This window comes from Salminus brasiliensis, chromosome 23, assembly GCF_030463535.1.
Source record: "Salminus brasiliensis chromosome 23, fSalBra1.hap2, whole genome shotgun sequence".
Classification (NCBI taxonomy): domain Eukaryota; kingdom Metazoa; phylum Chordata; class Actinopteri; order Characiformes; family Bryconidae; genus Salminus; species Salminus brasiliensis.
Window position 1 is genome coordinate 4,122,449 of NC_132900.1, and position 144,179 is coordinate 4,266,627.

The window sequence follows — 144,179 nt, forward strand, 5'->3', positions numbered from 1 at the left end:
TAGAGGCAATGACTTGTCGTGGTCCGAGGCAAGTGGTGCCAAAGCTATATGCTAACCTTACCTGCTAGCTTCATGAGCCTCGCAGCTCCAGCGGTTGGAGTAAATATGTAAGTGAGACATTTTTGGTGGGTCTTTGTTCTTGCTTGCTCTGTTATTAGTTGATTAACGTTCTCAGACATCTATCAGCTCCCTCCTCTCCACCTCTGATTTCGACTAGATTTTGGAGGAGCGTTGCTGTGAGGATTTGAGGATTTGATAGCACTCAGCAACAAGAGCCTTAGTGAGGTCTACCCAACTCATCCCAAAAGTACTGGATGGAGCACCACCATTCATCATTCCAGAGAACAAAGTTCTTCCACTGCTCCACAGCTCAATGCTGGGGGGCTTCATACCCCTCTACTAGCCCACATCTGGCATTAGGCAGCCTAAGATAAGCTCAGATTCTTACACTTGCCCATTTGTCCTGCTTCAACACCTCCATCACCTTCCAGAACTGACTGTTCACCTGCTGCCTAATAGATCCCAACCCTTGATAGGCGCCACTAGAACCATATAATCACCTGGCAGTGGTTTTAAAGTTATGGCTGATTGGTGTGTATATATATATATTGGTGTTTGGGCCCTTCGGTGCAGGCCTCGACAAAAGCAGCTGCATTTTTTCACCCTTCTCTCCAGGTTGGACACTCATTTGGCCTGGCGGACTGGAGCTCCACTCAGCTGCCGTTCTGCCTGCCTGCCTCGGGGGCTCCTGAGTGGAGTTATTGAAGTAGAAGTCCTGGTGGGAAGCAGGTTTCATTTTAAAAAGTCTGTGTTCTTCGACCGGAGCCTGTAATTAAGTGATTTACAACCAGAAAAGTTCTTTCCCCCCTCTTTCTTTCTTTCTTTCTCCTTGACAGTTTACCCACCCTGTGTTTCAGCGACATCCTTAAATCTGGCTCCGACTAAATAAAAGGGAATGAAATGAGGAGATGTGGGGACAAAAGATGAGGGGAAAAACCATCATAGCTACCAGTCAGGGGCTAAACGCTTCCACCTGTATATTTTAATTTGACTCTTGTTCTTTTTCTACTCTCTCTCTCTTTCTCTTTCCATTTCTTTTCATTCATTCCTTCTGCCCCGTCCCCCAGACAGGGCCTAAAAGCAATGCAAGTGGATGGGAGTGGCTTAACAAGCATCTGACCAATCAGAGATGGCTTTACTGGCCTTCCCTCCCTCTTCGCTTTTTACTGGCTGCTTGGGGTCCACAGATGTTCCCCCTGTAATGATTTTTCTACCCATTAGCTTAATAGTTGTTTATGGCTGTGAAATGCAGGAATGTGGCCCGCTGAAGAGCAGGGGGCTCGGGGTAATAAGCCGGGGGGAGGGAGGGATAGGGGGGTGGGTGATGTAAAAGAACTGTGAGGTATTAAGGGCACAGCTTTGACGGACAATCGCAAACTGTACTACAATAATGAAAAATCACCCTAAAATCAGTCTGTCTGTATATCTATCTAATCTACACTATAAGGACAAAAGTATTGGGACACCTGCTCATTCATTGTTTCTTCTGAAATTAGAGGTATCAAAAAAGAGTTGGAGGAACTGTCTCTACCATTAGTTAGTGAGGTCAGGATATCCCGAAAGCATTGGATGGAGCACCACCATTCATCATTCCACTGCTCCACAGCTCAATGCCGGGGGGCTTTAGGCATTAGGTGTGTCAGCAATGGGCGCAACGTAAAGCTGAATTTCATTAGAAGGGGTGTCCACAAACATTTGGACATATATTCTATATATCTGTCTATCCATCTGTCCATCTATTATCGGACACTGAGATTAGGTACCTACGTAAGTAACTACCTTTATTGGCCATTTTATCAGAAACACCTACCTGCCCTTTAGATGCACTTCATAGCTTTACGGTTAGTGACAGTAGCCCAGCTGTTACCTAGACTTGCTCTCCACCCTGAAGAGTGGATCTTTGGTCAGAAACTGACCACTAGTGAGAGACTTGAGGATGGCTAACGCAAACCATGCCTCAGCACATCTCTAACAGTCTCTACCAGTCCACCAGCCAGGTGGAGCTACAGGAGAGGGGTTTGAGTGAGTGTACAGTCGCTGGGTATCTCTGCACTGTATATCAGGACACTATGCATGTGTGATGTACACACACACAGTACAATCCTCGTCAGCTCATCTAATCAGAGCTCCTTAATAATGTCTGCACCTTTACACACTCTGATTTCCTCGGTGAACAGGTGCTGGTGTGTGTGTACGTTTGATGGCAGGCCTGGCCATGGCCCTATATGTGCAGTCCTGCCCCCTGGTCCTCCTCCCTCCGCTCCTGGCAGTGGCTTAATGAACTCCAGGCCCATCAGTAAAGAGGCCGGCTGCTCTCCTGTGTACAGTTGCTGATGGCGTTAACACAAACCTCCTGTTTGAACCAAATAAAAAAGGGGCCCTCTCAGAGCCACTTTATGGAGAGTCTCGCAGTCGCCCAGCTTTCAGAGCTACTTTTCTTTTATGGCGAGTGAAGCGAATGGTTTCCTTCAGCGCTCTTCTCTTTCATTTCAGCCTCTGGTAGCCCCCAAAAGAGCCCACCGTGTTCCACTTTAACAGTTTCCACCAAGTCAATCCAAAGCAGTTCTAAGCTAGGGAGGACTTCACACACTGTTTAAAGTTCCTTGAGGATCTTTTGGAGGTTCTTCAACTTCTTCAACTCTGGAGGAACCACTTCGAGGAACCTTGGAGAAAAAGGGTGTTTAGAAGAAATCGGTTCCTTAAAGGTTCCTCGAAGCGCCTTCAGAGTTTCAAATTGACGAATAAGGAAACTTACTCTCACAAATTTTATCATACTACAGAATGGACAAAAGTATTGGGACACCTGCTCATTTCTTGGTATTAAAAAGATTGCATCCTGCTTCTGTTGGAGTAACTGCCTCTACTGTCCAGGGAACACTTATTACTAGCTTTGTAGCTTCCTAGAGAAGCACTGAAGTGAAGATTTCATTGCATTCAGGTTGGATGATCACCACCCACTTCATCCCCAACTCATCCCGAAAGTACTGGATGGAGCACCACCATCCATCATTCCAGAGAACACAGTACTTCCACTGCTCCACAGCTCAATGCGGGTCCATGTTTATCTGCTCCAGATAGTCCTATTCTTTTGGCAGTACTTCTTTACAGGGACCAGACAAGCTGGGTGTGTGTGCATTTGCACATCTGTGTCAGCAATGGGCGCAACTTAAAGTAGCTGAATGCATTCATAAAAAGGGGTGTCCACAAACTTTTGGACATATAGTTTTGGACATGTCTCTGTTAACACAGGGTTCAGGTTTAGTGAGATATATATATATCAGTGCCCATCAATATAAACATGTTTCCAGTAAATGATCAAAGTAGATCCGGCCCCTCAGCATACCCAGTATGTATTGATTTATCGCGCAATGCGGCACTCTGCTCCATCTCCTGCATCTCCAGCACTAATCTGTCTGTATTTTGAACTTTTAAAGGTTGAAACCCGTTCCAAAGCTCAAGCCTGGAACTTGATGTGGATTTGATTTGACAGGAACTGTTTCAAAGGCAGCAATAATTGAGCCATTAACTTAATTAACGAGCGTCACTCAGATAGCTTGTTATTGAAGGTCATTGTTAAAGTGCTCCGATCGCTAAGCGCTGGAAGGCCCGCTCGGCTGACTCTGGGAGGGAAGTCCAAAACCACAAGCAGATGTCAGTTTACCGAGGCACACATTTGTTTTTACATCCGGAGGCCTTTAGGGAATTATTTCGGATGGAAAGTAATATTCGTTTGTGGGATAACCGCAAGCCTTCCTCGGTGCCGCCGCGCTGTTTGAAGAGACTATTAATACAAACAAACTACTGGCAGAAGCCGAGCTCTGCTGGAACTGTATCTGTGCTCTTCCTGCATCCCTGCATCTCTGCACACAGGCCGGTTTCCCCCTCCATGGCGTGTTGTATAAGGACAGCAGTGTATCATACAAAGATAAATATGCTCCAAAACACACATTCACAACGTCAGTCTTCAGAAATCAGGGGACTTTATGTGTGTGGGCCGGTTTCCCGGAGAGGGATAAAGCCCAGTTGTGATATACGCCTTTTAAAAAAGGGTTCCTCAAGGGCTTTTAGGGAAAGTCAGCCCTTTTGATCGATGTGGAAGACGTACGGTTTCAGAAAACCTCATTCTAAACCGTTAGCGACCTAGATCTAGTTTTTCCAGGTTTTCCAGTGATTACATACATGGGCGTGTCCAGTTGTACAGAAAAGAGAAAGCAACTGTGGTGACATGCTTACACCCCTGACTCTATGTTTATTTGGGTTTAGTCTAATGTTATATAGAGTTAATTACAAGTAGACACTCTCACTGACCGCTGACTTTATGTTTATTTGGGTTTATTCTAATGTTATATAGAGTTAAGTACAGGTAGACACTCTCGCTGACCCCTGACTTTATGTTTATTAGGATTTATTCTAAGATTATATAGAGTAAATTACATGTAGACACTCCCACTGACCACTGACTTTATGTTTATTTGGGTTTAGTCTAATGTTATATAGAGTTAATTACAAGTAGACACTCTCACTGACCGCTGACTTTATGTTTATTAGGATTTATTCTAAGATTATATAGAGTAAATTACATGTAGACACTCCCACTGACCACTGACTTTATGTTTATTTGGGTTTATTCTAAGATTATATGGAGTAAATTACATGTAGACACTCCCACTGACCACTGACTTTATGTTTATTTGGGTTTATTCTAAGATTATATAGAGTAAATTACATGTAGACACTCCCACTGACCACTGACTTTATGTTTATTTGGGTTTATTCTAATGGTATATAAAGTTAATTACAGGTAGACACTGACTTTATATTTATGTGGGTTTATTCTAATGTTATATAGAGTTAATTACAGGCAGACGCTCTGACTGACCCTGACTTTATGTTTATTTGGGTTTATTCTAATGTTATATAGAGTTAATTACAGGTAGACACTCTCACTGACTGCTGACTTTATGCTTATTTGGGTTTATTCTAATGTTATATAGAGTTAATTACAGGTAGACACTGACTATGTTTATTTGGGTTTATTCTAATGTTATATAGAGTTAAGTACAGGTAGACACTCTCGCTGACCCCTGACTTTATGTTTATTAGGATTTATTCTAAGATTATATAGAGTAAATTACATGTAGACACTCCCACTGACCACTGACTTTATGTTTATTTGGGTTTATTCTAATGGTATATAAAGTTAATTACAGGTAGACACTGACTTTATATTTATGTGGGTTTATTCTAATGTTATATAGAGTTAATTACAGGCAGACGCTCTGACTGACCCTGACTTTATGTTTATTTGGGTTTATTCTAATGTTATATAGAGTTAATTACAGGTAGACACTCTCACTGACTGCTGACTTTATGCTTATTTGGGTTTATTCTAATGTTATATAGAGTTAATTACAGGTAGACACTGACTATGTTTATTTGGGTTTATTCTAATGTTATATAGAGTTGATTACATGTAGACAGTCTTTATGTTTGTGTGTGTATTCTAATGTTATATAGAGTTAATTACAGGTAGACACTGACTTTATGTTTATTTGGGTTTATTCTAATGTTATATAGAGTTGATTACATGTAGACAGTCTTTATGTTTGTTTGTGTATTCTAATGTTATATAGAGTAAATTACAAGTAGACACTCCCACTGACCACTGACTTTATGTTTATTTGGGTTTATTCTAATGTTATATAGAGTTAATTACAGGCAGACGCTCTGACTGACCCTGACTTTATGTTTATTGTTTATAAGTTTTTACATTGACTTCTATTAAAAATTCAGGATGTTGTTTCCTTCTACTTTAACGCTGCTATTTTGGAGATATGGCAAAAAAGGACTGACAAAAAGCAAACTCACCTAAAAATCACTGAGAGAGAGTCTCTCTCTCTCTCTCTCTCTCTCTCTCTCTCTCTCTCTCACTCCCTCTTTCCCCTCCTCTCCAGACAGCCTGGCTCATGTATAATTACAGAGCAGCACACGGTTAAATGTATGTAACGGCAGGACAGGACCCAGCAGGAGGCCCTGCTGATAACACACTGTGAGCTGACTCTGCCCAAGTTCACACACACAGCCTTACACATTTGTAAACAGTCCCACCCTAACCAAGTTCATGTAAATCTCAACAGGAAGTGTTGTTGATTTATAGTAATGTAACATTACCTTTATTGTAGTAATCACAAAAAGTATATCCTTTATAAGTAAACTTTGCAGAAAAAGAAAATTTATATATATATATATATATATATATATATATATATATATATATATATATATATATATATATATATTATAATACATATTAAATATTAGTGGTTGTATTAGTAGCCATTTTCCAGTTATAGAGGTTATAGATGTACTTGCTGATGCTATCATTCTGAGCAGATATTTATCTAAAAAAACAAACAATTCTTAACTTTCACTGGAAGTCAGTGTAATTTTGAAGCATTTATATTAGTGCATATCCCTGCATGTTCATTTCTTACACTTCTGCATGTTTATGTACCAAAAAAACAGCAATCTGTGGTGACATGAGGACGGAGTTTTACCTTTTTTGGACCTGAACGAGCCTGGTGTTCAAGGCTCAAGGCTTAGTGATGTGCAGGATGGTTATTGCTGGTTACTGCTGTGTAGTGTGCCCATGCTAACCCCCGTCCACCACCAGAAGCTCCTACAGTGGACATTCTGAGCAGTAAAAATAAAGCAAAAAATAAAGAATTCTTAACTATCAATGGAAGTCATTGTAATTTTGGAGCATTTCTATTGGTCCATTCATCATGAAATTGTAAAATAATATAAAAAATGAAAGTATTCAAAGGGACCTTCCCCTGCATGTTCATTTCTAACACTTATGCACATTTACATACCAAAAAAACAGCATCTGTGGTGACATAAGGGCTAATATTTTTGGGACGTGAACGATCCTGGTGTTTAAGGCAGGTGGTTGGTTACTGCTGCGTAGAGTGCCCATGCTAACCCCCGTCCACCATCAAAAGCTCCTACAATGGACATCCGGCCCGGGACCTGAATTTCCCACCCCTACTTTTATTATGGAAAACAAAAATTGTGGGGGCTTTAACTGAATCGTACGAGACGCTGACGGATGATGAAGTGTGGTCTCTGCCACGGTAGCATTCCTCCCTCCTCAGAGCTACGGTGGAATCCACGCTTCTGCTTTTCTAAGAAGGTAATTCACGTGACCTGCAGCTAAAATGCTGCAAAACGAGCCGCTAGCTCAGACCTTTCTGCAGGCTAAATGAGATGTTTTCGCTCAGTTATGACTGAAATGTGTGTTCAGACAATCATCTGTCGCTCTTCTCGTGACTCGAGCACGCTGTGTCACACACACTGCCATTAGTCTGCAGTCTCGCTGAAACTGAAACCCCCTATAAAAGCAGGGCTGAGAGAGAAGGAGGTAGGGAGAGGGAGGTATAGAGAAAGAAGTGGGGAGAGATAAAGAGTAGGAAATGAAGAGAGGGATGTAGAGAGGTAGTAAGAGAGGGAAGGAGGTACAGAGAGAGGAGAAAGAGATAGAGAGAGTAGGAGGCAGTGAGAGAGAGATTGTGAGAGAGGGAGAAAGGCAGTGAGAGAGAGAGAGAGAGAGAGAGAGAGAGAGAGAGAGAGAGAGAGAGAGAAAGAGAAAGAGGCAGTGAGAGAGGTAGAAAGAGGCAGTGAGAGGGAGAAAGAGGCAGAGAGAGAGAGAGAGAGAGAGAGAGAGAGAGAGAGAAGCAGTGAGAGAGAGAGAAAGAGGCAGTGAGAGAGAGAGAAAGAGAGAGAGGCAGTGAGAGAGAGAGATTGTGAGATAGGGAGAAAGGCAGTGAGAGAGAGAGAAAGGGACAGTGAGAGAAAGAGAGAGAGAGGCAGTGAGAGAGAGAGATTGTGAGATAGGGAGAAAGGCAGTGAGAGAGAGAGAAAGAGGCAGTGAGAGACAGAGAGAAGGAGGCAGTGAGAGAGAGAGAGAGAGAGAGAGAGAGAAAGGGAAAGCGAGAGAGAGAGAGAGAGAGAGAACGAGAAGGAGTGAGAGAGGAAGATAAGGAGGGACAGAAAGAGAGAGAGAGGAAGAGTAGAGGAGGAGGAAGAGAAGGCGAGGGGGGAAAGGAGGTAGAGAGAGATGGTAGAAGTTTAAAGCAAGAAGGAGGGAGAGAGAGCGAGAGCGAGGGAGAGCGAGCATCTGAAATGCAGTGTTTTCCAGTGCAGGCACAGATGCAGCTCTAGTCTTGGCCGGGCTGGAGGGATGACTTCAAACCCTGCAATCTTCCGGCCCCATAATTAGAAGCGTTGGCCAGGGGGAGGGCGAGAGACTTAGAGAGAGACAGAGAGAGAGAGAGAAAGAGAGAGCACAGCACTGAGGGATGGCATTCAGTGGTAGAGCGAGCAAGGCCCTATTTTGAAGACTAAATTATAACTCTCCTCCCGGCTTCTGCTGAGTCATGGGTTTTTTTCTGTCCAACCAGAATGTTTTTCACCTCTCGAGTCTCTAAAGAAAGACCACTGCGACGAGCCTCAAAGCCCCGCCCCCAGCCCGCGCTTATTTCGCAGCAGTTGATGGCCTTAGCAGATTAGACTAAACAAATGTTAGCGCTGCTAAATTAGCCGCCCGCTCTCACTCCACTGAAATGGATGCAGATGCATTATGGATGGATTAGTCAGGATACACAAATGGACAAATTTTACGATGAATGGACCAATAGAAATGCTCCAAAAATATATTGGTTCTATTCAAAGCTAGAAAGGACCTAAACGTTGCTTGTTTATTAATGTCTGTTTGCTTTTGAGTGTCCAAATTTGCTGAACCTTCTTTTCTGGTCTTCTCCCCTTGTATCCAGGAGCGCTGCCAAAAATTTTGGGCCCCATGGAAAGATATTATACTGGGCTCCCACCAACCCACCACCTGAGGCTGCACCAACCGAAGGCATAGATTTGGGAAGGGACGGTAGGGACATGTCCCTGCCAATATCCAGCAACTACTGAATTGTCCCTAGGAATAGTTTTGATCATACATGTAAATACAGCTGTCCGTCAGTGTCTAGTCAATGTATTGTCAATTAGCAGACCTCACAACTACGAGTCCCGCCTCCCGAACCCACATCGCTTACAGCATGGCTAGTAGCGTTAAACGGCTTCCGGTCGTGTCGTAGTCAACAGCTGAGGCTGCTGCTCTGTCCTAAACACACCCATAACTCACCCAAACACACTGAGCAGAGTTTCCCCTCCATCCAGTTTAACCATGTTCAACTCCGCCCATCATGGGTCATTTTTAACGAGGCGACCAATAAAATGAGAGTTAACTGAACGCAGGGCTGAAATGCTAGCATGCTAAACTCGAAGACTAGCATTAATACATTCAGCAAGGTCTGATTAAAACCTTTAAGAAACAGAGCCCTCAGCGCCGAGTCAGAGCCCTCTGTGCCGGGTCAGACTCCTTGGCGCCAGGTCAGACTCCTCTGTGCCGGGTCAGACTCCTCAGCGCCGGGTCAGAGCCCTCTGCGCCGGGTCAGAGCTCTCAGCGCCGGGTCAGAGCCCTCAGTGCCGGGTCTTGGTGGGTAGTTTAATGTAAAAAATACGATACTGTGTCTCTTTGCTAGCTGTGGTGTCCAGGGCGCTCGCTAACAGTGCTAATGTTGCTAATGTTTACACGGACTGAGTGGGAGGAGCTAAACCTGGCAGACTGATCTTTTCTCCTCCAGAATGAATGAAGGTCAGTCAGTGCTGGACTAATGTCTGTCCAGTCAGAGATGAGGTAATGTGGCGGATGTGGAGGATTCCTAGCGGATCCGACTCCGCTACGCTCCTCCGTCCGAACTCTGCTGCTCTCCCATTTAGTAGGGGCTGGGCTAACCTGCTGTAGGCTGAACGGGTGGCCATATGTAAATGTACGTTTTGGTGTCCATATATGGACTGTGTGGGCTAGAGTGAAGAATACGTAGTAAAACTTCAGCAGCAAATTTATGGATCCGTGATATAGCCCCTGTAAATAAGGCCCCCAGTGAGCTCCGATAACTCTGATAACAGCCTGTACTGTATATTTTTTGCCTTATCATACAACCGTTGACAGGGCCTCTGGGCATCCATAGCTAACAACATCTTGCTGAACCTTAATCCTAAGAGTAGCCTGCTAAAATCTACCCCGCGCTCCACACCGACCGGTGACCTTACACACTATCGCGTCATCTCCACACACACAACCACCCCCCCTCCCCAGCCCCTGTGCTCACCACTCTCCCTCCTAGAGCCACTTAATCTCGTCAGCAGCCCGATTACATCTCTTCCTGTTTCTCAAAGGCGGCTTCATGCAGCCCAGCTGCCCTCTCCGTGACCACGCTTCAGAGTCACTATAGTTACCTGATCTTCATCAGCAGAACCGAATACGACCCATCATTAAGCAGGCAAGGCCTCCGCAGGCTCCTTGGTTCTCTCTCTCTCCATCTATCTCATTGGATATTCTCAAAAGGCCCTTTGCACGGCCGCAGGAAAAGCCAGCAAAATCTGCCTGACCCCCGTTTGATCGAATTACCTGCAGAACAAATAAAGAAACAAGGAAGAAAAACACATCAAGCTAGCTTACAAGCTACGGCTTAGATCTCGGCGGCGTTCGCGCTAACTCAAACCAAATGTAAGCGAGGTGGTTCGCTCAGACGTGACTGAGGGCCAGGCAACAACCCGAGCTTTGTCCTCGGCCCATAGCTACACAAAATACACCCCTGAGCCACATTACCTCTTATAGACTTCCACAGGGCAACCTGCTTCAAGGCCAAAATTAGACTTTTTCAGCTTCAAGCATTAAAACCCCTGACCTTTTAGTGTAAAATACTAAACTCTGTGTTCAGTGAAGCGTTCAGCAAAATTTCAACAGAAGACGCGAAGCAGAAATACGATAAAACTCAAAATCCCCTCCGAGAACGGCCTGGGCGTGGTCTTAATATTGGTCTAATGAGCATTCGTGATTGACAGCGCTCGACGTCGCTGACGGACGAAATCTGTACACGTTACCATGGCAACGCACACAACCTTGTCACTGGGTGGTTGCATTTGTTAGCTTTTTACCTTAAACTATGGTTGTTGCGATTTCCCAGATCTTTAGGTATTACTGAGGTTCTGATATCTAGAACCGAGTTCCCAGCCCGTATATAGATACAAGCTTGAGGCATGACTGGGGGAGCGTCTTCCTCGTTGTCCCTGACGTCCCTGGCGTCGGGACGAATGGGAGGTCTCGGCTCATACCCCGGCCTCCCAGTACAGTGTCTAGGCTGTCCGGCTGCCGGAGCGAGAGGCAACGGGCGCCAGACGTGAGGGAGACCACAGGGGACAGGCACAGCTTGAATTTTACCCATGTTGCAATTCATTTGGGCAGGTGTGATTCTGGTAGGCCGTATGAAGCCATGTCTCTCGTGCTGCCGCGGTAAAGCGCTATCTGTTGGCACCGTGAGGCAGGATACGTAACAGAGCTCTGCCGTCAGAGCCATCTGTCTGGACTCGGCCAGTCGCTGGGACTCCCTGGGCCTGATCTCCAACAGGGAGCAGAGTGAGTGCAGTGGGCAGGAACACACAGCCGGCCCTGTTATTAAAGCCTCCGCCACTGGAATGCACTCCACCTCATGTGACTGAGGAGCACAGCCTGTGTCAGAGTTGTTTGTGTGTGTGTGAGTGTGAGAGAGAGCGCGAGTGCGCAGGAGTGTGCGCGAGAAAATAATAAAGAGAGCATAAAAAGGGTAAGAATGGGAGAGAGACAGAAAGACAGAATAGGAGAGAGAGAGAGAGAATAAGAATAGATACAGAAGAAACAGGAGAGACCGAAAGAGGGGGGGGGGGGGTAGTTCTGGGATTGCGTGAGGGCTTGGTTTGAAGGTAGTAACAGTTTGGGGTAATTACGAGCATGATGGGACATGACGGAGTGAGAGACGGTGTAGGCCGCTGTAAGCCGCGGATGGGGTGTGTGTTCGGCTTTGATCTCCAGCTCACCACACCCCTCTCAGGAACCTTTCAGTGGCCTCCACAACATCAGCCAACAGGAACGCAGCATGCAGACGTCCCTCCTGTCACTATTACAGTACCGACTGTCTAATAAACATCTGTGCTGACATCTGAATATCTGATCCTCATGTGATCAACACTGGGAGATGGAGATAATCTTACTAAACTCACACCTGAAGAAACGTCCTTAATCATCATTTATCAAATAGAATTAATATAAATGTCATTTTTTCATTGTGAGAAAAAAAGTTACTACTGAAAACATCTTATTTAACCTTCAGACGTTTAGTCTGGTCTGCTCTTGATTGACAGTTGAAGTGAGGGGTGAAGAAGATCACCATGGCCAGATCCAGAGAGCTCTCTGAGGCCTTCAGAAAGAAGGATGGAGATGCAGAGGCGTCTGGGAAAGGGTTTAAAAAGATGGCCGGGTCAGGCCGTCCCAGCAAGTTCAGCCCAAGAGCAGAGCCTCAAGATGAGTCAAGACATCTCCAGCAGTCCCTAAAATGTCATGACATGAGCTCTCACCATAGTTGAATGATGTTAAAGTGCACCATCTACCATGGGAAGAAGTGGAAACCACACTAGTCACAACATTAGTACCGCCTGCCTGATATTGAGAAGGTCCTCCTTGTACCTCCACAAGAGATCTGCCCAGCGAGGCCTATGAAGGTGTCCTGTGGTTTTCAGCTCCAAGGCGTGAGACTTCCCTGGATCACATCAGTAAGCCTTAGGTGCTCATGACCCTGCCGCCGGTTCACTGGTTGTCCTTACTTGAAGCACTTTCGGAAGGTACTGACCTCTGTATACTGGGAACATGCCACAAGACCTGATGACTTGGCCTGGTGATTTGGAGATGTTCTGACCCAGTCTGACCCCTTGACAGGAGCCACTGTAGATAATGTAGATAGTCAGCGTTTGTGGTAATAATGTTATGGCTTATGTTTTATACATATATAAGAGGTCCTCTTCTGCCATGTCAGCATACATTCATACATGCATTCTGTTGGGGCTTAATTTGGTTGGAGGCTGTTTTCAGCTCCCAGGCGACGGTAGGAGGACGAGGGGAGAAGGGCAGTGCTGTTTTTATACACAATGTTCCCCTAAATGAGAGGCTTCTCTGACACGTAGTCCATACTCAAGATGCCGGTACAATCACAGCTCTACTTTTGCGGCCGGCGGCTGCCTGAACAGTTAGCACTTAGCAGTTAGCCCTCGACAAACAGAGACGTGGTTATTCCGCCGGTGGAGCGGCTGTGCGACATGGCTCCACAAAGATCTCTGTCATTTTGCAAAACTTTAATCATCGTCCTGAAAATTACAGTTATGAAAATCACTCCCTTCGCTTAAACAGAGGGCAGAAAATAACCGGCCTCGCTGCAGTCGGGGTTTCAGCAGAACTTCAGACTGTTTATTATCCTCAGACAACAGAGCAGGAAGACGGTTAAAACTGTCTAGGGAGTTAGGGCCGAGATCTTACCAGATATGGCAAGACGGTTTCCCTTTAATTTTACAATCGGACCCTGACGTTTTTGTGAGTGCTGCTGATACGCCTGTGATAAACATCGGAGGTGTGTTAGACATTGTGTAAACTGCAGTCCTATTCATTTGGGACAGTAAAATCAATGGTTTGGACAAGCGCTGTAAAATGAGCTTCGTTCTGCAGTATTCTGCATTTGAAATGGTTTGGATTTCCTAGTGTATACATTTACATCCCCTTTCACAGTTTATAGCAGTTGGCTGGCCAGCCTAAAGGTGCTTCTGATTAGCTGATATGAGAGGAATGGCAAATTAAAGAGAGGTTAAACTGCACTTTTCCATTGTTACGTGGTTTTTACAGTGCTTTCGAAGCAGATTGTTGCTCTCACGCACATAAAAACCCAACTCGTACTTCAAAAATGGCAACTTTACAGGATAAGTATAAAAAAAAAACTTAAGTTAACTTTCAATGGAAGTCAATATATATTCAATATATAAGTTTTAGGTGTAAACCAGTGTAATTTGGGCAGGGGTGGCCAAATGTTTGCACATCTATTTCTATCTATCTCAGTTCAATATATATATATATATATTCAATATGTGCTGATCATCATCTTTATCTAATCCAAATGCTAGGGTGACCATATTTTTATTGTCAATAAGAGGACACTGATATATTGTTTTTGTTATGCAAAAACCTTACAAATCAAAATTTCTGACTATATGAATTATGTTCTTGAAAGTCTGTCCAAATTCTATGATTAATGGACCAATATAAATGGATATGTATGTTATGTATATATATATATATATATATATATATATATATATATATATATATATATATATATATATATATTATAAAACTACAGTGGATACTCGTATGTCCCCAGTGTCTGTGTCCCCATTGACTGATACTATATATCACAGACACTGGGGACACACGGGTATCCACTGTAGTTAGGATGTCGTGGCTGGGAGATTTCCAAGTAGGCCTGAGTTGTAGGGCCTTGGTAGTGTGTGTGTGTTTATGTGTGAGGGTATAAATGCATTTTAAACCATGCAGCTACAATTAATGTTAATATACATTAATACACACACATTTACTCATTTAGTTTTATTAAACCAATAAATAGCCTTAATAGCCTTTACGACCAAATCAGCCCCTTTCAGTTCAACCTACAACTTAACTACTTGATGTATATATATATATATTCAATAAATACATTTATATTGGTCCATTCATCATAGAATTGGTCAGAATTTGAGGAACGACTGTTTTATTCATATTTAAAAGCGTGTATCCCTGTCCAATGAAAAACATGTATCTCCTAAAATGCTCTTAACTTTGAATGGAAGGCATTGTGAAATGTACAGTACACAGATCAGCTACAGGGTTCAAACCATGGAGAACACTAAAAACTGGAAGATGGAGATACATGTTTTTCATTGCACAGCAGCGTTGTTATAACTGCACTAATTACACTTAAAGCCACCCCATACTGGTTGCGGCACACAGTGTCTGAAAATGTTTAAAATAATTGGCTTTAATGGAAGCACACCGGCGGTGGCATTTAGCATCAACATATGCCACCGTTCAGACTTCTGGCTCTGTTCACTTTCTCTCAGCTTTTACTGCTACTTACTGTATTAACTTAAATCAATAAAACCCAAAACGAGACCACAGAAAGTCATAGTAGGTAGCATCTGTCCTCAAACTTGCACAAAGAAAGCTAACACTAAGTCTTTCGGATAAACAGGCAAATGCTAATGGTGTAGTACCTGAGCTAATGTTGCTAGCCCGGCCTGTGAGCTTCTTTCAGCTCGAAAACTGCAACTTTGTGAAGAATTTGATGACACAAAATGTGAATTACTGTGAAAATTTGGCGAGTATAGCATTTATGAATATAGCATATACGAATATAGCGTATAAGAGTATAGCGTATACAAGTATAGTGTATATGAGTATAGCATATACGAATATAGCGTATAAGAGTATAGCGTATACAAGTATAGTGTATATGAGTATAGCATATACGAATATAGCGTATAAGAGTATAGCGTATACAAGTATAGTGTATATGAGTATAGCATATACGAATATAGCGTATAAGAGTATAGCGTATACAAGTATAGTGTATATGAGTATAGCGTATACGAGTATAGTGTATAAGAGTATAGCGTATACAAGTATAGTGTATATGAGTATAGCGTATACGAGTATAGTGTATAAGAGTATAGCGTATACAAGTATAGTGTATATGAGTATAGCATATATGAATATAGCGTATAAGAGTTTAGCATATACAAGTATAGTGTATAGGAGTATAGCGTATACGAGTATAGCATATATGAGTATAGCGTATACGAGTATAGTGTATATGAGTATAGCGTACACGAATATAGCGTATACGAGTATAGTGTATATGAGTATAGCGTATACGAGTATAGCGTATACGAGTATAGCGTATAGGAGTATAGCGTATAGGAGTATAGCGTATACGAGTATAGCGTATATGAGTATAGCATATACGAGTGTAGCGTATAGGAGTATAGCGTATACGAGTATAGTGTATATGAGTATAGTGTATACGAGTACAGCGTATAGGAGTATAGTGTATATGAGTATAGTGTATATGAGTATAGCGTATACGAGTATAGTGTATAGGAGTATAGCGTATACGAGTATAGCGTATATGAGTATAGCGTATACGAGTATAGTGTATATGAGTATAGCGTATACGAGTATAGCATAAAATGAGCTTGAGCCTGATGTTTAGCAGAGCTGTTTCTGTGGCACATTTAATGAAGTATGGGGGTGATTTAGCCCTCCAAAATATTTTTAAGGCAATGTTAGAAAAAAAATATGCATTTGACATATCAGAAAAGTGCTAAATCATCTCATCTTGCTCTTACTTGCTCAGTTTGGCTGGGAATAAGTAACAGGGTTGAGTTTTTCTTAGCATAGATTTAGCAAATGCACAAAATTCACCCCATTTCTGCCTTAATTTAGTCATTAAAAGTCTACAGTAACGATTAAGAGGTCTTTATTATGTGATTTCAGTGGGATCCAAACTTCGCCGCAACTCTGAAATCACTTATCCAGCTATGTGGCACGTCCCTTATGTGGCCGGCCTACAGGCCTACAAATAGTGCTAGCCCAGATCAGCCATACAATCCCCATATGCTACAGTCTAGTGAGTCGGTGTCCTGCCCCTAAAATAAACAGATATTCTAGCCCAAAAAAGAATGACTTACTAATAATATGGAGGGCAACATGCTAACTGGTCCCGACTAGCTTTCAAAACCGAGTCGCAACATTAGCATGAAGCATTCCTTCCTCTATGGATCTGATTTACTAAAGCATTTAGCACAGGAAAACTGTCTCGCTGGAGTTAAATGAGCAGGAGAGAAAGCAGATGCTTAATATTTAACATTCCCCGTCCATTTATCATGCCTGTGAAATTGTATAAGGAAGAACATGAACACAACTCTTCGCTAAACCTGGGCCTTTGAATGGGTATCATGTGTCAGCGGTTGGAGAACCAAGCAGCAGGCGACTAAGTGCTTCCTGTCTGTCAGCAAGGTTTGTGTAAGAGTGCAGGACTCAGGGGCGGCGTGGGGTTGGGGGGGGGACGCCAGAAAATGCTCCACTGCCAAACTGGAACTGGTCTATATTATCATCCCTGCCCCCACTTTTCCGCTCGCCCCCTAAAGCTACCCTAGTGATACCCCCAAGTGCACTTTCCCTATAGCCGTTTAGCGCTGTTTTAGTTATCTGACGACAAACAAATAAAAATACAATAAGATTATACATTTTTTCATTAGATTTCATTCTGAAACTGAAAGCTTAGATTTTCCATGGTCATCCGAATGTAGCGTTAGCATTTCTCCCATACCAGTGCTACTCCAGCTAAGACTACTTTGAGATTTTCTGCATTTTAGGATTTTATGATGTCACAAAAACTGAAAACGTGTACATACTGAATGTCCACCAATCCAGAGTACAGCAGTTTAGCCCCTCCCATTTGTACTGAAGTTGCAAGGAGTGTGTCAGCCTGCACTGCTTTTTGGATGAGGCACTGTGCAAGGCCAGGCGAATCAGAACAGAGCTCATTTACATATATACATATATAAATATATATATATATATATATATATATATATATATATATATATATATATATATAAATGTACAGTCGTAGGGTTGTATAATGTATAAAAATTACAATTTTCTGTTTATAAGCTTCTCAACTTCTCAAATGGACCTGTTTAAACAGCAGGTTATGATGCTTACAGGACCTTGGGTTGTGGGTTTGACCCTTGCTCCAGTCCAGTCACTGTCTGTGTGAGTTTGGCGTGTTGTCTTCATGTCCACATTGGTTTCCTCCCCACCTTATAAAAACAATGCACAATAGGTGAATTTGCTTTGCTATTCATAATTAATAGTAGTGTTTTTATTCAGACATGAATAAATGAATTTATTCAGAAATGTGACGGGGTGGTAAATTTCATCCTAAAATTGCCACATTTTTTTTGATGTGGTCATTTTCCTCACCTAACACACCTGCCTATTAGTTTACTATGGCATTTTCCTTGCATTAATTGTGAAAAAATGTTATTAGAAACAGTTTTCATTATCTCTTTTGCGTGACGGGGTGGTTGGGTTGGACTCGATGGACTAAAACTAGCATAAAAATCATGTGAGGGAATATCTGAACAACAGTAAAAGCAACAGTACATTGTTTAAACACACAACAAGTCAGTGTGACGGGGTGGTAGGTCAATATATATTCCTGGAATTAAAAATACTGGAGCTACTGTCAAGCTATTCCTCCAAACCAGATTTCTTCAGCATCCATGAATTTCTTTCTTAGGCATCCCGCTGGCCCGAGGCCATTTTCCGAAACAGCAGTATGTGTTCCGAATCGAAATTGGGAATGATGTGCCTTCAAACAGAAGATCAGACTGATCTGAGAGCAAATCTACTTGTAGTCTTATTAGGTGACCCCATCTCGTCCTCGTCTCAGTAGCCTAAACCCTGGGTGTCGTTGGCTCAGCTGCTGTGGGTAAGGAGGCTGACCCCGGTGCCCTCGAAGAAGGCGCTCCCCCTGCGCTCCTGCATTAATCCACATTCCTCGCACTCCGAGTTCAAAGTGCACACTCGCTCTGTTGATCAGGCCCTGCACAGGCCTGGGGATTTGAGCTTTAGTGAAGGATGGGTGGAGGAGGCCCTCCCTAAACCCACCAACCCCCACCCCCGCCCCTAAAACACACTTCTCAAACTCTCTGTTCTCACATGACCTACTGAAATAGAGATAATGGCTGAGGGGGAGGTGTGTGTGTGTGTGTGTGTGTGGAAGTGTGTTTTGGAGTGTGCTGGTTACACAGCCTGTCAGGATCGTCGTAATTGTGCTAAAGGGACATCAGTGGGTTTGGTGAAGGTTTTTCTGTTGGGTTTTTTTTTCTCCTTCCAACACCTTGTCTTTGTCTTCAGTCAGACTGGATTTCTTCCAACTTCCAAGTCTCTCATTTAGAGCACTTTGATATTATCTGGCATGTTTGAGCAGGCTCGCCGTTTCACCACACCAATAGCAGAGGGGCTAGACCTTCCTGTACGTTAAAGGAGAAGCTCAGTCAGAAATGCTGAGGTGGCTAACAGTGAAGAAACACAAACGCAATGGTTTATATTTCAGCCCTATATTAACATATACACACTATATGGACAAAAGTATTGGGACACCCGCACAATCATCGTTTCTTCTGATGCTATCCTGCTTACATTGGAGTAACTATATCTACCGTCCAGAGGAGAAGGCTTTCTACTAGATTATGGAGGAGAATTGCTGAAATTGGAGGATTGGAGGCCAAGAGTGTTAGTGAGGTCAGGGTGTCGGATGATCACCACCCCACCTCATCATTCCCAACTCATCCCAAAAGCATTGGAGGAGCTCCAGCATCATCCATCATTCCAGAGAACACAGTTCTTCCACTGAGCAATGAGCTGTGGAGCTTTATACCCCTCTAGCCCACTCCTGGCCTTAGGCCACATGGTTTATGTGCTCCAGAGGGTGCTCCTATTCTATCGGCTGTACTGTTCTTTACAGGGCTTAGACAAGCTGTGTGTGTATGTGTGCAACTCAAAGTGGCTGAATGCATTCATTCGAAGGGGTGTCCACAAACATTTGGACATCTAGGGTTGCTTTCCCAGACAGGGATTAAGCCTGTATTTTCCTTCGAATTGAAACTCTCCACTCCGAATGCGGTGTAGTCCTGGACTAGGCTTAATCCCTATATGGGAAACCAGCCCATAGCCCATTTCAGAGCATGATATGAGAATCCCCAACGTTTTCCCAAACATCGCAGCTCCCAAAAATGGAGAAAATGATGCGGTCCTATTGGGGAAACACTGTATTTGGCTAGTGTCCAGTTGCACACTGGACAAATTCATGCTGGTACATTACAGAGGTCATCCGAGAAGAATCCCAGCAATTCTTCCATCAGACTCAACTTGAAACATGCTGAAGTTTTACAATTACAGCCTAAAGTATGTGTAACAGTGCAGACGGAGGGCCCTGTTATTACTGTCAGAAGAAAATGCCGGCTGTCTTGTTTGCTGCAGTAAAGCCTGCTTTCTACCCCAGAGGCTGGCGGTAACCATCAACCGAGCTGGAGACCAGGGCCTGGGTCACTCTCTAATGCTTTCAGAATGAAGCTCACAGAGGTCAAATGAGACCTCTGAGATAAAGAAGACGTGTTTGGCTCGTTAGCGTCCAGACTGTGATGAACTCAACGACACACAACAGAGAGGATCTCTACTTTTCCACGGTGGAACACTTCCCGGCCATCATGCAAACCGTAGACTTCAGCAAAAGCAGGAGATCAGCAGGCATAGCAGAGCCAGGCCTGTGGCATTAGCAGATTAGCAAAGGGAGTTTATGTCGAGGATCAATTACAGCACCTGTCAGTCTTTTACAGAAACACTCAGCTGCAGCTCTCTTCTGTAAGTGTGTGTGTGTGTGTGTGTGCGCGAGTGTGTGCGTGAGAGTGAGAGACATAAAGAAATTGAGAGTGAGGGAGAAGGACTAACAGATGGCAGGAGATGAAGAGAGATAGAAACAGGGTGTCAAAACGCACCAGTATAATGTGAAGGTGGTGAGAATGTGAGAGCAAGTAATACAGAACGTGAGAGCAAGCATCAGAGAGAATGCGAGTGAAAGCAATAGAGAATGTGAAAGCAACCATTAGAAAGAGAATGTGAGAGTTAGCAAAAGAGATGATAAGAGAATGCGAGAGCAAGTAATGGAGAGAGAACACGAGGGAAAGCAACATTGAGTGTGTGAGAGAGAATGCGAGAGCAAGAGATAGAATGAATGCGAAAGCAAATAATAGAGTGAATGCAACAACAAGCAATGAAGAAAGGAAAATGCGAGAGCAAGCAATGCAGAGAATGCGAGAGCAGGAAATAGAGAGAATGCAAGAGCAGGAAATAGAGAATATGTGACAACAAGGATCACAGAGAGAGAATGCGAGCTCAAGTAATAGAGCGAATGCAAGAACAAGCAATGAAGAAAGGAAATTGCGAGAGCAGGAAAAACAGAGAATGCGAGAGCAGGAAATAGAGAATATGTGACAGCAAGCATCACAGAGAGAGAATGTGAGCTCAAGTAATAGAGCGAATGCAAGAACAAGCAATGAAGAAAGGAAAATGTGAGAGCAAGCAATACAGAGAATGCGAGAGCAGGAAATACAGAGAATGCGAGAGCAAGCAATACAGAGAATGCGAGAGCAAGCAATACAGAGAATGCGAGAGCAGGAAATACAGAGAATGCGAGAGCAGGAAATACAGAGAATGCGAGAGCAAGCAATACAGAGAATGCGAGAGCAGGAAATACAGAGAATGCGAGAGCAGGAAATACAGAGAATGCGAGAGCAGGAAAAACAGAGAATGCGAGAGCAGGAAATACAGAGAATGCGAGAGCAAGCAATACAGAGAATGCGAGAGCAGGAAATACAGAGAATGCGAGAGCAGGAAATACAGAGAATGCGAGAGCAGGAAAAACAGAGAATGCGAGAGCAGGAAATAGAGAATATGTGACAGCAAGCATCACAGAGAGAGAATGTGAGCTCAAGTAATAGAGCGAATGCAAGAACAAGCAATGAAGAAAGGAAAATGTGAGAGCAAGCAATACAGAGAATGCGAGAGCAGGAAATACAGAGAATGCGAGAGCAAGCAATACAGAGAATGCGAGAGCAGGAAATACAGAGAATGCGAGAGCAGGAAATACAGAGAATGCGAGAGCAAGCAATACAGAGAATGCGAGAGCAGGAAATAGAGAATATGTGACAGCAAGCATCGCATTGAGAATGTGAGCTCAAGTAATAGAGTGAATGCAAGAACAAGCAATATAGAAAGGAAAATGCGAGAGCAGGAAAAACAGAGAATGTAACAGGCACAAAGAGAAAGAGTAGTAGAAAGGGAGAGAGTTGGACAGAGATCTGGGAGCTGGTTAAGGAGGAGAGTTTCCAGGCTGAGTCAGTTCAGCAGCTTCTGCGAAACAAGGCATGAACCCAACAGTCCCCTCACCACCACCACTAATAACACCAGTCCCTCAGCCGAGCTGCACCAGAACCATGCGTGTGTCTGTGTTGACATGCCAGCCCAGTCCACCTCACAGCCTCAGAAATCTGTTAGAGCTATGAGGCTATGTAGCTAACACGTGATGGAGACCTAGAAATTGGCATCATGCTAACCACACACCTGCCTCAGACTGTGTGGAGGTGTTCAGTAATCTCTGATTGACTTGCTATGTGGGTTCTGACACGGTCAGTCACTGTTGTCTAAAAAACATGGACTAAAATACTTAGCACTAGCATGCTGCTAAAACAGTAGCATCCACAGCAGCAGCTGTGAAACCTAAGTCTCAGGAATTAGCATCATGCTAGCCACACACCTGCCCAGACTAAGGCTAATAAAACTAACAAATAAGGGACACCTAAATCCCAGGAATTAGCATCATGCTAGCCACACACCTGCCTCAGACTGGCGTATGTGATTTCTGACTCCCTGCTGTTTATAAACATGGACTAAAGTCATTAGCACGATGCTAAATACAGTAGTAGCAGCAGCAGCTGTGCTAAAAGCTTGTATTCTGAGGTACTTTGGTATTTTCCGTGTGTATAGCTGTGTAACGGCGTCAGACACAACATAAGCAAGTCGATTTGAAATTTTGCATAAAGTTAACAAAGTCTGAAAAGTCTGAGGCGAGTTTGCGATGATTTAGCTTTCTGAAAATGAACGCGGCTAAAGAAGCTAAACATGTCTCAGCTGGGTAAATTAAGCTGCGTTCCATCTATCTTACATTTACATTTATGGCATTTAGCTGACGATCTTATCCAGAGCGAATTACAAGGTGACTCGTATTACAGCGTTGGGCCAATGTAGTGTTAGGAGTCTGGCCCAAGGACTCTTATTAGTATAGCACAGCATAGTCACCCAGACTGGGAGTCGAACCCCAGTCTCCCACATAGTGTGGTAGCTTACTGGCCGGTAGTGGTGTTATCTGTTACACCACACCAACCAATCTTGGAAGTCGGATGTCGGAGATGGGAACCACGTCAAACATGGGTTGACTGCGTTCCAGTTAAACCTTCTGATAATTTCATGGTGTTACAAAAACATGTCCAAAAATTAGCACAGTTAGCTGAACACTTTACCAGAGGTTCCCACAACTGGCTTGGCGATCTGTATATGTGTTTCATGGCCAATCTAACCAAAATATGTCCCAAAATATGGTGCATTTTATGATATTTTACAGTTGGACAGTACTGAGTACGACGGATTTCGTAACATGCGAATTGACAGAAGTGCTAATAAACAGCTAGGCATTATACGGGGCATTATATGACTTTCCAAGTAAGAAATCCGACTTGGGGACCTTCCAGTGGAAATGTCCTACTTGTAACTCTGTAAAAAAATCTGATATCCGAGTTCAAATGGAACACAGCATTACGTTTTTTTGTACGTTAAAAAATAAACAGACAACACGTTTCTGATTTCTTATCAGACATGTAATATTTACACGAGGAAATCTTTACAGGGAGGACAATCAGTCAACAGGTATGTCCACTTGTTCATCCAGTAGCCACGTCCCTCTTGTAAAGTCTGTAGAAATGTGCTTCTCTAGACAAAAACTAAAGCAATTCAACCAGTTTCTTTATACAAAAGTGCAAATTGGTTAAAAAACGTCTCTTTTTTGTTTCTTTCGTTTGTTTCGTTTGTTTGTTTGGGATCCTTCAGTCATTACAGAGTACCAGTCTGAACGTCCACCTCTGCTAACTTCCAATTCAAGTAAAGTGCTTCTACAGCAGCAGCCAGATGGTCGAGGTGTTTTCAAGTGTCTTTCCTCCTCCTGTGTTCTGCAGTCTGTTCTTTAAATTTTTTTTAAAATAGCCGTAGCTGAACGAGTCGCAAGGAGTCCAAAAAAAAAAAAAAAAAAAAAACCCAATCAAACTCAAACCCCCCCCTAAAAAATCCCATCAGACGAACTCCAGCTTGCCTCGGCCACCGTACCTCCCCCAGTGGACGAGGGACAGAAGTCTCTGACCGCTCAGGTCCGACTGCCTGATCTTGTCGCAGGTCAGGCAGCAGTTTTCGTGGCCGCCCAGCGGCACCATGCACTCCAAGTCCAGCTTGGCGGCGCTGCGGCCTTTGGCCAATTGCTGCCCATGTAGGCTGTACTGCAGGCGGGACAGCATCTCGCTGCGTTGCTGCCTCAGCCGCCGGCTCTCGCTGCGCAGCATCCGCACGGCCAGCATGACCAGGAGGACCAGGATAAGGCCGCCCGCGATGGGCACGGCGATGACGGCTGCCCGGAACCAGACCTCCTTGGCTGAGGGGATTTCCTGGACCCGGGCCACCAGGTGACGCCCGTTTTCGGCCTGTGGACGGCCCCTGCGGTCTGCGGAGGAAGGAGGAACGTTATCTTGGTTGAAGGTTGAAGTTTGGCTTCTTAAGCTTATACCCCACTATATATAGACACACTCCTGCTGGGAACTGTGCGTTATGCCTAGTTGGAAACCCTGTAAGCAGTGGTATTTGACGGTATTTGACAACTCATCACAGTCTGATGTGAGCGTGTGATGGTGTCGGTGTGCAGTTCTCCTTAGTGCTAAGCTACATTAGCTTTGTAGCTCCAGTGCAAAGCTAAATAAGCAAACTCTGGACACCAAATGTGTCCAGAGCTGCCTGATTTACAACAGCTGCAGTAGAACAGAAACTGTAAATGTCTGAAAACGTCCAAGATGCATTTAAATCAGATTCAAATCCGATCTCTTTAGGAGACTTTAGGGGGTGGTCTGATCTCAGATGCATTTAAGCCACATGTTATAGCAGCGTAAACACATCCGTCTCTCCACAGCTAGGTTCAGACGGCAGGCGAATCGGATTTGTTTCTCAAATCAGATCTGGTAAGATGACTGTCTGCACTGTTATTTGCAAGTGATTAGATTGGATTTGCTTGCTTGGATATCGTGAGCCTATCTGCATGGGTTGCTGTGGCGTTGGTGCTAACGTGCTGAGTTCATATGTGAACGCACTCTGGATAGGAAGTGATGCAAAAGATTGTCCAGAGTGTCCAGAGTGATCAGACTGAGACACATCTGTACAAATCTGATTGATCTGATCCGTCCCACACAGCCAATCAGAGCATCACTGTATTCTGTACAGGAGAGGATCTGAATAGTAGTTTATAAGAATCTGTAGCTACTGATGTGTTTAGTTTGTAATTACATGTATCATGATAAATATTGTGTATCGTGAAAATGCTTTTAAATATCATGATATAGTATGTTTAACATATCGCCCAGCCCTATAATTCAACATCTGGTCTGAAGTGACCGGTTTTTAACAGGGATTTCTTTACAGTGGTGGTGAATGGAATAGATATAGCCACTTTAGGTACTATTCAACCCCACCAGTGAACCTACACGTGTCCTCTGAGTTTTATATGTGATGTTACTGATGTTAAAATAGTGGAAATCTGAAGAATTACGTTTCCTGTGGGGACTACTTTGCCTGATAATGCCCTGCTTGTATCCCTCCGCCATGAATGTGTCTTAATAAAGATCTTTCAGGCCAAGCATTTTCTCAGAACTACAATATAACAAAGTACCGAGCACCAGGCAGCGTATTCATAATCATTTCATATAACAGTAATAATAGATATAATAGAGCCATTGGTTCTATTCACCACCACTGTGGGCACCTTCATCCCAGTTCCCTCCACCTCTTATGCTCTGCTTTCCCAGAAGTGCACCTCTGTCTACCAGAACCCCATCATTCGAACCCGTATAACGTGTATAATTTCTTTAAATTACAGGATGATTAGAAACATGCACGTACCCAGGCTCCCCCCCCTGCTGTAGGTGAGCTCCTGCAGGCCTCTGTAATTGCACATGTCTTCATGACAGCACTCCAGGGCGGCAGGCCCGTCGTAGGTGGACTCTGAACGGCACACGCTCCCCGAGTTCAGCAGAGGGTCGTGACAGCCATGAGAGAGGGGGGATTTGGTGCTTTGGGGGTCCAGGATGCGGGTGAAGCAGGCGTTGAGCTCTGACTTACACATGTAACCTGTAGCCACGCAGTGAGGAGCGTCACAGTAACACCTTATTTCTCCTAGGAGGGAAAAAAACAGGCCTTTCCCTCAGAACTGAATGGATGACATGAAGAACACACCAGACCTTCACAAACGACGAGTCAGCATGAAGGCAGTTCGCAGTGAGGACAGTAATGCATGAGTATTTGTAGGCTGTTCATTAGCCTTTACATCTAAAGTTAGATCTAACAATGATTACTATGATTATAATATGAGACTCTTTTACCTAACATATTACATTAGTATATAGTATATAAATATGTTTGGACGCCCCTGGTCAAATTACATATTGCTGATAGACATTAAAGACACTAATATATACACAGTGTGTGAGAGTGTATATATATTCAATATATGTTAAAAATCTATCAATATGTAATTTGACAAGGGGTAGCCAAACATATTTATACATATACACATTTACCTCTCTCTCTCTCTCTCTCATATATATATATATATATATATATATATATATAAATAAAATGTATATGGAAAACAATCATATGTGTATACAGTGAGTATACACACAATGTGATAGTATACACATATATGATTCTTCTCTTCTTTCTATCATATATACATACATATATATATATATATATATATATATATATATATATATATACACATACACACATCATATATATATATATATATATATATATATATATATATATATATATATATATATATATATACACACACACACACACACACACACAACACAACAGCATGCTTTTATGAGTATATCTGTGATATCAGCAGTCCATAATAAACAGTGATATAGTAGGAAACAATGAATAATAATTACTGTACTGTAATTACCTGGTATGGGAGAGTATTTGGATAGCAGTTTTTAACTGCAGCTACTGCATGACAAAATATCGCGATTCATACTGTGTATCGTGAAAATATCAAAATGTCTGTTAAATATACTATTATTAGTAGTAGTAATATTTACCATATTGCTCAGCCCTATATTACATATATAGTCTATGTCTTTATGCAAACGTTAGGAACCCCTGGGCTAACTGGCCTACCTGTTATTTTCTAATATGTATATATTATATAGTATATATATTTACATATCAAATGTATATAACAGTAAAGGGTATACAATGTCTATAACTTTATATAGTGTTGATGTGCATGTCTATACACACACACACACACACACTCACACACACAGACATGCACATCAAAACTATATAAAGTTATATACATTGTATACCCTTTACTGTTATATACATTTGATATATATATATATATATATATATATATATATATATATATATATATATATATATATATATATATATGCATGTGTAAGTATGTGATATATATCATACATACACATATACAGACATGCACATTAACACATTGTGTGTATATTATATATATATATATGTATATATATATATATATATATATATATAGCTATATATTGGTTATTTACATGCTATACATTTGGCTGTTCCTCCAATAAGCCACTTCAGACACTCCTCTTCTGTAGATCAGTGATCTGGTTGATCACACACAGCTCCCTCACCTCTCGTCAGGAGCACAGCCATGGCACAAAGCTCCAGCTGCAGCCAAATATGAACGAGGCTGGGATGCCGCTCCATTTGTGTCCCTTTGTTTGTTTTGGGAAAGACTGGATCAGCTTATCCTGGACAGAAACGGCTCCGCCAAACCCAGGAGGTCCTTCAGACTGCAGCCCGGCACATCCGTCACCATCCTCCCCGCGAGTCACATCGCCAGGAGCTCGAGGCAGCTACGCTGCAACCTTCTGCCCAAACGTGGGGAAACGGCACACAGGCGTGACTCTGCAGCCCTGAGCGGACTCATACATCCACGGGAGAACTTCTTCACAACCCCGCCAGCCGTCCTCCCTCCGCCGCCCCGCTGTAGCTCCGGAGAAAGCCTCTAGCACTGAAGGGCTACAGCCCTGCCTGCAGCCCCGCAGCCCCCGCAGGCTCCGCCCACAGGCGCGCTCATTGGCTCAGTGTCTCCTCATTTGCGTATGACGACGGGAACGGCCCGCCCCTCGGCTCATTGATAAAATGACGGGGCTGCTTCTCAGACAGGGTTCCTCAGTGTTCCTGAGTTGGTGGTGTTGAGGAACAGCCTCTGTGAAGCTGAGGGGTACTGTAGCCCAGTGTGGAGGATCTCACACGGCTTTATGAAGATGATAAATGTATAAAACAAAGAAATAAATATTAGCTGCATGTAGATCCAGGAGGACGTTTCTAGAGGATCCTGGTTCACCCTTCAGAGCCATGGGTGTCATATTTGATATATAGTTTTTCTGAAAGCTTGGTTACATCAGTGTGATAATCATACACACACATACATACACACATACACACATACATATATATATATATACACACACACACACACACACACACACACACACACACACACACACACATACATGCACACATACATTGTATATACACACATACACACACACACATATATATATATATATATATATACACATATACACACACATACATACATATTAATATTATATACACACACATGCACACATACATTGTATATACACACACACACATATATATACATATATAATTTATGTAGTATATATATATATATACATACATATAATATATATAGTTAATGTGTATATATACACTACATACATTATACACATTATATATATGTGTGTGTGTGTATAATGTATGTACTATATATATTATATAACACCCACACCCACCCACCCACCCACACACACCATTTAATGCATGAAAAATATTAAATATTTAAAAATCTGCTCCCTGGTGGACTATCTGTGCACTGCATGAACAACAAAAAAATCCAGATTTTAAAGTTTTTAATTATTTGAATGATCTGAAAAATAATTATTAGCAATTTTTGTGCTCTATGGCCATGTATTAAGCTGTACGGTTAAAAGTCCTATACTTATATTTATCACAATGGTGGGCAGCCAACTTCAGCACCCGGGGAGCATAGAGGGTGAAGGGCCTTGTCAAGAGCCAAACAGTGGCAGCAAACCCACAACCCTGTCATCAACAGCCCAGAGCTCTAACCACTGAGCCACCTATGGGGCAGTTTCCCAGACAGAGATCAGGTCTAGTCCTGAACTACACATAATTCTGACTAGAGATTCTCCACTGAAAGGAACATGAACTAGTCATGGACTAGGCTTGACTCCCCTCTATGCAAGAAACTGACCAGCTTTCCAGAAAGGATTTAAGCCTAGTCCTGAAGTAAATTTTACTTTCAATGGAAAATTGCTATTCAGAATGCTCTGTGGTACAAGACTAGACTTAATCCGTGTCTGGGAAACCCTATAGGCCCTATAGGTGTTAGTGTTAGCTGTGTATGCATCACATCTAATTCAAAATAAAAGTCATGAAAATGCAACATGCTAAACTGTTTTTTGGTGATAATTGGTCAGGTGGTCAAATAAACACTCCAGTATTAAATAATCTGAATTTCCTGGCAATTATTGGATGGTTTAGGCTGTAAAGGGGTCGAGTCAGGCAGATACTTTAAATGAAGTCTAAAGAAATTTTAGAGATTTGTCCATTTCTGGTTTAATTAGCGGTTAAAGCGCTTGGGGTACTGAACCCACCACCTTAACTGCATTACTCTCGCTCCAACTACAGAATTGTATTTAAATGTACGTTAGTTTATTAGCTTCTCTTAATGACCGTGAAGGTGTTGGTCTAGTAGAAAAATGCCCCTTTGACTGGGTTGTCTTTACGCAAGTCCACATAAATCACTGCACTGCTTCTGGTTAACCCAGCCAGTGCCAGTTTTCCCCCAAACCACAGCATTCGCTTGCTTTACTAGTTCAAAGCACCTTCTAACGCAAAAAAAATGAAGGCTGACTGTCGTGATGCATTACCCTCCCGCTGACATGTCCGCTGACAATCAGGCAGTGAGACGTCACATAGTCGATATCTTTTTTAATTCATATATTCTTTAAGAAATATACAAAGCTAGACACTGCTCCAAGTCCTTTCTGCTCAGACTGCACTCCAGCTAGAGCACCGTGTGGCAGTCCTTCTGATGACAGACTCCTCAGTGGAGGCACAGCAAGGTTTAGCATTAGCCTCGTCAAGTACTTACATCCGCTAAGTTGTCTGCAGAACGATAAGAAAATAGACGAAAAACCAACCAACCAACCAAACAAACAAAAAACAAAACAGTTAATAATGAAGGCAGTTAGTGCAAATGGTGAAACATCTAGCAACCACTTATCATCCCAGCTGGATGGTGTTGGTCACAATACAGGGCATCCCGCCTCCGGTGGCAGAGGATGGAGGGTCTAGGAGCACTCATTACTTCAGCAACCACTTAAAAATAAAGCCGCTTCAAATGGTTCTTTGAGCGATTGAGAAAGAAAGGTATAGAAGAACCAAAAGTGGTTCTTCTATGGCAATCTAGACCTTGTTTCCAGTCCTGGACTTTGTAATCCTTGGTAGGTGGGACACTACATGGCCCATCAACTACATTACCTGCTCCCTTAACTTCCAGCGATAACAACAAAAAAATAAATAAATCCAGGACTGGAAACTGGATTCAAGGTCCAGATTTGAAGACCTGGGTTCTAAGGCATCGCACAAGGAACCCACCAAAGCACCTTCATTTTTACGAGTGCATTTAAGGAATGAAAGCTTGTGCGTTCAGGTGGCCAATTGAGCTAGTAACACGTAAGCTACAACGGGTGTGCCAACGCTAGATGGCAAGAAAAATGAAGTAATGGTCACACACCAGAACAGCCTTGTGGCCATAGAGGAGACTTTTAGCAGGGTCAGAAAGCAGACAGCCAGGATGCCTTCTGATCCAATAACCAGCTTTGTTTATTTAAGAGCGAGACAGTCTGTCTACCCCTCCAGTATGAATGCACACTGAGGATTCCTTTGCGAAAGAGTCAGATTGTTGGTAAATCCTAAATGATTCTAGCTTGTGAGTGAAGCCAAAGTGACAGAACCTTCTAGTGAATCAACACATTCCGCAGGCCACCCGGAGTCCTGACCGACAATTCAGTTGCCCCTTTACAGTCAGGTCATTCAGCCTGCATCGTCGCCAGGTCCGAACATTCAGACCTTCCTCTCAGCCTCTTTTCTGTAGCTGGAAACTCTACCGCATGCCCTGTTAATCTGTCAGTGTTGAAGGCGTTTATGAAATATGAACGGTAACTGCTTTCATGATAGAGAAGTGTATGTACATCAAGGATATCTGAATGAATCTATGATCATTTCAGGGCTTTAGGTAGCAGAGACAGCATGACCCTTGTTAAGCTTTTTTTTTTTTTTGTCTTTTTTTTGTCTCCCCTGCCTGGGAGAAAGAGCCCAGTCCTGCTAGGAGGGGGACAGTCCAGCCTGTGGGTCCACAACATCTCAAGAGTTTTCAGACCAGGAGCAGAGAACAGGCAGCCAGCTGCTGGGTTCCTTCTGAAGGGGGAAAAACTGAGGTCACAGCTTCTCAAACCATGAAGGAATTCTGATTCTTTAGTTTCTCTAGTTCCTTGATCTGTTGTCTCAAGAAGAGTACCCTGTGGGGAGAAAGGCTAGATTAGAATAAACTGCAGCGCACAGAGCAAATAAACAAGCAGGCCCAGGGCACTGTTGCTCAACTGTTAACATCCATTTCAGTGCTTTAAAAGTATCTTTAAGAGCAAAAATGCAGGATAAATTCAATATCTAACACGATGCCAGAGTGCTAATGTATTACAGTATCGTTTATTCTGACTAACTGGCTGAGAACCATTTCGATATACACTTTTAAAAAAATAATAAAAAATCCTGCACAGGCTTTTCAGTGCATTTCACTTTGCTTATTACCCCTTTATGGTCTCAGACCCTAAAATAAATAAATAAATAAATCTAGACTAATGACCAAATCTAGTAACTAATGAATAATGATAATAAAATTGATTGAAATTATTGAGTTATAATAATAAAAATTAAAACATCTGATATTTTATGACCATCAATTTCTAAAATCTTAGATTAGGGCTGGCCAGTGTGACCAAAAATGCCATCACTGTATTGATGATTCTGCCACTTTCATGGTAGATCACAGTATTTTTATATGTAGGTTAACAGTGGCTTACTTTAATACTAATACACTTGTTTAACAAAACTGTATATAATAATATATAAATATTTGTGTACAAAAAACAGGACTAAATTATAAATAGATAGACCTGTTTTACTGCTTTCTTTTATATGAACCGAACTTCAGAAAGAAAACAAAAGGTGTTAAAAGCTCAGTTTTACCTCATTTTTTCCTGTAAAAGTCAAAGAACCCTTCATTCATTGTTTAAATGAGGACATTGTTTAAACGTGGCGGCCCTGAAGTCGACGTTTGTGGAACGTTACCTTTGCTCTCTGAGCGTAGCTTGTATCTCACACACTCGCACTAAGGAACGCAGTTTTTTCAGCTCTGTGCAAATCTCAGACATGTTGATGCTACCCATGTTGTGGACCTCCTCCCGCGATCTTGAAGCCTGAGTTGCACAGGACAAAGGACAGACATGAGCATTCCCTCATGACCTGATGACAAAATGTAGTAATATTAAAAAATAAAAAAACGAAAAAACAACAGGGCGTCACCTGCTTCTCTACGTGATCCGTAGGCCAGCTCTGAACATGTCTGATGAGGTTCTCATTGAAGTGCAATGCTAAAGAAGGAGTGAAGGTGGTTGGAGGGCACGTAGGGGCGCTGCCTACATTGGTCACGAGACAGCCGTTTGGCCCTGCAGATGGGGGTCCTTGACTACTGTAAGGGAAGCGATACAGATGTGATGAGTTCAGAAGTTTATTCAAAAGAGCTGAACTCACAGAATAAGACTTATTGTAATAACACACACAATCAGAAGATGGCGCCACAAAACTACAACAATCTCTGATAAACACATTCCAGTCAATGGAGGGGCCATCTCTGTTTACCTTGTGTTAGGACAGCAAATTCATTAATATAGAGAATAACCACAGTGAAAATGAGCATACAGTGAGTAGTATAGCATGCTCAGTTAGAAGGGGGAAGGGTGTCACTAATTGAAAGAAGGGGAGATTTCGCTTCAATAACAGAGTTAGAAACACAACACAAAAAGAAAGGAGTGCTGTAGAGCACCATGTAACTCATATCCACCACCTTCCAAAGAAGAGGACCTGCGTAGATGGTTGAAGGAGGTAAATTTGAAACACCCACCCAAACGTCCAGACGTCTGCTTTTATCATTTTGTGGAGGAAAACCAACAGCAGAACATCCTTACCTAGAGAAATGGCTCAGCTATTGCAGCTCCGGTATGGACATTTGCGTGGATGTAGAACTGGGCATTGACAATTTTTATTTTATCGTATTGCGATAAGCTTTTTTTTTTTTAAGACTGTTAGTGCTTAATAAACACTGATCAGCTGCAGGTTTCATTACCAACAGTGTAATTGGACTGGTTTAATTAGATGAAGAGCAGCAGATGTTGAGTAGAAATTACAGTATTCAGTACAGGAGAGGATCTGAATAGTAGTTTAAAAGAATCTGTAGCTACTGATGTGTTAAGTCTGTGATTACATGTATCGTGATAAATATCGTGTAACGTCTTTAAATATCTTGATATAGTATTTTTACCGTATCACCGTAGGTGTATGTTTTAAATTAAGCATCTTCAACCACAGATGCAGGTCCTCATCTTCTTTGGATATTTTTTGTGTTGTGTGGGAAAGCTAGCGTTAGTTAGCTATGCTCTAAAATCAACCCTGATCCTGGAGGCACCTTACCCTGCACATTTTAGTGCTTTTCCTGCTCCCAACGCACCTGGTTAAGCTAATCAGCTCATTAGCAAGCCTTTTCAGAGTCATGTGTTAAAGCAGGGAGTCCACTAAAATGTGCAGGGCAGTGTGCCTCCAGGACCAGGGTTGACCAACACTGCTCGAAATTGAATGTAATTTGAATACTGGGTTAGCATAGCTAGCCACTTCATGACTGCATTCACTTTTCACTGGACGACCGTAAACCATCAGAAACTAAACAACCTCAAACTCAAATGCGGAAGAAGCCAGCTCTTGAGAGTGGCCGTGGTGGAATAGGGTGGATAGTCTATATGTAAAATTACAAGTAAATTAATAAATAGATTCAGCCAAAGGTCAGGAATCAATAAAATGAGAAGCCTGTCTAAAGGTCTTCCTAATATATTAAGCCAACATGAAGCATTACTTTTGCCTTTGAAGCCGTGGGTCTTCAAGTTCAGCCACTTTGTCCAAGTTGCCAGAGGAGTGCTGGAGAGCGGACCCTGATTTCATCACTGACTCGCCAACCTGAAAGAAGAAAGACCCTTTGTTTCAGTCTTAAAACAGACACTCAATCCGGCATGTTGATGTTCTGTAACAGCTGACAGCAACAAGATACTCGCAGACATAAGAAAGCAGAATAAGATCGTTTAAAAACGAGGTCGGGGGTCCCAGCCGGAATAAAGGACATTTACTTATAAAAGCAGGAGTGAGCAGTTTTGGATTTGTGCCGGGTGTTTTACTTTTGGCTGAGCGGGCAGCGATCCAGAGTTATGGAGGGGCTTCAGGGTGACTGCGTTGGTCTGAGGCGTGCTGACCCTGGGCGACACGTAAGATCTTGGCGAAGTGGCATCTGGCGTTTCAGACATAGGAGACTGGCCAGACTGCTGAGCTGTGGGAAATAGAAATGAACAACAGAACAATTAAAAATACTGAATAATGAAATTAGATATGAAAAGGACTAACGAACACTTGGATATACATTAGTAGTAAAAATAAACACTTCACTTTGGGGTGTGACTTAAGCCAGGGGACTCATATCAGGGGGGACTCATATCATTTACATTTATGGCATTTAGCTGACACTCTTATCCAGAGCGACTTACAAGGTTACTCGTATTACAGAGGTGAGCCAATGTAGTGTTAGGAGTCTTGCCCAAGGACTCTTACTGGTGTAGCGCAGCATAGTCACCCAGACTGGGAATCGAATCCTCCATCTCCCACATGGTGCATTATCTCATTGGCAGATAGTGGTGTTATCTGTTGCTCCACACCAACCTCATACCAGGGGGGACTCATACCAGGGGGCTCATTTTTGTACTTTGACATCCTACACCCTCCCCCCTTCTTGAGATCACCTTACAGCTTGTGTGGCTTTATTGTTTGTCTGTTTAAAACAAACAAACAAAAACATAATTCTTTTTCTAACCTCTCTTAATTCCTTAAAATTAAACATGGCGTTTTTCTTATTGTGCCTTTTAAAGAGATTTAAATGACAAACAGACTGTGATCTGACTGGCTACCCTGTATGTAATCACTCCACACTAAATCAGTCCTTAAACTGCAGTATGATGGGTGGGGCTAACTCGGGCCAGCTGAATAGGCTGAGATATGCAAATACATTGGTTTTTGTGAAATCTGAGAAACTCTGCTGTCTTTGCAGCCTAGGAATGAACAGGAGGTTTTAAAACGTACCTACATAACGGAGAAAGTCTGTTCCATAAGAGCGGACCTTAAACAATTTAGAAAAGCTCCTCATGTGCCAGTTCAGGTGTGTTGAGTACGGCAATTTAAAAAACAGAGCCTAGATATATAAGCAAGGAGATCTAGGGCTGCTACATACAGGCAAAATACTTTATAACAACAATTATACTGTTCAAATTTGTCAGTGGGAATACGTAATGCAGTTAATAGGTTAGGGACAGATGGATGTGTGTTTATAAACCTATCAAAACATGATATCTGCAGCACTATGGATTACAACGCAGCACTTCTGCAGGTCTTTTCGGGCCGTCATTTTCGTAACACAACATATGAAAGCGTCCGGAGTGACTTAAACCGTGGGCATACCTTGTGTGGACAACTGAGCAGCTTGGGAAAGCAGAGTAGTGATGTTGAAAGCAGACGGTCCAGCAGTGAGAATTTTATGAAGCATAGACTGTAAGGAAGCTTGGGTGACGGCGGCTGTAAGGACTTGGAGAGGGGAAACACACAAGGAGAGAAAGAGAGAGAGAGAGAGAGAGAGAGAGAGAGAGAGAGACACACAAACACAGAGTCAAAGCAGGATTACACACTGAAAGCCTTTATACAGAGACACCACAGGGTTCTACACTACAAACGGATTAAGCTGAGACTCCAGTGGAGAACTGGAGCAGGGTCGGGCGATATGACAATCGGATATCACAAATTATGTGACACACTTTGCTAAGAATTCGTGGCTATTCTGGGTACTGCTCAAATACATATTTAATTAAAACAAGGATTAAGTGAGGCTCTTAACTGGTGTAGCTGTCTGATGGGTTGCCCTACTGTCTGGATGCTGTGAGGTCTTTTTTTTGTGATGCTAAAAGTCCAAAAGATCATAATCGTTTGTGCTTGACTAGATGTAGTTATGCACAGAAAACTTTAACATTTAAAATTAATTGTACTTTTATTTTATTTGTTTTTTTTTATGGGGTAATATTGCTTGGCTGATGCATTTGCTCTATTCCATCCCATTTAGCACATATATTCAGCACCAAAATATAATATACACTGTCCATCCCCAAAGCTAAATCTTCACAGTTCAACAGAAGTGGCCTGAATGCACTTAAAATCATCCCCAATCTAACCTTACCTAAGCCTAATCTACAGAAACAGACTTGAGATACAGAGGCAGCATGTTGTTAGCAGAGCTTAAGATAATACCTGAAAAATGGTTTATTCAATAAAAAGAAAATAAATAAATAAAAGCTACAATGCATTTCAGTGAAGACCCTGAGAAGGCAGGAGAAAATGCATATTAAAATAAAATAAAAATATTAACAAATATTAAAATATAAAAAACATATAGAAAAGTTATTTAAAAAAAGGTTGATTTTAATTTATTGCAGTTGTTGCCATCTACTGGTAAAAAGCTAAATTTCACTTAAAATAAAGGCAACCTTCCAACTGCAAATACACACATGCCCTTTAGAGTTCACACGCTCATAAATAAAGGTGCTTCGGGTGGTTTAATTGAGAGATGCCATAGAAGAACCAATTTTGGTTCCGTAAAGAACCATTACATCTAAGTTTTATATGACTGCTGGAGGCTATATAATCTTAAAGCAATATCAATTGAATTTCAATTGAATTTTACCTTAATTACGATTAAGGAGCTATTATATAAGTGGCTCCAGCTGCTTAGATTTCTCCTCGTGTTGCTTCCGCGTCTCAGATTGGACAAAAGAAGTCACGTGACTACACACACACACACACACACACACACACACACACACACGGCAATGTGTTTTTAAGAGGTAGACAAACACAGTGTCAGGAAAAATGAACAGAACTTCCACCCCACACCGAAAAAATAACCAAAAGGGGCAAGATTACACCAATTTTGAGGTTCTGAATGTTTGTTTGGATAATTTTTTTTTATCATCAAGTGCTCAGCCCTAACTCTCTCTACTGACATTAGTAATTCTTCTATAGCTTCGCTCACAGAGCCCCCTTAAGCACCCTTATTTTTAAGAGTGTAAAGAAAATCAAGTGTGCCTGACCAGAGCTAAAGCATAGCCCTATAGAAGCGATATAGACATGCAGTGCAGCGTGTAGGTTTCACAAGCAGGGCTGCACAGTAAGGCAAAGGAAACGCAGTGCTAGGGACTACAGTCAGGATGTCACCATCAATTATACTAGAAATGTTTAGAAAAACATGCACATAAGTGAGCCCATTGTGAAAGAATTTAATTATGCATAATTATCATGCAATGTATCAACGTATTGTCTAATACTGCAGTAACCCAGACAGCACATTTGAATTAATACTGTTTTTTAACCTAATAGGAACCCCATTTAAATCACATGATGGTGACAGCCCTGGACAACAGCAGACTTTTACTAGGAAAGTGAGAAAAATCCAACAACACGAACCGAAACGGTGCAGAGACTACGCTAATGAGCGCTCACCCTCGTTGATTTTGGCCATGTCCACGTTGGAATTGTTAATCTGCAGGGTAGCCTGTAAAGCAGGGAGCAGCTGTCTAAGAAGGGCTGGGTCTTGCAGGAGAGCGGAGGTGTGGGACTGGAGAGCTGGGGACACTGTGGCAGAGGTGGATGAACTGGAAGCCACCGAGGCATGCAGGCCTCCAGAAGCGCAGGAGGATGCCTGGGAGAAGCTAGAATGCGATGAGGGCTTGTCAGACGCAGTGGACTCTAAAGATGGAGAGGGGAAATGTGATCTTTAAATAATCAATAATGTAACAATTCTATAAATACATTGACCAACAATGACATTACCCCACCACCTTGTTTCTACACACACTGTGTATTAGATCAGCTCTATGCATCATATAGGAGCAGTGTGTAGTTCTATAACTCCAGACTGTATCCATCTGGTCCTCTGCATACTCTATAAGCCTCTTCCACCCTGTTCTTCAATGGTCATGACCACCACAAAGCAACCAGTGTTTGGCTGGTGGGCCAGCATTCTCAGCTCTGCAGTGACACTGACTGACATGGTGGTGGTGGGGAGTGTGTTAGTAGTGTGTGTTGCGCTGGTGGTACGAGCGGATCAGACACAGCATTGCTGCTGGAGTGCTTAAACACTATGTCTGTCCACTCACTGTCCACCCTCTATTAGACACTCCTACCTAGCTTGTCCAGCCTGTAGATGAAGCTAAAGTCCGAGACAGAGGCTCTGAACCTGTTGTTGCACTGTTTGAGTTGGGCATTCTCTAGTCCTTCATCAGTGCTCACAGGGCACTGCTGACTGGACATTTCTGGTTGGTGGACTATTCTCAATCCAGCAGTTTAAAAACTCCAGCAGCACTGCTGCGCCTGAGACACTCGTACCAGCAGCAACTGGTACCAACACCACCACCAACCATGTCAGTCAGTGTCACTGCAGTGCTGAGAATGCTGACCTGCTAACAAAATACTACCTACCTGCTCTGTGGTGGTCAGTCCTGTGGGGTACTGAGCATTGAAGAACAGGGTGAAAGGAGGCTTTTAGAGAAGTATGCAGAGAAATAGATTGATACAGTCTGGAATTACAGAACTACAACCTTACTGTTTAACATGAAATGAACATAGTAGACATTAAATTGAGATTGGTTAAAGGGGTAAAATTGCATATTGCAGCATTCTGTATCAATAGGGAATATTAAATATCCTCTTGTGGGGATTTCTTCTCCTCCAACACTGCTCAAGAGACCACACGAGGTCATACACACTCTTGTACTTACTCATACCAGTGATGGCACTGGCAGTGGCCGCCTGCATGGCCTCTTGTCTATAGTCTCTGTCTTTGGGAAAACTGTTGACCAAAACAGCCTTAGACGCTTCCTTCTGTCGCTGCTCCCTACACACACACAAAAAAAGGGTCCAGATAAGCCAAAGGTTGAGCTTTGCTGTGATGAATTCTTGCAGCACATCTAACGCACACAAACCTCACCTCTCCAGCCACTCCTTGGGCTTCTCCCACTGAGACACCTCCGTTCTGCAGTTGTAGTAGTACTTCTTCCCTGAAGAGCTGATGTGCTCAGACCAGTCATCAGCTGGCTCACGAGGCTGGATAGGGGAGAAGTATGAAGCATGCAAATCAAGAGCACAGAGAAGGCAAGTAGTCAAGTGAAAATCAAGCAAGTACAATCTCACGTGCATCAAATTCAGTTACAAAGTGCAGTGGGAAAGCATGAAGAAACTAAAAACTAACGAAACAACCTGTGCAACATGCAAATGTTTGCAGGAAGACATAAACGTGTGAAAAAAAAAAAAAAAAAAAAAAAAAAGTGTAAACAGAAACCAAAAACTGATGAGCAGTAAAAACAAGTTCAGAAACCAAACCCCGGTAGCGAAACAAAAGAAACAAGCTCTCACGGATTCATATCTTAAAGAAAACTGTAACGCTTCTAACATGAATATTCTGAGAGTCTAAACTACAGGGGTAACCACTGGGGTTTATTTAGTTCAGAGTTTAACTGTTTTCAGAGTTTCCTGTTTCCTGTACAAATACATCCTTTTACACCCATTATAAAAACTGCCCATCATTTGGGTAAAGGTGCACGTATTTGTCACTGTACAGTGAAATGTGTCCTCCGCATTTAACCCATCTGGTAGTGAACACACACTCACTCACACACACACACACACACACACACACACACACACACACACACACACACACACACACACACACACACACGTGTTAGGGGCAGTGAGTACACACACACCCAGAGCGGTGGGCAGCCAACTCCAGCGCCCGGGGAGCAGAGAGGGTAAAGGGCCTTGCTCAAGGGCCCAACAGTGGCAGCTTGCCGAGCCCGGGAATCGAACCCACAACCCTGTTATCAATATCCCGGCGCTCTAACCGCTGAGCCACCACTGCCCCACTCTACAGTGGCTCTCAGTGCTTGGCCCCCGATGATTGCCACTTCCATTGGAGTCTATAGTAATCAACATTAATTTCAGACAAAACTACTAAAAACACTTGCTGAGCATCTTGGTTCATCAGGACGATCATTTACACAAATTAACACACATTCAGTCACTTCTTAAATCTTTTAAAGAAAAATGTGAATCTAAAAAAAATGAAACCAGGTCCAGCATTTAGGAAAAGTGTCTGGATTCGGAAAAATTATAAATGTAAATGTAAAATGTTTAGAAAATGTAGAATTTGATGGTGTGCCATAATAATAGGAAGTCATTCACTCAACAACTGCATACCCACAAAATTGTTCCATTTATTTTCTGCAATATACAAATTAGAAATGTACAGGAATTTTCAACAGATGTCAATGATCCAACATAGTATGATATTTAAAAAAAGGCCTATGGTAGATGTGTCCTAGAACACTGCCATCAAAAAGTGCTTGGCCCCCAAAAATTGCCACTTGGATGTTGAACTATCATAGCGGTTACGACAATCCACAGAAAATGAATGCAATACACAACAATTTCAAACAATTTCAAAAATAACATTTTCAGACTGTCCTGGTTACTAAACCATCACAGTTTTAGAAGAATGAAATGAAAAACATGGCTTTTGTTTCACATATTAGTGAGAATATCTTGGTTCTGAACAGCCTACAGAGTATTTTTGTGTTAGCCATGAAAAGGAATTCTCAAAATCCTCAGCTGGAAGCAGAGCCTTAGCACTCCTTCCCAAATGTAAAAATGCATAAAATCAAAAACAGTCAAGTAAATGGAAAATGTAGTATTTAAATTCCACCCAAAGGTGATGAATTTGTAGATATGAGCATGGTCACAAGATGCTGAAGCTTCCCATTTAACCGCTAGATAGTAACACAGACTCTCATGCATGGCTGCAGAAACTTATTCAGAGAGCTGAATGTCACCAGTCTGGCACCTTCTCATAAACTCAAACAATTGTAGAATTTATAATGTGTCTTATGGAGAGGAAGAGGCTTTTAACACCACTAACAGGATACCCCTCTCGAGAGTCCATCACTCAGCTCAGTGCAGTGAGTATCAGCAGAGTGAACAAACACTGCTAGGGGACTAAACTATCTTTTTCTGTTCCAATACAGATACATGAACTTTAAGTATCAGCCGATACCATTATTGATTTAATAAATAATATACCTGACGTATACCTGATGTAATCATCACTTGCTAAAACAAACTACAGCAAATGAACACAGATAGAAAAGATCCCAATTTCTGATTACTGGTCACTACCATGAATAATTGTGCTGGACCTCGGCACAGTGTCGTCTGGGCTTAGGACTTTAATTCTGAAGAGGAGTTAGCAGCTCCTCCCTTCTGGGTTCTCCTTATATGGAGGACAAGCTGGATTACTTGTTGATCGTTGGTGGCCGGTCAAAGGCACCATGCTGGTTAGGTATGGGTCTTTATGTCTGTAGGTTACTGTGAAGCCTAGAATACCAGCAGTGCCAGAATCAGATCCAATAAAAGGATCGGTCCTCTGAATCAGACTAATTACCCAATACCCGATCTAGCTAATTTTGTTAGTATTTGGACCGATATGCCTGCATCCCTGCTCCTAACCGCACAAGTGTGTTTGTCCATCTCTAGTTTAAACAAGAACATATGAAACTAGACTCTAATGCTCTAATTATCTAATGATAATTAGTTTGTTTCAGGCCAGTGCAGAGCAGACTGTGAAGTTCACCGTCCCAAGACTTTAGTTTCATGGTAATTTGAACACTTAGAAACACACCATGCATATTACCCATCACTACTCGGTTATAAAATAACAAAAGTCATGAAAGAAGGTAAAAGGATGCTCACCATTTCAGAACATTTGTTAGGAAGGGAGTGAGAATTGGCACTGTGATAGGCATGATTGAGGGAGTTCTCTTGTGGAGAAGAGCTGGTGCCTAAAAAACAAAAATGCAAAATTCAAATACAACCCCAGACCTCAGCTTCTGCACGCAGAAAGCACACCAGTCGAACATCTAATATATAATAAATTTTAATAGGAATGTTTTACATGCTGCACCACTGTTTTACAGGCTGGTACAGAGAAGAGTGCAGCAGTTCAAACCGTGGAAACAGTGGCCTCATGATGGGTGAGTCTCTTTTTCCTATGACCTACTGATTTGGACAAATGCGATACAACACCAAATTGCTGACGTTTCTGACTTTTTCCACTGTTTTCGCAGTATTTTCCACTGACCAAAGAACATGAGACTGTCAGAGCATGTTTCTTTAAAGTGGACATCATTTATTCAGGCAGCTTTCTGAGCTGTGCTCATTTGTTTTGAAAATATTGAATCCAATTTCTCATCATCATCTCTCACCAATCAGTAATATCCTAATAATCAACTCAAAATATTTGTGCTGAAAAGAGAAAGAGGAAGAGCTTTTAGTATACAACAAAAACCCTGAATCTCTACTTTTGACAACTTTTAGACAGTGGTTCTTTACATTTTATGTATTTTTGTGATGAATGGACCGATAGAAATCCTTTTTTTTCTTTATTGATTTGCGAGGTTTTTTTCCGTCATCTGTAAAACTGCCATTTTAAAGATGGACAATGTTTGGACAAGGTTCTGTAAAGCTACTGTTCAACCCTTCAAAATTGCTTCCCGTCCTCCCACAGAAAGACTGAGGTTTCAGGGAAGCACTACAAATAGGCATGCACAGAAAGTTTAGCTTAAAGAATCACAGAACCTAGAACTTAGCGGTATGATGTTTTATTTGGTATACTGTTTAAATTCGTTCCCAAACCAACCCCCTGAACTCACTGCTCTCTTTAGGCCGCTGTACGTGGAGCGCTCTTGCATGGCTGTGTCCAGTTCCATCACTTTGCTTGCTGTCTGGACTGTCCGATCGGCGCAGCATTTTAGCTGGAGGAGTTTGGTCTGACGAGTTGTGGACCTTTTCATGACGGTGGTCATTTGTTGAGTGACTCTTAGACTGGTATTTGAAGGTCTGCAAAGGAAATAAGAAATAAGAGCCCGGAGCATGTTATGAGTGATTTGTGATTAAAACAGAGGCTTAAACACACATTTGAACAACTGTTAAAGGGGAATTTCATTGCCTTTTCAAAACATCTGCACAATTCTGCAAAATAATACTTAAAGAAAGTCATTAAGAGTAAGGTTTGGTCTGGAATGGTGGCTTGTACAGAAACATCCCAACTTGGATGACTTACTTTAAGTGATAAAACCCTTAAGTATGATTTCTGGATTCATCACAATATAACATATAACCTCTCAGGCACCAGACAACATTCTCCAGCAAAGTTTTAGAGTCATTAATGCTTCAAGCCTCAGCAGGGTTCTCAATAAGGGCACATTTTACCCACCCAGAATGACCGTTTCAACCATATTCATTTATTGGAATGAATCTATATTAAAAAAGAATGACTACAATTAGCAAGACCTCAGGCTCTCAAAAACTGAGCATCCAACAGAGATGCAGTGGAAGTTCTTAGTACTTCCAGAACAGGAGCTGAAGTTTGGAGCTCGTTTGTCTTTAATGCTGCCTCCAAGTCCTCCTCAGAAGTTCCTAGTTACGACTTTGGAGCCGGCGAGTATGATGTGATTTTTGTTGAGTGCTTTTGGGCAGAAATAAACACCCCTGGAAAAAAGTGCTTTTCTTGTTTACTTGTTTTCTGTTGCCAAAAGAGAGCAAGTTTATTTAGCATTACTGCAACTAAACAGAAAGCAGAGTATGAGCATTAGGTGAGCCATGTTTTCATCCAGTAAAAAGAATCGGTGGCATGAGAGTAAGCTGTTAATGACTTTAGACAGTGTAAAATATTCAAATACAACTAATGTTACAATAAATAAAGAAAATACAACCAACTTAATTGAAAATAATCAACAATTCAATGACATCCCCCAACTTTGAAAGTTAGGGCACATCGAAAAATCCATTTTTTACTAGTAAATACAACTATGGTAGAATTCATGTGTGCTCTTCTCATTCATACAGTCATTTTCAACATGACTTAAGGCAGTAAAACACTGAAGTTCATCTACGGATGCTGTGAGCTCCAGCAGAGCAGTTCATGAGCCGTCACCAAAAAAAAAACAGAATTACTGAAACCCAAATACAGATGGCTTGGGAACAGCGTGTGAACGACTGCAAGGGGGGGAAAAAAAAGACCCCCTTCCCCAGGACACAGTCAGATATAAGCAACAACACTGCTTTCCATGTGGAAGACTAGGGTTTGATTTCCTGGATGGGCAAGCCCACCACTCTACAGCAAAGAAAGTCCTTAGACAAGACTCCCAATCCTACACTCGCCTACCAGTGAAACATGATTTCACGATGAAGACGGTCAACCATTTATAGCTGCATTAATGTAAATGCAAACACCAACAGTAAAATGAACTAATCAATACCCAGCTCTGGAGAGCTTGCACCACTTATTAGGCCTGACATCAGTCTTAGTGAATGAAAGAGACGTACAGATTGTGTAAAATTTACCCAGCTGTGTTTACTTGGCCAACTATTCTGGAGTATTCACTTAATGAACATCTGTTGGCTGATACGGTCCTACGTTAATATTAACATACACATATTTCAGTGTTTAACGGTCTACACTATCTGCACTGTCCCGCAAGAGTGTCATCACTAGTAAACAAGACTCTGCGGTACTATGTTTCACAAAAACAAACACCTGCATGAACCGCTACATGTCAGTCAGTGAGTCAGTCTGAGGTATTATCATCTCCCCAGCTGTGTTCACCTGACAGCCAGCTGTGGTGAACTATCCTGCAGTCGTCACTTAATGGACAGAAAAATGCATTTCCACCAATGTTGTAGTTAAACATGGACATACTGGGTGAAGCAGATTCAGTTCCTTACAGTCTCCGTCTACAACCCCAGCCAGCTGCATTTAGACGATAGATGGACGTCTGGTGGCCAACATGGTTCCAAAAATACACTTCACTTGACAGCTAGCTGTGACCAACTATCCTGCAGTCTTCACTTACTGGGTAAAAAAAAAAGTGTTTTTCCACCAATGCTGTAGTTAAACATGTGAAACTGGGTGAAGCAGATTCAGTTCCTCACAGTTTCTGCTCCTCCAGGCCTGCAGTCTCTAGCCAAACACTGGCCAGCTGCATGCAGATGTTAGATGAATATGTATAGGCTGATCTGGTCCTACAATAATACCTACAGACACATAATTCAGTATTTAAACAGTCTAGACTAGCTTCATCAAATCAGCATTATCTAGCAAGACTTTGTGGTACCATTCATCACAAAAGCATGACCACAAGAAAGCATGGACCGCTGCATGTCAGTCAGTCTGGGGTAATATCATCTGCCCAGCTGTGGTGAACTGTCCTGCAGTCGTCACTTAATGGACAGAAACGTGCATTTCCACCAATGCTGTAGTTAAACACGGACAAATGGGTGAAGCTCACAATTTCTGCTCCTCCAGGCCTGCAGTCTCTAGCCAAACACTGGCCAGCTGCATGCAGATGTTGGATGAACATCTGTTGGCTGATCTGGTCCTACAATAATACCTACAGACACATAATTCAGTGTTTAAACAGTCTAGACTAGCTTAATTAAATCTGCATTGGCTATCTTGAGTCATCACTAGTAAACAAGACTCTCTGGTCCCATTCATCACAAAAACAAACGCATGCCTGGATCTCTGCAGCCAGGGGTAATACCATCTCCCCAGCTGTGTTCACCTGACAGCCAGCTGTGGTGGACTGTCCTGCAGTCTTCACTTAATGCACAGAAACTAGTTAACTACCTAAACATGTGAAACTGGGTGAGGCAGATTCAGTTCCTCACAGTTTCTGCTCCTCCAGGCCTGTTTAGACCTCAGATGGGGGTCTGGTGTCCAACACGACTCTACAAAAACACCCCTGCATGCCTACATGTCGGTGTTTATCCCAATATTGTGGGTTAAGGTTCTAGATCAGCTCCATTAAGCTAGCTAATCTAGCTAATCCAGCTACGCTGCCCAGCAATACACACAGGCCTGAATCCCGCTAGCTGGCTAATAGCTAACTAGCCTAGCCGGCCACAGTTACCGGCTCATAGCTCCAATTAAAGCCCTGATTATCAGCAGCTAATTCCGCTCGGAGTTGGGCTATTCGTACCTGGTAAGGCTGGTAGTCTCTTCGGTCGTTGCACCTGCGAAAAGACAGAGAGAGAGAAGGTGAGGAAGACGGTGATGGTGAGCTAGCTAGCCAGCGAGCTAATGCTAAGCTAATGCTAAGCTAAGCTAACGCTAGCGTTTAGCGGGTCTGCGGGTGAAACATCAGCCAAACGTTATTTTACTTTCATCAGTAACTTCATCTTAAACGTGTAAGAAGGGGGTCTTAGACAGGGGCTCTGGTTGTTCTGTACCCATCAGCGAGTCTCGGTTGTTTCCGCGCGTACATCACCATTAACGCTTCTGCTGCGGATGTGGACGCTCGCCCGACACGGAGGAGGGAAAATAATAGCTAATTAAATATAAATAAATCTGTAATATGAAAATGAAGAGGTGCACTGCGCCTTCAGCCTGTTTATCCGCAGCCCCGGGGAATGAACTGAAGTTGTGCGGAGTTGCGGTGCTGTTTTTGCGGCTTGTGCTTCGCTATTCTGGTGCAGAAAGCCGCCGGTCCCCCTACAGGGCGTTCGAGTGGCGCCCCCTAAAACACCAGTGCAGCCGCTGCCGCACCAATACCATTCACACATCATCATAATAACAATAATCATCATAATAATAATAATAATAATAATAATAATCATCATCATAATAATAATAATAATCATCATAATAATCATCATAATAATAATAATCATCATCATAATAATAATAATCATAATAATCATCATCATCATCATCATAATAATCATCATCATCATCATCATCATCATCATCATAATAATAATAATCATCATCATAATAATAATAATCATAATAATCATCATCATCATCATCATAATAATCATAATAATCATCATCATCATCATAATAATAATCATAATAATAATAATCATAATAATAATAATAATAATAATAATAATCATCATAATAATAATAATAATAATCATATTAATTTACATTATATTGATCTAACCTTTAATTGACTTTGATCTATTCTTATCAGAAATGTAAAACATGTTATTAATAACTAAAAAGCTAGAGCTTTAATAATATTTAATAAAAAAATTATTTAATATATGATTAAAATAATACAGACGAGAAAACAAGATCATATTAGAGCAGCTTTAGCTTCATTCTGTTTGTTGCTTCCCATAGAATCGATTCTAAAATATTTAATATAATATATAATAATAATAATAATAATAATAATTATTATTATTATTATTATTATAATTATTATATGAAAATGGGCAAAAAGTAGCACTGTATGTTATATATATTTAGAAATACATTTTACGTGTACTTTTACTTTCTAATTTAACATAATTGCCATATATAAAACTGTATAATGACAAAAGTTTATATTTTATATAAAAATACTTATTTTACTTATGAATCATGCAGTTGGCATGTTAAATGCATATTTGTTCAAACATAAAAATAAACAAATAAGTAAAAAGGCAATATATTTTGAAATACACTTTTGTGTGTGTATGTGTATTTGAATTATATATATATATATATATATATATATATATATATATATATATATATATATATATATATATTTATTTATTTGATATATATTTAATTTTACTGTGCTAATAATCTCAAGACCTCAAGATCACAAGATAGCAAGGGTTTTCTTGTAATATTTCAGGATAAAAAATATTTTTCTTGTGGTAATATTTTTTATATTACTGGGCTCTAACACATCCAGCCGCTTCACTGAGGTTTATCGATGTTATCAGAAATGTAAAACATGTTATTAATAACTAAAAAGCTAGAGCTTTAATAATATTTAATAAAAAATATTTAATATATGATTCAAATAATACAGACTAGAAAATAAGATCATATTAGAGCAGCTTTAGCTTCATTCTGTTTGTTGCTTCCCATAGAATCGATTCTAAAATATTTAATATAATAATAATAATTATTATTATTATTATTATTATTATTATATACAACTATATTTTTGCGATGCATGAAAATGGGCAAAAAGTAGCACTGTATGTTAAATATATTTAGAAATACATTTTACGTGTACTTTTTAACTTTCTAATTTAACATAATTGCCATATATAAAATTGTATAATGACAAAAGTTTATATTTTATATAAAAATATTTATTTTACTTTTGAATCATGCAGTTGGCATGTTAAATGCATATTTGTTCAAACCTAAAAATAAATAAAATGAATAAATAAATAGGCAATATATTTGGAAATACACTTTAGTGTGTGTATGTGTATTTGAATTATATATTTATATTTATTTTATATATATTTACTTTTACTATGCTTATGATCTCAAGACATCAAGATCTCAAGATAGCAAGGTTTTTCTTGTGATATTTCAGGATAAAAATATTTTTCTTGTGGTAATATTATTTATATTATTTTCTAATATTATATACATTTTATTTATATATTTATAGGTATGTTAAGATTTCTTGTGATCTCAGGACAACTCATTTTTTTTTACATCTCAACAAAACCAAGGTTGTTTTCTCCTGACCCAGCACACGAGAGAGAAGTGTGGGGTCCCCAGAACTGGGCCTGGGAGCCCCTGCTCTAACACATCCAGCCGCTTCACTGAGGTTTATCGATGTGGTGGCTGATGGTGTGTCTCCTGGGGGTGAATACAGAGAGGGAGGCCGCATGCTGCCCTCTGTCATCGAACGCTTCCTCTAGCCCGGCTCATTTGGGTCAGTATTGATAACTCTCTGACTGGTCATACAGCTGCCAACCGAGTCTCTCTCTCTTCTTGGACGGTGTTCGGTGAGTCTCTCCTGAGTATTCTCTGATTTGATCACTTCAGGTTTTAGAAGCAAGAAAAGAGGAGGCAGGACAGGCCCTGGCTCTGGTCTAACGTCACCTCCTCACAGCGAGTGGCGGGATATTGATCAGGCAGCTTATTATTGGGCAGCACTATTCTAAGGTCCAGTTGCTACACTGTCACCTTTCCAATAGCACTGGGAGCCTCACTACACTGGGAATATGTAAACTAGCTCACTTTAAGATAGATTACCTTATCTACGCTATATGTCCAAATGTTTGTGGACACCTCTTCTACTTTGAATTGCACCCATTGCTAACCCAGGTGTGCAAAAGCACACACAAACAGCTTGTCTAGCTTGTCTGGATGGTGAGGGTGTTTATAATAATATGAAACCAGCCTGTTAATAATGCAAATAAATGTATTAAAATGTACGACTTGGTGGGTTTTATATTATAATATTATATATTATATTTATATTAGTTGGACGTTGGAAGCTGTGTAATAAACATAATAATTCATAAATAATTCAGATTGACCACATTTGAAAAATGCTATCCAAAGCTAGCCAAAATGACTATAAGCATAACATTACACAGCAATTATTTATAATTTAATACCACCATGGATGATTAAAAACATTAAATAAAGCACCTTTTAATGTTTATATATGTATATGTATATATTTATAATATTTACATCTACACTTTAGCAGTTATTACTGCATATAAAAGACTGCAATGTATTAATATGACAAAATACATCAGAAGTTAGTATAATTTTAGTACCTTACTACCCCACCTTACTACCTACCTTACTACCTTAATTGAATTTCATTTTGCAGTAAATACATGGTGTATGAATATGAATTATATAATACAATATTTTTTAATGTGAATCCAAATGCTATTAGATGTACTGGATATTTATATGTCATAAGAACATAGTATAGAAGTATATAATAAAAATATAAATTTATTATTAAGCAATTTTATTAATGTTTACAATGAATATATCTCTGGTAAACACACTATCCTAAAACAAGCAGCTGCTTTAAAGATGGATAGATGATGAACCCCCTCCATATGAAGCTGCCCGTTCTCTCCACTGAGTGTCAGTGTAGGCCTAGTCAACAAAGGGAAGCAAGAGCACTCTCTGGACTGTGTTCACACAGATATTCCAATCATTTACTTTGAAAACTGCCTTTTTTTAATAATAATTAAGTATTATAAATCTGACGACTGAGTTGTGTGTAGAGGTCACAGTAATCACCTCCAGATCACCTGAATCTCCCTCTTGGTGGCAGCTTTCATCCATCCACCCCCACTTCTTACTATACCTTATACTACATGTTCAAAAGTTTGTAGACACCCTTCTATCCAACATTTCTTCTTGAATCAGAGTAATGATGATGATAATAATAATAATAATAATAATAATAAGGATTTGATTGCATTCATCCAGCCATGTGAGAATCAGTGAGGTCCGGTTCTGATGCTGGATGACTGCCACTCCTGAAAAAAAGCAGTGGACTGTACAAATCAAATCAGATCAAATCAAATTTTATTTGTCACATACATAGTCATACACAGTATAACTTGCAGTGAAATGCTTTTTTTGACAGTCTGCCCACATCAAAGCTATTCAATAAAGATCTAAATTTAAATTTAAACTAAACCTTAACTTAATGAAATAAAGTGCAAAAGTGCAAAAAATAAATAAATAAAATAAAATAAGTTACATTTAAGTTAAATTTAAGTTAAAAAATAAAATATAAAAATATGAAAATATAGAATTATAGAAATATAAGAAGCAAAAAATATACAGATGGAATAGTGCGTATATATATATATATATATATATATATATATATGTATTTTTACAGTGCAGCCATGCAGGAGTCGAGGGTCACCATGCCCAGTGCCATCTGGAGGATAGAGGGGTGTAAAGCCCCCCAGCACTGGGGCTGTGGAGCAGTGGAGCAGACTTCTCTATAGTGCTGCTGGAGCTCCAGTCAATACCTCTGGGATAGGTTTGAGTGGCATTTTTTATCTATAACTAATCATCATTATTATTATTAATACCTGACCCCTATAATGCGCTCATGACTGAATGCCATCAAATTCTCACTGCAATGTTTCAAAATCTAAGCTTTTGCTAGAAGAGTAGAGGCTGTTACAGCAACAAAGGGAAAGCAAACTTGGCTGTAGTACCCTGGTGTCTGTAAACTTTTGGACATATAGTGGCTCATGTGTGAATCCTCCAGAGTGTCTTATTCTATTGGCCAATGCTTTTCTATGGACTTGAGGTGCACCTTAAAGTAGTAGTGCACTTTTTTAAAAGGGGTGTCTGGATACTTTTGGCCACATAGTGTATGACAGAACACTCTGAGGTGTATAAATAAGTGTGTGTCTCCTAACCTCTCACCCAGACAGCCCTGCCAGTGTGTGTTAGGCCTGAGCTCTGAGCCTGAAGCCTGCTGGGGTCGAGCTTTCAGCTGCGTTGCTACTCGGCGAAGAAATGCTGTGCTCATCTGCTAATCCTGGGAGTAAGTATTAGCTCTGGTGTGAGTGGGTTGTGGTAGCTCTGGTAAATGGGCAAAAGTATTGGGACACCTCTACTGTCCAGGGAAGAAGGCTTTCTACTATGTTTAGTCAGGATGTTGGAGGATCATGACCCCACTTCATCCCAAAAGTATAGGATGGAGCACCATCCATCATCCCTGCGAACACAGTGCCACTGCTCCACAGCTCATCGCTGGGCGGGGGGGGCTTTATACCACTCTAGCCCCTGTCTGGCTTCAGGCAGCAGCATGGTGCCAATAGGCTCATGCTCATTTGCTCCAGAGAGTCCTATTCTATTGGCAGTAACATGCAGCTAAATGCAGTCATTAGAAGGGGTGTCCACAAACATTTGGACATAGAGTGTGTAAATAGACGCTGTATTTATTATTTATCAGCAGGCTTAGAAATGGGTTCCGTAAGGATTCTTGGGGAAGACAGTGGTTCGAGATAGATGCAAATGTGGGTTTTATGGGTTTTTGTGACATCACAAAATACCAGGATATTCTTTAACGAAAAATTCGGCCTTTAACCTTTTGAATGCTATGGTTTATTACTCTGTTATTAATCATAATGCAGAAACTACTACGGATTATGTGGTACATCGTTTAATTTAGCATATCTTGTGGAGTCCCTCAGGGTTCTATTGTGGGGCCTATACAACTGATGGTAATTTTGAGAGTGCCGCAGTCACGGGGGTGAAGAACTGAAGGTTAGCCTATTGTACAGGGCCTAAGGAGTTAAGGCAGTCGTGGAGGAGGTGAACAGGTGGACGGCAGCTGGGTCGGGCTGAGCACGGCCATGCATGATATAGTCCTGCACAGGGGAGTAAGAAATAGCTTCGCTGTAGGGAGTTAACCAGGTCCATCAAACACTTCAGCAACATGAAGGCCACATAAATCTGGCCGGCTAGATTCTATGAAAGCAGCCGTGAGCGCACACCTGGGCTGTCGGAGCCGTACGGATCGAAGCCCAAGCTACGAGCTCCCTCCGTGGGTACGACCTGTTTATCCGACACACTTTTACCAGGGACATTAATGGGGAGGTTTGTTAAGCTTGGAAGCTCTGCGGCCTTCTGGCTGGTTTGTCGTCCCGTGGAGAGTTCCCCCTGCAGAGACCCTCCTGGTTCTCCTAATGCGGCGGCTCTGGTACCCTTCTCCTGGAATTAGGTTTAATAATCCGGTCTGTAAAAAAAAACAGGAACTGGCAGCTGAACAGCGGCGTGCATAATGGTTTTTATTTAACGCTTTGAAACAATTCCCTCACGGGTCGAGTTAATGAAGACCAGTCCAATTTTCCCTTGCCTCAGCGAATGCGCCATATGCTCCTGGACTTGTAAAGCCTTCTAAAAGGTGGTGACAGGCATTCAGGATGCTCCCTCTGCTTCTGTCACTTCAGCAAAGACGAAGACAGAGAGGAATAAAGTCATAGGCTTGGCTGTGAGGCCCTGTTTGGAGGGTGCAGTTCAATGGAGCACCAGTAGAGGGCACTGTTAGCAAGAGCTACTTGGGACTAGCACGTGAATGGCAGCAGATAGTGTGTATGTGTGTGTGTGTGTACTGTATTTGTGTGTGTGTGTGTGTGTGTGTGTGTGTGTGTGTGTTAATTCAAGGACCAAATGTCCCTACACTAAAAGGAAAACATGACTGTTCTGTGGGGACATTTTTTCTGGTACCACTGAGACTGTCTTGTACTGCTGTGTTCCCTTCAACAACTCAGAGCAGAAAAGGGTTCTAGAAAGTCTCACAAAAAGGGTTCTTTGACTTATAACAATGCACCCTACATAGAACCACCAAGTGTTTCTTTAAAAGAACCGTATAAAAGAGTTCATTCCTTGTAGTCTTATTTTCCTTTGCAAAAGCAGTGGTTCTAGATAGAACCACTGTCTAAATGTTTAAATGGTTCTTTGCTTGGTTTAAAGGTTCTTTGCTGTGGCGAAAACCTTTGAGGATGGTTCCTTATAGTTAAAAGGGTTTTTTAGAAGGGTTCTTCAGTAAAAACAGAGGTTCTACTGTACATAGGACCGTGACAAATTAAAGAAGCATTTTCACATTTAAATGGTTCTTTGCTTTGATGAAAAATATTAAAACAACAAAAAAAAAGTTACTAGAACCTAGAGTAGAGTGCATACAAAGAACCGACCAGGCAAAGAACAAAATTAGCTACCTAAAAGGGGGGTCTAGATACATTGCAATTGGTTCTAGATACATAACAGTTCAAAGAAACATTTGGATGCATAAATAGTTTTTTGCCTGGTTAAAGAGTTTTTTGGTGGTTCTATAGTGGTAGAACCATCATACAGTAGAACCATAAAAACTGTTATGAGGCAGAGAACCCTTTTTACTTAGCCTACAGTACATGAAAAACCATTAAATAGGCAAAGAACCAGTTATGCATTCTAAGGGTTCTTTGAGCTGAAAACAGAATGGTTTTTGGCACATTATAATTGGTTCTAGATACATTACATTTCAAAGAAGCATTTGAATGCTTAAATGGTTCTTTGTTTTGGTGAAAAATGTCATGCAGAAGAACCATTTCAAAAAACAGTTATGAGTTAGAGAACCCTTTTTGCTTTACATACAGTACATAAAGAACCATTCAATAGGCGAAGAACCAGTTACGCATTCTGAAACAGAATAGTTCTAGACACATTATAATTGGTTTTAGATACATTACAGTTCACAGAACCATTTGAATGCCTAAATGGTTCTTTGCCTGGTTAAAGAGTTCTTTGGTGGTTCTATGGTGATAAAACGTCGTACGGTAGAACCATAAAAACAGTTATGAGGTAGAGAACCCTTTTTACTTTGCGTACAGTACTTGAAGAACCATTAAATAGACAAAGAACCAGACAAAGAACCAGTAACCTAGATATATTGCAGTTCACAGAACCATTTGAATGCTTAAATGGTTCTTTGCCTGGTTAAAGAGTTCTTTGGTGGTTCTATGGTGACGAAATGTCATACGGTAGAACCATTAAAATTATGTTATCAGAGTCAGAGAACCCTTTTTGTTTTTGTACATACAGTACATGAAGAACCATTAAATAGGCAAAGAACCAGTTATGCATTCAAAGGGTTCTTTGAGCTGACATGGTTTTGTACCCATAACCGGTGGGGTGGCAGTGTGTAGTATGTAGCTGACCTATTAAAAAAGGGGTTCTTCAAGGGTTCTCTAGTAAAAGCACTGCTTCCATTATATTTAAATGCTGACATGGTTCCTGATTTGTTTAAATAGGGTTCTTTAAGGAAACTTTTAGGAGTAGTTCTGTATTTCTGCTCAGAGTCATTAACCGGGTGTGTGTTGGTGTTCTTCTCTACGCTCCTCTAGGTGCCTGCAGGCTGCTGGTCACTCTGCTGTACGGCCTGGAGTCTTACATGGACGCTACGGAGGACAGCAGCTTCCTACAGGACATGCTTATGGGCAACACTCTGCATGTGCTCATCAAGGTTAACATGTGCATCTCATGCACTACATGTCCAAATGTTTGTGGACACCCCTTCTAATGAATGCATTCAGCTACTTTAAGCTGCACCCATTGCTGACACCGATGAGCAAATGCACACACACACACACACACACACACACACACGGCTCGTTTAGTCCCTGTAGAGAAGTCCAGCCAATAGAACAGGACTCTCTGCAGCAGATAAACATGATGACCCTATTGGCACCATGCTGTCTAATGCCAGGCGTGGGCTATAGAGGGGTTTCAAGCCCCCCAGCACCAATTTTTCTTAAATCAGTGGACGGCAGCAGAATCAGTGGGATTGCTTTCTGTCAGTAACAGTGGAGGGCAAAAACGTTCCTACAATGCAGCAGCTAACACACACCCAGTAGCATCATGTGCTGGCAGATGCCTCTAATGAGTCCAGCACATGCTGTCTGCGACGCTGAGAAAGAGGGCAGAAGGGGGGAGGGGGGTCTGGATGTGATAAAACCCCAAATTAAAGCTCAGCTGGTCTGTGGACAACCATGTTCGGGTACCTGGAGCCACATACACATACCCACACATACACACTATTGAGCAAATACACACTCTTGCTCAAGGACCCAACAGCAGCAGCTTGCTGAACCCGGGTATTGAACCCACAACCCTGTCATCAATAACCCAGAGTGCTCTAATCACTGAGCCGCCTGTGTGTGTAGTGGTGGTCCACACTCTGGACTGATATCTGTGGTTATTGTTGGTCTGCTGGTGTGTAATAGCTGGTTTATAGTGGGTGAATGTGCTGTGTGTGTGTGTGTGTGTGTGTGTTAGCATTAGCATTAGCGTTAGCCTCCTCTCGGTTCTGAATGGGTTCTTCAGAGCTGGTTTATAAACAGAGAAAGGCGAGTGAGCAGTTCTGCGGTTCTCCCGCTGGTAAAACTGAGCATTTCAGTGAGAGTTTTATAAAGGGTAAGATATTATGGTCTGTTTTCAGGTTCCACTGTAAGATAGCTCCACACTGCAGAACCTCAACTCCTTTATTTACCTTCTGAGAACGTCCGCACTGCTGCTGCTGCTGCAGCCGGCTGGGGCTAATGTTTGTTAATGGAGCCATGAGGACACTAGATGGCGCTCTGAACACTGTGGATAAAACAAAGAATGGGAATTGGGTCGGGATTAAAATAGCCAATGCCCGATCCATTCAAATAGGCCTGTTTCGGCCCCTAACCTGAACCGCTTGATGAGATCGAGACATCCCTAGTTAAATTATATGGGGTTTTTTGGATTATTTTTTATCACACAACCTGTATCCATCCGCCATGACTGGATTTTTTTTACTTCCTCTGGAATGGAGCGATTCACACCAAAACGTTCATGACACCTTTTTTTTTTTTACACCTTATCAGGCTAATTATGTAGAATTTTATATTTTTTGATGGAATTCCCCTTTACATACATTAATCATGCATTAAAATTAAGATTTGGTGTCTGACACTTGCTGTTGCTGCGAGCCGAACAAGCTCTCTGCATTAATGAGGTCTGAGGCCATGCGCTACTCAGTGTCATCGCCATCCCTGATTCTCCTAGGAGTGTATGCATAGGCCTCGCAAGCTGTTGCAAGACACACACACACACACACATAGACACACACCTGCTGAAGCACCCTGTTAGAGAACAAGTGTTGCATTGGCGAGAGGCTCTCAGGAGACGAGCTAGGAAATAATTTACGGGCTAAACACTTCAGCATGAGGCCGAAATATATAAAGTTGATATACTGGGTCTCAGCGCGCCGGCTGTGTTCCAGACATACCCCGAACTCATCTCAGCCGAGAACACAAACACACAGCTAAAAGGTTACGCTCCATGTGCACGAAGAGAAGCCTGCTTTCCCCCCCAAACCTGCTGCCATGTGACTGTAATAGGAGTGAGTTGTGTTCCTACAGGCAAATGTGCAATAATACTGCCTCCCAGAACAAAACCAAATCCAGCCTAGCATGCTAATGAGCTGGAATCAGGTGACATGATTTACCTCACAGCTATAAAAAAGTAGCAGATTTTACTCTTCACTGTTGTGGGAGGTATTAGCAGTAACACAGCCTCTACACACACACACACACACACACACACACACACAAAGAAGCCCATGTTATCATGATAATCAACAGACCAAGACAATATGACTGTAGGCCTAACCCTTACCCACATCCGGGTTCTGTCCAACCCCAACCTTAAACCCTAACCCTAACCCCAATCACAGTTCTGTCCAACCCCAACCTTAAACCCTAACCCTAATCACAGTTCTGTCTAACCCCAACTTTAAAGACTGGCCCTAACCCTAATCACAGTTCTGTCTAACCCCAACCTTAAACCCTAACCCTAACCCCAATCACAGTTCTGTCCAACCCCAACCTTAAACCCTAACCCTAATCACAGTTCTGTCTAACCCCAACTTTAAAGACTGGCCCTAACCCTAATCACAGTTCTGTCTAATCCCAAACCTAAACCCTAACCCTAATCACAGTTCTGTCTAACCCCAACCTTAAACCCTAACCCTAATCACAGTTCTGTCTAACCCCAACCTTAAACCCTAATCCTAACCCTAATCACAGTTCTGTCTAACCCCAACCTTAAACCCTAATCCTAACCCTAAACACAGTTCTGTCTAACCCCAACTTTAAAGACTAGCCCAAACCCTAATCACAGTTCTGTCTAACCCCAACCTTAAACCCTAACCCTTATCACAGTTCTGTCCAACCCCAACCTTAAACCCTAACCCTAATCACAGTTCTGTCTAACCCCAACCTTAAACCCTAACCCTAACCCTAATCACAGTTCTGTCTAACCCCAACCTTAAACCCTAACCCTAATCACAGTTCTGTCTAACCCCAACCTTAAAGACTAACCCTAACCCTAATCACAGTTCTGTCTAACCCCAACCTTAAAGACTAGCCCTAACCCCAATCACAGTTCTGTCTAACCCCAACCTTAAAGACTAGCCCTAACCCCAATCACAGTTCTGTCTAACCCCAAACTTAAAGACTAGCCCTAACCCCAATCACAGTTCTGTCTAACCCCAACCTTAAACCCTAACCCTAACCCTAATCACAGTTCTGTCTAACCCCAACCTTAAACCCTAACCCTAATCACAGTTCTGTCTAACCCCAACCTTAAAGACTAACCCTAACCCCAATCACAGTTCTGTCTAACCCCAACCTTAAACCCTAACCCTAATCACAGTTCTGTCTAACCCCAACCTTAAAGACTAACCCTAACCCCAATCACAGTTCTGTCTAATCCCAAACCTAAACCCTAACCCTAATCACAGTTCTGTCTAACCCCAACCTTAAAGACTAACCCTAACCCCAATCACAGTTCTGTCTAATCCCAAACCTAAACCCTAACCCTAATCACAGTTCTGTCCAACCCCAACCTTAAACCCTAACCCTAATCACAGTTCTGTCTAACCCCAACCTTAAACCCTAACCCTAATCACAGTTCTGTCTAACCCCAACCTTAAACCCTAACCCTTATCACAGTTCAATCTAACCCCAACCTTAAACCCTAACCCTAACCCTAACCCTAATCACAGTTGTGTCTAACCCCAACCTTAAACCCTAACCCTAACCCCAATCACAGGTCGATTTACCTGAAGATTCCTCCCATGGCCACTCAGCCTGAGTTTATATGACACTCCCACTCCTCACACTAACAGAACTCTGCTCTCCACTCACACACCAGAGTGAAATACAGAGCCAATCAGAGCAAAGCTCATTTACATATTTCAGTCTTAAAGGCACAGTCTGTTTCATTTTCAGGAATTAATTTTCCAGTCTGGTCATCCCTATCTAAACCTCCCCAATCTCAGCTCTTCCCCCCAGCCCGCAGTGGCCGAAGGGACCGCAGCAGATTTTTGTGGCCCGACGTTCAGAAATATTTTGAAATCGGACGCATATTTTTTTGGCTCGGTCTTATATGAGGTGTGAGATTTGGCCGGAGGGCCGAGTGCCGAGCGAGGGACACGATCAGCATGTGGAGGGAGCTTTTTTTTTTTTTTTATGTGCGAGTTATGTAGGCTCTGTTCGGAGATCCAGTCTCTAGGGCCAGAAACTGCCCGGACCCACGGCCTACATGTGGCTGCGCTTGGCGGCCAGCATCGTCTACGAGGAAAAAAAGAAAGCTGACATTGTTTTATTTAATCCAGCTGTTATAAAACATGTCCTTTTTACACGAGAGCTTTTAGAGAAGTGCGGCCTGTAAATATGATTACATCTTTCTTGGGCAAAATCGCAGCGGCTTCTTTTTTCCCTGTTACTCTCAATGCGTAGGCTGAGTGACTCTGACAGACACACAGGAGACAGACGGCCAGACAGACAGACAGACAGACAGACACATAAACATTCGAACAGACGGAATGCAGACAGGTTTACAGGCAGTTTGGGCAGCAGTTCCAAATTCAGCAAGTGTCCCACTGTCTCCCCAACCCGTACAGCTGTCATACGGCGACTATCTACTATACTATAGCATGCTGTAGATCAGACTATTCAGCCTACTGTAGTTTAGCCCCGCCCATTTACACTGAAGTCATAAGGAGTGTTTCAGCCCAGGCTCCTTTTATGGGGCAGTGGTGACTATCGATGACAGGGTTGTGGGTTCGATACCCCGGGCTCGGCAAGCTGCCACTGTTGGGCCCTTGAGCAAGGCCCTTTACCCTGTGTGTGTGTGTGTGTGTGTTCTCTGCATGGATGGTTTAAAGGAGGTGTGTCCAACACTAATGCTTTTCTTGTCTTGTCTTTTAAAGGTTTTCTGACTTTTCATCAGTTCAGTGAGAGCTTTTGTTTTTCCCGTTGTGTCCAAATGTTTGTGGACACCCCTTTTAATAAAAAAACACAGCTGCTTTAAGCTGCAACTACTGCTGACACAGATGTGCAAATGCACACATTCAGCTTGTCTAGTCCCTGTAGAGAAGCACTGCCAATAGAAAAGGACTCTCTGGAGGAGATAAACCTAGATAAACCCTTAACGCCAGGCATGGGGTAGAGGGGTCTAAAGCCCCCCAGGATGAGGTGGGGTGGTGATCATGCTCCTCCAAAATCTAGTAGGAAGCCTTCTTCTTCCCTGGACAGTAGAGACAGTCACTCCAACAAAAGCAGGATCAACTTTTTTTAATACCCTTGATTTCAGAAGAAGCAGTGAATGAGAAGGTGTCCCAATACTTTAGTCCATTTAGTGTAACTATCTCTATCTTGATTTGAGACCGCCAGTCCTCTTCTCGCCTCTTCTAGCTCCATGAAAGCCTGCTGAGGTTCGCGGCCCGTCGGCCTACTCCGATCCAGGACGATGCTGAGGGTCTGGCCCGGGAGGTGAGTGGTCTCCTGAGGAAGGTCGTTGTGTTTGTCTGCTAGTCAGTAGGAGCTGAGGGGGAAAAGAGACAGAGCACCAGGAGCTGGGTGGAGTTTCTCCGCTGAGGCCGCCTGCCTTTGGCTGCTGTCAGGGTGAGGTATATTGAGAAGGAGCACCAGTCAGGACAAAAGAATAACAGTCAGACACAGTACATTACATGTACACACACTCACTCACTTACTCGCTCGCTCCCCCCCCCCCCCCCCCCCCCAACCCCCTCTTTCACACACACAGATTATACACAATGGCCTCAGTTCTCTTGATTGCTGTTGGCAAGTGTATTTCAGAGCTGGACTGGGACCAAGCCTCCTCACCCGCTCCCTCTAAAACACCAGCAGTGTATTAGGCCCGTCTCCTCCTGCCGGACTGCGCCGGAGCCGGGCAGGATGTTACACACATCACAGAGCTCCTAATCTTTCAGCAATAAATGTACAAGGTAGAAAATCCTCTGATGAACTTTGCATTGGTGTCTCGGTTCCTGTCCCTCAGGGGATATCAACCCAACCTCCGACATTTCTAGATACGAAACTCGCACTAATCATTTGTCTCCTCGGCCAAACTTGCAAAAACCATTATCCCCTCAGCTGGGCTCCAGCTGGTTTGGGTTCAATTCTGCGGTGATCGCCGAAACAGAAGATTATCTCTCGAGCGTGATCGCTCACCGTATTTCATTAAAGCGAGCGGCGGTTTTCAAACGATATCTCTTTCCATCTTCTCCGCCGAGCGAAAGCAAAGAGGACGTTTTGGAGCGCTGAGCTGCTAAAAGCATTTTCCTGACGTCGCGGCTCCGTGTAACGTTTCAGTTGTGGCTGTTTAATGTATGTTTAATGTCAGGTCCGGTGACATTCAGAACCGCACTGAGGTTGTCTAAGGTGCAGAACCTGCTTTTTCTCTGCACTCCTAAAAAAAGGAAGGTGCTCCGGGGCTCCGGGTGGCTCTAATGTGCTTCCGCTATGACCCAGGAGTCCTGGGTCACAGGGCCATGCTGCTTTGCCATCAGCAGCCGGAGTCTGAGAAAGCACAGTTGGCTGTGCTCTCTCACCTCATAACTTTTAAGCCCGGCACGGCCGTCTATAAGCCAGTGGAGCTGCGGATTTGGTGCTGTTCTCAGAGAGGTGGTGTCTGACTTTACATGTATGTTGGAGTCATGTTCTTACCCTATTAGCGTCGAGAGCATTGCTAGTGCTAGGGGGAGCTATGAACGGGTGGGTTTATTTGGTTTATTTATGAATAAATAAATAAATAAAAATAATAAAAAAATATGACAAAAAAATGTGAAAAAATAGTGGTCCAGAGGACTAAGGCACTGTCCCTACGATCAGAGGATCGCTGGTTCCAATCCCGGTTATGCTGCTAGTCCCATACAGAGCACCGTTGGCCGTTGGGTAGATGGCGCTCTCTCTCCCCCCATATCCCTCCAGTGGCCATCACTGGCATTTGGGGGCTGGTGCATCGAAGCCTTCAGGCGGGACGGTTGCCTGGTGATGCTGCATCGATGGCAGTTCGGAAAATGAGAGGCTTGACTATGCACACATCGGAGGGGACGTGTGTTGGTACCCCTCACTAGTGCCACAGGCATCGCATGCGATTGGGGGGAGAGTACGTACGGGTTGGGTAGTTGGCGGTCCAAATTGGGGAGAAAATGGGTGAAAATTCTGATATGAATAAATTAAATAAATCAAATGGAAATAAATATTATTTTAAATAATAAATATTACTAAAATAAATAACATTATATTAAATATAGTCTGTACATCTAATGTATCTCATTTTGAGATTATTGTAGTAATTTCACAAGATTACTTAACTTACTTTTAATGGATTTTTGCTTGTTTTAGGAGATTTTATCATTTAAAAGTTTAAGAAATTGAAGAAATAATATATATTGAGCTAAAATATTGAGCTTTGGTCAAGAAATGTTCTTTAAACAAACAAACATACTTTCTCTACATCAGAAAACTCATCACTTAAATATGTTATAATATTCTTACAACAATATAAAACTAGACCTATCAGATATTTAGACTAGATCTAGACTAGACCAGACTAGAGGAGCAATTTCACTTGCTAAGATGGATTTATAGACAAACCACCTTTGATTCCCAGCGTTGGGGGACTCGAGTCACATGACTCGACTTAGATCCCAGATTGAAGGTCTTGACACTTGCTTGATTAACATTAATAAAAGACTCGCCTTGGTATCCATGACTTGAGACCTGACTGGGATATCAGATTTTCCAAGTACCAGGCAGGACATTTCGCCTAGAGTGGCCCCCCACAAGAGGAATTCCTACCCGGAGAGCCTCGCCATCCCTGAGTTCAAAGTCCAAGATGGCCGCGCCGCACGTCAGCAGTAGTAAAAGCAGTGTTAGAGTGTTATGCAGTTTATCAGCACTGCTTATAATCTAATAATCTGTGTCTCGTTAAATCAGCCGTACACTCAGTACTGTCCGACCTCTGTCTGTGGACGTGTTTTCATGATGTTTGGTTGAACCAGCATAATGCTAACATAGCAGAAGTCTAGTTTATGGTATAACAGGCACAAAGACTGGGCTGGCAGTACATGGGTTAACCACACAGACTCCAATGATTTCTTTATGGGCAGTTTGGACTGCTTATACTGTGCAGTAAAGAAAGCTCATAAGTGAGTGGAGAACACTTACTTACTCTTACGCTCTCGCGGTCTTTTCATAGTTAGCTGAGGAGCTGCGAACTTCAGAGGCCAGACCAGAGATAGTGGAGCTGCTGCGTTTGCTTTCCAAACCTCATGTTCAGGTAAGTTTTTTTTTTTTTTTTAGGGTTTTATGATATTCGGAAAATACAAAAGGACACAAATAACTAACGTAAATGATTCCCTTGGTTCCCCTAAGGGCCTAATTATCCCTGTAGTAATCCCAATACTGAGTGTAGGAACAGGCTTTAGACAGTAGTTTAGTATTATTGGTTATGGTTATGGAAATTCCTGATCACTCCCCCCTTCTAAATACATGACAAAAGTATTGGGACACCATGCATTGTTTCTTCCAAAATTCCAAAAAGGTTATTCTGCTTTCTACTAGATTTTGGAGGAGTATTGCTGTGAGGATTTGATTGCAATTAGCGACAAGAGCAGCTCATCCCCTATTTAGTACTGGATCTTTATCCTGAAGAACAAAGTTCCACTGCTCCACAGCTCAATGCTGGGGGACTTTATACCCATCTGGCCCACTACTAGATAGTTTCCAGCTCATACTCAGCATTAAGAGACTCGAATTTGAGCAGGGGGGCAAAATAGCCTGATCGGGACCCCCCTCATAATAAACCTAGTTGATTTGAGCTTGTTCCACTTTTCTTTCAGGACCTCCTCTCAGTGCACGATGCTGTCGCCCAGAAGGACTATGACCCCAAACTTCCTCCACTGCCACCTCTGCCTGCTGATGTCGATGAGGACGAGGAAGACTCCATCAGGATTATCCGGCTGGTCAAAAGCAAAGAGCCGCTGGTCAGTCTCTCTGGGGTCATGGGAATACCTGACCGTTCTCTCAAAAATGAACATCTTCATCCGCTGAAGAACCAGTAAAGTACTAAACACTTAATGTAAGTCATATTAGACTGGGAGGGATTGCATTGCCATTAGAATGGGATGCTCTGGTGCATTAGCTAGTACATTAGCCTAAAGGCACCATGCTGCCTAATGCCAGGCGTGAGCTAGCAGAGGGGTATGAAGCCCCCCCAGCAGCATTGAGCTGTGGAGCAGTGGAATGATGGATGGTGGTGCTCCATCCAGTACCTTCGGCAGAGCTCATCATCCAGCATCAGTAGCTGACCTCACTAACTTTGTCTTTGTGATTGCTGAATGCAATCAAATTAGCCAACAAACCTGTCTATTACTACCCTTGATTTGAGAAGAACCTCTGAAGGAGCAGCTGTTCACATAGGACATTGAACTAGTGGCAGCCTTCCACTGAAGATCTGAGGGTCATTTGAAAGCCATCAGTTGCCCATGTCTAATACGGCCCTGTAGGAGTTACTTACTGACTGAAAGCGCGATGCTGTGTGTGGTTGAAATGAGGGTACGAGCTATTTGGGGATGTTTTACGGGGGATTTTTTTTTTCAACTGTAATCATCAGAACGTTATGAAGCCACACACATGGACACAGGCTGTAATAATGGAGATGATCAGAACAGAGCCTGGATCCCTGCTGCCCTCTGCAGAACCTCAACGATCACTTTTTCCATCTCCCCGAAGCTCCATCTGCACTTCGGCTACATTCAGGATACATGTTTCTTAGATAGAGCGCTTCATGTACAAATGGGGAACATTAAACAGCCCTCTGGAAGGCCCAACAGCCCGAGTTAAACACGCGCACCTCACAACGAGGTTTATCTTTTTATTGCCGGTGATCTGACGCATATCGTGGCGCCCGGCCCATCGTGAGGCAGGACCACTAAAATGTTTTACTTTATTTTTATTTTATTTTGTAAGTTCTTCCACCGAACATCTGGCAAATAGCGCTGGAGGGAGCTTGTCATTTCTGAATGAAGCTCCTTTATGAATTCCAGAGTCAGAATGGAAAGTTTATCACTCACTTCACCGAGAGTCCCCGTGTGCCATCTACACGCTCCGCTGGATGTTTTTCTTTCCTCCTTGTTCCTGACACCGTTTTGATTGGAGTGGAGGACCAGAGGCTCTGCTTTTTTTTTCGTCCGAGAATTGCGTTTACACGCCGTCAGTCAGTTTATCGGAGCAGTCCGGTAAAAATGTGTGCGTTCGGACGTCTTAGTTAGCAACAGCTTCGTCAAATGAAAGCGAGGACGGCCTGTTTTGGGCCGGCTGAGGCAGTTTGATAGAGAAAACACAGAGCTTACAACCTGAGACACGGACGGCGTCCTTCTGAATGATGGAATTTTACATTTGTTGAAATAAGTTTTCCCTCCATTTGTTTCCAACACATTTAACTATTCGCTGTCATCCAAAGCTAATGGAAAAAGTTGACTACTGAACTCACCTGATGGGTCATTCCACGCCAGCTCCCCAAAGGCCTGTCCAGTCACGCCATGGATTTCAACGGAAATGTTCAAGAAAAAACTTTTAATGTTTAATTCATGCCAAATTTCATAGCTGTGCTCCAGAAGGACCCTGGTTCTTCAGAAGTTCATTAAAGCGATGGATCCTAAAAAATTGGGGTTCTACAAGATTTCCTCAAGACAATGGTTCAACACTTTGTATTAAAAACTGGGGTTCTGCAGGAGTTCTTTAAGACAATTGATCTACACTCTTTCACCCTACAGGCTTTGGCACAGTCAATGGTTCTAGACTCTTAAAAACAACTTCAAGAGGTCTGTACAAGGTTCTGCAGGAATTCTTCAAGCCAATTGGTCTAGAACAATGATTGTGCAGGAGTTCTTTAAAGCAATGGTTGTTTGACACTCTTAAAGGGTGTTCTTCTAAAACCCCTTGCACCCAACTTACTTAAGTCAATGGTTCTAGACTCTTAAAAACAAGATTCTTCAAGAGGTCTATAAGAGGTTCTGCAAAAAAATCTTAAGCCAATTGTTCTAGAAAAGTCCTTTAAGGTTCTTTAAGGTGTTGGTTGTGCAGTTTTTCTTGTTATGAGAGTTCTTAAAAAGCAATTGTTTAAAATTAGTTTAAAGCCCTGATAGACTTATGGTCAATGGTTCTAGACTCCTAAAAACTTGATTCTTTAAGTGGTCTGAAAGGGGTTCTTCAATAATTCTTTAAGCCAAGAGTTCTTTAAGATTACGGATCTACACTCTTAAAAAATGGGGTTCTACAAGATTTTTTTAAGACAATGATTTTTTAAGACAATTTTTTTTTTAAGGCAATGGTTCTAGACTCTTAAAAACAACATCAAGGGGTCTGTAAGAGGTTCTGCAAGAATTCTTTGAGCCAATTGTTCTAGAAACATTCTTTAAGGGTTCTTTAAAGCGTTGGTTGTGCAAGATCTTTTTTTACAAGAGTTCTTTAAAGCAGTTGTTGTTTGACACTGAAGACTGTTCTTCAAGAGATCTTTAAAACCCCTTGCACCTAACAGACTTACATCAATGGTTCTAGACTCTTTAAACAGGATTCTTCAAGGGTTCTTTAAGGTAGTGGTTCTACAAGAGTTTTTTTGGCCTACTATGGGTCTACTATGTTAAAAATGGGAATCTTCAAGAGTTTAAGGCAGTGGTTCTTTAAGAATTCTTTAAGCCAATGGTTCTCCAAGAGTTCTTTAAGGTACACTCTACACTCTGAAAAAGTGAGGTTCTTCGTTATACTCCATAAGTTATAACATGAATACCAAAATGTTTAAAACATTGATTATCTTATAATGGTTATAATGGTTGTAATGGCACATGGTCTTGAGAACCCAGGGCTTATTGATGTAATCCATGGCCCCATGGAGGCCCCACCTCACAAAAGGATCTGCTGCTAACATCATAGGACACCTTCTGGGGTCTTCTGGAGTCCATGCCTTGACGGGACAGAGCTGCTTTGGCAGCATGAGGGGGTTATAATGTTATGGCTGATTGGTGTATGTCTTTTTTTTCTGGATTGAAACTATACATACAGAATAATGGTAACCTCTCGTCCGTCTGCGTGGAGCTGTTAAGTGGATGAAGTATAAAACACAGCCAGTGATCTGTCATCCATTCAGTAGCAGTTTGACAATCTGATACCAACAAATATGGTTCCACTTCTCACCACCAGCTATTGACTGTGCCCCATGGGTCTCCAATAACCGCCAGGAACGACCATGTGTTCTAAAAAAAAGCCTGAGGTGGACCGTCAACTGTCAGGCCTGAGCGTACATACTCCATCAGATCAGCTCATGCAGACGCTGGGTCATCTTACTGATGATGAGTAATTGAGCAGCCGTGGGGCTAAAAAGCCCCTCCTTACACTCTGATTGTTCAGCCTCCAAGCATGTCATTTTCTGAGAAGCTCCATCCAGAAGGCGTCTATTTTCTCCACACCGTGGCAAGCCGTCAGTAAACAGTGGGCCCCTGCTCTCCCCTCGGTTTTTAACCCTGTCTTACCTAACGTCTCGTCAGTGAGATGGTTCTACACTCTTAAAAGTGGGGTTCTTCCAGAGTTCTTTAAGACAGTGATTCTACAAGGCAGTGGTTTGGCACCTAACAGGGATAATTAAGAGATCTATAAGGTAATGGTGCTGTGCTCCTAAAAGCCGGGTCCTTCTGGATGTTCTGGAAGGCAGTGGTTCTACAGAGTTCTTCAAGAATTCAGTAAGGCAATGGTTCTATGCTCTTAAAAGTGGGGTTCTTCCAGAGTTCTTAGACAATTGTTCCACAAGAGTTTTTTAGGGAAATGTTTCGACATTTCAAAAACAGAGTTCTTCAAGAGTTCAGGAAGGCAGTGGTTCTACAATATGTAAAAACAGGGTTCTTCAAGAGTTTAGGAAGGCAATGGTTCTATGCTCTTAAAAGTTGGGTCCTTCTAGAGTTCTTTAGGCAGTGGTTTTACAGGGGTTCTTAAGGGCAGAGATTCGACACTCCTACAAAACAGCGATTGGCACTCTTTAACTTTAACAGTTTAACAATGTTTTCTAAAATGTTTTGACACTCCGAAAACAGGGTTCTTCAAGAGTTCTTTAACGAAATGATTAGACACATAGAAAACAGGGTTCTTCAAGAGGTTCTTTAACGAAATGATTAGACACATAGAAAACAGGGTTCTTCAAGAGTTTAGGAAGGCAAAGATTCTATGCTCTTAAAAGTTGGGTCCTTCTGGAGTTCTTTAGGCAGTGGTTTTACAGGGGTTTCTGGTTAGACACTCCGAAAACAGGGTTCTTCGAGAGTTCTTTAATGAAATGATTAGACACATAGAAAGCAGGGTTCTTCGAGAGTTCTTTAATGAAATGATTAGACACATAGAAAACAGGGTTCTTTGAGAGTTCTTTAAAAGAATGATTAGGCACATAGAAAACAGGGTTCTTCAAGAGTTCTTTAAAAGAATGATTAGACATTCAGAAAACAAGGTTCTTCAAGAGTTATTTAAAGGAATGGTTAGACACTCAGAAAACAGGGTTCTCCGAGAGTTCTTTAAAAGAATGATTAGACACTCAGAAAACAGGGTTCTTCGAGAGTTCTTTAACAGAATGATTAGACATTCAGAAAACAAGGTTCTTCGAGAGTTCTTTAAAAGAATGATTAGACACTCAGAAAACAGGGTTCTTTGAGAGTTCCTTAATGAAATGATTAGACACATAGAAAACAGGGTTCTTTGAGAGTTCCTTAACGAAATGATTAGACACATAGAAAACAGGGTTCTTTGAGAGTTCCTTAACGAAATGATTAGACACATAGAAAACAGGGTTCTTCAAGAGTTCTTTAAAGGAATGATTAGACACATAGAAAACAGGGTTCTTCAAGAGTTCTTTAAAGGAATGATTAGACACTCTGAAAACAGGGTTCTTTGAGAGTTCTTTAATTGAATGATTAGACACTCCAAAAACAGGGTTCTTTGAGAGTTCTTTAAAATAATGATTAGACACTCCGAAAACAGGGTTCTTTATAAGTTCTGTGAGGTAGTGGTTCAACTCTTATTCTTCAATAGTTTAAGACAAAGGTTTTATACTCGTAAAGTGGGGTTCTTCCAGAGTTCCTTGAGGCAATGGTTCAACATTCTTGAAAAAACAGAGTTCTTAAAGAGTATTATAATGTAATGGCTCTACTCTCTTAAAATCAGTTCTTAGTTCTTCAACAGTTCTTCAGGGCAGAGGATCTACACTATTGAAAAACAGGCTTCTTCAAGAGTTCTTTAAGGCAGTGGTTCAACCCTCCTGCCTGATCACTCAGATATCACCACAGTGCATCCAACAATAAAGGTGGCATAGAGAGTCTTTTATACAGTGATAGAACCATGGTACATCACAGACTGATCAACGAGGACATGCAGCACACCCACTAGTCAGGGGAAGATTTGAAGCGAGCTGCAGAGGACATGTCAGAATGCACTGTCAGCCTCACTCATTAAAAACAGTTAGAAGAGAGCACCCCTTAAGATGATGAGGCCACCAGAAGCTTCTTCAAAAACAAGAGATCATTTTGCACTCCTCAACTGAGGCACTGAGACCTATGATTAGGAACTGGTGGCCATGTTGGCCACACCTGTGGTCAGGGAACCTCTCCGGGTCCTCCTTCCCTCTGCTATCAGCACCCCAGCACTGCCTGGTAGGGCTGACCACCAGTTTCCCTTATTGTTACCTCTCCTGCCGCCTCGTTGGAGGCCGCTTGGGGCCATGAGGCCTTGGAAGGAGTTTTCTGAGAGGCCCTTCACAGCCTGAATGCCCGACTTTCCACACAGTTTGGACAGGAGTTTATTTTAGGAGCTTGCCTAGTTGTTGATATGTGTTTGAGGGCTTAACCTAAACAATTGTGGTTTAGGAGGCCATGTTCGTAACGGTGGGCCCGCTGGCAGCGCTGGGAGTAGAAGTGCGAGGGGTGCAGGCTCTCTTACATAGATGTATTGTGAGGGTTTTTTTTTAAGTAGGTGTGAGGTGATCATGCTAATGGAGACTGAATTGAGGCAAAACACTGTAGCACGTTTTATTAATCAAGCCCAAACATAAGCTCAAGGTCCGGACTGAATGAACATGAAGGATTGATCATTGTGGCTGCTGATTTTCTTCTAATGTGGCTTAAAAGACATGCATCAAATATTTGACGTATAATGTCAACAAATCAAACTGCTTCAACAACAGTTAGCTTGTCTGCAGTCGAACCCTTAAGACCTGTATTTCCCTCATTAGGTCCCTCATATAAGCTTTTCTTGGGTCCAGCACAGCTTTTGGTTTCGCGATTCCTGCTGTATAAACCCTGGATGTTCAGAATCTGGTGACAATGTATATATATAATATAGTCTGGGCTGTTGAAGCAGAAGATCATTTAGCCTTGAAATGTTAAAGATACTACAGCAATAAGCCACGATTTACCAATAAAACTGCAGTAACACACGGTTTTGAGCGGTCAACATAAAATATGTTCAATTCATAAATTGAAAAACAAAAAACATTTACGATAAACTATTCTTCCGCTAAACAAAGTAGTCCGTTAACAGTGAGTACCGTTGCTAGGCTTGCTAGTCAACGCGAGGGTGAAGACTTAGCTAAAATAACGTAGCGTAGCCGCTCCACTAAACAGAATATGCCTGTGTGTGTTCAGGGTTTTTTAGTTGAGTGGAAATCCGTAGATCCGTAGATCTCTTACTCTACAGGAGAAGTCACAGAAGTACAGGGCTAGCCTGGGCTGTGTTTTTAGCCTTTAGCATAAGAAGCTAACTGAGTAGCATTAGCTTAACTGAGCACTCTCTGTATTTCTCCCCGGATCTTAAACGGGGACAAAAAATGTGAGACTTCAGTATTTAAGTAATAAATGACACCTAAATAAACGTGCCTTCAGCAGTCAGTGTGATAGAACTGTAACAGAAGCTAACGTTAGCACTAAGCAGGCTAACAGGGAAAGTTAGCCGCTGTTTACCTCAGAAGTCTCCATTTGTGAACTGACTGACTGGGTTTAAAACAGTGACGCATTAATAGGGATGTTAGATGTTGTGATCTACTACGTTCCTCTGGTAGAATGGAAACTCAATCAACTGATTGATTCTTTATTTATAGGTAAAGAATAATAGGTCAGATTCGACACAGATGTATAATGTTGTTTACATCTGCCACCAGACGAGTTACAATGGGAGCAAAAAAGGCCGAGAAGTAGAACCAGTGCTTTCTCTGAGCTACCATGTTCCATCCCTGTATAAAGGATGTATAAGGGGTATCAGCTATTTCAATCCAAATCCAGTCCCGAGTCTTTGTCTTAACCTCGCTGTTCAGAGCGCCACCTGGTGTCCTCAAGCCGCCAATAATGACGGACATGATCCCCAGCCGAACGTTCTCAGAAGGTAAATAAAGGAGTTGAGGTTCTGCAGTGTGGAGCTATTTTACAGTGGAACCTGAAAACAGACCATAATATCTGACCCTTTATAAAACTCTCACTGAAACGCTCAGTTTTACCAGCGGGAGAACCGCAGAACCGCTCACTCGCCTTTCTCTGTTTATAAACCAGCACTGAAGAACCCATTCAGAACCGGGAGGAGGCTAACGCTAATGCTAATGCATCTTAGCTAAAGCCAAAACTATATCGGCGACAGTTTGAAAAGAGGGGATGCTGACTTCACACGTATCGGCATATGGTTGTCCCCATCGTTTTAGAGTCGGGAGCATTGCAAATGATAGGGGTGAGTGGGTGGGTTCATTGGTTCAGCTAAATTGGGGAGAAACTTGGTGAAAAAGAAATAAATTAAATATTGGAAGCATCAATACAAACTTATTTGAACAAACTTTGTTAAAATATGCCTTGTTTTTCCTGCCAATTAGTTACGTCGTGTTTTTCTCGTCAGGCCTGAGTAGAACATCACCAGCCACATGCCCTTTGGAATAGGGCTCACTGCTCACTCCACTCCTTCTGTGTTGTAGGGAGCCACCATCAAAAAAGATGGGTCGACTGGCGCCATCGTGGTTGCCCGGATTATGAGAGGAGGTGCTGCGGACAGAAGTGGTAAGCAGTAGCACATTCTGTGCACTTCACTTGTCTCTACACGCTGGCATTTCCTGTAGGCTCAGTTTTTACTAGACTGAAGGATTCGGTTTGGTCACCACAGCTTAATTCAACTAGGATGTTTATAGGATATCCTGGAGGAACCTCCAGGAGCGCTGTAGTGGAATTTAGACTATAAAAACAACCTATCAAGCTTCTCTGCATGTTCAGACGTTCATTCAAATCAGTGAGTTGATTACTGACACACAGGGGACACAAATGAGATGCTCGGGAGCTGCCCACATGAGCCTAAGGTCACCATGCCCAATGCCAAAGGGTATGATGGAGTGATGGAGTGATGAAGTTCCATCCAGACCCTTTTTCTAGTCATCCAATATCAGTACCAGACCTCCCAGGTGGTCTTGAGTGGCTGTTCAGCATCAAATCCTCACAGCAATGTTCCAGCATCTATTGTAAAGCCTTCCCAGAATAGTAGAGGTTGTTACTGCAGCAGGACAACCTGTCTTGAGCAGGTGTCTACAAACTTTTGGACATCCCAAGGAACATCATCTACACTGTCCTCAGATTTTCTTGGTTCTCTGCTAGATGATTTATGCAGGCTTGTGTTCTCGTTAAATGAGGTCTTATCCATGAGGGGGACAAGCTCAGGGAGGTCAATGGAGTTCCAGTGGAAGACAAGCGACCCGAGGAGATCGTCCCTATCCTGGTACATGTCTCTCTCTCTGTTTGACTACAGGCCATGTGTGTGTTTGTTTCTCAGCATTTTCCTTCGGGCTCTGTTTTCTATTTATTCTCGTGCGCTATTCAACATGATGGTCCAAGTCCATACTTTGTGAGCTTTCATTGGAACCGCATCGTGCTTTCGCATCTTCCAGGCCAAGTCAGATGGGGCAGTAACCTTCAAAGTGATCCCAGGCTCCAAAAAGGAGCTGGAAGCTGAAGGCACCAAGGTAACACGTGTCTCTTTATCGGAATCCCAGTGTTTGTAAGGCGCAGATTTCAGTAATTCGATTTGCACCACCAGATAATCAAGACCAAATGCAGAGGGAAATTTGGGCAACATCAAAGGGTGTTTGTGGACTCTTCCAGATCTTTGTCAGGACGCTCTTCGACTACAACCCGAAAGAGGATCCCGCCATTCCATGTAAGGATGCAGGCTTGGAGTTCAGGAGGGGAGATGTGCTGCAGATTGTAAGCCAGGAAGATGACACTTGGTGGCAGGCCAGAAGGCACGGGGACACCAATCTGAGGGCTGGACTAATCCCCTCCAGGCAGCTTCAAGAAAGGTGAGGGAACCTGCATGATTCAAACAGGTACTTAAATTAAGCAACATTATTACCTCAGGTGTCCTTTTACTTTCATACAATGATTTGCAAAGTCATTTCTGCACCAGATTCACCAACTCACCACAATTGTATATACACTATATGCCCAAATGTTTGTGGACACCCCTTGTAACGAATGCATTCAGCTACTTTAAGGTGCACCCATTGCTGACACAGATGTACAGGTGCACACACATAGCTTGTCTAGTCCCCATAGACAAATATTACCAATAGAATAGGACTCTCTGGAGCAGATAAACATCATGACCCTATTGGCACCATGCTGCTGCCTAATACCAGGCGTGGGCTAGAAGAGGGGTATATAGCCCCCCAACATTGAGCTGTGGAGCAGTGGAAGAACTGTGTTCTCTGGAATGATGGATGGGGCCCCATCCAATACTTTTGGGATGAGTTAGGGAGTTGGGTGAGGTGAGGTGGGGTTGGTGATCATCCAACACCTTGACCTCACTAACGCCCTTGTAGCTAAATGCAATCAAATGAGCAGGTGTCCCAATGTGTGTGTCCCAGTGTGTTGAGTACAACTTCCTACACCATCGGAAGGCTCTTGGAAACTGGAGAAAACTGAAGAGCTCTGGTACAGGAAGAGGTCTGACACACTCAAATCTACTACAACAGCATCAAGCAGCAGCTTGTGTGATAGACGGTTCACTTGACAGCACCTTGTAGCTCAGCACCCTAACCCTGGAGCAACTGATAGAAATTGGGCGTGTTCTAAAACTTTTGACCGGTAGCAGAGACGTTACAAATGAGAAGACCCCCCCCCCCGGCCATTGTCTCACTCTCTCTTGAAATATTATTTAGATTCTCGTAACACTCAAAATAGCATCAGTTTATGGATAAAGTGCCACCTATCAACAAAATGAGCCAATCAGCTTGCTGGATACGCAGCCACACACCCCCATGAGTAGTAAGGTCTCAACCCTGGTGTTGTGTGACTGGGACTGGAAATAACTGCCCGCCGGGCACCAAATGAACAGACCTGCTCATAAGGCCTTTGTTGGCAGTATATCGGAATGCTTAGAGCGCCCCCTGCTGGAGAATCATCAACCTGCTGAATGTGAGTGACCGAGTGTGCAAATCCGGCCGGCTGTGAGGTCCTTTGCAGCTAAAAATGTCACAGACACCACAACAACAACAACATTCCCCATCGTCAGGCTCTTGCTCAACTCAATCAATCAAAGCCAAGTTCAATCGCTGCTCCTCTCATCATACGGTCATACAAGGAGATGAGGCATGGTCAGCGGCAGACAGGCACAACCCCTTAGTCTATCAGTCAAAAGCACGCATCTCACGAGAGCCACAAAGCATCCTCATCCACATTTTCGGAGCCCCATCCATTACATCCAGACAGGTATGTACTGGCCTCCAAACAATGATGGGAATTTCTCAGGCAGCTGCTCTATTTATTCGCTATTAATGCATCTGCCCAGATCAAGTAATCACGCAAAATAATGGCACAGGTGCTGATGCGCTTTGGACGCGGAGTGGATGGAAAATCGCGCGGCGCTCAAACTCCATGATGTGTATCACAGACTTCAGCTCTAGTAGCAGTTTCTTGGCAGCCACCTACGAACCTGGACGCGGGGGTGTTCAGCAGGCTGTGAATTGAGGCCTTTGTGTTTTAGGTTCGCGGTTTGAGGGAAGTGCGGAGTGCGCCGCGCGGAGGGAGAGGAGGTCGTGGATCTGGCTGTGAAAGTGATGGTTTCAGATTAGTTCCTGTGTTCTCTCTGCAGGAGAGTCGCCTTGCGGCGGCCCGAAGCCCTGTTCCATGCCGCAAGAGTGCCAAAGCCCAGCGCCGGTAAGCTCGCTCAGCTGTGATGATGACCAGATTTGCAGCAAGGGCTAGCTACGGATAGAGCAGCCTGGGCAGATAAGAACAGGGCGACCTCGCTCACCGCTCCACTCCACTGCAGATACTGTAAATATCGTCTTATGACCCAGATGCATGTCTTTCTGATCGGTGCTGTAGTCCAGTCTGAAGGAGGCGGTGCAGTAGTATGCTGCGAGAGACCCTATCATACTAACTAAGCCATCTAACTAAAACAGTTTTGAAGCACAACTGTGTTCTCTGGATTGAGGGTTGGTGCTCCATCCAATACGTTTCGGATGAGCTGGGGAGTTGGGGATGATGTGGGCTGCTGATCAGCCATCATCCTGATGTTACTAACGCTCCTGTCGCTGAATGCAATCAAATCCTCACTGCAATTCTCCTGCAAAGTCTAGTAGAACGCCTTCTTCTCTGGACAGTAGAGGCAGTTACTCCAACAATCTAATCTAATACCCTTGATTTCAGGAGAAACATAGAATGAGCAGCTGTCCCAATACCTTTGTCCAATTAGTGTATATAGTACGATACTGAAAGCACTGTTTCCGGACTGCTGGGAGGAGTGCTGGGAATTAAAAAGTACTCAAAGTACTCAAAGCACAACTGTGTTCTCTGGAATGATGATTGGAGCTCCATCCAATACGTTTCGGATGAGCTGGGGAGTTGGGGATGATGTGGGCTGCTGATCAGCCATCAGCCTGATGTTACTAACACTCCTGTCGCTGAATACAATCAAATCCTCACTGCAATTCTCCTGCAAAGTCTAGTAGAACGCCTTCTTCCCTGGACAGTAGAGGCAGTTACTCCAACAATCTAATCTAATACCCTTGATTTCAGGAGAAACATAGAATGAGCAGCTGTCCCAATACTTTTGTCCAATTAGTGTATATAGTACGATACTGAAAACACTGTTTCTGGACTGCTGGGAGGAGGGCTGGGAATTGAAAAGTACTCTGTGCACCTGTGTGAGTCGGGTATGGTACCTCCTTCACGCTACAATGCTCTTGCCAACTGTAAAACCTCATAAAAACTCAATGCTAGCTTGCTTAATCTACCTACTCTGTCTTCTGTCCTCTCCCTGTCTTTATTTGTCCCTCCCTTTTGTCGGTTGCATAAATTTAGGAAGACTGGCTTAGGCATCACCGTATATCTCCACTACCTGTATCTGTCTTTTTTCAAATTAAGAGCCCCCTGCAGGACATTGCATAAAATTCTGCAGCGGCAATATTTTTGCAGGAGCGGGCCACCTACATTCTACACCTACAAACGTCTGTTGAATATTACACTGGTTAATGTGTGAAAATCTGGTATGCACACTTTCTGAAGATGCAGATAGAGGCCTAGAGGGTAAAGGTGAGAAGCTTCGGGGTCAGGCAGATGCATCCTGTTGCAACTGGCTAGATTGTAAAAGTCGTAAAGGATGGTCCATCTATTTAAAGTAGACGTTGGCTTTGAGCTGTGGTGTTAAGTCACCAAAATTCAACGTCTGTCTAACGTTGGAGCTTGACGTCAACCCAAATGTGATTTTTTTTTTTTTCTTTTTGGAATACGGATATGTGTGGCTTTGGTTTCCAGGTCATGGTGTTTGGTAACCAGTAACCAGGCTATAGTGGCACTGAGAAAAGGCCCCATTTCTATAAATACCTTGGATACCTGTGAGGCTATCTGCTGTTTCTTAAGGTAGCTGTAATTTGCTGTAACACCTGCGTGCCTCTCATCTGCAGCACACCTCTGACCTCTGACCTGAGGCCCGTTTTTCAAAATGAAGGACTCGTCCAAGAAGCATCCGAGAAAACCTGCATTCTCTCAGGCCTGAGAGAGGTGTTCCTCCTCCTGCCTGATGACATACGAGAAAAGGACCCGACACTTTTGCGAGTGGAGCGGCTGAGATGGCAGGGGACTGAGACTGAGAGATGGAGATAGACGGAGATAGATGGAGTGAGTTGGAGCCAGGGGCTGTGGAGCGCCCCTCTGGAGACGTGAGCGGGGCGAATAAACCCGATAGCGCTCGAGGAAGTGCTGTAAATCCCAGCAGCTCTGCTGGACACTTTAAAAAAGTGTTTTACTGTGTGCGAACAACACGTCCGCCCCGAAAGCCCGGAAAGATCCTCTCTCAAGGTCACAGGGATTGTGGTTACTCTGCACACACACACACACACACACACACACACACACCCGCTCCGAGTGGCGTCCTTTACAGCTGAAGACTTCTGCACGCTCATTGAAGAGGTACGCAGATGGATACGTATGTCCAAATGTTTGTGGACACCCCTGCCAATAAATGCATTCAGCAACATGGAAGTGTGCCAATGCACATACACAGCTTGTTAAGTCCCTTTAGAGAAATACTGCCAATAGAATAGGACTCTCTGTGGCAGATAAACATAACCCTATTGGCACCAGGTGTGAGTTAGCGGAGTATAAAGCCTCCCAGCATTGAGCTGTGGAGCAGTGAAACAACTGTGTTCTCTGGAGTGATGGTTGGAGCTCCATCCAATACCTTTCGGTGAGTTTGGGAGTTGGGGATGATGTGGGCTGCTGATCATCCATCATCCTGATGTTACTAACGCTTCTGTTGCTGAATGCAATCAGATCCTCACCGAAAGTCTCCTGCAAAATCTAGTAGAACGCCTTCTTCCCTGGACAGTAAAGGCAGTTACTCCAACAAAAGCAGGATAAACTGTTCTAATACCATTGATTTCAGGAGAAACATGGAATGAGCAGCTGTCCCAATATTTTTGTCCAGTTAGTGTATATAGTACAATACTGAAAACACTGTTTCCAGTGCAGTTCAGAACAGTTCAGCCACCAGAATCAACAGGCCCATCTAAATGCGACGACTCTATCTGAGTAGATTAACTCGATGTTATTGGAGTGCACTATAAACTCAGTGATGCAGTTACACCGAGAAAAGACAGCAGCTGGAGGGACGCGGCCTTATCTGGAATATTCTCATCATCTCATCTTGAAAAGTCATCCCACATCTGCTCAAAGTGACGGTCAGGCCTATAAAAGCCCATCTGTGCTGGCTGAAGAGAGAGTGACAGCTGCCCTGTAAGTCAGGACCTTTTCACACTGATGGACACACAGGATTTGCTATTTTGTTTAAATGTGAGAAGCATATCCTCCCCGGTAGTAACCTCAGGCTCCTGCAGATGGCGTTGCACGAGGATGATGGAGCTATAAATACCTGCGGGGTTGGAGTGAATTGGATCGGTCTCGTTGGATGTGTGGAAAACGGGTTGAAAGGGAGTGATTGCATTCGTGTGAAAGCCATAGTGTGAAGGAAGTGGCTGAATCTGCAGGTGTATGGAAGCTAACGGTCATACGGGTCTACCAGCAGTGGCAGAAATCCCATTCCTAGTTATGGCAGAAAGTGACGAAACTGACAGACAGGGACCACCGGTCCCAAACCCTCTCCAGATAAATCTCTCCATCCGGAAAGTGTGAGTCTGATCGTGGTTGGATGAGAAGTATAAACAGACACCATTCTGACTCCCTATTGGTTTATAAGCAATCCATCGCACCTGCACCCGTCCCGTCACTCTCCAGTGAGCTTACAGCAGACGTCTGTAGTCTAGTATGAAAACTGTGTCCGTGGCAGAGACTCAAGAGAGCTGCAGTGAAACGTCCCGACTGAGCCCCACATTTACATTCCAATAAAGCTTATTGATCACACGCCTCTGAAGTCTGACTTTCTGCAGCTTTACAAAACTTCTAGACAACGACTCCTCATATTTTCCTCCATGAAGCTCATGTTAATGCTCAGTAGAGCACAGAGACGCTCCTTTAATAGAGCTGATATTACTGAAATGCTTCATTTTCAATGGGCAGATCTGCAGCTGAAACAGGAGCCTAGTGCAGCCCAACATTTTTAACATCAACATTTTAATAGATCATTCTCCTCATTATGACTTTTAGAGAAATGTTTCTCTAAAAGGGGGGGGGGGGGGGGGGGGTAGTGCACTATAGACCCCTGTGGCGCGGCCTAAGCTTTCGGCCTTTATTTTCCTTCCATTACTTTTACTTTTCTACTTGAAGTCGTTCTGAAACCAGTACTTTTACACTTTTACTGGAGTAAAAAGCTTCAGTTGGTACTTCAGCTTCTATAGAAGTCTTTTAAACCCTAGTATCTCCACTCACTTCTACCTGAGGAATGAATGGGAATACTTTTGACACCTTTGGCTTCCAGGCAAGACTTGCTTCTAGAAGTTTGAGGAGAATTTCCTGTAGGCTGGTGGGATTTCTGCCACTGCTAGTAGACCTGTATGACCGTAAGCTTCCATACACCTGCAGATTCAGCCACTTCCTTCACACTATGGTCTTTGGCACTCCCAGTTCTTCTACAAAGTCAGGACACACACAAACACACACACACACACACACACACACACACACACTCAAAGACTCACACCTGCTACATAACATGAGGTCAAACAAATGCCACCCGCAGTGCTGTACTCAAGACCTGGCAAAGCTATAGAAAAGCACGATGGCCTGTTGTCTCTCTGCAACCCTGCCCTTGTCCAAGGCCACACACACACACACACACACACACACCCCAAGCTGTGGCCTTCCACTGTCCCGTGTGTCTCATTTTTGCGACATTAAAGCATGTTCTTCCCCGTCCAAAATAATCGTCCCTGCTCTGCTTTTTCCGTCTGTACGGCACATCCCTCACCAACCCTGCTATCATTACAATGTTTACATCCAGGAGGGCAGCGAAATGACAGGGCTGCAGTGACGAGGTGTCTGCCTGTGTTCAGCCAATCCCGCCACTCGTGTGCTCACCCTCTGTGATGTTTCCAAATATAAGCATTAAAAATGCCATCACCCGCACTCTGATTATACAGCCAGGCTGATTGATGAGGTGCACGGCAAGTCTTTTTTTATGTCTACCCTCTTTCCTGGGACAGATAGCACCGAGGACCGGGTTCAAACCATAAGAACTCAGGACATGTTTGTGTGTGTGTGTAATGTCCTGTATAAGTGAATAACACAGCATTTTATTGCTGTCAAACACAAAAACATCCAAAACAGCAACTTTACAGGAGAAGGGAAAAACCGCCTTAGCTTTCAATGGAAGTCAATGTAAAAAAATTATATTCCAAGTGATTTTGGAGCATTTCTATTGGTCCGTTCCTCAGGGAATTTGGACGCAATGTAAAGGACAACTGCCCGTTTCAAATTATGTCAAAAAGTGAAAAACGGCAAAACTAGACATATAAGGTTTTGCACGACAGCGACGATATTGTAGCTATTGTGAAAGATTTAAAGGGGAATCCCACCCATATTTCAAACTTGCTGTGTAACTTAATTATTGCCCTCTAAACACAGCCATTATATTTAAATTGTTAATATATCAGAGTGGGTTTGGTCTGAAACGGTTCGTTGTTAAGAAACTTACCGACTCAGATTTCTTCACTGTGGTGGTGAATGGAACCAGGCGTCACCAGGACGACAACACAAGTATAGACACTTCATTTACTGTCCAGTGAACTTGATCATGTGTCTTATGAGTCTTATATGTAATGTTGATGATGTAAAATAGAGGAAAATTTAAACTGAATACGTTTTCTGAATCCTATTTTGCCTCACAACAGCCTGCATGTATCCCTCCACCAAAATACAAACACCTCATCCAGAACTATGGTATAATACTATAATTAAATACATATTTATAACCAATTATATGGTCGATGTAGCTTTCAGAGGCATCAAACAGTTGAGATATCAGATATATATGAGAGTTCAGACTATCAGAATTTTCTATTTTTCACTTTTTCATTTAATGTGAATCTGTCAACTGTTCTTTACATTGGTCATTGGTCAATTTTGTGATGAATGGACCAATAGAAATGCTCCTAAATGACTAGAATCATTTTACATTGACTTCCATTGAAAGTTAAGAAGGTTTTTTGCTTCTCCTGTAAAATTCAGATTTTTGGAGAATTGTTGGAGTTTTGAGTGACAGTGACACACAGACGATATATTATATGTATTATATTATATGTATGTTTCATAAACTGGATTATTTTATTTGTTTATTAGGAATCGCTCAAATGGTACGAAAAAATAAAGTTACTTTGAGTTATGTTGGAGAAATTGAGGTTACAATGTTTTTTGAAATACACTTATATGTATAAAATGTTTAATAAGAGACTCTCTCTCTCTCTATTTCTCTCCCCCCTCACACTTTCTCTCTCTCTCTCTCTCTCTCTCTCTCTCTCTCTCTCTCTCTCTCTCTCTCTTTTTCCCTTTCACTGACCAGACAGTGAGGAAGGTAATCTTTCATCCTTTCAGCTTCGTGCTACGCATCATTTGCTCACCTCTAATTTTCCACTATTTCAGACTTAAAAGTTTATATGATGTGAAAAAACAGTAGCATAGCAATTCTCCCTTGTCCCTTCAGACTGTCTAATTAAGGGTTGCCATGTTCTTCACTCATATTTATCATTATTTAATTAGAGTGTGCTCTTTCTCTGCTTCCTTTGCCCTCTTCTGTCATGTCACGGGAAGATCCAGACTACGGGGCCATAAGTGGAATACACATAGGTGAGAATACACATCTTCCTCCTACTGCTATATTCCTCCTGTACAGAAACTGCTGATGCTGCTGGACATTATACTGAAGCCTTCTGCCCTGAAATGCGGTCACGCGTCTTACTGATCCAGAGTGACCAGCTGCTCACATTGTCTTTTCAGGTGTAGAGTCAGTGCACACTGGGGCAGCTGATAAAGGGACACTCAGGCCTGTATCTGAGGATGCATCCTGAAGGGGAGAGGAAGTGCTTTGGGGTGGATACCTGAGGGCAGGCTGTCTGAAATGTTGTTGCTGGTAAAGCAGAGGGAAGGCAGATAGCTAGCGCTACTGCTGTGTTCATTAACATAGGCTTTACTAGCCAGTATTTATTTAGTGCTGTCAGGGGGGTCTCAGTGTGAAGTGTGTGTGTGTGTGTGTGTGTGTGTGTGTGTGTGTGTGTGTAATGCTGGGTAATGTAGTATGAGAACATTAATGGACGACACATTCATTTGCCCACAGTACAAGAACCTGCCGCTACGGGGTGCTTACCGGATTCTGCCGGATGTTTTTTTAGGCAAACAGATGATGAGATGGGGTGGAGGAATGGGGTGTTGAGGAGATGGGGTGGAGTAACAAGGTGTTGAGGAGATGGGGTGGAGTAACAAGGTGTTGAGGAGATGGGGTGGAGAAACAGGGCGTTGGGAAGATGGAGTGGAGTATCAGGGCATTGTGGAAATGTGGTGGAGTAATGGGGTATTGAGGAGATGGGGTGGAGTATCGGGGCATTGTGGAGATGGGGTGGAATAATGGGCCATTGAGGAGACGAGGGTGGAGTATTGGTACATTGAGGAGATGCGTTAAGAAGACTGGTGCATTGAAGAGATAGGGTGGAGTTATGGGGCGTTGGGGAGATGGGGTGGAGTAACAAGGTGTTGAGGAGATGGGGTGGAGTAACAGGGTGTTGAGGAGATGGGGTGAAATAATGGGCCGTTGAGGAGACGAGGGTGGAGTATTGGTACATTGAGGAGATGCGTTGAGAAGACTGGTGCATTGAAGAGATAGGGTGGAGTTATGGGGCATTGGGGAGATGGGGTGGAGTAACAAGGTGTTGAGGAGATGGGGTGGAGTAACAAGGTGTTGAGGAGATGGGGTGGAGTATCGGGGCATTGAGGAGATGGGGTGGAATAATGGGCCGTTGAGGAGACAAGGGTGGAGTATTGGTGAATTGAGGAGATGCGTTGAGAAGATTGGTGCATTTAAGAGATGGGGTGGAGTAACAAGGCGTTGAGGAGATGGGGTGGAGTAATGGGGTGTTGTGTAAACTGGTCCTGAGAGAAGGTCTTTATATTTTCCTCACTTTATTTAAATGAGTATAAAAAGACTGAACAGCCCCAGACTGGACGTCTAGCACTGGTCCGTTGGTGCTGAAGTCCGTCAGCGTGGAGGAACAGGCTGAGGGAACATGCACTGCTAGGGCTGAGCGGCCAGGCTACTGTATGAGTATCCCAGAAACACGTCTCACTTTCTTCACTCTGGCAAGCAGAGCAGCGTCCCCTGCATCAAACGTCAGCTTGTCCACAGCTAATCTCAGGGACAGACACAATGGCCCAAGCCTCCATCAAAACCCGCCGTGACCCCTTGGTGAAAACATGCTTAAGGCATTATGACCAAGTCAGGCTATGAAGGGCTCATTCTGCTGTAGGCCAGAAAGCTGGAGATTTATCTCAGCAATGGTTTAGCAACTATGTGATGGAAAATTGGACGCTCCGGCATGGACGGAGAGCTCTTGGTAGCGCCGGGCGCGCTTTTGCGCAATTGTCGACATTCTTCAGTAAATCTATCCAGCAAAGCCTCCTCGGAAAGCGCGGAGATGCTGTTCGTGCGCGATCACGCAACGAGACGCGACCTGGCACGTTGTGGGAGATGAGAGGGGTCACGGAGCAGGGGATGGGTGAGATGTTAAAAAGCCGGGGAGACCTGGAAAAGGTATCAGCGAAATCCCAATAAGATCCAGACGTGGAAAACAGGGGCACATTAAAAAATAAAAGCTCTATTTACAAACCAGATTATTTAATCAGTATGCAGTCCCACAGGCCTGCAGGAGCCAAGTCGCTAATGCATGGTTGAAACTCCAGATTGCTTTCCTATTTCTCCAGACCCTTTTGGATGCTTTTAGTGTCAGGTAGCCACAGCATGTGTGCATTAGCAGACTCTGGTTATGAAGGCAACCAAAGGGCCTCATTGACTAGATAATGGTTTTACCATTCCTGCCCACACAATCGATCACTTGTGATATCTCATGCGTTTTATCTCTAGCCGGTGACGGATGATGTAGATGAGCTACGTAATGAAGTTAAGTGTAGTGCGCAGACCGTGAATTAAGGCATTTGATATCATTGCAATACTCTTTACCTTCGCAAGCCAGACAAGATTCCTCAGCCCGGGATGTGGGAGTGTCTGACTGACTGCACCGGCCCTGGACCTCTACGCTAAATCGCTGCTGCTGGTGATTTAATGGATCTCACATGAGTGGCTCCCTGCCATGCTGGGGACAAGAGGGTAGCAAAGAGATTTCTCTCCCTCCTTCATGAAGTCTACTGGAGTGCCTCAGGTCTCTACTCTTGGCCCACTGAGGTTTGCAATGAAGACTTCTTCTATAAAGTTTTTTTTTTTTTATGCCGAATGAAGCTTTCTGTCTGTCTCTGTTTCTCTATTTCTCGCTTTCCCAGAGATGCACTAGAGCCGCACTTACTAGTACTCACTGTACTCACTGTTTTCCAGAAATGTCCTGATCTATTTGCAGCACAGGGTAAAAGCATGGCAGTGTCATTGCAGTGCTAAGAATGGGCGACCAGAAGGGATGATCTCCAGGGCTAGTCATCAGGGGCTGTATGCTTCTGGTAGAGTCTCCCAAGGCAAGCAGGGCTGGGGTGAAGTTCCTGAGAAACACAATCCACCCCAAAAAAAACATCCCCAATGAGGCAGAGCCCAATAAAAGTGAGTACCCTACCCGGAAAAGGGGTACCAGGACCTATGTCTTGGAGCCAGGCGTGGGGGTAGTGTCCTCAGGCGAGCGCCTAGTCGCTGGACAGCCAGGGATTGTTAGCTCCTGGTAGAGTCTCCCAAGGCAAGCAGGGCTGGGGTGAAGTTCCTGAACCACCCCCCCCCCCCCCCAAAAAAAAAAAAAAAAACGTCCCCAGTGAGACACAGCACAATAAAAGTGAGTACCCTGCCCAGAAAAGGGGTACCAGGACCTATGTCTTGGAGCCAGGTGAGCACTTGTTGGCCGGCCAGGCAGCTCACATACCCAAGTCAGGCTTAGCTTGCACAAGTAACGTAGGATGACCATGTGGATCCACCCCATGCAAGGTCCAGACTAGGAAGGCAGTGCATTATTTACATTTATAGCATTTACTGATCCAGAGTGACTTACAAGGTTATTCATATTACAGAGGTGGACCAATGCAGTGATAGGAGTCTTGCCCAAGGACTCGTATTGAGGTAGTGCACCCAGACTGGGAATCGAACCCTGGTCTCTCACATGGTGCTAGTTAGTGGTTTTATCGGTTTTATCTGTTGCACCACACTAACCACGCAAGGACTGAATGTTGACCTTTTTTTGATGGTGAATATCCATCCACTACCCTGAATTGGACCAAGCGGTTAAGATGATGATGATGATGATGATGATGAAACACTGTTCTACACACTTTACCATGTTCGCATCAATTCCTGAAGAGAATAATCCAGAAGTGATAGTCCAGCACCAGACTGTGATACTGCCACCACCATGTTTCATAGCTGGGATGCGATTCTTATGCTGAAATACAGTGTTTCAGTTTTTTACCAGACATAACATTTCTTATTTAAGCTCGGAGGTTCTATTTTGGCTCTTCTGGCTCATCCAGGTGGTCTTTAGGAAACCCCTCAATTCCATACACGCCAAGCAAGGTCCTGCAGATCTTTGGATACTTGTTTGGTAACATCTTCCAGTCTTCCAGATGAGCATCACCAGATCTACATGTTTTCCTGGTCCCAGGAACAGATCCATCAAACCATATTTCTTCCATGTTCTCCTAGTTGGGCAAAATCTTTGTCACGTCCAAGCTCTTGTGTCCATCTCTTAAGAAACTGTCTCCAAAACACCAAAGTTGTTTTCGAATGTAATGACAGAGAAGAAGACAGCTCTACCCACGGACTCCTCAGGATGCTCCACAGCATGGCTCCTTCTTCCCACATCCGTGTGGTGAGAGCGCAGCTTTGGTACAGCCCATGCGTGAAGAAGGCCAAAGCCTAGCCAGTGTAGGTTGCAGGATTTTTTGGTCGCCACTGTTTTTGGAAAATGGTCGAGGCATGAACTGTAGATGGACACTGTGAAGGTTCCTCATGCCCTGAATGAATAAAGCCTGGTCGTGGAAAGCTCTGAAAGAAGCTTGACCCTTTTTCTCCAGCCTTCATATCACAATGACTTATTGAATGTTGACCTTTTTGGACCTCGATGAAGTGAACGTAGACCAGTCCACTCTGAGGAAATCCAGGATTGTCAACCAAAATCAAGAAGAATCATTACTTGGAGATTACTGGTTTAGTGGGAGACGATTAGTCTACATGGTATCGCTGGCAAGCAGATCTCTTTGAATGGAAGCAGAATAGCACCATTTTCTGATACTACCACCACCATGTTTCACAATTGGAATTAGGCTTGTTTGTATGCTGCTTGTATCCATCTTTGGAAGGACAAACATGCCCTGCAGTCCTACCACAGCAGATGTATGAGCAGATTTGAACTTTTCTAGAGCTTGTTATTAAAGCTCCTGTAGGTATCACCTTGATAAAGTTAGAGTAGAGCAGTTCACTTTCATAATATCCAGTATCCTCAACCACAAGCTAAAGGAAGCGTTACCTGGAGACTCAGGTTTAAGGTTTAAGACTATTGGGGAGGTATCATATCTGCACTTTTTAGTCTGGTTAAATCTGGCCTTGGTTCGTTTTCACCCTTGGTGCGATTCGTTTGGGCAGGTATGAATACCATAATTGCTTCTTGGATGCAGAAAAAAAAAACAACCACATCGAGACCCTTGAATACAGGTGGTCCCAATTTACCAGCACTGCCACCACCATGTTTTACAATTGGAAATGCACTGGTTTCCATGCTGTAAACCAATAGTTTGAACATAGCTTCTCTGAAAGGGAAAACATGTCCTGCAATAAATGTCCTCCAGAAATAAGAATTATTACTTGGAGACTTTCGTTCAGTGGGTGACTGTTAGTCCATCCAAGACCAGGGCAAACTAATCTGGTCCAATGGCAGCAGATCAGCCTAAACTGTGAATCCACCACCAGCACCAACACCACCATCACCACAATTGGGATTCGGTTCTTATGCTAAAATGTGCAATCTAATGAATGCTTTTCAACTACTATGTTGCAGCTATTGCTGACACAGATGTGCAAATGCACGCACACAGCTTGTCTAGTCCCTGTAGAGGTTGTCCAGCATAAAATCCAGTGGGAGGCTGTTTGTCTACACAGATAAAATCCATTTTTGGGAACTAGCTTAATTATTTTCCTGCCAGGCCTTCCTAACCTGAGATTTATTTGCACAGAAGCAGTCTGGCCTTGAGGCCAGAGTTATTGCTCTCCGTGTGTGACAGAGATGTCTGGAAAAGCTTAAGAGATTTGGTCAGATTGATATCGCTGTGACCAATCAGACATGTATTTGTACCGGGGCTGCTGCTGCTGCTCCTGCTCCTGCTGCTCCTGCTGCTGGGGTACCAAACGGCAGCTGTGAGAGTGTGAGACATGCTCGGTGTGTGTTTACATCAATCTGCACAAGAGCGGCGTGTTCAGGCCAACAATCACATAGCTGACCATGTTCCAATAGCTGATATTTAGCAATAGCTTCAGGATGGTTAGTATAATCAGGACCTGCACACGTGTGTTGCGTAACACATGCATGCTGCAGGTTCTCCTCCAATTAGCATGTGCTGTTTGTGTGTCTTGCGGGAAGTGTACTTATCATAAGTCATGCCAGTTACTTTGGAGACTACACTAAAGACTGTATATTTAACCTAATTCATTACACAACATGAAACAACACCCATAAAACACCCCTAATACACCGCTGTTAGGAAGGCAGTACTCCCCCTGATTCATATGTCGGGTTGGCGTCTATATGTTCCTCGTGTACCGCCGAGCTGGACAGTGGCAGAGTTGGGAGCGATCCGAAGGCTCAGCTGCAGCTTTGCTTTGCTTGTGGGTTTGTTATGTTGTGGAAAGTATTGGAGCGATGGGACTTCTTTTTCCATTCCCAAAAATGCGAGACTCCTTTGAGCATAGACAAGCATTTTGTACTCATTAATCATGGTGCGAAAAGCCAGAAGCAACATATCAAGTGTCCTTGCATGCGTCTGGTGGTTAGGAACTAGGATCTGTCACCATTAACTGGCAATCACTGTCTATATGTTGGATGTCTTTATGGGTTGGTAGCTGCCTTGCCTCGGTTGCCGGGTCGGGGAGAGCTGTGAAATCGCTGCTTGAAGCAAGATAAATGCCTCGTGATCAGTCAACGCCTGAAGGTTTTGGCTAAAGAAATGAGTCGCGTAGTGGACTGCCTAACACCTAACACTGTCCTGTCGAAACCTTTATTTTCCAGCTGCTCTTTATATCGTGTGCACATTTGATGGATAAGTAGACCAATAGAACTACAGTATGCCAAAATGGCTTAAAACGTCATTATTAATAAGAAATATATCAACTAATATATCTAAACTAATTCAATATATAATGTCAACATTGGTCAACTTCTGAAGAATCAAAAATGTGCATTAATTATAGGATTTTAAAACAACCAACAAAATAATCATATTTAAATTACCAAAAAAATACTGAAATAATACAAAAGAATAAAAACACAAATAGTAATAAAGTATAATATAATAATATATATATAACATAATACAATACTAATGATAATAATAATAATTATTCTTATTATAAAGATAGTTTATATAATAATATAATAATAATTATAGTAATTATTCATTGTTATAATAATTATTATAAATATATTAAAAATATTTGTATATAAAAATATTATTAAATATTTTTAATGTATTAATAAAATATTAATAATAAATATTAGTATAAAGATTTTTTTACATAATAATATAATAATAATTATAATAAGTATTCATTATTATAATAATTATTATAAATATTTGATATAAAAAGTATTATAAAAATATTGTAACAATTATTTTAAAAATAATAAAATATTGCATTAAATATTGTATTATACAAATATTAATAAAACATATACAATAAATAATAATAAAAATAAATAAAAGATCATTCAGGATGAGAATCTGTCCCATGAGGTTTGGATATGACACCAACAACCTGATATGATTTCTTCTAGCTGGTTTGAGGAGAAGTTTCCGGCTCAGCAGGAAGGACCTCAGAATACAAGAGACCCAAGCAAGATGGAAGAAGAGTCAGGGCCTTGTGGCCAAAAGCATCCCCAGCTATCAGGACGTGGTTCCATACAACAGAAAGCCAGGAGATCCGTATCGCCTTGTTCTTCTGGTCGGTAAGTACCCTACTCACCCCAGGTTCAGCAGGGTTCTACATGCACTGTAGAGCAGAGTAGAAGTGCTTTATTGATCCCAATGGGAAGTGCAATGGGAATTTGTGAGTCCGACAAAACATTAAAACCACCTCCCTTATATTGTGTATGATCCCCCTGTGCCGCCAAAACAGTCCTGACCCGTGGGACGGCATGGGGCTGGCCTTAAGATCCCCCACACATCATCTGGTTGTCCTTCCTTGGGGCACTTTTGGTAGGTACTGACCACTGCATACCCGCAACACCCCACAAGACCTGCCTGATGTTCTGGAGATGTTCCGACCCAGTCTGACTCGTCCAGCCGTCACACTTTGGTTCTTCGGTTCTTGCCAGAGTGTCTCGTACTCTTACGCTTGCCTATTTGTCCTGCTTCCAAGGCATCACCTTCAAGAACTGACCGTTCTTGACCGTTCACTTGCTTTTTCCACACTCTTTTGACCTGAAGGTGGTTTAAACACCTGAGATGTTTGAGAGCCGATGAGTGCCGACTTCACAACTAGAGGATAAAACGTGTGGCCTTTGGTATTAGTCCCAAAGTAGCACTAGCTAGGTTTCCATCCACAAATGAAAACATGGCTTTATTTTATGGAATTAAAAACCATAGCAGTGATATTAAACAGGTGCCTTCTGCATTTCCCGAGCGGTAATTTCTGCCATTACGAGAGAAAAGCCAGCCATGAAATGAAACACAATGGCGATGAGAACTTGCTCAACATTAAGATCTCTCAGGAGTGTTTTTACAAATGTGATAAAGAGTTTGTACCCTGGGCAGTTTGAAGGAAATCTGGCTACTGTCACAAATATTGGCTCCAATGTTGCGTATTCTGTAATGTATTACACTATTACAAACCAACAAAACAAACATGCTCATTAAAATGGATTAGAAATTGATTAAAACTCCTGGAAAGTTAATCCCCAACTTTTGATAGGTACTGTAGAAAGATCAGCCACAACATTAGTACCACTGACAGCTGAAGTGCCTTCATTACCATCGATTATCATGATTATTCATCTTCAGTGGCATCTATCTGTCAATGGGTGGGACCTACATGTCAGGCAGCAGATGAAGAGTCAGCTCTTGAAGGTGTGGAAGGTGCTGAAGCAGGAAAAATGGGCAAACACAAGAATCTGAGACACTTTGACAAGAACCAAACTGTCAGACGAGACGAGTCAGACTGGGTCAGAACATCTCCATTTACATTTACATTTACATTTAGGGCATTTAGCAGAGGCTCTTCTCCAGAGCGACTTACATAAGTGCTTTGCTATTTACCAAAAAAAAAATCATAATACTCTACTATTCGCTTAAGTAATCTCAGAAGAGGAGGGTCTTCAGTCTGGGTTTGAGGACAGCAAGCGTTGGACATCCAGGAGAAGTTCGTTCCACCACTTCGGTGCAGGACAGTAAAAAGTCTGGACGCTTGTCTTCCGTGGATCTTAAAGGATGGCGGGTCGAGACGAGCCGTACCTGAAGCTAAAAGGCCTTTCGTGCGGATCGGCTTTTGACCATCGCCATCAAGTACTGGTGGAGGGGCTGGATGGTCCAGTCTTGGCTTTGTAGGCCAGAGTCAGGGGTCTGAATCTGATGATCTGGGCAGCAGCTACAGGAAGCCGGTGATGAGAGAACTGAGCAGAGGAGAGAAACATGGCTGAATTTAGGAACGTTGAAGACGACCCGTGCTGCTGCATTCTGGATAAGTTGCAGGGGCCTGTTAGTGCGTAAAGGGAGACCAGCCAGAATCTCCAGAACGTCAGGCAGGTCAGGTTGGGTGTTCTCAGTATGCAGTGGTCAGTACCGAACAAAAGTGCTTCAAGAAAGGACAGCCGGTGAACCAGCGACAGGATAAAGGATCTGGGGCTTGCACCAGCTATGCTTACTAAGATTTCACAGAGGTCAGGTTTATGCGTTATAGCTATAAATAAATATACATATATCTATACTTGTGTATGCGAAATATCTATAATATTCAGGAATTACAGCAATATGCCAGAAATGTACCTCAACACACCTCATTTTGAGACCACCGCACCCGTGAAGACGTGAAAACAGACTGTTAGCAGGCTGTAAGATAAAGCCCGAAGAGGCTACATCTGTAAGATAACTGTGATGTGGATATCTGTGCTCGATTTCAGTTCAGACGAGATCTAATGACGCTAATAACCGATCTACTTTGTACCGACTTGGAGCTCTAGCGTTAAAACGGAGCTATATTACTAACTAGTGTAACTAGAGACGAGATACCACATGTGGCGTCCATGCCTCGACTGGTCAGACGTGTTGTGGCGGCACAAGGGGCATCTGCTCAATATTAGGCAGGTGGTACTAATGTTATGGCTGATCAGTGTATGTAGTCAGTCAGTCTGCGATAGGCAATGTATTCACATTTGACAATTTGGATGGTCAAGACCAGGTTAGGCCTGGACTGGGTTTCAAACACTCTCCGTAATGCCACTTAATGCCACTTAATGCCAGTTATATGAGTTTTTCGGTTTTTACAGCTTTGACTTTGTTGACTTTGAATTCTCCACCCGAGCAGGTTGACGAGATGCGATGCCTTTTAGTGCCTTTAGTGTTTTGTGGTTTTAATAATGCTGCGTTCAGGCCTCCATGTCGTTTGCGTTTTATTTAACCTCACTCTCGTCCGCGGTCTTCGTGCAGTAAAACCTAACGGCCCCTGAGCATCGTAGCGAACGCTGGCCGTCCTCCACGGAATCTTGAACAAACATTTTTCAATTAAAGCTCTCTTTCTTATCTGGCCTCTTCTGATTTTCTTTCCTTCGAGCTGACTACACTTTAGAGAGCAGCTTATGGATACTTTTACAGTCTGGAAAGTTGCAGTGAGACACGGCTCTGCAGTACGGGTCTGTTTTCATTGCTCTGCCTGGACGGCACCTCGGGCCTGCAGAATGTTCCTCCTAATGGCATTTCAAATGGCGGGCTCCAAATGAACCGGCAGGGAAAGCATGCTTGTCCTCTAAACGTGAAGGCGGCAGTCGTTTCCCGTCACTCGGCTCCGCTCACTGTTTTCCTTTGATATCATTTAAGTTCTCCCATTGCCACAGTTCATCAGGTACGAGGATTTCGAAAATGGCCATAATGAAAAGTCCACCTCCCCTGAGGGCGAACAGCAAGTAAATGTATCTTCGCAGACTCGATGTAATGGGAGCCTTTCTCTGCTCTTTTGTTTTGAATGTTCTAGCCTGAATGCCTTTTGGGAGACACAGGCTTCCACTGAAAAACGTCAAGTGTGTACAGCCATTTCTACCCTTGTGGAAAAAAAAAAAAAACGTCTGGCCGCCAAGTCGCCGATAAAAATGGCTGTTTTTACTCCAGACAAGAGCGAAGAAGAAAACACCCAATATCAAGTTGGAATTAATATCTGTAGCAGAGTAAAATACTTTATTTGTTATGTTTTGTCACAAATCACAAAAGCGTTAGCCAGTGATTATCAGGACTACTGGTGTTATGTTCTCTGTCATTTATTGAAACTTCTTGAAAATTCTCCCAGCTTTGCAAATTGGCAGACATCATGGAAAATGTCAAACAAGGACATATTCCCCGGAATAAAGCCAAAGAGAAAACAATAGAATGATGTTTTAAGGTTTTTGGTGGCGTATAATCACTTTTGTCATGTTTTTAGTACGATTAGCAGCATTAGCATTAGCAGCAAGTTATTAGATGTATTAGGCCTATCGTGAAAAGATGACCTCTCCAACTGTTAATCATGGGGGCGGATGCTTTGGGCTTGAGTTGCAGCCAGTGGCACTAGGAACAGTTCATTGGTAGAGGGAAGAATGAGAAGAGCAATTGAAGTGAAATACCAGCAAATTCTTTACACACTACCTGTAAAGAAAGATGATAAGGATGAGAGTGGAAGGCTTCTACAGCAACGTTTATTTATTTAAATACAATGACAAAACAGAAGGAAGTGGCTGAATCTGCAGGTATATGGTGTTGAGTATGAGTGTTGGTGTGGTGCAACAGGTAACACCACTACCTGCTACTGAGCTACCACATCATGTGGGAGACTGGGGGTTCAATTCCCAGTCTGGGTGACTATGCTGCACTACACCAATAAGAGTCCTTGGGCAAGACTCCTAACACTACATTGGCCCAACTCTGTAATACAAGTAACCTTGTAAGTCGCTCTGGATAAGAGCGTCAGCTAAATGCCGTAAATGTAAATGTATGGAAGGTGTACGGTCATACTGGTCTACCAGCAGTAGCTGAAATCCCAGTCTACAGGAAATTCCCCTCAGAAACGTGACTGAAAGACAAAACTGATGGACTGAGGGACCGCCGGTGTGTTCGCTTTTAGGCAAGACTTGCTTCTAGAGCAGAGCAGGTCCTTCACCACCAATGCACCATGCCCTTTTGGACATCAGTCAGATCGCGTCCATTGCCTTCAACAATGGTTTTACACTCTGCTACAACTGACTGGTGTGCTCGCTTACCTATACATGTAGCAAACCCTGTCACAGTGAGTGAAGGGTGGTAGCATCTCGAAAACTCTTAGCTTTGTGGGATGTCCTAGACCCGACATAGTGAAGATGTACCGAGAATGGACGCCTGGCACATCGAGTGCCTCCCAATGGCATCACAGTGGTACCCCACAGGCCACTGATGCCAGAGGTGTCTCGCTAGTGTCATCAGAGTCAAGGGTGGTTGTTCCCACTCTCAGGTAGAGTTCAACCAGTGTACCCCTTCCAATCAGCTAAATCCAGCCCATCACGTTCCTGCTGTATAATAGAGTTCGCTTAACTGTAAGTGCTCAAAGTGTCCAAAGCTTTTCCACTTCTCCCGGCTTGTTGAAATAAAAATGTGTCTCCATGGCAAATTTAGGGAATTCACTCTTAGATATATCAGAGGTGAGAACAGCAGCTGGCGAGGGGATGAGAGCAGATGTAAGCTTTATTTTTTTTAAAGAAGGAAAACAACAGAAAACGTACAGAGGCATGCTGATCTCTCTTCCAGTGCATGAAGGGCTTCAAGCGGGCCTTGACTCGGGCCGGCCCGAGTGCCAAACTATTCGAGGGCTGTGTGGATTTATTTCAAAAAAGCTTAATCATCTCAGCGGGGTCAGAACCCGTCTTGTCTGCTGTTGAGATTTCAGAGGAAGCTGACCAAAAATGTTGCACATCTACGGGACGAAACACCTGAGACTCCGGATTCTTGGATTTGTCCACCCTAAGACAGTTTTCCAATGCAGCGGTCAACGGAGTCGGGGCCTTCTGCTGTCCGGTCCGGTTTTCACATATGTAATATTTTCCCCCAAACAAACAAGACATCCGCGATGGTTCCGAGCCCACCAAAGCAGCGCCGAACATCCCTCATCTGCTCCAAATGAGCAGGTTGTGGCGCAAATTGCCGGTTTCGCTTTTCATGGATGTCATTGGCGGGGGTTTACGTTGGCCTCGGAGACAGGGCATTAACTTCCAATTTGTCCGGCTCTGTGATCTCCGCTTGGGTAGGTACGCGATATAGGATATAGCAGGACTTCGAGGTGCGGAATGGAAGGAAAATATACCGGCTCTTCCTAAATGTGTTTGCTCAAGGGACCACAGACAGAGCTTGCAAATACCTGACGGACCATCGTCCTCCTGGTTTGTTTGCTGGACGAGTTCTGGTGGATCCGCTGGTGTACGGTGACACTGAGGGGGCGGGCAGCGCGCCCACATGAGGTCAAACAGGAAGAATTGAATCCCTTCACTTCATCCCTTTGCTCGTTTGCTTCACTTGGGCTTTTCTTTTTTTTGCCTGCTGCTCTCATTCTGCTAAAGCCATTTGTTGAGGAAAGCAATACAGGCTCGTCTCGAACCGTTTCATACATGATTAGAATGGCAGGTATTTGTGGAATTCTGCTTAGCGTCAACACCGCCGCTTGTGACGGATGCATGGTTGGATTCTTAAAGGGACATTCCAGTGTTTTTCAACCTGATCTTGATCTGCTACATCTGCGACAACCCGTGGATTTCCTGGGACAGTCCTTTCGAGATATCAACATTGTTCAGACTCCAGATCGTTCCGTCTGATTGTGTGATGTGGGCTTGTATACATATTTTAGATCGGACGCACCGTTTCTGTGTAGCAACAGAATTATACAGATTTTTCCCCCATAGAAATAAATGGGGTGCAAAAGTTTCGGCACCCTTCAAATGTAACCGTGACACGAATACACCTGAAGCACCCAACTACAAACACATGATTCCACAGCCACCACTTGGCAACACCATAGCAACCACCTGGAATATCATAGCAACTGCAAAGCAAGCACATAGCAACACCCTAGCAATGACTAGGCAACATGACAACTGTCAGAAAAACCACGGCGATCACCTTGCCACACTTTAGCACCCATTGAGCATCCATTTGGAATACCATAGCATCTGCCTAGCAACCACCTAGCAACACCCTAGCAACGACTAAGCACCAGCATGGCATCTACCAGAAAAAAAACAACTGCAATCACCTTGCCATACTTCAGCACCCATCAAACATCCTCTTAACAATACCATAGCACACACATGGGATATTATAGCTACCACCTAGCAACACCCTAGCAACTGCATTGCAACCACCTAGCAGCACCATAGCACACACATGGGATATTATAGCTACCACCTAGCAACACCCTAGCAACTGCATTGCAACCACCTAGCAGCACCATAGCACACACCTGGGATACCATAGCTACCACCTACCAACACCATAGCAACCGCATTGTAACCACTTAGCAGCACTATAGCACACACCTGGGATACCATAGCTACCACCTACCAACACCATAGCAACCGCATTATAACCACCTAGCAGCACCATAGCACACACCTGGGATATTATAGCTACCACCTAGCAACACCATAGCAACCGCATTGTAACCACCTAGCAGCACCATAGCACACACCTGGGATATTATAGCTACCACCTAGCAACACCATAGCAACTGCATTGCAACCACCTAGCAGCACCATAGCACACACATGGGATACCATAGCACCTACCACCTAGCAACATCATAGCAATGACCTGCAATACCACAGCAACCACTTGGTAACTAACCAATTGGCAACCATTTAGTAACAGCAGTACTTTTGTCCAAGTTTCTTTTTTTATCTTTTTACTTTCTTTTTATCTTTTTTTTATATTTTATTTTTAAACCGTCATGGTCTTCATATTTCTTCATGGCTCCACAGAACCTCAGTGATAGGATTATCAGATATGTTCCCTCTAGAGCCTCAGATCAGCCAGTAGGAACCTGCTGGCTGTACCTGCTGCCTGGCTTACAAGTGGAAAAGCAGCGTTTTCCCATTACGGCCCTAATCTTTGGAACTCTCTTCCTGATGACCTGTGAGCTCTTTACGATGTCTGCGCATTTAAGAGGAGGGGTAAGAAATATCGGTTTCGTCTGGGTTTTAATTATTCAGATTTGAAGGTTTTTAGGGATCTGTACTTTCCCAGCTGGCCACCAATGTTTATGGACGTTACCTGGTTGAATGTGGGTTGTGGCTTCGGGTTACCAAGATTCAATGTCTGAACAACATCTAATGCCCAGATATCTAATTCCAAGAATAGCAACGACGGCTGACGTTGATATTTTGTTGGTTTTAAGTTGTGATGATCAGTAATCAAAATCCAACATCTTTCAAACATCAAATGCTAACGTCATAATCACGTAAATGACCAAGATTTTGTTTTGAGATATTGTGACCAAAACCCAACGTCTGCTAAACTTCATAATGTTATGGACCAATGTTATAGAGTCTAACATTTGTAGACGTTCATATTTTGTTGGTTTTAAGTTAATGTTAACTAATCCAACATCGTCCAAACATCACATGCCAACATTATATTGAAAATGACCAAGATTTAGTTGGGAGGTCTCTTCAAACCCAAACATCTGTTAAACTTCATAATGTTATATCCACACATCATGAAATTATAACATTGTTAGACGTTGATATTTTGTTGGTTTTAAGTTGTGAAGTAAGCTTTATTTCTTTTATTTATTTTAAAATAACCAAAATCCAACATCTTCCAAACGTCACATGCCAACATTTAGTTGTGAGGTATCCAAAACCCAACGTCTGTTAAACCCTATAATGTTAATGTTCACACAAAATGAAATTATTAAGTTGTTAGGCGGTGATACGTCATTAGTTTTAAGTTGCAATATTAAGCAACGGAAATTCAACATCTGTACAACGTTGGAAATGTCAACTCAGTAGAGGTCTTTGGCAGATATGTCAAACCAAAGAACAACATTGGGCTTTAATATCTCCCTGATTTTAATTTCTATTATAAAAATGTTAAAATTCAACATCCGTCCAACGTTATAGTCCGACATCTTTCTAAAGTCTGACACCTAGTGCCGACTGGGTTACTGAACTTTACTGCACTTTACAGGTTTAATTTAAAATTAAAAATACATTATATGGACAAAAGTATTGGGACACCTACTCATTCATTTCTTCCCAAATCAAGGATATTTAAAAAAAGTTGATCCTGCTTTTGTTGGAGTAACTGTCTCTACAGTCCAGGGAAGGGGAAGGCTTTCTACTAGATTTTGCTGTAAGCATTGCTGTGAGGATTTGATTGCAAGAGCAATCAGCAGCAAGTGTGTTAGTGAGGTCAGGACAATGGATGATCACCATCCCACCTCTGTATCCCCAACTCCCCAACTCATCCATCTTTCCAGAGAACACAGTTCTTCCACTGCTCTACAGCTCAATGCTGGGGGGCTTTATACCCCTCTACTAGCCCACGCCTGGCATTATTAGGCAGCAGCATGGTGCCAATAGGTTCATGTTTATCTGCCTCAGAGAGTCCTATTCTATTGGCAATGCTTATCATGCAGGGGTTAGACAAGTGTGTGTCAGTGGTGTCAGCAATAGGTGCAACTTAAAGTAGCTGAATGCATTTGTTAGATAGGGTGTCCACAAATATTTGGACATATAGACATAGTATTTCTGTATTATTATTTCTATTGTTTTATTTCTATTTCTGTCAGCATTTTTCTTTTGTAATGCACTTTGGGAATGCACCCTTTTTTTTAAAGTTTTAAAATGATGATGATGATGATGATTATTATTATTATTATTATTATTATTATTAATAAGATTATTATTATTATAAGTAAAAGTAGTAGCAGTAGTATAAAGCTTTGTCAGACATCCTCTCAGATTTGTCTCATTCTAATTCTTGTTATATAGTCATTTGCTATCATGTGTTTCAAGTGCCTTGCCGTCGAATTCAGCAACTGCCCAATAGCATCCATTCTAAGCTCGTCTCGGTCACCAGGTTTTCTGCTCTTTTCTCCGTAAAGACAAATACACCCAAAATGACTGTCTGTACTGTTCGACAGTTTGAGAGAAATGCACAAATAGAAATGAGGATAAAAACCACCGAACTACTCCTTTAAACATGTTCCCCAAAGAGCCCATTGTCTTTCGCATGTCCCGGCCCCTCAGCCCAAGCCTTTGTTGAACGGGCATCAGACAGATCCTTCATCCCCGCCACAGCAGTATGGCTTTTCCTTCTGGGAGCGTGCAGGCCAGGGCCGAGTCGGGGTCTGGGCTGTGGAGGCGCGCGAGTGGCGGGAGCCATAGACTGAAATCAATACAGCATTACCCCATCGGGCGTGCACTCACGCCCCGCTAATGCAAACTGCAGATGCCTTCTGGGATAAAGAAGTACTTCATAGGCCGGGCAGTGCATGAACACACGGAGCACAGAGCATGTCCTCACTGATTTCGCACATCAAAAAGCGCTTACAAGTGGGAGCTGCTCTGGGCCAGTTTGTCTTAGCCTTCACCACTGAGGCTTAGGCCTCATGCTCGGACCCGCCGTGGAGGCGCGAATGTTTACGGGAGAGTCGCGAGTTTGATGACTGAGGGGTGATGAAAATGTAAATAGTGAAAGTGGGGATTTAGATAAGCGAGTGTTTATGGTGGCTGTGAGTGAGCGATCAGTGTGTAATGGCCTTCTCAGTAGTCATTCAGGGGTGATTTGGCTAATGGGGGATGTTCCTGTGTGTGTGTGTGTGTGATGTCTCCCTGAATATATATGATGTCACATTGACGCCTAGTGCTGGCTGCATTACTGAACTTTACTGCAGTCATGTTTAATTTGGAATGAAAAATACACTATATGGACAAAAGTATTGGGACACCTGCTCATTCAAGGTTGTCCAGGGTTTCTACAAGATTTTCTACAAGATTTTGCTTTGAGCATGGCTGTGAGGATTTGATTGAATTCAGCAGCAAGAGCAGGCCACCTCATTATCCCCAACTCCTCAACTCATCCCAAAAGTACTGGATGGAGCACCACCATCTATCATTCCAGAGAACACAGTTCTTCGGGATTCAGGATTAATGCTGTAAATCTCTCATTCTACCAAATCGCAAAGGTGTTATATTGGACATAAATCTGGTGACCATGAAGAACCACTGAAGAACGAATTGTCATGGTCCTGGAACTAGTTGGAGACCATTTTCGCCTTATGACGGGGTGCATCATCATGCTAGAGGTAGCTGTTAAAGGACGGGTCATTTGTAGCTATAAAGGAACGCACATGGTCAGCAAGTCGGACTTGGTGTTTCCTGGTCTTGAATCGGACTAGGCTGCAACAAAGTCTTGGTCTTGACTCGGGCTTGATGTGTCCTGGTCTTGCGTCTGATTTGACGGCAACAGTCTTGGTCTTGAATATGACTCCATGTGTCCTGGTCTGGACTTGGACTCACCCACCATGAAGTTTTGGTCTTGACTTTGACTCAATGTGTCCTGGTCCTGAGTTGGATTTGACGGCAACAGTCCTGGTCTTGACTCTGATTTAGTGTGCCCTGGTCTTGACTTGGACTTACCTACCACGAATCTTGGTCTTGACTTTGACTCAATGTGTCCTGGTCTTGATTCGGATTCAACAGCAACAGTCCTGGTCCTAACTCTGATTTGATGTGTCCTGGTCTTGACTTGGACTCGACTACCAGACTTGACAAGTCTTGACTCTGACTCATTGTGTTCTCCACTACTACAAAGTCTTGGTCCTGGTCTTCAGGCTTCGGACGTGGTGCGTCCTCGTCTCTGCCTCCACCCAGCCTCACCAGTAAGGGTCTACTGGTGACTACAGCACTACTTTAAAATATCTCCGTTGTCAAAACCAAACCTCGTAAATCCAAAAATGCAGCTATACTACTTCAGAGATTCCTTTTTGTAACATTTTGGACCATCTCCCACCTCTTATATGTGTGTGTGTGTGTGTTTCCAACAGGGCCCAGTGGGGTGGGTGTGAGTGAGCTGAAGAGAAAGCTTCTGCTTTCGGACCCAGAGCATTTCTGTGTTCCTGTGCCACGTGAGTTCACCTCCGTACTACTTCTCCTACCGCTCTGTAGCCTAGTCACACTTCCACAACCTGCAGTCTTCAGTTTCCAGGATTTCTGACTCGGAGCTCACAGCAGCATGCAACCTTCCCCTGCAACCCAGTTCCTATGATCCACAATCAGGCCTGGAGATTTAGCTTAAGCTTAGAGAGCAGAGTCAGCTTTCCACTGCCAGTCTGAGAGAGAGAGAGAGAGAGAGAGAGAGAGGGAGAGGGAAGCAAGGCCTCTCACAGCCGAACTGTCAGCGTGGACTGATGGAGGCCTGAATTACTCTCTCCGTGCTGGACTCCTGCCATCCTCCTGCCTCCGACCTTAACCCCCCACCCAAGCTCCGACTGACAGCCTGCTGTAATTCTGACCACACTCCAGAATGTCGTGGAACAGGGTGAGGGGTTTTACTCGCACTGACAAACACATTTAGTTGATTTACACCTTTCGGGCCGTGAGCACTAGAGTGTCCTGTTAGGGGTGGAGGCCGTGATTTAGCGTCAGTACGAGCTGTTTTCTGTGTGTGACAGTTACAGCTAACAACGGAAAACGCATAACCCACAAAAGGTAAACAGTCGTGTTGCCATTGTTAGTTTTTATTCGGAGAGCTGCGCCGCGGTGGCTAATGTTTCAGACCCCTCTCCCAACATAAAGCCCTGCTTGCACCTTTTCGAAACGTGACTGTTGAGCTGCACTGGTTGAATGTGGGTGCTGCAGGCCAACGTGACGCTCGTCCATCCGTCTGAGTACCACAGTGGACGTTTCGGCTCATCTTCAGACTACAGCAGTCTCAGGTTTCAAACATCAGACTGCAAAATTTGTGTTTTTTGCTCATGGAGTCCCCCTACAGGTGGAAAAGTAATTCACTTTTACTCCACTATAGTAAACACAAATCATTCTCTGAGCGCCCTCTTGTGGTAATAGTGCATTTTACAGGCTGAGGGATACAGAAGCAGCTTCTGAAGGTAAAGAAGCATGTGGACCGAGGCGGTAAAGAGGAATTACAGGATTTGACACTTATATGACTCTGAAAATATGGGCTACTCAGTTTTATGCCGTTCTGGAGAGGGGTCTTCTGCAGCTCCTCTGAAGTTCCATAGTGCTGTAATGGTGTTCTGGCCTGGAGTGGCAAGGACCAAGATGCCATTCTCAACTTGAACAGTCAGTGAAAATGATAAAGTTGGTGAAAATGTTGCATAATATTGCTTTAAGCTAAGCTAACAGTCAAGTCAACCTCAGACAGTCAGGTTTGTGTGATTTTCACAGTTCTGCTTTTTATTACTCTAATCATTTTAGTTTCATGGTCAACTATGCAAATGCAAGATGACCATATCGCACAACCCCAAATTTTACTGAACAGTTACTGTGTTCTTTTAATTGACATTAAGCTTAAACCCAATCACTGTCACTGCATCTGCCGGGGACTGTCTCAAAATGACCTACGTTTTTTTATATATCAGCCATAACATTAGCACCACCTGCCTAATACTGTGTAAATCCCCCCTGTGCCACTACAACAGATCTGACCATTCAAGGCACGGACCCCGTCAGAACCTCTGAAGTGCTTCCTGTGGTATCTGGCACCGTAACTAATGTTAGCAGCAGATTCTTTAAGTCCTGTAAGTCCTTAGGTGCCCATGAACCTGTCGCCGGTTCACCGGTTTGTCCTTTACCTAAACACTTTTGGTAGTTACTGACCACTGCATACCCGCAACACCCCACAAAACCTGACTGATGTTCTGGAGATGTTCTGACCCAGTCTGACTCGTCTAGCCATCAAAGTTAAATTAGTTTTTCCTGCTTTAACACACCACCCTCAATAACTGACTGTTCACCTGCTGCCTAATAAATCCTACCTCTTGACAGGAGCCGCTGTAGATGAAGATAATCAATGTTATTCACTTCACCTGGCAGTGGTACTAATGCTATGGCTGATCAGTGTATATATACATTGCTGCGTGTGTATATATATATATATATATATAAAACGAGAACCATGTATCTCCATTTTTGTCTGTTTTTAGTCCATGGTTTGAATCCTGTAGCTTCTCTTTACACTGTGTACATAATTCTGGGTGATTGGACCAACAGAAATGCTCTAAATGACTAATAATAATAAACTAAATAATAATAAACTCTAATTTTACATTGATTTCCATTTACATTGAGTTATTCACAGTCATTTTTGCCTTCCTCTGTAAAGTCACCAATTTGGAGATGCAAGTTTTTCATTGGACAGCGACGATATACACATATACACACATATAAAAAATATATAGTAGTAGTGGTAGTGGTGGTAATATCTCTGTAAGTACATCATCTACTGCTTGTGAATCAAATCAGCGATGTTTAAGCAAATGCAATTACACAGATAATTATAATATTAATATTAATAATAATAATAATAATAATAATAATAATAAGAGCACTACCTTTTTTTTTGGTCATTTTTAGACGGCCCCTAACTCTAACGCTTTGCCTTAATGTGCTTCTGAAAGGAGTTGGAGTTGGAACTACATCCCTGCCAAACAAGCAAAAAAAATTACACCCCCCACCCCGCTCCCCCTCCTAATTCTATATTTCAATAGGAGGGTTCTCTTACCGGCAGAGGCCTAATATATAATAAGGATCTGACGGCAGGAGCCTGCTCATTTGTATCAAACGCAGCATTCTGAAAAGCTATTAGCGTTCCCCAAACCTTTGATGGGCAGTAAATGATGTTGAACATCATTACTTACGCTGATGAATTAAATGATTACTTTTGCGATATCTCTTTATGGCAGATTTATGAGCTTCAGGCTTCCGTGGATGGCTCAGTTCTTCGCCTTATCACTCAGCTGGCGAGCTCCAGTGAGGGAATGGCTGGTGTGTTTGGTCCAGCTGAGAGAAGCACACTGACACACACACACACACACACACAGAGAGACACACAAAGCATTTGGCCTGGCTTTGGACCCTGCCAGGGGCGGTAAAACAGTTATAGTTTGTTTTGGCTCATGCGCGAAACGTGTGGACAATTAGAGTTGGGGTGTGTGGTGAGCTCCTGTAGCCTTGTTAAACTCACCTCTGAGCGTGCTTTCACTGTGACTCAGGCCAGTTAAACTGAGGCCCTCTCGCTGCCTAACCCAGGCCCAGGCTCACACACACACACTGCTGACCCTCAGTCACACAGGCACTGGACACGGTTAAAAGTGGACGATCCTTGAGGCATATTTGGAGATTCTTCAGACCCTCCGAGAAACTGTGGTGCTTTGGGGAACCTTCAAGGAACCCCTTTCATTTAAAAACCTCTTCTTGAAGGTTCCTCATAGCACCTTAAGAGGTTCTTCCACAGTTTCAATTATTTGAGGAAGCTTCTCTACTTTTGACAGCGTGTCTTTGATTTCTGCTCTTAAAGGGGTCTTAAAATTTGGTACACTAGATGTTGAACCATTGTTGTGATGATTTGATTGCATTCAGCCACACTAGAACATTGGTAAGGTCAGGTACTGGTGTTGGATCATTGGTTCTCCCACTCAACCCAAAGGCTAGATGGAGCTCCATTACTCCAGAGCCCTACACTGGAATGGCCAGCATGGCCAACCGAAGCTCGACATGCTGGTCATTCTGGTTGACTAGTTTGGTCAAGCTGGTCAAGCCATTCAAGCCATGCTGGTCAGTCATTAAGGTCATACCACTGAACCACTGAGGTCTTGCTGGTCAACCAGCCTGGTCAGGTTGGTCGTGCTGGTAGACCAGCTAGCCCATTAAACTCATTAAATGAAAGCATGCCCTATGCTGGTTCAAAGCTAAGAAGGTCAAGCCCCCTGAACCAGCTTGAGAGGGTCAGCTCAGATGTGCTGATAGACAGTGAGTGAGTGACAGACTTCCCTCTACAGAGTTCCTCAGTCAGTAAACAGCCGGTGGAGAAGAGCAGGGCAGATGTTAGGAGGATATTTTGAGATATACTCTCGATTTAAGAAGCTAAGTTCTCCTCTGATTTCCACAGACACGACCCGTGAGCGCAGACGGCACGAGAGAGACGCAGTGGAGTACCATTTCGTCTCCAAACACGTGTTCGAAAATGACATCCTCAACCGCAAGTAGGCCTGTAACATCACCACTCACCACTCACTGCCTCCTTGTCCCTACACTGTAGTTTACAAGGCAAATAAAGGTGCTACAAATGGATTCTTTAAGTGATGCCATAGGAGAACCACTTTTGGTTCCATAAAAGAGCCACATGTTTATCATAGAGCGTGTGAGGAACCTTTAAAACACCCAACAAGCTTTCTCTTGATGCAAAGGTCCTTTATCAATTTAAAGACCATGTCTCGATTACAGAAATGGTTCTTCATGGCAACCTTTTTTGTTGCACCCTTATGTTACAAATTTGACCCAAAGATTGAGTCACCTTTTGCTGTCCGCTGTGCAAATAAGATCACCTAATAGCTGTACCCATATGGAAATCTGATATATGGCAATATATAGATTTTAAATAAAAAAAAAAACTTAGAATATGTGGAATTCCTTTATATCTAACATATATTTATTACATATTAATATATATATATATATATATATATATATATATATATATATATATATATATATATATATATTAAAAATGGAGATGCAAAGCTTTTCTGAGACAGCAAATATAGTTGTTTTCACACTGTGTCAAAATTTCATGATGTCTAATATGATGGAGGTCGCGGGTTCAGATCCCGAGCCATGCCACTTTGCCATCAGCAGCCGTCATCCAAGAGAGCACAACTGGCCGAGCTCTCTCCAGGTGGGTAGATGGCGCTCTCTCCCCTCACCACTCTTAAGCGATGTTAGCTGGTGTGGCGGAGCTGGGGCCGGCAGCCCTGTGCCCTGTGCTGCATCAACGGCAGTTGGAGAAGAGGTGCTGTCGGGAGCACTGCTAGTACTGGAGTTACGAATGGGTGTGTTATTTGGCAGTACCAAGTTGGGAGAAAAAGGGAAATGGACCAATAGAAATGCTCCATGGGCTTAAGAAGGTTTAGTTAAGAAGGCTTTTCGTGGAGATACAAGGTTTTTGAGTTCCCCGCAGCCTGGATTTGTCCTGTTTACGCGTTTTCTTGGTCCTTCTTTCTTGGTATATGACATATAAGGGAACTTATCTGAAATTGCCCATACAATGGCCATAGTGCTATGTCTTTTTGGGAATTCCGTCTCCAGACTCCTGTGCTCTACAGCTATTTGGCAGAGTTTTTAATTCAACACGGCAAAACACACGTAAACTCTCCATCCTTGTGTGCTCATTAGTTCCTCTTCTCATCCCTTTTTCCATCTATCACATCTGACTTCCAGCGTTCCGACTGCACTGTTCCAGCCTTCAAAGATGCTCCTGGAATTTACATCACATATTTAATCCTTTTTAGGTTTTAAAAGCAGCCGCTCGCGACCAAAAACTGACAGGAAATACCCACCCCTCCCCTCCGTTCCCCTCCCCTCCGCTCCCCTCCGTTTTTCACTCGAGAGCAGATGGAAATCTCTAAAGCATGCGTCCGCGAACAGTGTCACATTATATTGAACGGAGGGGATATTTTAAGAGGCCTCCGCGGTTTCAAACGACTTGTTAGTCGGACATGCGGAGGGGAGGCGGCGAGAGCAGAACGGTGGCACAGACTCTGGAGAAGCAGACAGTCAAACTTTTCCAGAGCATGGAGCTACAGGGAGGGAGACCAGGCTGTTTTTTTTGCATGACTGCATCGAATTACATTCATCTTCGATTATCACACGAGAACCCAGAACAGGCTACGGTTCGAACCCGAAGCCCGAGCCAAAAGACAAAGCATTAATAATTCCCCGCAGCCCGGATTTGTCCTGTTTACGCGTTTTCTTGGTCCTTTTCAAATATGTAAACTGCCGAGTCGCTCTACGAAACGGTTGCCATTTGGGTTTGCAAGGTTTGATGAGATTGATTAAACACGAAAATGTGCCAAAGTGTGTTTCCAAAGCTCAAAGCTATTGATTCCAGCCTTCTTGTTAGCATGACATATGAGAAAATACTATTTCTGAAAGGGTAACATACTATTTCCATGTCCGTATTGATCAGCATGACATTCGCAGAGCTCAGAGTGGCTCAGCGGTCTAATGCGCTATCACAGCACTGCCATGATGGTTGTGTATCAATAGCAAGTTCACACCCTGAGCCATACGGCTTTGCCATCAGCAGCCAGAGTCTGAGAGAGCACAATTCGCAGTGATCTCTCCAGGTAGGTAGACACTTAAGCGATGAAGCTAGCACAGGCCTCTGTTAGCTGGTGCTTTTCTCCAAGCATGTCGGCTAACTGGCAATGCCTCAATGGCGGCTGCTCGAAAAGAGGCAGTGGTTAGCTTTGCATGTATCGGAGGAGACCTGCCACTATGGTTGTGAGTTCGCACATCAGCAGCCAGAGTCTGAGGGAGCACAATTCGCAGCGATCTCTCCAGGTAGGTAGATGGCGCTCTCTCCTGTCTCATCACTCTTAAGCGATGTTGGCTGGCACAGGCCTCTGTTAGCTGGTGTTTTTCCCTAAGCATGCCGGCTGCCTGGCAATGCCTCGTTGGCGGCTGCTTGAAAAGAGGCAGTGGTTGGCTTCGCATGTATCGGAGGAGACCTGCCACTATGGTTATAAGTTTGCAAGTTCACACCCTGAGCCATACGGCTTTGCCATCAGCAGCCAGAGTCTGAGAGAGCACAAGTGGCTGTGCTCCGTCCAGGTAGGTAGATGGCGCTCTCTTCCCTCATTACTTTTAGGTGATGCCGGCGTCTTTTAGCTGGTGCGGTGGAGCTGGGGACCTGGCACTTTTCTTCGAGCATGTCAGCTGCCCCGCAATGGCGCAAGTCTTAGTGTGGGGAGCATTGCTAGTGCTGGGCGGAGTTATGAATGGGCGGGTTAACTGGCAGAACCAAATTGGGAGAGAAATTGAGGAAATTGTCCAGAATATCACTGAAAAAATGATAATTTCTTGTTTATATATAAGATGTATTTGTTCATTTTTGTAAACATTCAAGATTTTATAATATATGCATTTAGTGGACTTACCACCCCGTCACACTAACCTGTTTTATATACATTAAATATACATAGTGTATAGTGTGAATCTTTAAATGACATCACAAAGAGGAACTGACATTATGTGAAAAAAGACAAGTTTGAATGTTTTACGTTGTTTATTCGTAGCTTTTTCGGGTTAGACAGAGTCTGCCGAGCTCAGCCCAACCACCCCGTCACGCGAAACAGACAAAGAAAACAGTTTTTTATGAAATTTTTTATACTGTTAATGCAAAGAGAATTATATTTTAAATCGTTGGCATGTGTGCTTGGAGAACTGCGGCCACTTTTCGACGGAATTTACCACCCCGTCACGTTTTATTGTGACTATGGCTGAATAAAAAGGACAGTATTAATGAGGATTTTCTGCCTGAGATGGAAAAAATCTTTTTTTTAAGTGTTTACATAGAAAGGGCCCCTGATTTGTAGAATGACTACACGAAAGAAAACACACTTTACAGCATTAGCAAGACGCTGCTCTAAACGCAATAAGCTGCTGGAATGTTATGGAAAAACTGCAGCCATTGTTACAGTGATTTATACAGCAGCCATGGGCAGGAAATGGGCTTTCTCAGTCTCCATAGAGCCGTGATCTATGTGCGAGGCCGGATTCAAGACGAGGTTATCTGTTAGCGTTATATCCAATCGGCTAATCTGCAGATTAAAGCGGCAAAATCACAGAAAGCGTAAAAGGATGAATTGGCTTATTGTTTTGAGCTAAAATGACAATTGTATGGAAAACCTTGCACTTATCTTCCCTGCAGGGGCCAGGATGGAAGTGTTTTGGCCCCTGTCCTGCGATGTTTGACCAAACAGGTGACTCCAATTTAAAGTGTAACATAGGAGATTAGATAAAGCCGCGCAGTGCCAAAACGTCTGGAAGGGTGATCTCCTGAAATACGCTCCAACTTGCTCCAAATGGTCCCGCTATTCCCCGCGGCTGCAGCCGGCGCATTATTATCTCTAATGCTAAACCAGAACAGGAGATGAGAGGAGTAAGATGTGGCGGGTCGATGACGGTTTGGGCCCCTTCCCATTTTCCCCTTTCTCGCCGTATGAGCGCGGCTGAACCGAGCCAAAGCGCTTACCACTCTCATGTGCCACATATATATTTATATACGCGCAGCAAAGGGATGAGTGTGGCGAATTGACCACAGGCATATTGGCTGCAGCTCCTACGGCATGCGAGCGCTTTGGCTCCGGCCTCCGCAGACGCTTAAAGAGGCCTGTCAGTCAAGGGTGATCATGACTGACTGTGATTGAGCTATGGGTTATGTGTCTGTTTCCAAAAAGCTGTGGATATAGAAGCCCTATTATTCATCAGTATTATGGAGCGTTGTAGGAAAACTTGGTGTTTCCGGAGAGAATCGGAAGGAAAAATGTAACTTGACGTTTATTAATGTAACTTAAAGTGACGTAAATGTCTTTTTAGGCCTTTTTTTTTGGTAGTTCATCATATAATGTTCACACAGGGTCAAGGAGGAGCTTATTTGTGAAGAAAATGAATAAATTACCGACGTTTTCAGCTCAGCTGTTTACACGGCCCTTAACATTACACTAATAGTTTGCTTTAAGGGGAACTCCACTTATATTTTTTAATTTCTGTGTAATTATTTAATTAAATGCCAACAAAATCTTGCATAGTTATTTCGGTGAGAAATGGCTCATTGTAACAAAACTTATGCAACTCTGATGTCTTTACAGTGGCGGTAAATGGAACCAAGAGTCTCTTTATTTACTAACCCACCAAACCCACCAGTGAACCTAAACACATGTCCTATGAGTTTTATAGGGAATGTTGATGATGGTAAAATAGTTTTCGGGGGGCCTATTTTTCCTTGTATCACTCTGCATGTATCCCTCCACCATAAATGTGTGTTATAAACATGTTTTAGGGCTCAGACTGGCTCAGCAGATTTGGACACAAGGTCAAATTCTAGGTCTTGCTGTTATGCCATCAGCCTCCGGAGCCTGAGAGAGCACAATTGGCATCTCCACCGTACCAGCAAACAGATGCCTCTGCAGGCTGACATCCCTTTAGAGTCTACCCACCCGGAGAGAGCACGGCCAGTTGTGCTCTCTCAGTCCCTGGCTGCTGATGGCAAAGCGGCATTGCTCGGGATTCGTCCATAATAGCAGCACAACAGACCGCTGAACCACTCGGTGGCCCAAGTTTGAATGACTTGGACTCGACTTGACATTTTCTAAGTAAACTTAACGTGTAAAGTTTACACTGTAGTCTCAAAAATATGTAAATAAATAAACAAAATGTTTTCTAGTGGTGAGATCTTCCCAGATTTGTCATTTTCAGAGGGAATAACTGAGCTTCCCGTCCTCTCCAACCCTCATTCGGCAGGTTCGTGGAGTACGGAGAACACTGGGGAAACTACTACGGCACCAGCGTGGATTCGGTGCGCAGGGTTCTAGCGGAGAGCAAGGTGTGCCTGCTGGATGTGGAAGCGCACGTGAGTTGATGTTCCCTCTGTGTGTGGCAGAGTCCTGCGGTCATATGTGTCGGCAAACCCGCGTAGAAGGATCTCCAAGAAAGGCCCTATTAGAAGCCCTGTTATTTTATAGCTTGTATTACAGGCTATTCTTGCCAGTCTGATACAAACACGCTGATCGGTTACGAGGGCTCCAGCTCCACCAGGCAGGGAGAGAGAGAGAGAAAGGGAGAGAGACAAAGACATAGAAAGAGAGAGAGAGGGAGAGAGAGAGAGTCCTATATTACATGTCATATTTGTTGACTTTGGAGCCGAAGCCCAAGGGCAGGAATTATGTCATCCTGGACGAGAAGCTCCTGTCAGCTCCCCTCCAATTGGTACATTTCCTGTGGTGCGATTATTTTTCATCGGCTTGTAACATTTATAGAAACATTCTCGGTAAATTAACGAACAAGCTATATGGGTGCATACTTGAAATTACGCACGGCCAAGCCGACGAGCCTCGCGCAGGAACCTGGAATGCTTCGGTCAAGTGTTCCATCCCGCTAACGCTCCGAGACGGAGTTCCTTTTTTTTTTTCCTCTTGGTGTTTTGGATCTAAGGGGGATGAACTGCAGTTGTGGTATTACAGAACGAAGCGAGGCAGCAGTGGCAGACAGCGAAGTCAGCGCAGGCCGAATGGAAACAAACACTCAAGCGCTCGTCTGCAGAAGGAGGGATGTCGCTCGAATGGTCTGATGACTGACTTAGCAAATTTGCCTCAACGTTTCCCTGAACATGCTAACCAAACTGCTATCTCCGCTTCTGTTTTCCGCTTTAAGGCTGTGAAGACGTTGTACACAGGCGAATTCAAACCATATGTGGTGTTCGTGAAGCCTCCGGCCATGCAACAGCTCCGGCTCAGTCGGAGAAAAGCTAAGATCCTGTCCAGCCGCGATGAGACGACACCCACGAGGATGTTTTCGGTAGGGCTGTTCTCCTGTCCACAGATGTACTGACCTCTGACAGTCACTGTGTTACCTGCCTTACTCCGAACAGCTGCAGCCTACCAGTCCACAACAGCACCACATGTACAGATCAGCCACAACATTAGTACCACCTGCCTAATATTGCATAGGTCCCTCTAGTCTGGCCACAACAGATCTGACCATTCGAGACATGGACTCTACAAGACCTCTGTCCCAAGGCGTCCTGTAAGTCCTGTAAGTTGTGAGGTGGGACCTCCATGGATCACATCAGTGAGCCGTAGGTGCCGATGACCCTGTTGCCATTGCTCTTCCTTGGGGCACTTTTGGCAGGTTCTGACCACTGCGTACCAGGAACACCCCACAAGACCTGCCTGAGGTTTTGGAGATGTTCTGACCCAGTCTGGCTCAGATTCTTATGCTTGTCCATTTTGAGCCACTGTAGATGAAGATAATCAATGGTTTTCACATCACCTGTCAGTGGTACTAATGTTATGGCTGATCAGAGTTTAGAGAGATGGTGACTAACTAGATATCTACAGAGTTCAATGCCTCTAAAAGCTCCCTCCCAGAAAGCTGTGATACAAAGTGGATAGGAATATGCTGCCTGGGTTCGAATCCTGGCCATCAGATTGAGATTGGTGGGTTTGCATGGTAAATTAAATGGCTGTAACTGTGCTGTGGTGGTTCCATTCATCAGCATTTTAAAGAAAAGGCGGGAAGGATCTCCACACCAAAAAACTCTGAATGACTTTACATCTGGACCAGTTAGAACCCATTAGCATTCAAACCTTTTACCTTTGGGCCAAAAGAGTTCAAATATGAGCTTAAACCAACAGTTAGAAAATCATCCAGACCATAAAACAATGACCATTGGGAAGTGAGTCCAGACTGAACGTTCTGGAGACAGTATCTGAAGGTGGTGGCCATGCTGATGCACTCCACAGTCACAAACCACCAGTGAAAAGCCCAACATCTGATTCTAAATCTAGAATTTAACACCTCGACATATGTTCTCCTCTAACACACTACCTTTAAACCCCTGCCTGAGTCCCGTCCACACCCAAGCTGGACAGGGTCAGGTGTCCTGACCTAGTGTGTCTCGACCTTCTCCAGGCCTCCCTGACTTCTGATGGCAAAGGTCCCTTTTAAAACTGTTACAGGGTGGGCTGCAGGTGTGCTCCCGGGGCGCTGAAACAGGTTCTTCTGTCCTCAGCTCCTCGGGCTTGGTGAAGTTTTGGGGGGAGCATCAGGGGTTTCAGGCCATTTGGTTGTCAAGATCATCGCTGACCCCACTGAGCCCCAGATGGGTCATGCTGTGAACCGGCCCACCTTAAGCCACTCAGGGGTCTTATAAAAAAACCTTAGGTCATCCCCTACGCACCTGGATGCAGTTTCACATACTACCATGCTCTGAGGTGCCCTACGGTGCAGAAAGTGCTGCTCATCTTTCCATATTAACCTTGGACTCAACGTGCCAGACTCCATTAAACCAGTGGTTTAACAAGGACCATTTGGACATTGCTTTGGTCAAGATCTAACAGCAGGGCCCATGGTCTTCAACCAGTATGACTGGTCTGAGTCTTCTCTAGGAAATGAAACATCTAGAGTATCTACAGTAAAGAAGGATGTAGAGTAAAAAAAAGGAAAGGAAAGGAGCACAATGCAAAAGTTTGGACACCCCAAGAGATTACTTTAGCCAAGGTCTCTTGTTATGGCTATGGCTTGTTCATGCTCATCACTAGGGAAAGTCAGGTGATTCAAATTTCTAGGCTTTATTAAAGGTTCCTCAAACCGTCCCCCAACAATCAGCAGCCATGGGTTCTTCTAAACAGCTGTCTAACAACCTGAACATGAACACAATGTATGTCCAGAAAGCAGGAGAAGACTATAAGAAGATAGCCTCAGAAGAGTCTCCTCAGTTTGTAATGCACAAAAAAATGGAAATTACAGGAACAGTAATGGATCATGTTGAGGTCTGGAAGACCAACACCATGTTCAGCACTGCTGGAGTGTTGGTGCACTGTTCTACTGTGCGGCAACAGCTACAAAATGCAGCGGCTGATGTTTGCAAAGGAACATCTAAACAAGCCTGATCAGGAGCATGTTTCTAATGTAGGTATATAAATCCAGACAGTAGTCCATCTGCTTCTCCACATACTTTAACGTTCACCTCCTTCTCCTTGTTCTTCAACGATCAGGACCCCACAGGACTGTCCACCAGTCCACCAACCAGAAATATCCAGCCAATAGCGTTATGTGGGCAGCATTCTGTAAGCTCTGATGAAGGACTAGAGGATACAATCGCCACCACCATTACAGTCAGTGTCACTGCAGTGCTGAGAATGCTGAGCCACCGCCCAGATACTACCTACCTGCTCTGTCGTAGTCAGTCCTGTGGGGTCCTGACCGTTGAAGGGGGGCTAATGTTACAGTATACGGAGAAGCAGATGGCCTACAGCCTGGGATTATAGACCTGCAAAGTACTATATGGGAAGGGAAGCTGATCTATATATATATATATATATATATATATATATATATATATATATATATATATATATATATATATATATATATAGAATGTGTTCTTTAAGTCTATATTGGAATATCAGTGTAATATCAGTGTAATAATCAGTGTCTGCTCTCAATGCACACTATTTCAATATTAATATGGCATCATTGTAATGTCCAAAGGCTTTGTTGGATGTCCATTTCATGAAGCCCCAATCAGCTATATACTTCTGCTAAGCTACATCTGTGCTTTTGGAGCTGGCAGTACTACACATGAAAAACCCATTTGTCACATCTTTTTTCAGGATGCAGACTTTGAGGATATGATTAACACAGCCCAGGCAATGGAGAACAAATACGGCTACTTATTCGAGAAGATCATCATCAATGACGATTTGGCCTTGGCTTTCACGGAGATCAGAGCCGAACTGGCGAGGCTTGAAAAAGAAACCAACTGGATCCCAAAAACGTGGGCTCAGGCCTGAAAAATGTGGAATTTGTGTCATAGGAACTGATTGCATAAACTGTTGCAACTGTTGGTTTTTGTCACAGTTAAACAAAAGATCCAGAAGAAGAACACGGTGATTAGCAGACTATAAACCAAGCTGCTGCATCCAGCTGGACGTACCCGGTCAAGTATTGATTAATTCATTGTCCAGAATCAAAGCTTGTTGTGCTTCACGGCTGCGTTGGGAATATGTTCATGTGCTGGAAAGCAAACATTGATAATTGCTTCATGTCTGTTGTCCAGCTCTTAAATGTAGATTGCTCTGCAAAGTGGACTCCTCCTATACTCCCCTCTGCCTTTGTGTACTGCTGTGGCTCATGTTTTGACATTAATCGCTAGCAGACATGGACTCTCCATAACAAGATGTGTTCTCAATTTTGGATTAAGTTGGGTGGAGCAAGGCCACGTTCCTCCTGCTGAACTTGGGACTTCAAGAATGAACTCTGGACGATGCCTCTGAAACGCGTCCAGGTAGCTCCGGCGAACAAGCACCAGACATTTCCATTGCGCTTGAAGAATAAACAAGGTTTCCGATTATTTTCCTCTGATGTTGATCGAAGCCCCGAGGCTTACAGTGATTTAAAGTCATCTGAGTCTCCTGAAGAACATTGACTTAAGTGTTTAGAGCTGGGGTCTGGAGACATCAATCCATCAGTCAAAGGCTCTCAAAGCTCAGAAAGTTTAGCGCTGAGTTTATATCACCTTTTTTAACTGTGACAGAAAGCCAAAAGGGCTAGCGGTTCCCATGCTATCTTTCTACAGAAGCTTTATTTTGATCTGGAAGGGGCGAGACGGCATAGAATGGAAGCGTTAAAAAAAAGGAAGAAGGCCTTTTTGGAAGCTAGCAGGTTCTCCAGAAGCCAGAGGAGGAAGAGGGGTTTATTTTCTCCAGCGCTCAGTATATTAAAGCGGAATTAAAGAGTGACAGGAGACTTTCTCGGGTCACCTTGGCCAGCGGCCTGGGCGGTACAGTGGAGGGGAAACGCCACACATACCAGACTTCTACCTTCTAGTCAAGCCAGAGCGAGAAGATGAAGGTGAAATACTTGGGAGGCTGATATGTGGAGCTGAGAAGAACCTGCGGTAGATAAGAACATTGTAACAGTGGACTCAGTATTAGGTGGGTTGTGCTGATGTTATGGCGGCAACCTTCTGTGCGTTGAGTCAGTCATTGGAAGATTGTAGGTTCTACTGTGATGCCTTAGAGGCCATTAGAGCATGATTGACCTCCTGAACTCTTTCAGAGTGGATGGTGCTAGCATAGTGAGAGCCAGTGTAGGTGTCTGTTAGCTGACATAATAGAACTGGTTTGTTAGAGTTCTTCTCCAAGTGTGTTGAGCTCCTAGGTGCCAATTGAACCAACATTTAATGAAGAATATACCAATAGAACCTACATTGAATGGAGGACAGACCAATACAACCTACATTTAATTAAGAATATACCAATTGAACCAACATTTAATGACAAATAGACCAATAGAACCTACATTTAATGGAGGACAGACCAATAGAACCTACATTTAATTAAGAATATGTCAATAGAACCTACATTTAATTAAGAATATACCAATAGAACCTACATTTAATTAAGAATATATCAATGGAACCAACATGTAATGAAAAATGCAGTGCTTCACATGTCTGGTAGCATTGTGTGATAGAGGTAGACCTTGTTTATGAGTGGGAACTGACTAAGGCATTTGATTTGGTTTCCTGGAGATGTTCGCTCTATCCATCAGTTATCCATCATCCTTCACAGCAGAAGCAGTGAAACCGTGGATCCTGTTGAGGAATCCCATCCAGGGCCCTGGATGATCCTGCAATCTTCCATTAGACCTGGGAGAGGAGTTCAAATCCCTGATCTCCAAGAATCCAACTACCTGTGGAGGACACCGAATGCATTTATTGGCCAATCATGGCCCATCCAAACGTCGCTGTCAATCAATCTGGAATTACGTTGCATCTGGTAATTGATTTATAATCATTCGGCACGAGAGGAGGTGAGACGGAGGCGCAGATACAGCACGCGTCTGGTTTTGTGAGGAGAATCGGTGGAGGGCAGACAGCCCGTGCTTTGCGGCTTTTACGAGAGGTCAGGTTCTGGGCTGATGTCATCCCTATTAAAAGGCTATCTGAACAGCAAGGGAGGAGGAGTGTGTTAAATGGTCCAGGCTGCTCTGCTCTCATTCTGCGAGGGACCCTGCAAAAAGGGCCAGCGCTGACTGTTCGGGAATGTGTTTTATGGTACCCAGTCATTACGTTGTAGCACAGCGCTAACAGACCAGTAGACGAAGCTTCTTGTGTTCCAGAGCTTCGTGGCGAATCGTGGGACAGGGTTCTCTATCTCGTAGCCCCGAGCCAGACAGACAGTGCTGCCTTCACGCCTTCACAAGACTTCGTCATGCCTGGGGAGCTACAGCGAAACAACCCGAGCCTTTAATGAGAGTGGAATGGGAATGCTATTAGCAGCCGGTCGGGTGCAGTGGAGTTCTTCCAGTGCTATATTTACACTGCTTAATTACAAATGGAGGAGGTCATTTGACGAGAATTGACTATGTGTTATGGGCCAAACACAATATGTAAAAAGTCCACCGAAGGCTGGTGATGACTGGTGAAACGCAGCAATCCACTCAAAGGACCTGGTTTCCAAAAGTAGCGTATTTAGCACATGCAGAAACCAACAGCGGCCTCGTCGTAGGTGTTTTCCGCGCGTCAGCCGATCGTTGATCATACTACCGTAACGGCAAGTGCAAACTATTTTACCATGTGCTGAAGGCTTTTATAAACCTGGCCCTAAGACGGAGTGGATGAAATGGTCTCCAATGGGCCGCACTTTCTGTTGGACAGCATATTGGGTGTGCGCCTCTCTGCCAAGCCAGGCAATGTTCCTGGACCGAGTTTCCCTAGAAGCTTCTGCTAGAGCAAGCAGCGAGAAGACTAAAACACCTTGGCCTCCTGAGATCTCGGAGGGCGCAGGGCATATCGGTTATTATATTTCACACTTGTGGACAGAGTGGACGTCTATTCTTTAAGACATTAATACCTCGTTGTATAGGTGCTTTGTCCATCCGCGCCCATCCGCTTCACTCTTCTGCAGACAGTTGAGCCCGTCTGAGGCTGCGATTGCAGTGAAATATAGTACAAAGGCCTCTTTTCCATCTGTCTCCATGCAGCGGCCTGAAAAAACTGAACCGAAGGCTCTTCTGTTCGCCGAAAGTTTGTGCTCTCGGAGTAGGACGCTTTCAGCAGACACGCCATTGCAGTTCAGCTCGGCGTATTCATCACGTCCTCTAACAAAGAGCATGCAATCGAGCTGGGTTTGTAATACCAATGCATCAACATGCATAACACCATAATGACGAGGAGGGAAAGGCGTGTTCTGAAAGCTCTGATTTCAAATCCAAAGACATCAGTCTCCAGAAACAGGCTGCTTTTGTACCAGCTAAGCATTTATTTAGCCTTTTTAGAAAGTTTTCTCTCCCATTTTATGGCATCTGTGTTGGCTCAGTGCGTAAGCGGCTCGCTCAATTTTAGATAGATGAAAAATAAACCAATAAACCAAAAATAGAAAAATAGACCTATAGAACCTACATTTAATAAAGAATGTACCAAAGGAACCTACATTTAATGATGAATATATCAATAGAACCAACATGTAATGGAAAATAGACCAATAGAACCAATGTTTAATGAGGAATATACCAACAGAACCTACATTTAATGGAGAATATACCAATATAACCTACATTTAATGAAAAACAGACCTATAGAACCTACATTTAATAAAGAATAAAGCAAAAGAACCTACATTTAATGGAGAATATACCAACATAACCTACATTTAATAAAGAATAAAGCAATAGAACCTACATTTAATAAAGAATAAACCAAAAGAACCTACATTTAATAAAGAATAAACCAAAAGAACCTACATTTAATGAGGAATATACCAACAGAACCTACATTTAATGGAGAATATACCAATATAACCTACATTTAATGAAAAACAGACCTATAGAACCTACATTTAATAAATAATATACCAATATAACCAGCATTTAATAAAGAATATACCAATAGAACCTACATTTAATGGAGAATATACCAATATAACCAGCATTTAATGAAAAACAGACCTATAGAACCTACATTTAATGAAGAATGTGCCAATAGAACCTACATTTAATGAGGAATATATCAATAGAACCAACATGTAATGAAAAATAAACCAATTGAACCAACGTTTAATGAAGAATATACCAATATAACCTACATTTAATGGAGAATATACCAATATAACCTACATTTAATGAGGAATATACCAATAGAACCTACATTTAATAAAGAATAAAGCAAAAGAACCTACATTTAATGGAGAATATACCAACATAACCTACATTTAATAAAGAATAAAGCAATAGAACCTACATTTAATAAAGAATAAACCAAAAGAATCTACATTTAATGAGGAATATACCAACAGAACCTACATTTAATGGAGAATATATCAATATAACCAGCATTTAATGAAAAACAGACCTATAGAACCTACATTTAATAAATAATATACCAATATTACCGGCATTTAATAAAGAATATACCAATAGAACCTACATTTAATGGAGAATATACCAATATAACCAGCATTTAATGAAAAACAGACCTATAGAATCTACATTTAATGAAGAATGTACCAATAGAACCTACATTTAATGAGGAATATATCAATAGAACCAACATGTAATGAAAAATAAACCAATTGAACCAACGTTTAATGAAGAATATACCAATATAACCTACATTTAACGGAGAATATACCAATATAACCTACATTTAATGAGGAATATACCAATAGAACCTACATTTAATAAAGAATAAAGCAAAAGAACCTACATTTAATGGAGAATATACCAACATAACCTACATTTAATAAAGAATAAAGCAATAGAACCTACATTTAATAAAGAATAAACCAAAAGAACCTACATTTAATGAGGAATATACCAACAGAACCTACATTTAATGGAGAATATATCAATATAACCAGCATTTAATGAAAAACAGACCTATAGAACCTACATTTAATGATGAATATATCAATAGAACTAACATTTAATGAGGAACATACCAATAGAACCTACATTTAATGACAAATATATCAGTAGAACCAACATGTAATGGAAAATAGACCAATAGAACCAACATTTTTTGAAGAATATACTGATAGAACCAACATGCATAACACCATAATGACGAGGAGGGAAAGGCGTGTTCTGAAAGCTCTGATTTCAAATCCAAAGACATCAGTGTCCAGAAACAGGCTGCTTTTGTACCAGCTAAGCATTTATTTAGCCTTTTTAGAAAGTTTTTCCCATTTTATGGCATCTGTGTTGGCTCAGTGCGTAAGCGGCTCGCTCATTTTTGCGTGCTAACATTAGCGGTTCCTATTAGCTGGCCGTCTTCTGATTCCAAGTGTGGATTAGCTGAAAGCCACTGGCCTTTTTGGAGCTTAGAGAGATGTTCCGCAAATGTTCTGTAGATTGAAGCAGACATTAACATGTTCTGGCTGTCGTTTCAGAGCTAGAGATGCTAATATAGGCAAATTACTGTGAGTGATCAGTGACCGGAAGGTGACCTGAGGTTAGTTAGTGAGTAGAGGTTAGTAGATAGATGCGACCCGTTAAATAATACTTTACATTTATACTATAAATACTTTCCAGGTTTAAAGGATGCCTGGCTGAGTCAGCTTTCTTGTAGTGGCTACATTAATGACCGTTCATTATAGATATACAGTATATATAAAGTGCAACCTCTGGTGAAACCCTAAAATTAATAATGTCATTTAAAACAGACTTCAGCTTCAGTGCTGCATGTGTGTGTGTGTGTGTGTGTGTGTGGTAATTTATCTTAGTAAGCTAATGAATTTTAGCTGCATGTCTGTAGGCATACTACACCCAAATGTGCCCTTTTTCATAAAATTCCACAACATTTCTCAACTTTAACCCTGATATATCTTCCTATTGAAATATGAACTGTCACTTCTTGGAAAACACATTAAATAAAGCTTTTTTCAATCAGTAGCATCGATTGTATAATTGTTTATTTACAGTTTAATTTTTTTTCACATTTTCAGAACACCAGCTATTACATTGGACATATTTAGTGGACCAATGTTGAATGAATCAGTATAATCAACATGTAATAGAAATGGGCCAATAGAACCAACATTTACCAGTTTAATGGACCAATATTTAAATGGACTAATATAACCAACAGAATAATGGACAAATAGATGCAAAAAAAAAACGATGTTGAACTAACCTTTATGGGAATGTACTAATAAACAATTATTAGTGAATGGGCCAATAAAACCAACATTTAATGAAAAATAAACCAATAGAAAAAAACATTTAATGAAGAATATACTGATAGAACCTATATTTAATGATGAATATATCAATAGAACCAACATTTAACAGGGGATAGACCAATAGAACCAACATGTAATGGAAAATAGACCAATAGGACCAGCGTTTAATGACAAATATACCAATAGAACCTACATTTAATGAGGAATATACCAATGGAACCTACATTTAATGGAGAATTTGCAAATAGAACCAAAATTTAATTAAGAATATGCAAATAAAAACAACATTTAATGGAGAATAGACCAATAGAACCAACATTTAATGAAAAATATACCAATAGAACCAACATTTAATGAAGAATATGCAAATAGAACCAATATTCAATGAAGAATATACCAATAAAAACAACATTTAATGGAGAATAGACCAATAGAACCAACATTTAATGAAAAATATACCAATAGAACCAACATTTAATTAAAAATATACCAATAGAACCAACATTTAATGGAGAATATGCAAATAGAACCAACGTTTAATGAAAAATATACCAATGGAACCTGCATTTAATGGAGAAAAGACCAATAGAACCAACATTTAATGAGGAATATACCAATAGTGACTGAACCAATAGAAATGAAAATACGTGGAACATGTCCCTGTGCATTAAGAGCAAGTGCAAGTTAAGAGCATTTTTGGAGATGTAAGGTTTGCTGATGTGTTGATGTGTTGACAGGTGTCTGCGGTTTCCAGTGAAGTATTTGTTTCTTTTTCCATTCAGATGCTTATTTTGACTATGAAATGAAATGAAAATGACTATGAATGAAAAACCCATCGTTCAGCCTTGTAGAACATAACTAAGACCAAATGCTGAACAGGCATGTAATTATTCTGACAGCTGGACAGTTTCAATTAAGCATTATTTATAAAGTCTATGGAGGAATACAAGGCGCTGGCTGGAGGATCAGCGGTATTCTAAACATGTTCAAAGCCAGTTATAACAGATTCAGCATGGGCGGACCCTCCTACCCTCCACTACAGCGAACGAGACAGACTCGTCCGCCGCACAGCTCTGGATAAAACAGACCGCACCACCTGTCGAGGAGCCGTACTGTAATCAATACAACCCTCCACCGGATAGAGCAGACCAGCCATTGGTGTCGTCAATCATCAGTCATCCACTCTCCATGAAAATACGCCACACAAGTAGCAGTTTTCATGCGAAAAGCCCAGCTGAAACTTGGAGCTTGTCCCATGATGCTTTGGAACATTGTCATCCCTCATGGGTAACGAAACTGAGTCATGACTATTAGCGCCATGAGCTCCATCCAATCCCGAACAAGGACCCAGTGTTTGATTCTCTTATCCTCCGATTTCAGGAAAACACTAACCCTCAGTTAGGATTTTGCTCCCTACTGGTAAATGAAAGACCTTTCTTCTTGTGCAGTCAGATCTGTCCATCACGTTCAGGCAATGGTGAGACCAGTTGGACCGCATGTGCCCACAGGGACGGTTCCCTATCTAACCAACCGTTCCAGTATATCCTATACAATGGTGGCAAAGGGATTTTCCAGAAAAGCAAGAGTAATATAACAAGCACTGCCAACATCTACTCATTGGACTTGGACCTGGACTTGATTTCATTAGAAACCCGTCCAAAACACGCAAACAGATCTTCTGAGGTGGGCTGACTGCTTGTACCTCGTCCATCTTTGAGCTCTGTGATAAGCTGAAAGCTCTTATTTTCCTTGGGATGCGACTTACAGCAACAACTGATCAGTTCTTATTGGTGTAGAACCTTCAGGCTTACAATATTTTGAAATAGAATAAGTTTTTTTTTATTTGCCGGACCGCCCAGGGTCAGTTTCACTTCCTGACTGACAGACGAACCTTGAAACTGGCAGGAACCGCCTCTTGTTTGCCTAGAAGATACATTTCCTGATACTGACAGTCTCAAGACTACATTTAGCCACAAAGCTAGCAGGCATCTGTGCTGCTGAGAGGAGCTTAAATCTTAGGTAAGCTGAGGTCAGGAGGTCAGGTCTCCTTGCGTGAATTCTGCTTGGAAAGGAAAGTGGTAATGTGTGCAACAATGTGTGCGTCAAAGCAATTAGCGATAGCACGGTGACTCAGCATGGCTACTGCGGTATTAGCGGTGTGCTGGCCGCTGTCCTACTACTGTGATGTTGGCATCGCTACCCCAACGACCACCGACCTTTGTTTTAGTCGGCCTCGCCCAGCATCAGCACCACTACCATGTTGCCGATGGTCTCGCCCGACACATCTACTGGTCAGTTAGCATTGCTACCGCGGTAAACGCCGGCCTTGCCAAGCATTGCTAGCATAGCTGTGGTCCAAAGCCATGTTCGTGAGGTCCCGGGCCCTTCACATCTAAACACTAGTATTTACATTTACGGCATTTAGCTGACGCTCTTATCCAGAGCGACTTACAAGGTTACTCCTATTACAGAGGTGGGACAACGTAGTGTTAGGAGTCTTGCCCAGGGACTCTTATTGGTGTAGCGCAGCATAGTCACCCAGACCGGGAATCGAGCCCCAGTCTCCCACATGGTGTGATAGCTCACTAGCAGATAGTGGTGTTATCTGTTGGCAAGGCTGGAGTCCTTTACCAGGCTGGGTCATATTAAAATGCTACAAGAAACAGAATAGAGGTCATTTTATGCCACAGAACCTTTTCCACAAAAAAGGTCCCAAACTCCCTATTGTTGAAATGCCACTGACCATTTTATCCAGCCAATGGCGGTCCGGCAAAACTAGGCTTGCCTGTTTTTTCTTGTTTAGAAGGCGGCTGCCAAGATCACCCAAATTTCAATGGTTTTCAATGGCCGTCCATGGCTGTTAACCCAAACAAACGTAATTGGCGCCTCCCCCCTCCTCCCATCACTCATCATGGTGCAAAGCAGTCTGGGCGACTGTATGCTGATATAACAGAACTGGTGGTTAGTGTTCTCCTCCAAGCGTGTTGAGCTTTCAGTAACGTTGCGTTAATAGCAGTTGGAAAAGATTCAGCGCGTTGATCTGACAGCGACAATATACAATACATTACTCAAACACCCTTTAGAACAGTATATTCAGTATTTGCTCGTTGCCGACATCGTCTGAGAACCTTTGCGTGGCACGTGAGCCAAGATCCAAGCCTGTGTGCTTAATGGACCAGAACCAAGAAGAACATAAAGAGCCATGGAGACCAAATCCCTACTGTACCTGAATGTGGGATTACTACAATGTGTTCTTCCTTGCAGTGGACTCCAGTGCTGTATAAAGAATGTACATTATTTGACAAAAGTTTTGGGACACCTGTTCATTTTTTGATTGTTTCTTCCGAAATCAAGGATTTTAAAAAGAGTTTATCCTGCTTTTGTTGGAGTGACTGTCTCTACTGTCCAGGGAAGAAGGCTTTCAACTTGATTTTGGAGGAGCAAGAGCGTTAATGCGGTCAGGATGTTGGAAGATGATCACCACCCCACCTCATCCTCAACTCCTCAACTCATCCCAAAAGAATTGGATTGAGCACCATCCATCATTCCAGAGAACACTGTTGTTCTTCCACTGCTCCACAGCTCAATGCTGGGGGGCTTCATACCCCTCTAGCCCACGCCTGGCAGCATTCATTAGAAGGGATGTCCACAAATATTAGTGTGTATAGTATATATTATATAAGTATGCTTTCAAAAAGGCCTTGTGGAATCAGCCCAGCCCTGTTTTATGGCTCATAAGTTCATGATGTTACTACCAGAACATTTTGGTCAAATGTTTTGGCTTTGAAATGCGATTTTCCCGTCTGAGAATGATATTTACTCCTCATTGTGAGAAATTACACATTTATGACTGAAGCGTTCTGAAGTGTTACTGAGTAAATATAGTTCTCTTCTGGAGAAGCCTTGCAGAAGAGGTCATTTTTAAGCCAGAGTGTATCTGCAGGCACCAAATAAACAAGGGAGGACCTGTCTTAGTCTGCGCTTTCAGTCTGCTGCTTCCATTAGCATTGATATTTCTGAAGAAGTGCATCGGCAGATTCTTTATTAATCTGAATTTATGTTATGTTGTTGAAACGGGACGTGGAAGCTTTGGTGAAGCCATACGTTTAAAAAAAATGATAAAAGTCATTTATAAATAAATCAAAAGCAGCTCCATGACTCAGTCCTCTTGATGTTCTCTTGTGGAAACAAGCCTGCAATTAATGTTTTTTTCTTTTTTAAATATCTCTAATGAGGTCTATTTATTGTGGTCACAACCCGCCTGTCTTTAAGCATATCCTCTTATACGCACTGAGCCGGTATGTTTTGGCACGGACTTTGGGGGGGTGGGATGGGGGGTGGCGGGTGTGCATTGGGCAGAACCTGTTTTCCAAGGAAAACACTGTTTTATGTGGCTGCTGTAATATGGCCATTGGAAGTGAGACATGATTCTGAAAACAGGACATTTCCTCTCTGGGGTGCTCTCCGGGCTCGTCCTTGCCGGATCGTGTAGGTACAAATAGCTGCAGTATAGAAAAGCATCATGCACTCTGAACCCCCTCGCAGATACGAACATTTTTAGCCTTCTAAAACAGTACTTGCTCTCTTTTCCAGAGAGCTCTCTCACATTACGTTCGCGGCAGGGGATTTCTGAGCCCCGGCCATTCTTCAGGAACTCAGCAGGCACTCGGAGGAGGCCGGACTTGGACCATGACTTCAGCATCAGTGGTTGTGACTTCGGGAACTCTCTGGGCTGCGGTGATTTAAGGGTGTTTATTTTCCTGAGGCAGGGAGTGAGGCAGTGGCCACCTGGAGCACTCCCCACATACCCATTCATACCATGCCAAATCGTATGGAGCTTGTTTACGTGGGGCATGAGGCCTTGGAAGAGGCTTGGGCCTGCCTATTAACCCATGAATACACAACTCAGGTAGCTGCTGACCTGTGACCTTATGTACCTTCTTCTCTCTTGAGCAAACAAGGCATTAAAGTATAATAAACTGATAGAATTGATGGTTGTTATTCATTTAAATGGAGGGAAAAGCTAGAAAAGGAGCTAATTAAGACCTAAATAAAATAAATAAGGACCTAAAGAACCTAATAGGATGTGCAATTAAGCCTTGATGTTTTCCCCACGTCAAATCTTAAAGCAGAAGATCAGGCCAGGTTCCACTTCTTTCAGCCAAGAACAGAAAGCTGAGGCTGCAGTGGCTCAGCACAGGCTCACCCACCCTGGACAGCTGAAGACTAGAGAAATGTAGCCTGGTCTGATGAATATCGATTTCTGCTGAGGATCATCACACAGGGTCAGTAATTGGCATCAACCTGCCCTGGGTCAACAGTGAGTCCAGTGGTCCTGCTGGTCAGACTTTGGGTCTGTTAATGCTAAACTATCATTGTTTGATTATAACAGCCTATTTGAGTACTGTTGCTGACCATGAGCATCCATTTATGACCACCACTGTTACCCATTTCTAACAGCTACTTCAAGCAGGTCAGGGTTTAGGGTTCTGGGAACAAGATCGGCCCTGATTTTTAAGCCTTAAGTACTACTTAAGTCAGGTTGTTGCTGACCTGCAAACTTCTATACCCACCCTCTACCTCGACATAGAAGAAACTGATAAATTGATATTGCTGCTTCTCTAAATAATGTCTAAAGCTCTAAAATTTGCCATAATACATTATAATAAAATCAGAATTTTGATGGAGTTGATTGCTAGAAAACCTGATTAGGATTTCGTGGAGGTTTCAGACTGCATATTGATTGACAGTGGTGTATCCACAGCTGCAGGCTTTTATTTTCTGGCAGGATTCTCAAATTCTGTGTCAGATACTGGATTACAATCAGTCAGATGTTTCTAGAGTATCCTTGGTGGGGAGTGTCCTTAGGCGAGTAAAGGAATGTGAGGTACACAAGACGGAGTTGGTTCATGATCATGAAAAAAAAATAACCATAGGAAAATCTCCCTAGGCCTCGTTCATGCATGTAGGGGTTAACGTTTTGGAAAGTTACGCATCAGTGACCTCAATAAAGAGAGAAAAACCTTATTGACCGCGAGGGTCCTATCAGACCGTAAGACTTTGCTTAACTTTTGGTCACACCAGTCACCCATCACAGTCTCAAACACGACAGGCAGCTGTGATTAGCACAGAATAAATACAGCAGGGCTTGAGTTTCCACAGCAGGAACACTCTATCCGAAGGTGCTCTAACCTGACCGGTGTACATATAAGTCTAAAGAGTGTCTTTTCTGACAGACAACTTGGCTCGCTACGGGCTAAGCTAAAAAATAACTTACAAAATTCCTCTATACGCTGCCAAATGTTATGTTATTCCACTGTGATGGGAGATTCATTTTCCATAGCAAAGTATCCTAATTTGTATGTCTGCTCTTCCATTTTGGATGGCCTTTTTTGGAGGATTATGTCTTTTGGTTGTTTACTTTGGTTCACTTTAGCATATTGGGAGTGCGCTGAAGCCTTTCTAGACTTGAAATATTGAGACGGCATTAGAAGGTGGATGATGTTCTCTGGGCCTGTTAATCCAACTCAGAAAAAGGACAGTCTGGGCCTATTATGGATAGTTACGGGTGCTCAGCTCCTTTCCATGATGTTAACCCTTGGACGTCTGAGGTTGTTCTTGTTCTTACATTTTTCTGACGTTTTCCCCATGTGTTTTTGATGGTAAAGTCAAAATAAACCATCTTAGAATTTCTTGGCTTATTTCAACATACAGTGAATAAAAATAAGACATGGTTGTTGGTTTGTGAGCAGCAGTTCTGCAGATGGAATTGCCATGTTGATGAGAGAGGTCAACACAGAATGAACAGTGGTGGAGTGTTTGAAGCTGACAGAAAGGCTACAGTAACTCAGACTACCACTCTGTACAGTTGTCCAACATTGAAGTGGATGGGCTACAACAGCAGAGAACAGCCTTCCCAGTCACCAGGTCTGAATCCAGTAAAACACCTTTGGGATGTGGTAGAATGGGAGATTCATGAGACGCCGAGTGGTCCAGTGGACAAAGGTGCTGCCACTATGACCTAAGGATCACTGGTTCGAATCTCAGGCTGCCTGCCATCAGCAGCCGAAGCCTGAAAGAGCACAGTTGGCCTTGCTGTGCCCAGGTGGGCATCTACCAGCCAAGCATCAAAGCTGGGTACCCAGTGCTTTCCTCTGAGTACGTTGGTTGCCCAATGGCACCCTTCCAGTGTTAGGAGCATCACATGTGATGGGGACAGTACTAACGAGTGGGTTGGGTAATTGGAGGACTGGAGGGGTCATTCTACATTAACCAGAATTTGGTAATCTAGGCTACGAAGAAATGAAGCTGAAGGAGGCTCTACCCAGGAGTAGTATAGTGTATATACAGCAATGCAGGAGTGGAAATACTTGAGTAACTGTTTTTTAATGGTACCATATTTAAAGCAGCAGTATGTGAGAATTTCTATTTCTTGCTCCTGTGCTCCCCCTACAGTTGGGAAGTGAAATTTGCCATTGAGCCACCCCTCTAGGAGTGGCTTTTTATATATTTTTGGACTTCTGAGAGCTATAGAACCAGCAATAAAAAGCAAATAAGCATGTGGATTGAGACGGTGGAGTAATATTACAGTATTTTCACCAAATATGACAATTCTTACAAGCTTTTTCTGCCAACTTCTCCAAGTTGAGTATGTTTCTCTCCCTGTCACAGGTCCATAATCAGCACAGCATCATATCAGCTGTGGTTTTAAGGTAAAAATGCTACAGAATACTGCTCTTATCCTCATTTTTAGAGCCTCACCGTCTAAATGAAACCGAGAAAACTTTCAAACATATAAATTAAAGCATTTCTTTTTTACTTTTTTACACCTGAGTGTGTTTAAACAGTGATATTAAGGTAATTGTTGCAAATGGTGCTTACCTTATGGCTCCTCAACATATTGTGGTCTGGCAGTTGCTTCACACCTGAGCCAGTGGGAGTTTGGCACAATGAGCCACTTCAAAATCTGGGGAATAACAGCCATCGTCATCATCCTCATCATCTTCCGGACAGGCTCATTATCAGCCCCGCACCTCATTAGGCCCCATTTAGAGTCCCTCCGAAGTGCCACTACCAAGCAGGGGCGCCCAAATGACAATAATGAGAGCTGTAAATGCAGGTGCGTTTATCCAGCTTTTGTGTTTAGCGAGGCTCGCCGCTGGATGAGTCTAATGAGGAGCGTGGAATAACAAAAAAGTTTGTCGAGAGGCTTACCTCTGCTCTGGACCGTCTGGGCAATTGGGTGTGAAAGGCATAAAATTGTCTGCTGCTGGCAGACGGAAATCAGCATGACGTGAAGTAAGGAGAAGTTAATGTGCTACGGGGGATTCCGGCCCGGAATTATGAGCGAGCGCGGAAAAAATAAAGACGTCAGCGTTTAAGGAAGCGCTGGAACGGGCAGGCGAGCCGGCGGTTGTCGTAGTAGATTATGGGCTGCGGTTACCTAAAGAGCCTGAAGTGCTGTTTACTGCAGAACTTTGAGAAGGCCTACAAGAACATATTCACAATGAATTATCGAAGGGTCCTCAACTAACAAATACGACCCGATCCATAAAACATGATGTAGGCCACGAGGTGAGGGGGGCATATGAAGCATGGCTCACACAAGTCTGCCGTAAAGCATGTGGCATGAATACAACTGGGCTTGAAGGAACATATGGGAACTATTTGTTGGGTTAATGATGCATTAGGACCAAAAGGTGATTGATGGCAAAGTCATAATTATATGATATAGTAACTACAGTGTTTAAACACCCAAGGAACTTTTGGGGAGCATACGTGGCACAGCACAACACATCTGAGAAGCAATTAGTCAGAAGTAGAGTCACTCTGGGCATTGGCTTTTAAGAATCAGGGGGTTATATTGTTTTGGTAGTAGAATGTCATAACATGGAAGATGCATGAAGAGTTCCAGTCTTATGAAGAAAGGTGCCAAAAATGGTTCTCTGGAACGGGTCCACACAGCAGGCACGCCCAGTCCTGATCCTGGTGATCTATCACCCTGTAGAGTTTAGCTCCAACCCTAATCTAACCCACCAGATCCAGGTAATGATGGCCTTCAGGGGTATCTGAATATTAGAGCCAGGTGTGTTGGATGTGAGCTTTCCAAGGTGGTAGATCTCCAGGACCAGGATTAGTCATCCAATGGACCATTGAAGAACTGCTGGCTTCTTAAAGAGCCTTCACAAGAAGGAGTTTTATGAATGACACATGCAAGGTGATAAGCTCCCCAACGTTAAGCACCTCCACATAATGCACATGGTTCCACACCAATTGAAGTTTTCTCTAGGAACGAACTGTTAAGCCAGGAACCAGGACCAAGAACCAATGTTGCTAACAATGAATGAAAGCTGTGGAAGAGGGTCTCTAGTAAATGAGACCCCCAGCAATGGTTGAATGCTCAAAATACTTCCAAATGGACTTGGCCTGGATAAATGGTTCTTCTCCATGGTTCTGGGTTCTATAAGTACCAAAAAGGCTGCCACTATTGTTACCCATCAAAGAGCAGTCATAATGTGGGCTATATACAGTGGAACCCTGTTGAAAAAAATCCAGCTCAAGACCAGGATCTTTGCTGGTAGCTGCTTTCTAATGGTCTACATACCCTATACTGGTAAGCCAGCTGGGTAACCAGCTCTTGAGCAGCATAGTGTAAAAAGTTGCGTTTCTGTATTTTGCTCATGCTTGGTCTTGCTGGTCATGCTTGGTCATACCAGTTGTCTAGCTTGGTCAGGCTGATCATTCTGGTAGACCAGCTAAACCATCACACTCAAACAAGAACATACCATGTGCTGGTCAACCAGCTTGACCAGCTTGTGCTGGCCAGGTAGCATTTTCAGCAGGGTAGAGTATTCTATTCAGCGATTAGCATGATATTATTTAAAATAATGCTAATCAGTGACTATATACTTACATTCTGTGTTAGCAATGTTAGCATTATTGGCAGAACCATTCCTTTAATCCCAAAACCTCAATTTACCAATGTAACACACCTAATGCCCAGTTTTCCCCGAGGCACTCTCATTTACTTATGTGTTAGGCTGCATGGTTAGCAACTAAGCTCAAATGGCACTTGGAGAGCAGAGCAGCTGGGCTGCCAGAGATCGTTATACTGGGTTTGAACTGCTGTATAAATTAACTGTGCAGCGGAGGGTTGTCAGAGCGCCCTCTAAAACAACAGTTCCTTAAAAAAGCTGAAAAATCAAGGGTATTAAAAGGGACTTTGTCCTCATTTGCTGCAGTAACAGCCTCTACTCTTCGGGGAAGGTTTTACACTGAATGTTAAAACATTGCTGTGAGGGTATGATTGCATCTATCAGAGCATTAGTGAGGTCAGGATGATTTGTTCTGGATCACAATTGCCACCTAAGCTCATCCTAAAGGTACTGGGTGAAGTCCTGTTGTAGAGAACACAGTTCCACAGCTCCACTGCCCAGTGCTGGTGGGCTTTATACCCCTCTAGCTAATCCTTGGCATGGTTGAATGATGAGAGTTGGGTATATAGAAGTGACCCAGCCCAATACAGAAATCCCAGTCAAAGCTGGCAAAGTGGTGAAACACCAGTGACACCAGTGTTCAAACTCTGCACAATATCAATTGAAAGTCAGGGAAGGCCACAGGGATCCATGCTAGCCTACAAGCTAACTCTAGTCCATGCTAGCTTTCATCATCTCGTCTCTCATATGTCCTTAAATCACTCTCTTCGAGAACAAACTGGACTACCTTAGTCAAACCAAACTGGAGCTAAACACTCTTCTACCAGTAAGACTTGAGAAAGCCAAACTGGCGAGTGGGGGCAAGGCTAAAAGCTAACCGGCTACAATCTCTTCAGCTTGTTAACAGCACATCACACTTGGAGGACACAACATGAGGACAGCAACACTGTCCAGTAAGACTCGGGAATCAGTGCAGTGTGTTAATATGTGGCTAAACAGGCCAATAAAAGCAGAACTTAGCCCTCTGGTTTATGCTAAGGTAAATAAAATAACGGTGGTAAATAGGCATGTTAAACAACAGTTGTACTTTTCCTGGATAAATGGTTCTTCTCTATGGTGGAAAACCTCTTATGTGTGGTTCTGGGTTCTGTAAGTACCCAAAAAGGCTGCCACTATTGTTACCAGTCCAAGTGGAGCCCTGTTTGATGACCCTGTTGGAAACAATTTAGCTCTGGTAGCTGCTTTCCAAATGGTCTAAGCTGATTTTTGATGCTCAAGGTGGTTGAAAAGCTGGTTATCCAAGCAAAAACATACCCTGTACTGGTAAGCCAGCTGGGTAACCAGCTCTTGAGCAGCATAGTGTATGTTGCATTTCTGTATTTTGGTCATACTTGGTCTTGCTGGATGTCTAGCTTGGTCAGGTTGATCATGCTGGTAGACCAACTAACCAGGCTTGCTAAACAACACCTCAGCATTTTAGTCCTAAAAAGTCACATATTTACTACATATATAAGTTAAAATACTAAATCAGTGCAATATCTTGCCCCTTGTAAGTAGCTGGGACCAGCAGATACAGTGTCTGGAGGTTTTTGGACATATAACATAGCAACTGGCAAACAATAATATGGCTATGAGGAACGATACACCAGGCCAGGCCTTGGGAATCATGTATCCAGCCTTGTGTAATTGATGTATTTCTTTTTTATTGTGACTTCAATCTATCAAATGTGGCGGGAACCAAGAAGAGCCATTGAGTTCAATATAAATGTCCCAGTTCCATTTACAACAACTGAAACAGCCATAAATTGTCACTGCCGTAAGGAAACCTCCTCAAAATGTATATTTTTGAGATTTTATGGCATAAGAAAGCTTTCACTCCACTTTTTCTAAAGCAGTGCTCTGCAGGCTTGGCTAAACGTTACAGTCCATGTGCTTGTGTTTAGTTCTGTGTGGTGTTCAGTGCATTGTCAGAGGCCACAGTGGTCAGGCATCATGCTATAATGGGGTGAGGCCATCCGAGAAAGCCACCTGCTAAAGGGCTGACAGAATTAAACCTGTCCCAGTTAGTGTCCTTGCCTGAAATGCATTGACCTGCTGTTAACTGGGTCAAAGGAACAGTTTTGCCCTCATCACGTCATGAAGTATGGGTGTCAAACCATCACCCAGCGGACCCCTGTCTCTTTGATATACAGTAGTTTATCATCTGATAGAGTTCAGCAGTCTGCAGGTCCACTACAGCAGTACTACAGATGAAACACATTCACCTCATTGAAGACGTGGGAATGAGAGATGCATGAGTGTGAGGAACCGTAGGTTTAAAGAACCTAAGCTCAGTAGCATAAAGGTAGGAAGTAGAACCACACTTTAATTATGAGTAAAGGTGGAGCTTAGAGGTGCTCCGAAAATTCGATTCACCGATGCTGCTTTGCCATCGGTGGCCGGGGTCTGAGAGAGCACAATTGGCCATGCTCTCTCCGGGTGGGTAGATGGCGCTCTCTCCCCTTATCACTCTTAAGCGATGTTGGCAGGCACAGATAAAAGTGGTTCTTCTAGATCATCGCTCAGAGAATCCTTTAAAAGCTTTTGATTTTGAAGAGTAAAAAACCCAGCACACTGATTTTAGAGCAAAATCAGGCCACACAGGTGTCCTCAGCTAATGGGCAAAACAGCCCGAAAACAAAACTGCTTTGCAACCTGTCATTTAAAGCAACACTATGCAGCAATTGTACCTAAAATAGCAGCTTCAAATCATTGCTGTAACTGTAGTAAGTGACTTTGGTAGGTGGGAAGGTAAAATCCTGTAATATCTCTCAGCTCGTCCAGAAAAATGTGTCCTTTAGGGGTGGCTCAAAGCCTCAATTGCACTTCTCAACTGTAGGAGGAGCCCAAGAGCAAGAAATGCCAATTTTCCATAGCATTGCTTTGAACGTTTTTCCTAGAACCAAGCTCTAATTTCTAGAATTTAGCCCACAGCCAGTCCCTAATGTCTATGTACACTCAGTGTACTTTTAAAAGGGTTTTTCGTTTACAAACATGGAGTCAAAGGTGATTCTTTATGGAGCTAAAAGTGGTTCTTCTAGATCATCGCTCAGAGAATTCTTTAAAAGCTTTTGATTTTGAAGAATAAAAAAACCAGCACACTGATTTTAGAGCAAAATCAGGCCACACAGGTGTCCTCAGCTAATGGGCAAAACAGCCCGAAAACAAAACTGCTTTGCAACCTGTCATTTAAAGCAACACTATGCAGCAACTGTGCCTAAATAGCAGCTTCAAATCATTGCTCCAGCTACAGTAGGTGACTTTGGTAGGTGGAAAGGTAAGATCCTGTAATATTACTGGTCCTGTATTTCTTAGGTTGTCCAGAAAAATGTGTCCTTTAAGGGTGGCTCAAAGCCTCAATTGCACTTCTCGACTGTAGGAGGAGCTCAAGAGCAAGAAATGCCAATTTTCCATAGCATTGCTTTGAACGTTTTTCCTAGAAACAAGCTCTAATTCCTAGAACCTATCCCAAAACTTCAGTGTACCTTTAAAAGGTTCTTTGTTTACAAACATGGAGTCAAAAGTGATTCTTTATGGAGCTAAAAGTGGTTCTTCTAGATCATCTCTTTAAAAGCTTTTGATTTTGAAGAGTAAAAAATCAGGAGCAATTGGAGCAAAATCAGGCCACACAGGTGTCCAATCTCAGAAAAAGCAGGAGAAAAATAATCTGTCAAACTCAACTCTGCAAGTGTGGAGGAACACCGATTCACCTTGTTCACCTCTCTATTGAGCTGCTCCTCAGCTAATGGGCAAAACAGCCCGAAGACGTGAAGATGGCGCTAGCATTGGTTTGTCGTCAGGCCTCGTTTACTGGCCCCCGTGGATGATATTCAGGCTTGGTTGATTTATTAGCCAAGTGAAAACACATGGCGTGAAGGGGCCCGGTGAGATTTGACATTTTGTTAGACATGGAGATAGTTGATTAGTGATGTTTAAGAAATGATGAGAGCAGACAGTGCTAGGTTTGTCCATCAAACACATGGTAAGGAAATTCCACATCAGCTAGGCCACACAAAGTGACACCGTTTCTTTTACTGCTGATTGGTCCAACATTTAAAAACCATTGACAGCAAGTGTTAGTCATCATCTTTCAGCCTTACATGATCACTGCACACCACCTACACCTTGGACCTCTCCTTCTGTTGTACTGGGATCCAGACGTGAGCACTGGCAGTAGTGAGTTTTGACTATCTGGTTGTTCCCTGATTGGACTTAATTTGACACCTTCACTCCACGGCCCGGGCGTGACGTTCTCCACTCGCACGTTTTAATCATCTTTACTTAGAGATGAAAAGAATTCAGGTCCAGAAAGTCAAAATCCACCCCTGGATTTTGTCCCAACTGCCTGGGCAGCACTGCTGCACCTCTGTTTGTGCCGTAATTGGACTTCATTCAGCACCTTACCTCCATAGCTAGGCCTTGACGTTCTCCACTTGCTCACTAGTGCACGTTTTTAGCACGGCAGGCAGTTGGAACGAAATCCTGGGATGGATTTCTGCTTTCAGGTCCTGAATTTTCCGTCTCCAGTCCTCCTTAAATATAGCATTACTACTCGTGACCTCATTCTCCAGATTTCTCCTTCTTGATGTCGCCCTCTCTTCATGTTCTCTTCATTTTTTTCCATCGCGCTCATAATTATGTTTGCCGTCCAGAAGGTCTTGTGCTTGACTTGCTCTCAGAACCATAATTAGTGGTTCACTCAGGGTCCGGCTTTGATACTGCTGATTGTCTCTGGGTCTGTACTTTAAGAGAAATATTCAACAGAGCAATTAATCTGGACGTTTTGGTGAAGAGTAATGAGTAAATGCAGTAAGCTTAGATTTACGACCTGCAGCTGACAGTGAATCACTGACTATCACTGACTATAACTGTCAGTTAATGAGCAATTAATTACTATAATGGAGCCAATATTTGATTGATAATTCATTGATCAAATTCATCATCAAATTACTGACAGCAGGGGCTCTGAGTGGTCCAGTGGAATAAGGAGGTTTGGATCCCAGGTCATGATGCTTGTCAGCAGCCGGAGCCTGAGAGGGCACAAAAAATTAGAAGTAAATCATTTTTATAATAATAACTTGGGCAAAAATTAACTGACTGATCAATTAATTACAACACTTTCAACTGACAAATTACTGTATTTTCTGTTGTTTAATCATGTATAGTTATTTTTTTATTGTAATATTTTATCATTTTTAATTACTGTATTTTATAATTAAAAATTTATACTATTTCTAATTAAATAATGTAACTTATGTTATAATGTTCTGTTAAAATGATAACCTGCTATAATTTTGATTGACAATTGACTGTAAATAAATATTAATATCTTAACTTCTGACTTATAAACAATTATAAACTTTTAACTGAAAAAATATATAAACAGAAATTATAAACATGTATTTTAAACTGATATTGTAAACGTGTTAACTTGTTAATTACTTTTAATTGACAATTGACTGTAAATAAATATTATAATATCTTAACTTTTGATTGGTAGTTAATTGACAGTTAATTATAGACAATTATAGACAATACATTGTTTTTTATTATAAAACTGTTAATAACTTGTTCATGATAATTAACCTGATCCTTAGTAAATAATGTTTGATGATTCACAAATGACAGTAACTTACTCTCAGTTAACAACTTATGATGTGAGGGTCAGCAGCCGGAGCCTGAGAGAGCACAATTGGCCTTGCTCTGTCCGGGTGGGCAGGTGTCTCTCCCTCACTTCCCACATTAGTTCAGTGTGATACTGGCCGGTGTGTTGGTTGCCCGGTGGCGGAGGCTGGTTGTGCATGTCGGTCTTTACCCTCCCAGTGTCAGGAGCATCACGTGTGATGGGGAGAGCACTAACGAGGGTGGGGTAATTTGGCTATCTAGAACTGGGGAGGAAATTAGGTAAAGGAAATAATAAAAAAGGTAATAAAAATAAACATTTCTGATTGACAATTAGTTATATTATTATTATTATTATTATTAGCTAAAACCAATGAAATGTTATTATATGTTGTTTGAAATAAACTATAACACACTATAATAATATTAATTGCAGATGTACTGTAACTGTAATATGGTTAGCAGTCAGTTGACAGTGGAGAATGGATCATTTATGGTACCTATTAATTTGGCATTAATTCTAATGGTACTGTCTGATTGGCAGTGAATCATGACTTCATGGGAATGGCCTATCAGAGCAGTTCTGTCTGAACGCTCGGTGTCCGATAGTAAAGACTGACAGTTCTTTACTGTGTGTATCCAGATGACCATGTACAGGTTCTTCAGCTCCTGTTAAGGTAAAAACGGTGTCCTGCTGCCATGTGCTGGGAGAAGAGATGGAGAATCATGTAATAAGGCTAAGTATAACTTTATTTCCTTGACATGAATGGTACCAATATTTTATGTGTCAGTACCAATTTGACACAGAACTTTACGTCTAAACCAGTGACAAGCTAATCCATGTGTTTGGCTAGCGCCAGGGGGAGAGGTGATCCGTCTTGGCACGCTGCTTATTTAGATAAGACATGTGGAGCTGGTTACGGACTGCGGAGAGACCCAGCAGCTGCATATTCCTCTTTTACACACAGCACTGACCCACCATCAGCGAACGGACGCTTCAGACACGCTGTGGCCAATCAGATCTACAGCTGCGACCTGAGGTACGACAACCACTCAGTGAAAAGCAACACACAACACAGCTCTGATTTTCCTGACTCACTGAGGCCTGTGGAGGTGATGGAGCAGTTGCACTGCTGTTCCAAATGGTGGCAAGTGGTATCAGAAGTGTTGCTGTGGTATTTTAAATGGTTGCCAGGGTGTTGCTAGGTGTTTGCGATGGGGTCCCAGTTGAATGCTAGGGAGTTGCTAGGGTGTTTGCTTTGGTAGCGTGGTTGAACATGGTTACGAGGGTGTTGCTAGGGGGCTTCTATGGGATTTCTAGACAGTTGCACTGCTGTTTCAAGTGGTATCTGTGGTATCAGAGGTGTTGCTGTGGTGTTTTAAATGGTTGCTAGGGTGTTGCTAGGTGTTTGCTATGGTGTCCCAGTTGGATGCTAGTGAGTTGCTTGGGTGTTTGCTTTGGTAGCATGGTTGAACATGGTTACTAGGGTGTTGCTAGGTGGCTCCTATGGGGTTTCAAGACAGTTGCACTGCTGTTCCAAGTGGTATCTGTGGTATCAGAGGTGTTGCTATGGTGTTTTAAATGGTTGCTATGGTGTCCCAGTTGGATGCTAGCGAGCTGCTTGGGTGTTTGCTTTGGTAGCATGGTTGAACATGGTTACTAGGGTTTTGCTAGGTGGCTTCCATGGGGTTTCTAGACAGTTGCACTGCTGTTCCAAGTGGTATCTGTGGTATCAGAGGTGTTGCTATGGTGTTTTAAATGGTTGCTATGGTGTCCCAGTTGAATGCTAGCGAGCTGCTTGGGTGTTTGCTTTGGTAGCATGGTTGAACATGGTTACTAGGGTTTTGCTAGGTGGCTTCCATGGGGTTTCTAGACAGTTGCACTGCTGTTCCAAGTGGTATCTGTGGTATCAGAGGTGTTGCTATGGTGTTTTAAATGGTTGCTATGGTGTCCCAGTTGGATGCTAGCGAGCTGCTTGGGTGTTTGCTTTGGTAGCATGGTTGAACATGGTTACTAGGGTGCTGCTAGGTGGCTCCTATGGGGTTTCTAGACAGTTGCACTGCTGTTCATTAAACCAGGCTGTGAGGAAAGGCTATTTGGCACAGGCAATGCGAAAAGTGACCGTGGCTAGCGGCGGTGACGCAGCGGCACAAACAGCGGCCTTGTTGTAAATCTGACAGAGCAAATGGTCATTTCATATTGATTCCATGAGCACGGCGGTGGTACAGCATGCTGTTTCTGTCCCCTGTTCGTTTTATTGTCTGTCGCAGAGCATTTTGTGGCCGTGGTGTTTGTGGTTTTGAGCCGCCTCTAATTGGTACTGTAACGCCGTGCCGTCTAATGCTGTTCATAAGAGCTGCGTCAGGAACTGTACAGCTGGGTTTCTCTGCTCTGACAATTTACAGCCTCATAACCATAGCTTTTCATATGAACACAGAAGAGCCTCCCACAGCAACACCAAAGGCCTTCTGCATGAGGACATGTACAGGCTCAGCCTTGTGTAATATTACAGTGGGAAAATATAATAAGGCACAGCAGACCAAACATAAAGAGGATGCTTAGAGTCACTGTGTTATTAAAGGGCCAGTAAATCGTTGCTTGCATATACAAATTTTGCAGTTTATCACTTTCTGACATAATCTAATTGAGTCCAGATTGAATGGATACCATGCAGTGGTCGCTATGGTGTTCCAGGTGGCTGCTAGGGTGCTGCTAAATGCTAAATACTTTGGCATCCTAACTGTACATGGTTGCTAGAGTGTGTAAATTCCATCTCCACCTTCCATGCCCATGTTTTTGTCCCCACCACCACCACCCCGTCACCTCCCCTTAATTCAGTTATGTCTCTCAGTCCTAGCTCTTCACTTATCGGACCCTTCATACCCCCCGTTCTGGCCTTCTAGCTCAAGATCTTCTAGTTCTTAGAGTTCTGGACAGAACCTCCACATGATGTAAGAGTTTTAGGACTGAATTTGGCCTAGTCCAGGTGCGTAAGACGTCCTCATGGTAATCAGGAGAGCACTGCAGCTTGATGACCACCATCCAGGATGACCACCATCCCTTGAGATGTTCCTCAGGGAAATAAATGGGGGTTCCTCTGTGGCATCTCTCCAAAGAACCCTTGTTAGCATCTTAATCTTAATCTTTTAAGAGTGTGGAGAGACAAAATATAGGCCTCTCTCTCAGCAGAGCCTCCTCTCAAAACAAATGGAAATCGGCCGCCTCTTTAATGTGGAACGTTTTTTCACCTTCTGCGGATTGTGCAGCTCCAGGACGTGGACTGGACAGCCCAGCTTGACCGTGTCCCCCAATTTTCCCATGTTTTCTTGTAGGTAACATCAGCGCACGCCGAGGCGAGGCTATCTCTGAGGAGGAGGGTTTATGGTGTGTGCAGTGTGCTACATGCCTGTGCTGCTGGAGAGGAATGCACTGTCTGGCTTCAGGGTGTCGTAGGGGCCTCGCTGTGATTAGAAAAGCTTACGCTGGACCACTCTGGGTGGCCGTCTGTCTTCCCTGACCTTATGAATATGTCTGCAGTTTCCTGCACTGCAACAAAGTCCACATTCTTGGACTTGACCTGCTGTTTTTTGTCTGTTTATTTGTTTAGATTTGCATATGAAGGCTTCTGCAGGTTCTTTGCCTGGTTACATGGTCCAGCTCTCTGATAGAGAACCTCTCGTGCAGCGATGTGTATACAATCATATGCAAACATTTGGGCGTCCAGGACTGATGACAATGACACTTTTTATATGCTTTGTTTGCTTTGAGTCTAAAACTTGCAGAAAATACAATATTTAAGTTATAACTTAATACAGTCAATACATTATTTGAAAAAAAGGGTGTCCAAAGTTTTGCATACAGCTTTACATTCCTTTATATTTATTTAGGCACTTATTATTATTATTATTGTTGTTGTTATTATCATTAGTATTGTTGTTATTTTTTATTATAATTATTATTATTACTATTGTTGTTGTTGATGATGCTTTTGTTGTTGTTTTTATTATTATAATTATTATTATTATTATTGATATTATTATAGTTTTTTTTACTAATGGTAATATTATTAATTGTTTTGTTTTTGTTGTTATTATTATTATTGTTATTGCTATAACAACAACATCAATAATAATAATACTGCTAATAACAATAATAATTACTGTTGCTATTATTGTTATTGCTACAATTGTTACTATTATTATTAGTAGTAATATTGTTGATTTTGTAGTTTTATGCAATAATAATAATAATAATAATAATAATAATAGCAGTAGTCGATATAGTAGTTGATTTTGTTATTATTATTGTTATCGCTATTATTCATATTCTTAATATTATTCTTATTATTACAATTATTATTCATTTTGTTGTTATTGTTGTGGTTGATTTTGTAACAATTATTATTTATTTAGTTATTATTATTATAATTTTTGTTATAATTATTGTTGTTTTTATCACTGTTGTATGATTTTGTTCTTGTTGTTATTTTGTATCTTTTTTTTCAGTACTATGCAGACTTGTCCTGTCAGTGTAGATGTTACTACTAGCCAATCCCAGTGCAGGAGGGTGCGTCCTGTGTGAATACGGGTGGGTGAATAAATAACTGCCCTCGAAGCACCGCCCACTGAGACACGAGGAGCTCTACATGCAGCAGCAGCAGCAGCCTGCGCCTCTTCTGCACCTCGAGCAGCAGCACATAGATGGAAGCGGAGGGGAGGTGAGGCACGCGCAGCTCCTTAGAGTTCATCTGCCTGCATTAACCCTTTCACTGCACTGAGACCCCCTCAGGCTCTGAGCTTAGAGTGGGCTTCTTTTATTTGGGGCCATTTAAAGGCATTTTTGTTAAACATTTGATAAATCAGGGTGGTTACTTTTATTTACACCTGCTCAGTGTTTTAATTCCTGTATTTATTTTCACTTTTCAACTGTGTGCTGATTTTATTCCCCTCTCCCCACAGGGGCATTTCAAGCGACAGATTTTGGAGCGTTTGTGGACCCACAGATTCATTCCTGCCCCAAAAGACAAGAAAGACACTCAATAAAACTGGACCAAACTGCAAGCGAGGATGAGCACCATAGTCTTCAATAAATTTGAGGAGCACCTGCGCTTTGAGGAGAGCGGGAAAGACGTGGAGAGGAACAGCCTAAACTATTTGGAAGTGATAGATGGACAGCATCCAGAATTACTGTCCAGACACAAGGGGGTGGAGGACCAAGGTGCTCTGAAGCACAGGAGAAATGGGTATGTACAGTGTGTTGTAGGGAATGCTGGGGGGCTGGACTGCTGGGACCTTCATTAAGTTGATGCTTGGTTGAATTTGGATGGAACCTGCTTGTGTAGTGCGCTGGTCAAATGAGCAGATCATTTCCACATGAGTAACATGGACTGTATTGACACAATTAAGGCCAAAAGTGAGTCTACTGGAAGAGGAAAACTGGGTTGATGTCATATAGTTTATTTATGATATCTGTATAAGAATGAAATTGACCAGAATTGCTGTATGTAGCTTAATATTTAAATTAATTATTTAAAAAAAGTAATGGGACACCTACCAACTCTTCTTTACAGAGTGGAACCAGTAGTCCTCATCCCTACAAACCCACATATAACCATTAACCAAAACCAGCAGTGAATCTAAACATGTCTTCAAGGTAAATAAAAAAAATCGGGACTATTTTCCTTAAAACACTCTGCATGTATCCCTCCGCCATAAATAGATATTTTAAAATTTTAGGCCAAACTCTTCTCAGAACCACTGTAAACCAGTGCCTCATGCATCAGGCAATGTATTAAGCCTCCTTAAACAGCCTGTATCCCGCTGGTGGGCTAAAAGTGTTCTTACAAACTTAAAAATAGTCAAAAATAGTCCCACCAGTTTACACCCAGCTGTGAACAACCCTGATTACTGCTGTGCAGCATTTCACACCAGAGCAGTCTGAATTTAATACAGTGTTATGCTGATGGCCTTAAAACCATGGTAAACTGTACTTGGGGACTATTTTACTAATAACACCCTGCATGTATCCTTCCACCAAAATAAGCTGACGTCAATTTTAGTCCTAAACCTTTAAAAAACAGTGTCTCAGACATTAGGCAGTTTATTAATAACTGTTTACATCTTCACCATCTCTGAATTTAATACAGTGTAATGCTGAAATACTGTAAAACCATGGTAATTGTATTAAAATTAAGGAAAGGAGGTTTTGGGGACTATTTTACTAATAACACCCTACATGTATCCTTCCACCAAAATAAGCCGATGTCAATTTCAGGCCTAAAGCTTACTAGTATAGACTAAACTAGCTAAACTAGTATAGAGAAAGTGTCTCAGACATCATGCAGGTTATTCGCAACTATTTAATGGTATAACGTTTCATGATATAGCTTCAGACGTCTGGTTCCATTCACCACCACTGTGATTATTTTTTGATTATTGGTAAGTTTCTCTAGGAAGGAGCTTTTCTCACCAAACTACTCTGAACGACTTTTTATTTATATCTTAATAGCTAATTATGCAGAAATTGGGAAAAATCAAGTTCCCCTTTAAACACCCCTAGAAACACTGTAGCTGGAGCTATATACAGAGCTTAAACAGTCGTTTATTTAATGAGCTTTGCCATATAGGTTTCTATAAGTATTATATTCATCTAAAATAGCAGTTAATAAGGATGAAGGATGATAAGGATGATTTTCTGCATGCATTGGTAAGCTTTCCGTAGGCCAGTCAGTGTGTGTGAATGTGCTTTTCGGTGAGGGGGACGTAGCCCACACTCCTGACTGCCTACTGTGTGTGGAAGAATGATGAACACAGACGGAGCCGAGTGCCAAACCCCGCTGCAGTAGCGCTCAGCAGTAGCGGCTTTTACTCCACAGTGACATCTGCTGATTAAGGGAACTGCAGTTTCGCATGGCAGCTTGCTTTAATCCGTCAAACACGTTTACAGGGGAATTCCACCAAGCTTTTCAACATTTCTGCAGAATTCAATCAAAACCCTGTAAACACAGTCAGTCACAGGGAGTTTGGTGTGAAGTGGCTCATTGTGGAGACGCAGAGTCAGGTTTCTTTACAGTGGTGGTGAGTGGAGCCAGCTGTCGCCTTGTCTATGATATAATATAGACAATTCATTTAATATCCAAACCCACCAGCGCACCTGCACGCGTCCTCTGAGATTTACATGTGATGGTGCTGATGGTAAAATAGTAGATTATGTGGCGTCCCACAGGGTTCTAGTTTAGGGTCTGTGAAACTGATGTTAATGATGAGAGTACTGCAGTTATGAGGGTGAAGAACTGAAGGGTGGGCCTAGGTACAGGATTTAAGGAGTTCAAAGGTTCTTTTCTGCAGAAACGGTTCTTTACAGAACCAAAAATGGTTCTTCGGGCCCCGAGTGGCACTATGATCTCTTCCCTCCAGGCGGGTTGGTTGACCGGTGATGTTGCATCGGTGGCAGTTCAAGAAATAAGCGGCCTGAGTGGCCCTTCGTCCGCCCTCACTGGAAGGCTTCAGACAGTTGAGGTTTTGGGATTTGAACTGATGATATCCTCACACTTGATTAGCAGCAGTTAGACTGTAGGGCCGGTCAAGAGCAGTGAAACTACATACAATCACAGTTC

The 144,179-nt window shown here is 42.8% G+C and overlaps 4 protein-coding genes across 6 annotated transcripts in view; 2 read left to right on the forward strand and 2 right to left on the reverse strand.

The window, feature by feature from the left end:
- Positions 1–23,607: 23,607 nt before the first annotated feature.
- bambib (BMP and activin membrane-bound inhibitor homolog (Xenopus laevis) b) lies at positions 23,608–28,375 on the reverse strand. Of its 2 annotated transcripts, none has more exons than XM_072668881.1 (3): positions 27,721–28,375; positions 25,919–26,191; positions 23,608–24,476 (listed from the first exon to the last, which is right to left on the reverse strand). In XM_072668881.1, exons 1-3 carry the CDS (start codon positions 27,794–27,796, stop codon positions 24,055–24,057), a joined length of 771 nt encoding a protein of 256 aa, XP_072524982.1. In that variant the 5' UTR covers positions 27,797–28,375; the 3' UTR covers positions 23,608–24,054. The 2 variants fall into 2 exon arrangements, with proteins under 2 accessions (XP_072524982.1, XP_072524983.1); XM_072668882.1 differs by having other exon boundaries at positions 27,628–27,812.
- A 1,743-nt stretch (positions 28,376–30,118) lies between these two features.
- Positions 30,119–47,232, reverse strand: wacb (WW domain containing adaptor with coiled-coil b). 2 transcript variants are annotated; one of them, XM_072668761.1, is made up of 13 exons: positions 46,961–47,232; positions 46,711–46,744; positions 43,381–43,567; positions 42,422–42,510; positions 39,603–39,718; positions 39,394–39,509; positions 38,117–38,362; positions 36,032–36,154; positions 34,705–34,853; positions 34,389–34,489; positions 32,789–32,954; positions 32,555–32,682; positions 30,119–31,725 (listed from the first exon to the last, which is right to left on the reverse strand). In XM_072668761.1, exons 1-13 carry the CDS (start codon positions 46,999–47,001, stop codon positions 31,656–31,658), a joined length of 1,566 nt encoding a protein of 521 aa, XP_072524862.1. In that variant the 5' UTR covers positions 47,002–47,232; the 3' UTR covers positions 30,119–31,655. The 2 variants fall into 2 exon arrangements, with proteins under 2 accessions (XP_072524862.1, XP_072524863.1); XM_072668762.1 differs by lacking the exon at positions 36,032–36,154.
- Positions 47,233–51,935: 4,703 nt separating this feature from the next.
- Positions 51,936–114,574, forward strand: mpp7b (MAGUK p55 scaffold protein 7b). The gene is made up of 16 exons (XM_072668902.1): positions 51,936–52,035; positions 55,379–55,497; positions 60,761–60,842; positions 63,577–63,653; positions 64,216–64,359; positions 72,354–72,435; positions 73,056–73,141; positions 73,311–73,385; positions 73,525–73,721; positions 75,515–75,579; positions 89,550–89,720; positions 101,024–101,104; positions 105,109–105,202; positions 110,523–110,631; positions 111,432–111,575; positions 114,395–114,574. Exons 1-16 carry the CDS (start codon positions 52,008–52,010, stop codon positions 114,572–114,574), a joined length of 1,734 nt encoding a protein of 577 aa, XP_072525003.1. The 5' UTR covers positions 51,936–52,007.
- Positions 114,575–141,630: 27,056 nt separating this feature from the next.
- mkxb (mohawk homeobox b) overlaps positions 141,631–144,179 on the forward strand; it is a 17,489-nt gene continuing 14,940 nt past the window's right edge. Inside the window, exon 1 of the mRNA XM_072669146.1 lies at positions 141,631–141,806. Within this exon, the coding sequence (XP_072525247.1) occupies positions 141,631–141,806 (176 nt within the window). The remainder of the gene's footprint in view (positions 141,807–144,179) is intronic.

Bases quoted from the DNA above. Each gene is read 5' to 3' on its own strand.
- wacb (XM_072668761.1), bottom strand. From the start codon at position 47,001: ATGGTGATGTACGCGCGGAAACAACCGAGACTCGCTGATGG. The intron at 46,745-46,960 runs GTACAGAACAAC...GTCTTTTCGCAG, and splicing joins CAACCGAGACTCGCTGATGG to GTGCAACGACCGAAGAGACT. The intron at 34,854-36,031 runs GTATGCCCACGG...TATTTCCCACAG, and splicing joins TGCTCAGTTGTCCACACAAG to CTCAGCAGTCTGGCCAGTCT.
- mpp7b (XM_072668902.1), top strand. From the start codon at position 52,008: ATGCTGTGCTCATCTGCTAATCCTGGGA. The intron at 89,721-101,023 runs GTAAGTACCCTA...TGTTTCCAACAG, and splicing joins TCGCCTTGTTCTTCTGGTCG to GGCCCAGTGGGGTGGGTGTG. The intron at 101,105-105,108 runs GTGAGTTCACCT...TGATTTCCACAG, and splicing joins TTTCTGTGTTCCTGTGCCAC to ACACGACCCGTGAGCGCAGA.
- bambib (XM_072668881.1), bottom strand. From the start codon at position 27,796: ATGGAGCGGCATCCCAGCCTCGTTCATATTTGGCTGCAGCTGGAGCTT. The intron at 26,192-27,720 runs GTGAGGGAGCTG...TTTCCCTCCTAG, and splicing joins GGCTGTGCTCCTGACGAGAG to GAGAAATAAGGTGTTACTGT. The intron at 24,477-25,918 runs GTACGTGCATGT...CTTCCTCCGCAG, and splicing joins CAGCAGGGGGGGGAGCCTGG to ACCGCAGGGGCCGTCCACAG.